The following is a 144,179-nucleotide window of genomic DNA, read 5'->3' as shown; positions in this document are numbered from 1 at the left end:
GGGCTCTCAACAAGGGAAGTGTCCAGGCGTCTCGGGGTGAAAAAAAGTGATGTTGTTCGGACATGAAGCAGATACAGAAAGACAGGAACTGTCAATAACATGCCTCGCTCAGGTCACCCAACGTCTACTACTGCAGTGGCTGACCGCTACCTACGGATTGTGGCTCAGAGGAATCCTGCCAGCAACGCCACCATGTCGAATAATGCTTTTCGTGCAGCCACAGAAGGTCGTGTTCTGACCCAAGCTGTTCGCAATAGGGTGCATAATGCGCAACTTCACTCCCGATGTCCATGCCGAGGTCCAACCACGACACCTTGCAGCGCGGTAGAGATGGGCCCAACAACTTCCCCAACGGACCGATCACGATTGGCATCACGTTTTCACCGATGAGTATCGCATATTTCTTTAACCAGATAACTGTCGGAGATGTGCATGGAAGCAACCTGGTCAGGCTGAACGCCTTAGACATACTATCCAGCGAGTGCAGCAAGGTGGAGTTTCCCTCATGTTTTGGGGTGGCATTATGTGGGGCCGACGAACCCCACTGGTGGTCATGGAAGGCGCGTACGACACGTGACTGCCATCCTCCGACCGACAGTGCAACCTTATAGGCAGCATATTTGCGAGGCATTCGTCTTCATGGACGACAATTCGCTCCCCCACCGTGCACATCTTGTGAATGACTTCCTTCAGGATAATGGTATCGCTCGACTACAGTGGCCAGCACGTTCTGCAGACATGAACCCTATCGAACACGCCAGGGATAGATTGAAAATGACTGTTTATGGACGACGTGACCCACCAACCACTCTCAGGGATCTACGTCGAATCTGGAGCAACAGTGCCTCGATGAACTTGTGGATGGTATGCCACGACGAATACAGGCATGCATCAATGCAAGTGGACGTGTAACTGGGTATTAGATGTACCTCTGTGTACAGCAGATGTACCACTACCTCTGAAGGTCTCGCTGTGTGGTACAACATGCTATGTGTGTTTTGTATGAGCAGTAAAAAAGCGGAAATGATGTTTATGTTCATCTATATTCCAATTTTCTGTACAGGTTCCGGAACTCTCGGAAACTAGGTGATGCAAAACTTTTTTTGATGTGTGTATTACTGTTGATGTGTGTATTACGTTGAATTTCATCTGAAGTTAAATACGGTACCGACCTGTGAAATAAGGCTTTTCATGTCTCTGGGAGTCTTCTGTGTTTCTGAACAGACCTTTTGCTTTAATTTTCGCTACAGATAAAAGTACAGAAATGTTAAGATTGGTCAGTGGGCACACCACTTTGCGTTTTCTGAATCACCATTCCAGTGCTCTGCAAACGTTCCCTTGACAGAGCCTGTTATTACATGTGTGTAATGGAAGAGACGTCCGCCATTTTGGTACCACAGTGACTGCCTTTCGTCCAGTCTTCCAATAACTGTGGTAGTAGCATATCGTAGGAACTGGAAATACTTGAGTATGTTTACAAGCGAAAAACTGTTCCTATTGTAGCACAAAAAGGCTAATAGTCTCCTTTTCTAAAAGACTGACTGAGAAGTGAGGGACCAGCTGCCACGTGCTACCTTTCTGAACACCTTTAAAAATTTTGACATGTGAATATATTCGCGTTCGTTTAAACATACATCTCACCTCTCAAACCCACAAGCTCCCCTAAATGTTGCGGGTACTTTTGTTCTGTCGTTGCAACTACGGAAATGCGTGTTTTTTCCACCAGACGCGTTTCGCTTTATTGAGGTAAAACATCATCAGTGGTGGTGATTTTTCGGCTGATTTCTCGCTTGCAATGGGAAATGACTTCTGCTAGCACACCAGTGTTCATTTGTGTTAGGTACTGATAACTTTGGTCTAATTTTTAGATGTTCTGCAGCACCGTGCATTTCCTATTTTTCACAACACACTTTTATGGACAAGACTGTATTCTGTTTGTTTTTGTACTTTCTCCTTCTCTTTGTCCCTATCCACGTGGCACTATCTCCTTCACTCTTTATCTAGCACTGTCGTGCCACTGTCAACTATGTACCACTACCACAGTGTCCCTCTCTTGCTCTCACATCGGCATTGTCTCCCTCGCTCTTTCTATATCACAGTCACTGTCTACTATCTTCTAGTATTTATTGCCTCCGTCTCTTTCTCACTGTCAGCCAGTATCGTTTTCGCACCCAGCATAAAAAGCTCGAATTTGTTCACATGCTGAAAATTTTAGGAAAAATTGTAAAGGTGCTGAGGGGGGAAAGAAGAGGCAGCTGGTACCAAATTTCTCAGTCGGAGTCTTTTAAAACATTAGCATATAAGCCTTTTTTCAGTTCCGAGAGCAACATTTCTACGGTGGTTCCCTTCTTTTCCTTGAATCAACACGGAATATCACTCATAAGAAATGGACTTTACGGATCAGTAGAATTTTGATAGTTTACTTATGTGAAACTAAATAAAGCAAAACAAATTTTACGCTTCAGACTGGAGTTTTCAGTATATGTCTCCGTGCTACGTCCCTTTATGAACTACGTTTCCGCGTCTGACGTGCGTGTTTTACGTGTTACACTAGAGTAACTTTGAATCGTACCTCGGAAACGGATAAAGATATTTAGAGCAGTTTATATGTTTTTCGACAGCGGGATCTTAAGAATACATCGCAAGAACTTCAGCTAGTTGCTCTGCATAGTCGCCTTGGAATCGCGTCTCGCTTTTGGTATCCAAAAACAAAGTTTTTCGGGGTTCTTAGGTACCACCTATGAACTAAATGGTGCCTCCATAAATCCCTTAAGATGCACCATAGACCACATATAATGCAAAAAGAACCAACACATACTCTATGTTGAATAATATTCAAACTCTGAGTCTATATTGTAGGACAGTTACAGTAAGACGATCCATCTGTTTGAGATACAGTTGGTTCCTAGCCCAAGAACTGTCCAAGACACTTGACCGTATCTTTCTGTGACCAATAGAACCCGACGTGTGCGTGACGTTTTGGTACATATTAGGTAGCGCGGCGCGCTGTCGTACGCACACCGATTCTAATCCATAAACCAGGGACCAGTGATGCGAGTCTTAAAAAATAAGAACCAAACGCAGCTCGACCAACAGGGTTGTCTTTATCCGCTTCTTTCAGTCCACGTGGATTTTCCACTGACGATTAGTGAAGACTGCGAAGGCTGACTTGCTCGTGGCTTTTAAAAGAAACTTCTTTCTTAAGCAATGCTCTGCACATATATACCGCACCATTTTGCAGTTTTTGTAAACACCATTTTGAAAACTATAACTAATTCTACTAACTTCATTGCCATGAATTTGTAGATGCAGCGAAATGTTAAGAGGATGAAATGCGAGGGAATGCTGTGTTCGCAGAACACTCGTTTGGTTTATCCCTCCGGCATTTCCGAGAGGCCTCTTCGTGACATTTGCCTCGTGTGTTACTGTGCTAGCATTTTAGTTTCCATTCTTGCATATGTTGCTCCTCTTTTTCATTGCCATACTTTATTCTCGACACGTCCACTTTCTAGAAGTTTTTTATAACATTTGCAAAGACAGATCGAAAGTGCTTGGCGCCATGTAGAGACTCTTCAGTACACAACCGCACTTTTACTCTAGTAGTTCGTTGGGATTCACCATCAACGACATTTACTCTTTCGACTATCTTATACACTGTGAATGTCTCAATACTTTTGCGAGCAAATTATCTGACTGCTAAAACAGCAGAACACAGATAGGTGTCCTTCAAGCTGACACATAAATACACGAACCATACCTGAGCTATTTGTTTGCTTACATTTGGCGTAACATGAAAGGCGTTTCTGGAAGCTCTTCGCCTGACAGCGTCACAGTGGTTTGCGGTGCTGTTGGCTGGATACTATATGATCAAGTCCCATACACGTTATGTCGCTTAGGTTCTGTTAAAAGCTTCTTTCAAATGCCACAGGAAAAGTTCTAATAGAAAAAGTAAAGCCGGTGATGTAATTCGGCGATTATAAACAACAACTATTAATTGTGAACGTTTTGAAGTATGCCATCCGCCATAACTTGGTGAAAACGGCACCTCGACAGATTTATTTATTGGGGATATACTTCGAGTGGCCGGTCTTAGCTGCCTCACCATCTAGAAGCCACCACAGCTGCAGTATTTCTACTTGAGAAAACGGAAGAAAAGGATGGAAGAAACCTAACAGTATGTGAGGACTAGTGTACACTGAAATCATCAGCGACAAAAATAATTAGCTCAGTTGGACAAAGCAACAACAAGAAATTCAAATCTTCCTGTTCGAAAAACCGCCCTAGCGTTAAATTCGAGTGTTTCTGGGATACACCAGAATACACAGAGTTCCCAAAAATATACATGTACTGTATAATTGTATGTATCTCCCAAATTAATTCACGGGAACGTCTCATTTCTGGAAATTTAATTGTCTACTGTTGTTGTAGTTGCCATATACACTGTGTGATCCAAAGTATCCGGGAACCCCCAAAAACATACGTTTTTCATATCAGGTGCACTGTGCTGCCACCTACTGAGAGTTACTCAATATCAGCGACCTCAGTACTCATTAGTGTCATACGTCTGTACGCGAGATTTCCACACTCTTAAACATCTCTATGTGCACTGTTTCCGATGTGATAGTGAAGTACGAACGTGAAAGGAAAAGTACAGCACAAAAGCGTACAGGCTGATATCGTCTGTTGACTGACAGAGACCGCCGACAGTTGTAGAAGGTCGTAATGTGCAATAGGCAGACATCTATCCATACCATCACACAGTAGTTCCAAACTACATCAGGATTCACTGCAAGTACTATGAAAATTAGGCAGGACGTGAGAAAACTTGAATTTCATGGTCGAGCGACCGCTCATAAGCCACACATCATGTCGGCAAATGCCAGAGCAAAAATTGAACAGAGGAAAAACGTTGTATGGAGTGACGAGTTACGGTACACAATGAGGCGATCTGATGGCAGGGTGTGGGTATGGTGAATGCCCGGTGAACGTCATCTGCCAGCGTGTGTAGTGCCAACAGAAGAAATCGGAGGCGGTGGTGTTATGGTGTGGAAGTGTTTTTCGTGGAGGATCTTGCACCCCTTGTTGTTTTGTGTGGCACTATCACAGCACAGGCCTACATTGATGATTAAGCACCTTCTTGCTTCCCACTGTTGAAGAAAAATTCGGGGATGGCCATTGCATCTTTCAACACGATAGATCACCTGTTCGTAATGCTCGGCCTGTCGCGGAGTGGTTACACGACAATAACAGCCCTGTGATGGACTGACCTGCACAGAGTCCTGTGCTGAATGCTACAGAACAGCTTTGGGATGTTTTGGAACGCCGACTTCGTGCCAGGTCTCACGGACCGACATGGATACCTCTCCTCAGTGCAGCACTCCGTAAAGAATGGGCTGCCATTCCCCAAGAAACCTCCCAGCACCTGATTGAACACATGCCTGCCAGAGTGGAAGCTGTCATCCAGGCTAAGGGTGGCTCAACACCATACTGAATTCCAGCATTACCGATCGAGGGCCCCACGAACTTGTAAGTTATTTTCAGCCAGGTGTCCGGATAGTTTTGATCACGTAGTGTAGGTATTGTTTTGTTCTATTACGTGATGTCAACGCATATTTTTTTGTTTTCAGTTAAGTAAATAATAATAGCCTGGTTCACAGCTGACATTCGGTGAAAGGACAACAGTTTTGAAAAGGTGCGTTAATTACGAAAACGATAATACGCTTTAACCCCAACGGCAAAATGAGTCTTAAACAAAACCGCGCCAGGTTTAATAATTGCACGCATTCGAGGCAAATTTGAAGTCGAATGCAATGGTACTGATGTACACAAATAACCACGTGGGCGACCTTGAATAGCAACAAGTTGAGCCTAATCCCGTGTTGTGTTGCAGTTCGCTCACCCTTCACAGGAGTGGAGACATTGTATCCCTGGACTCAATGTGAGTCGCTCAATTGTCCTGTGTCTTTTGAAAACTGCGAAGTTTAAGTGATATGCAACAAGACTGCTACATGTAATGAACGAGGACGACCCAGATCGTTGACCGGAGTACTGCAAGTGGTTGAATGACATGGTGCGTAACAAAGAAGTGTACGCAAATATATTTGCATCAGCTGATGAGGTGCAATTTAAACTCAATGGTACAATAAACAGCAACAATTATGTCTAATGGGCCGCTGCAAATCACGCATCAATGTGGGAAAAGCCGTCGATTTACCGGGAGTGAAGGTACCCAATACTAACGTAACAAAAAAACTGTAAAACTGGCAGCGAGACAAATAGTTAAGAATGTAGTAAAACACTGAGAATAGCATTGTTAATAATAATTACTATGGGACAAGATGAGCAGGAAAGACCGTGGTGTGTAATAGTAGTAGGCATGATGAAGCCAAAAGTAGGTGGAGAGACAAGTGAATAAAATGTCACAAATGGAACATTGAAGAGAAAACTAGTGCAATATGATGAGTTGCGTTGACTGAGGAGAAATTGTAATAGGGTGGGGATGAAAACGGAAAAGAAGAAACGAAAATGTGTTGTACTATTGGGTTGTAAAAATGCCATTTTTGTTATTATTGTCAAAAAACTACTGCGCTGATAGCAGAGAAATGTGAAGACAATTTGTCACTATAACCCGAGTTTACCATCACCAAGGTTTCTTCAGAGGAATGAAATATGTGAGAACGATATTTTCTTTCGACGCAATGTTTCTTCCCGGAGTTCACTCGTAAATTTATACTCAAGGTCTTCCTTCCCTTTCCACAATACAGACTTGTCATAACTTTTCTTTTTCCTCACGGGACGCCCACGAAGTATCTCACCGCAGCAGCAATATGCTTGGGGAATTGTAAGACGAGCAAATTTCCAAGAACAGGAATCTTGAGGTACGAAATTAAATTCTGTCTCCTGTGACGGGTCGCAACTCGCTGTCCGTCTCGTGGGAGATCACAAACATGTAGTTACGGAGCGGTGTCTTGTTGAGCCAAAACCTGGATAGGCTTTTAATATTGCACGCCTTCAATTTTTCCTTACTTTAATTATAATTAGATGAAATTTTTCAGAAGCCGAAGAGGACGTCGTGTAACAGTAATCCCTGTAGGACAAGAAATACTGCATACTTTGATCTTTTTCGATGACCAGGTCCTCATAGCTAGAGACAAAGATGACACCAGTTATATGTTCAGGAAACTGCACGATGAATGCTCAGAATCGGATCTGACAAAAAACACAAAAATGACAAAACACATTGTAGTGGGTAAAGATGACGCAGAACATTTGAACGTAATATTCTGCAAAATTAAATTGTCTCTTACTTTAAAAACTTGGTCGTCACTTTTGTGGCAAATAGAACTAGCACACAACATATCATAAGCAAAGCTGGGCAAGGAAAAAGCGTAATTGGCCTCACAGAGTGAGAAAATTACAAACAGAACAATGGTCCTGATGCACAAGTCAATCGCAGACAGTATCGCTACGAACGGCGCTGAAATATGGCACCTAACCAAAAGGAGAAAAATAATGTCCCTTCAGATGAATTCTTCCTGCAGACGTTATCACGTCTACCGATTGGAATGCATCACAAATGACAGAATATCGGAAACTATAGGACAAAATAATGTAGGTAGCGAAGTTGTAGAATACGGACGCAAGACGTTAAGATGATATAAATTAATGAGTGCTTCAAGAAGAAAATTCTATGGAAGGAAATTAGGGAAGCCGAGAAGCGGAAGACGACAACCGTCGTAAAAAAGCTGCCTATAAACGGTAAATGTGTCAAGTGGTCTTCTTATTGCATCCACATCCCGGATATGAAGGAAAAAATAGGTATCTGGTAGCAGATGTTAGTGAAGAATAACATATTATTGATTACTAAAGTCTCTATTATGAGTATCTGTTGCGTTCATGAAACTTGTGGTAAAACGCTACGAACTTTTGCTATAAAGGGCGTTAGAGGTACAAGTGCAGACAGTTTTATTGGTGACTGAGAACAGTGTACTGAATGACATAACATTCAGTATTTGCTTCATTTAAAGCTGAACTCCTCTCGAACTGGCCCCGTAAGGCCCTACGATACTGACCGACCGCCGTATCATCCGACCGCCAATCACTGGACGCAGATATGGAGGGGCATGTGCTCAGCACACTACTCTCTTGGCCATTGTCAGTTTTTGTGACTTGAATTTACTTCATTTACAGACTAAAAAAATTATAGCTAGAGTTGTAAAACTACTGTAGGCTACCGTAAACGATCATAAGTAGACTACGGTAGTTTTCCTAACAGCCTTGGTCAGTTAAGATTGTGACCACGTTACCTGTACACTAAGTGTATTGCATACCCATCGGGCATTAATAGTTTTCGATCCCTTTGTTTGCGTAAAAGACGTGTCTTACTAGATTTCCCAAGAAATCGGAAGTGGTGAACCATCTGGTAACCGAGTACGGGTGTTTAAAGAGCTCCACTGCCTATGAAAAATGTGATGTGAAACACAGGGATACAGTAGGGAAAAAACATTGCAGATTTATCATGCGGCGCTAGAAAACGGAGTTTCTTTAAAAAGAAGGGCCAAATTTAGAACAAGCAAAACAAAAATATATGAAACATCGCTTCAAGACTTGATCGAGGTTGTATAGATCATTTTTCTGATATTCATACGCAACTTTCTCATTTATCAATAACAGGACACTTTTGCCTTTTATCATCATGGATAAAGTTCAATTGAGGACGAAATAATAACTATAAACATACACAGGATTTCTGCTTTTGCTTGTAAAATGTACCTGCATCAAAAGTAATTGCTTTAAAAGCACTGAAGTTGCCTGGTCAACTAATTTTTAATGCCTGTAAAATGCAATTTACATTTTGTAATGATATAAAAGACACAACGGACTATACTGAACAATGTGCGGTTCTAATTATGAGCAGAACAAACAAACAAAAAACTTCGTTTATCTTTCTTCCCTACCAAAGCTACCAGTATTACCGAACCGTAGTTTTGGTACAGCGCATTTGTAATTGTAGCTATTAGGAGTAGCACGTTTTTAGGTTAGTTAGTACCTCCAAGTACATGTGGCAAGAGCAAGCCATGAATACTTATTTTCCCTTTGGCAGCAGATCTGCTGTTGGTGTGTGGACAGCTGAGAGCAAAACAGGTAGCCTATATTGATAGGTGTAGTCCCTTTAGTTTTGCAGTCACGACCATTCAAATCACATCATGTAGTAAACTATGTGACATGTTTGCGGGGGAACTGTCAGACGCAGTAAAGAAACAAGTAACACGCTAAAGTGGCGCATATGAAGATGGCAAAGATCAAAATATCTGACCTTGTACCCCTAAAAATCTGTATACGTTTATGTTCGTCCGAATGTTCATTATAACATTGTGTAAATGTTTGAAGTAAAGTTGTGAGGTACTTTTCGAGATTTTTGCTAACAACGTTAAACAACGGCTTGTCTTTACACAGTAGCATTAAGGTATGAGAGCCTAGAGGGAAAAGTAACAATGGAAGAGTAAGAATAAATTACTGGGATTAGAAAAGGTTAAGACAAGGAAGAAGCTTTCAGTTCTAATGTTGGACCTGTACAACGAAGATATAATACCGGTAATAAAAGAAAACTTCAGGTGTTGGCTTTAAATTGGGGGGGGGGGGGGGGGGGGGGGGAAATGTCAATGGTAAGATTTCCTAACGACACTGCAGACCTTAGTGAAAGCAAAGAAAAATTGCAGGCCATACTGAATGAAATAACAGTCTACTGAGCGTAGAATAAGGACTGAAAGAAAAAGCTGAGAAAAGCGGGAATAATGAGGATTAGTGAGAAACTTATCTTTAACTATGGATCACGAAATAGACGAATTTATGGCATTATCCTATCTGAAAAGAAAAGAAACACATGACTAACGAACTAAGAAGGACAAAAATAGCAAATTAGCACAACGGTGACGTCTCTGGCGGAGAGAAATCTGCCAGTCCAAAACTTTGGCTTTAATATAAAGAAGTAATGTCTGATAATACACGTACGGAGACAGCACCCTATGTGTGCGAATCGCGGAGTGTGGGATATCGGTAAAAGAAAGGAATCGAAGTATGTGAGATGTGGTAGTGTAGAAGGATATTGGAATTTTGAAAATTAGTTAAACTGATAAGAAATAAGGAGTTTCTCTGCAGAACCCCCGCGGACAGATACACGTATAAAACATTGGCAGGAGGAAATAGCAGGAGAACAGGACATGGATTAACACGTCAGGGAGTGACTTCCATGGGGTGAGCCGGAGATATACGGTGTAAAAACTGTAGAGGAACTCAGGCATTTGAATGTATCCAACAAATAATTGAGGAAGTTGGCTGCAGGTATTACGGTGAGATGAGGAGTGTGGCACTGGAGATGAATTCTTCGCAAGCCGCATCAGATCAATCAGAAGACTGATAAAAAAAGAGAGAGAGAGTCACTGCTGGAAGAAGGTAGAACCACTTTTTCATAAGTGCATAGCCACTGACGTCATAAATAGAATGATAGGCGTTGTATGTGGCATGCTGAATTGGGTCTACATGATTTACTGCGTCTGAGTACTGTGTCTTTCCGATGCAAAGCTCTTTCACTATCAGACATTTGTAAGGGCTCATCCAGCAGAAGTAATTTTCAAACAATGTGAAAAATATGTGGATTAAATTTTCAAGCGCTATGTGCACCGAAGGAAATCTGGGTTCACCTTCACTGAAACAAAATAAAATCCATTTAAAACAGCCTAACAGAGGTGTACGAACAAGGCTATCTTCGATTTCACGATTAAGTGACAAGTGATACAGATTTGCTTTGTAATTACCACAGAGAAATTGTAATAAACAGACAAATCATTAATAGGGCAGTGTTATTGAAATTTACTAATCAATCTATTTCCAAAAATATTAATCAGCGAAAACGAAGATTTCCACGACAATTCCTCGCTCCTCTACAGCTGTCTTCTTTGAGCATTTTCCCCGTATTTTGGATGGCATCGAAGAATGAATGTCGAGTTTGCGACAGGGCACTCTGCTGAGTCTTTGTTGCTCAAAATCCATGGGCTCTGGAATTCGTTCCACGTAAGTAAATAAAATTTTCAGGGAAAGCCAACGAAGTTAGAGAGAGAAAGGCTGGCAGGTAGAATTATGTTCCTCTCAAGTAACCCAAGAAGCGTACAATGAGAAGGGGGGAGAATCGCACAGCTCTAGGGAACGCACGCAGCGGGGCCCGTGCAGTGTAATCAGTGTCTACGATGCGACGATACACGGGCCAAGGCAAAGCTTTCTAGATATACGGGAATTCGCACAACGTCCGTATTGTAATGTGGCGTCGCCAAGGGTTAACCGTTTGTTACATGAAACTTCAGTTCGCGAAAGCGATTTGTTAAAAGTGAGTGGCACTTAGAAGTGTCAAACAGGGTGATCAGAAACAGAAAAGAAATCCTTTACGGTGCACCGTTTCCGATGTAATTAGCATTGACTATAGCCAGTCACATGATGCGGGCAAATTCAAACACTAGCACGTGCTAAAGTGCGATAACACACAGACATCGTGGTTCCGTGAGTTACCACTTCTTTTTTTTTAACGCTCGTTGCAAGTTAAAATAAGCCATTTGTCGGAGGCGATAAATTTAAGCTACTAGGGCAGTAGTCACGTTCGATCGGTTTGAGTAAATCAACCGAAGAACGAATTTGGCGACACTGTCTCTGGTAGGCTGCTTGAATTTGCGCACGCAGCGACTTGATCGGCTAATTACAATGCTAATTAGATCGGAAACGGCGCAACGTATGAAATTACTTTCTCGACAGCTATTTCTCAGCACAAAGTAACCAGCAACATCCGTATAAGCTTCTCACACTGTTTCTGAACACCCTGTACTTCATTCAGCATACACCTTTAATTCTTGTTTAAAGTATGGGATACGAGTGATATGTTCCCTATTGCCAGGAAAACTATAAATGCAAAGACTGAATGAAAGTTTGGATGTTCTGGTTTCTCAAATGCGAAAATCTGAGAAATAGCAGGCTCATTGAGGTAACCAGAAAGGTTTTTGTGACTTCACATTAGTGGGTAAGTAAATGATGATAAATTTATAATGTTTTATTTATTTCCAACCCATCAAATTTGTCACATGCTAAAAGGCAGTTATGCATAAAGTAACAAGATCATTTGTTTCTAAATTCAACACCATTGCTGACAAGATTACTACGAAGCTTGCTGTATCATCTTTGTCGCTAACATAACCGTTTCCACAAAGGACAGCTAGTTACACTGACTGTTGTGCTCTGCAGCTTTGTCCTACACATTTCCAACTGGAAAGCACTGCAAGCTACATTGACGACAACAAGAGGACGAATTGTAGGTGTAAATCTCGGACGATCAAGGACAGAAGAATGACGTATTCTGTCCATTTATCGTGGTTCCCCATCCGACCAGTCATTTCAGTTGGCTTTCGGGGAATCGGCTGATGAAAAGCGAATGCGTCAGGATTGAGCAAAGCTTCGGAAAGCCCTCAACGAATGTGTGAAATCACCTGAGCAATATCAAAGTGAAAATAAAATGTCAATTATACGTCAGTTAGTAGAGAGGAAGGGGCATACAATGAACTTTCCTTTTTTCCTGACCGTCATCAGCACGACAGGCAGTGAGATATACGTCAACACAGATTCATGTGAATCTGTAACTCAGTAGCGTTATTCTGTCGTTATTAATTAATAGTTGGAAGTTTCAATTTTTATTTAAGAAATGGAATAAATAAGTTACTGAACTTACAAATATTTTCTATGACAGTAAATTACTTTCATGGCACTCAAAATATACAGGTCTGTTGAAAACTGTGCATCTCCTGGATTCTGGCGAAAACAGTACTTGTCAGAGATTATACAAGTTACTCAAGATATACCTACTGAAGACTGTCTCAAATACATCTCTTGAGTATCAGTCAAAGACTAACACACAAGTGAGAGGGCTTGCTGTTCTTTCCGATAGTGCGAATTACTTCTCCAGCTGTCTACAGGTTAACGGAATCTGGAAACTTGCTAATGCCCCATCCAAGCACAATAAGGAGACTTAGATCTGCACTTAATGCTGGTCATGAAACAGAAAAACTTTACAGCAATTTCTTACTTTACTCTTTCAGGGAGAGCATAAGGGAACAATTGACAGGAATGGGGGAAAGAAATACAGTAGAAGAAGAATGGGTAGCTCTGAGGGATGAAGTAGTGAAGGCAGCAGAGGATCAAGTAGGTAAAAAGACGAGGGCTAATAGAAATCCTTGGGTAACAGAAGAAATATTGAATTTAATTGATAAAAGAAGAAAATATAAAAATGCAGTAAATGAAGCAGGCAAAAAGGAATACAAACGTCTCAAAAATGATATCGACAGGAAGTGCAAAATGGCTAAGCAGGGATGGCTAGAGTACAAATGTAAGGATGTAGAGGCTTGTCTCACTAGGGGTAAGATAGATACTGCCTACAGGAAAATTAAAGAGGCCTTTGGAGAGAAGAGAACCACTTGTATGAATATCAAGAGCTCAGATGGCAACCCAGTTCTAAGCAAAGAAAGGAAGGCAGAAAGGTGGAAGGAGTATATAGAGGGTTTATACAAGGGCGATGTACTTGAGGACAATATTATGGAAATGGAAGAGGATGTAGATGAAGATGAAATGGGAGACAAGATACTGCGTGAAGAATTTGACAGAGCACTGAAAGACCTGAGTCGAAACAAGGCCCCGGGAGTAGACAACATTCCGTTAGAACTACTGATGGCCTTGGGAGAGCCAGTCATGACAAAACTCTACCATCTGGTGAGCAAGATGTATGAGACAGGCGAAATACCCTCAGACTTCAAGAAGAATATAATAATTCCAATCCCAAAGAAAGCAGGTGTTGACAGATGTGAAAATTACAGAACTATCAGTTTAATAAGTCACAGCTGCAAAACACTAACGCGAATTCTTTACAGACGAATGGAAAAACTGGTAGAAGCGGACCTCGGGGAGGATCAGTTTGGATTCCGTAGAAATGTTGGAACACGTGAGGCAATACTAACCTTACAACTTATCTTAGAAGAAAGATTAACAAAAGGCAAACCTACGTTTCTAGCGTTTGTAGACTTAGAGAAAGCTTTTGACAACGTTAACTGGAATACTCTCTTTCAAATTCTGAAGGTGGCAGGGGTAAAATACAGGGAGCGAAAGGCTATTTACAATTTGTACAGAAACCAGATGGCAGTTATAAGGGTCGAGGGGCATGAAAGGGAAGCAGTGGTTGGGAAAGGAGTGAGACCGGGTTGTAGCCTCTCCCCGATGTTATTCAATCTGTATATTGAGCAAGCAGTGAAGGAAACAAAAGAAAAATTTTGAGTAGGTATTAAAATTTATGGAGAAGTAGTAAAAACTTTGAGGTTTGCCGATGACATTGTAATTCTGTCAGAGACAGCAAAGGACTTGGAAGAGCAGTTGAACGGAATGGACAGTGTCTTGAAAGGAGGATATAAGATGAACATCAACAAAAGCAAAACGAGGATAATGGAATGTAGTCAAATTAAATCGGGTGATGCTGAGGGGATTAGATTAGGAAATGAGACACTTAAAGTAGTAAAGGAGTTTTGCTATTTAGGGAGTAAAATAACTGATGATGGTCGAAGTAGAGAGGATATAAAATGTAGACTGGCAATGGCAAGGAAATCGTTTCTGAAGAAGAGAAATTTGTTAACATCGAGTATAGATTTAAGCGTCAGGAAGTCGTTTCTGAAAGTATTTGTATGGAGTGTAGCCATGTATGGAAGTGAAACATGGACGATAATCAGTTTGGACAAGAAGAGAATAGAAGCTTTCGAAATGTGGTGCTACAGAAGAATGCTGAAGATAAGGTGGGTAGATCACGTAACTAATGAGGAGGTATTGAATAGGATTGGGGAGAAGAGAAGTTTGTGGCACAACTTGACTAGAAGAAGGGATCGGTTGGTAGGACATGTTTTGAGGCATCAAGGGATCACAAATTTAGCATTGGAGGGCAGCGTGGAGGGTAAAAATCGTAGAGGGACACCAAGAGATCAATACACTAAGCAGATTCAGAAGGATGTAGGTTGCAGTAAGTACTGGGAGATGAAGAAGCTTGCACAGGATAGAGTAGCATGGAGAGCTGCATCAAACCGGTCTCAGGACTGAAGACCACAACAACAACAACAACAACAACATTAAGAGTGCAGTTCTTCTGTTGCAGCCCCAGGATATGATTGTAATTGTTGATGAGACACATGTATTAAGTACTATCTTCCTTATAAAGGCGGTAAATGGAAATGCCGTGTGGCTAGGGCCTCCCGTCGGTTAGAACGTTCGCCTGGGGGAAGTCTTTAGAGTTGACGCCACTTCGGCGACTTGCGTGTCGATGGGGATGAAATGATGATGATAAGGACAACACAACATCTAGTCTCTGAGCGGAGAAACTCTGACCCAGCCGGGAATCGAACCCGGGCCGTTAGGTATGACATTCCGCCGCGCTGACCACTCAGCTACCAGGGGCGGAAATAAAGGTGGTAATATAGCTCGGAATGCTTTTGATCCGAAAGAGTTAGCTATTAGCACACATTTATAGTAAGCATCGTATTATCTCCACTCAATAGTGTTGTACACATTTTGGCTGTTCACACTATAACTGCCAAACTCCTGCACAGTAGTTTGAAGAAGGTACTACTAATTGACTTGGAAGACATAGGATTTACAGGCAGTGTTGGTCAAGGAAGCAATGAATCCCCTTCGGGGTGTGTGCATGGTGCTCCTATGCGCCGTCTTCTTTCTCGCATTTTGCTTAGAAATTACATTACTGGTTACTTCTTGTACCTTACGGTCAGTCTTCCAGTAGGAGCCTCTTAGAAATGTTGCCGTCTCTCATACTTTGACGCTGTCGCCAGCTGAGAAATGTTTATGAATAATAGAAATGTCTAGCAATCCGAAACCGGTTTACTAGTATAGCAATCAAATATTTTATATGAGCAGTGACTGAAGGAATCTTCGCACCTCATCGTAGCATTTCTGACAGATCGAAACTATCAGATACTGGGAAGTGAAATAATAGAGTAATAGTGCTTCTGTATAACAAGTGTGACGAATTTTTCAGATATCTCACGTGCGATGGCTGTTCTATATATCGAAAACAATTTAGAAGTGAGTATAACATAAACATAGATGTGTGTTAATGAAGACAATACGTTTTGCGCAGGATGATACACTTTTTGTGGTGTTCGAAAGAAACGTAGGACTAATGTAGGAAGATTGCCTCCATTGGGATATAATGTAAACAATTTTATCACACAGAAATTTGCACTTCGTAGAGAAACTTGTACAGGAGATCTCAAATCTTCAACACCACCTTCGTAGGATGATCTTAAAGTGCATACCCCGAGATAACAAGCCAATCGTTTCAAATGAATGTGTCAAACGACGGAGATAATGAATGAGAAACGCACATAGGTCATGTATTTCTAAGCTACTCAATGTCGCAGTCGGGTGCGTCAGCCGGCCGCGGTGGTCTAGCGGTTCTAGGCGCGCAGTCTGGAACCGCGCGACTACTACGGTCGCAGGTTCGAATCCTGCCTCGGGCATGGATGTGTGTGATGTCATTAGGTTAGTTAGGTTTAAGTAGTTCTAAGTTCTAGGGGACTGATGACCACAGATGTTAAGTCCCATAGCGCTCAGAGCCAACTCGGGTGCGTCACGCAATAATGTTGGAGGCGCTGCCTTGAAAAATAATCCATAGTCGTCTATAGTGTGTCCACAGTGGAGTTTAACATTACAGGGACTTTCATACTGGAGTTCTGAGCTCTGTTCCCGTGCTTGCAGAAAATAATAATGAATTAGGGATGGGTCCGCCATTTGCAAGTACACAAATTATTGTTTTGTTTGAACACCCACACATGTTTGAACACAGTTGTGCTATCCTCAGTGTGTTTCTCCTTTCATTTTTCTGAAATTATGATATACAGATATTGTCTAGGTTAGGAAATACGTCACATCAGATTTTATTGTTATTTAAATTATGTACGCACTTTACATTTTATTTTACGTTGTGTGTGTCTAGAGGCTGACAAAGGAAAACAGCCACAGGTTATTAGGACATCATGTGTTTTACAATCCAAAGGAATGTTAAAAATTCTTCTGCACTGAATTCTGTTTATAACATAACGTTTAAAAGGTATCATGAGGTAAATTTAGTGGCATATGCTCGGGTTTGGCCTTACCATTGTAGTATTTGGCTAGTCATGAGCAGTGACAAGTTTGTTTTTGAGTGTCAAACATGTTTTTGTATAGTTGCGCTGAACTGTGGGCGCTGGCAAAAGTTTTGTGAAGCTCAGATATGGCGAACTATTTTGGGTAGTTTGTTATTCAGGCATTATATTTCGTATTTTGACAGTGTTTGTAAATATTATGTCTCCATATGTTGTTGTGGCTTGGAAACACGTTCCACAACACGAATTTACGTTTCTGATACGTTTTCGACTGTCGTTTTGCTTATTGTTTTGCTTTGGTTTGACGCTCTCAAACTTTGAATCAGTTCCGTTTGTTTCCATTCTATTTGTGTGTACATGTGTGTGTGTGTGTGTGTGTGTGTGTGTGTTTGTGTGTGTGTGAGAGTGTTTGTGAAAGAAAATTACATCATTCAAAAAGCTATCACGCAGGGCAAAAATGGCTATCTATGAACCGACAGTGTAAAGTAACAAAACACTATACAGCACTCTGAACGACTAGTCGGACAATACAAAATAAAATTAAAAATACCCGCTGAGGATGCGACAACTGGGTGAAATATGATGGTTCAAATGGCTCCGAGCACTATGGGACTTAACATCGGAGCTCATCAGCCCCATAGAACTTAGAACTACTTAAACCTAACTAACCTAAGGGCACCACAGACATCCATGCCCGAGGCAGGATTCGAACCTGCGACCGTAGCAGTCGCGCGGTTCCGGACTGAAGCGCCTACAACCTCTCGGCAACCGTGCCCGGCGGTGAAATATGATTTGGAGTTATAACATAACAATAATTTGTGTACTAGCGAAGAGGAGGACCCATCCTTTATCCATTATTACAGGAATTATAGACAGGATTTTCTGTGAAGTGCAATTGGATGTAATTCCTGGTTACCAAAACAGACACTCAGTCAGATGTTTTGCAGTAGGCACCATACTTATTAGAAGACATTTATTGCTTTCGGTAGAAAGTTATACTACGAAAATTAAAAGTGAACAAACAATAAAAAGAAAGTAATGCTAGTATGGAAAAATGAGTGAAATTGAAACCAACATGAAAACTGGTGACGTCAAATTGGTCAGCTGAAACGACACCTTCATGATTAATATTGTTCGAGAGGAACTGCTGGGAGCCTAGGATGACGTATCCGGAACAGATCGAGAAGGGGATAAGATTTGCAAGGAAATGAAACGAACAGCCAGATGGCCGTGGATCTCATGGGCTGTCACTGAATTCACTAATTTGGAAACACTACACCTACGTTCGTACAAACTTATGCCCTTAAATACATTCCTCAGACAGTGAATATGACTCACTGATAACGCGATCTGACTCTTAACTAACATCTGGATGTGGCAAGCCACACAAAGTGCAACGAACAATGAAGATGTTAGTCGTAAGTACCTCAGCTGAACAGTGAAAGGGTACACGCACTGCAACACATATACCGCACGGCCTCAAAGTACGGTACACTGCACCACTCCAGTGCCGGTTTGATCGGTTTTTGCCTAAGAAGCTGAAAAAATTTAACTAGTATGATGAATGCGATGAACGTAAGTGACGTCATTGGTAGGGTATCTCGAAAAACTGCATCAGCGTCAACTAACCTAGAATATTAAAAATCTTTTACTGAAGAAAAATTATTACTGGGGCACGCATATACAATTAACGTCAAATAAAATTGTGAGAAATACTCTTCCCCATGAAAATACGTTTAAATTCTCACACAAGGAGGCAAATTAAATGATGGTAGTTCCACGAAAACAAAGGCTGTGGGTTAATGAATTCTCGAAGTCGAAATGTATCAAGGAATCAATATAAGTTTTGAGCAGCTTATGAATACAGTTTTGCTATGGGGGGCATGAACAAGTACATAAAACGGAGTTTCTAGCAAGGCATAGTGTGGTGGTGATTCTCTACTGGATACGGAAGTGAGTGTAGCAGAAGTGGCAGCTCGTGAGTAGGGGAATCCCTTAATTACTCTTTGTGTGCATTCACAAATCTTGGATGCCGTGAGTGTTGATCGCTGGCTAGGACGCCAAATGTATCGACACTGCACCTCACGGTTTGTTGACGCCGCAATAGTGGCTATGTCAGAGGAAGTGGAAGCCTATTGTTCCCACCGTTGCTGCGTCCGAGAAAGTCTCGTGGCAGGTTGGCTGCGGCACCTGCTGCTCCTACCGAGAATAATGCCAGACCTAGGATGGACAAAAATACGGTAACACCAAAAACAAAACACGTTACTATGCTTAATACGGAGCAGAAACTCGTTTGCATTTTAAACAGCTTCCAGTAGTCTCATTGTGGATAAACATAGGTCATGTGTGGTTGTCAGGGGTATCCTACACTATTCACTGTGTTCCGTACTGGCAAATTCGTGTAACGATGGTGGCGGTGGATAGGGATCACGCGCCATGTTTTACAAAGTAGACCACAAAGGGTCACAAACTGGTGGCAGGTGACAGAGGTGACAAGGGGAAATCATACAGTTCATCTCCGTGCATAAATAAAAAAAACAGTCCTGGCCTATGGGAACTTTCTTAACAGATGACCCGTCGTCTTGGAATACAGCATCAACATTGGGGAACGAACATTGTACGATGGGATGGACTTTGCGGCGGTGCGGTTCTTTCCGTCCCTTTACGCCGAACCTGCACCTACCTGTGAACACTGTCTCGGCAGATCATCAGTAGCAAAGCCGAGTGAAACCTACTGTACTTCAACGTGAACCAGGCTGCAATTAAAGTCACTAATCTACGTTTCGGGAAACATTTTTCATATGAAATGAAAGGTTCGAAATTTTGTCCTCAATTAATATATTCTGAAACTTAGGTGAAAAAGTATCACTGCCAAGCCCGTGCTAGTCTTAACACGGTCACTCACAATCCCTTTCACTCACGTTATCAAGTTTATGGTGTTGCATTTCCCGAAAACGTAATAGCTACAAAAATACTGATTGTTTTAGATCAATAATTCTCGCCAAATATTAAGTCTGTCGGTACCAAATGCACCCACAGTCTTTAGCCACCGACCTGCTCAATACGCCACGCCGAATATATGTCTTATCGCGTCACAAAATTCACCTAAAAATTCCGAAATTTCTACACACACATCGGAATAATTATGCCGTCACTTTCCAACACTTGTGATGTATGAAACACTGCTAGATCCGGCATCTTATCATTTCCATCGGAACTACGACTGCACAAGTCCCATATCTTTCATGGCTAGGCTTCGACTCCTCTCTAGAATACTCTAAGTCTGCCAGCAGAAAAAGGCGCGCGAAGAATATTGCTTTACCATTGGTCGGTTTACTCAACAGCCAATTGCAAAACAGCATTCTCTCGCGTCAGTCCGCGCTTTTCATCAATAAGTAATCAGAAAATAATTAACCTAACGACTGCACTTATTGCCGACGTAATTATCTAATATGCTAAAGTTTTGCTTATGCATAAGGTTATTTACTATTGTTATTTATACCTGAGTTAACTTTCTTATTACCATAAACTTACTTTACAAATCTATTCTACAAAAATTCCCTCTGTTCGTATCCTCCAATTTAGTATTGGAGGGCAGCGTGGAGGGTAAAAATCGTAGAGGGAGACCAAGAGATGAATACACTAAGCAGATTCAGAAGGATGTAGGTTGCAGTAGGTACTGGGAGATGAAAAAGCTTGCACAGGATAGAGTAGCATGGAGAGCTGCATCAAACCAGTCTCAGGACTGAAGACCACAACAACAACATATCCTTACTTTTTATAAATGTTCCCACACTAAATCCTACTACATAAATCGTTAAACAATTACCTTCATATTAACCTTAAACCACATTCACGCATCATTCATACCGATAAAACATATTTATAACATTTTACATAGACAAAAAGGAATAATAACACTTTATGAAAATACTAGAACAGTTTTTGAAAAACATTCTATTACTTTAGTGCACTCTAGTGGGCACAATCGAAACTAAAATCACAGTCCCCCTATCCAATATTGTCCTATATCGGCTGATACATAAACTACGTGCGCGTCCAGTCTCACGTCACCATCTGTCACTATCCAGCTCTGAGACACATCTCCCACTAAACCGCCTCCAAGGCAGGATCGGTATATGGCGCTACCCCTCAACTTGGTCAGCCAAAATGATCACACAGTCCTAGGTAGTAATGCGACGTTGCAAAATAACCACAGGGCTCATGGGATACCAAAATATGGCTGCCCAAATCATCACCGAACCTCCTCCATGTTTATTCTTGAAACTTAATCCCGGCCAGAAGTTGGTAATAGTTTGACCTTCATCCATTGCTGCATAGCCCAGGCTATATGGCATTGGTACCACGTTTTGCCGTTATGGGCATTTGCATCACTGATGAGTGGTTCTGAAATTCCAGTTCGTCCTGGGGTTGTCTGGTTGCGGCTTTCCCTTCGTGTTGTTTTGGTGCTGACAGGATTCGAAAGTGCGACATTTAATGCTACTGTGACTTGTGCAGCTGTCATCCTCTTAATTTTACAATCCTATTCAGTGAGCGTCTATCACGATCACTCAACGTGTACTTTCGTGCGTGTTGTGACTTAGCGGGTGATGCTTTTCCGGTTTCCATTAATGCGGTGGAAATCTTCGATACTGTTCTCTCGACACACTAAACACACTTTGGCTACGGATACTCCCGCCAGTCGAGCACCAGTAACTTATCCACGTTCGCATCCACTTAGCTCCGGTATAATGCACTCACAACTTCACAGGAAACATGTTCTGGTCAGGACTGTCATTTGCAACGTATTGAGGTAATGGCACAGGTACTGTTCGTAGTGACACGCAGCAGCGTAACCAATTATGTTGGCTAGCACCTGATCGGGCGCTGATGACCGCGCAGTTGAGCTCCCCACATATTAAATATCATCATCTTAATAGCACCTGATCTAAGTGAAATCATGCATTCCTCGCGGTTTTTTCCATATTTTTGTTCAACCACTAGATGTTGCTGGAAGAAGGGTCGTTCTGTAATTTGTTAGAAATGCCTGTTCTCTAAACTTTCTCTGTACTGTTTCCCGAAAAGAAATTCCCTGTAGGGATTCCCATTTCAACTAAAGTAACATTTCCGTAATTCTCGGACTTTGATTGTACCTACCGATACGAAACGTAGTATCACAAGCGATTGGTGTAAGTTTTTGCTGTAGCCCTCTGATTTGGTGCCAGCCGCAAGTATATTTGCGGGGATAATTGATCTTAAAAGTAATGTTTTATGAAGCCATCACACTTGTGATTACGTTCAAGTTCCTTCCAAATGGTACTTTAGCGCTAATTGCTACTGCAACAAACACTATCTTATCCTATAAATATTTTAATAATAAAAAGGCATCATTCGACACCAATATGCCCAGAAGGGCCGTGCGAAGATGCACAATACCTTTTGCAATATTCTCAACGTCCAGAAAGAATAGCGCGCCAGAATCCAAACTCATAGGGTATATAGAAGAATGCACACCTAATATCTTATTACGCCTGCTGACAGATGGCATGAACGTAAACATGTAGCATTCTCTTTGCATGAGCTGAACGGCCAGCATTATGTACATAAGTATATATTTACTAAGATGGTATCTGTTCTTCCGAACATGTCTGAAAGAGCAGATACCATCGGTGACCAAGCAGCTCGTTAGAATGAAATTACAATGAAATGAACACCCTTCGCTGCTTACAGGCGTTGATATACGTCAACGGGGACAGATGAAATGGTGTGCCTCGACCGGGACTCGAACCCGGGATCTCCTGCTTACATAGCTGACGCTCTATCCATCTGGGCCACCGAGGACACAGAGGATAGCGCGACTGCAGGCATTTATCTCTGGCACGCCTCCCGCGAGTCCCGGTCGGGGCACACATTTTCATCTGTCCTCGTTGACGTATGTCAACGCCTGTAAGCAACTAAGGGTGTTCATTTCATTGTAATGTACATAAGATACTGGAAGCCTACCTCCATATTCGAATTACGACCTAAATGCCAATATGTATCATCGATGTAGATGTTCACTGTATTAGCATAGTTAATCGGTATCCAGGAAGTACCTTTCGCATCCTGTAACATTTTACCTCCTACAGTGTATGCCGTAACGTGAGTCTTGCGTACAACACGTCGCTAGAGGCGTGTCGTACGCTGTGACGAACGGGTACTCGGCAGCACAATGGACTGCAGCACACAGGTATGACCGCCACCATGTCTATTGGAACAATAATCTATAGTGTTGACTGGCAACAGAGCAATGCACACACTGGGAAAAGTACTAGTGGCTATAGTTTTAGCTGTGGTTAGTTCTAAATTCATTAAAATATCAAGCGTTAAAATGTATTTTTAAATTCATTGCACTTAGTTATAGGAAAACTGACAAACAAAGTTCTTTGTGTGTCATGGTTTAAATTTGAATCATACAACGACAGTTCAAAAAAAAATCTTCACAAGAAGGTGTACCGGTATTAAGAATTATCTGACTTTTTTGACACGTACGACGCGGAAAACTATAACCTAATTTAGAATTTATGAAGTATTCTTTCATCGGTTTATCCCAACGTCGGTCATTCCCAAAATGCGAAAAAGTAATTTTGTTCCGGCCATTACATTATGGCATCTGCCATACCCGCAGCTTGGAGTTTAGAATTGGAATTTCACCCTACATATTCATTTTTTCCCCACTTGGTGGACTTGGAGTTTGCACCCACAAAACAAAATCTGAACCAAACTTCTTTCTTTTTTTTCCTCCTTTTTCCCAGCTATTTGGAATTACCGAGCGCGAACACCGCTTGACACGCAGCAAACCAGCAAACCAGTGGGGCAGAAAATTAGTTTCCCGTCTGCCCCGAGGCGACTAACAACTTGTTAGGCGCTCCGGCGGCAAACAGGACCCAGGGCACACTTCGACAGTACTGAGGACCCGTGGGATTTATATTACTCAACTTCAGGTCGCTCGTAGAATGTAAACCTATGTCCGTCGGACCAGAACGGAAGATCCAGTATATCAACCGATGCAGTCATTTGTTACTCGTCTGTGTAGTATAGGTTCGGAATTCTGTTGTTCGAGCAGAGACTGTGTCGGACTAAACGAAATAATTAGAGAACTACAGTCTCTCAGAAAATGCAGTGACTGAAAAACATCACAACATCAAAAAATAATTAGTGTAGAGTACGGTAATGAAATTTCGGGAATACATTTCTTTGGTTCACATACGGTGTGTTCAAAAAGTCTCTCCGCAGTCCCGTATGGTTGTTAGCCGCGCGTGCCGTATGCCGCTGTGAATATATCGAAATGAAACTCAGTGAAATACAAGTTATTAATTTATTGAATATTCATTTTTACCTACAAATTTTCACATTAAATGTTGAAAGTGTCCCCCCTCCCCCTCTTCCCACCCCCTGTTGTTAAAAACACAATTCAATTTGTCTAATCTTGTTTCCAAACACAAGTTGTAAAATTTCTCCTGTAACAGAAGCAGTGAAAGTTGATATTGCAGTTTTCAATTCATCGACGGATTTTGGACGGTTTTTACAGACAGCTGCTTTACTGCACCCCAGGCGATCGTGGAGGCTAAAGTCCCTGTGAAATTATGCAATCACCAAAAACATCAGCAAGCAGTGACATTCAAACGCGAGCGGTATGCACGCTTGCACCATCTTGTTGAAAATAACCTATCAGTATTTCACTTAACACAAGTTCTCCCATGAATGGGTACAGAATATCAGTGCAGTATCGTTGTGCGTCTACTGTTTCGGTGCAAAATATGGGACCTACAATCTGACGTTTAGAAAGTGCAATCCAAACTCCTATTCTCACAGAATTAAGTGGTTCCTCATGAATACACAATGGATTTGCAGTCCACACACGAGAATTTAGCGAGTTCATGTACCCGGATAAATGAAACCTCGCCTCATCAGTGAAAAACGTTTCATCAAGATTATCCCTTCCATTTTGTTGCACGAAATTTTTGAACCATTGACAATAATGTAGTCTTTTGCCATGATCAGTATTTTTCAGTTCTTGCACGACTGTCACTTTGTACGGGAAAAGTTCTAACTTTTTCCTTGCAGCTGTGTGGGCCGTTCCGACACTAAGATCGATTTCCTGGGCGAGTTGTCTTACTGACTTGTTCGGACACGTGAACATTTTATCGGAAATATCGAGTAGTTTATCCTCAGACAAAACACTAGGACGACCACTTCTCGGTGCATCTGTCACTGAACCCGTACTTCGAAATTTGTTAATCAAATCTCGCACAGTATCACGATGTTGAATTGTTGTCTCCGGGAAAACTGAATTAAGTGTTTGACGAACTGAAACTGTGTATTTACCGCCAGATTTGAACGCTTGTTCGACTAAAAACACACGTTATTCAATGTTTAGCGTTTTAACAGTAACAAAAACGAAACAGACCAACAACGGAACTAAAACGTTCACAACACGTAACGACACACACACACACCAGTGATAGTAGTGACTCTGGCTGAGATAAACGAAACAGTGGTATGTTGGGAGAGGTCACTGGAAGGGAAGTAACCCAGGCTGGCGAACAATCATACGGCGAGGGTGGCTAACAATCATACGACACTGCGGAGAAACTTTCTGAACAATCCGTATTAAAGTGATTAACATAGGTAATTGTAAGCGCGACATAAGCAGTAAGCCATTACAAATGTGAAATGCTGGTACATTAATAACCAGGGTAACCGCCGGAATGTTGACTGCAGGTATGCGGACGTGCATGCACTGTCTTGTGCAGGTGGCGGGTGTCATTTTGTGGGGTGGAGTTCTACGCCTTTTCGAGTTGGTCGGTCAATACAGGGATGATTAATGCAGTTCGTGGATGACGCTGGATCTGTTGTCCGATGATGTCCTATATGTGCTATATTGGAGACAGATCTGGAGATCGAGCAGGCCAAGGCAACATGTAGAGCATGATGGATTACAATAGCGGTATGCAGGAGGGTATTATCCTGTTGGAAAACACCATCTGGAATGCCGTTCATGAATGGCAGCACAACAGATCTAATCACGAGATTGACGTAAAAACTTACCGTCAAGTTGCGGGGGATAACCACGAGAGTACTCCTGTTGTCATTTGAAATCGGACCTCAGACCATAGCTCCAGTTGTAGGTTCAATGTGTCTAACATGTAGGCCCTCAATTGGCTTCCATCTTATCAACTCACGGCTATCACTGGAACTCAGGGAGTACTAGATCTCATCAGAAAACTCAACAGACCTCCATCCTACCATCTACTGAGCTTCCGCTTGACACCACTGCAGTCGCAGATGGCGGTGTTTTTGAGTCAGTGGAACGCACATTACGGGGCGTCTAGCTAGGAGCTGTCCTAGAAGTAACCGCTTCGTAAAAGCACGTTGTGTCACTGTGGTGCCATATGCTGCCCAAATTGCTGCTGCGGATGCAGTACGATGCATCAGAGGTCTACGCCGAACACAATGGTTTTCCCTCTAGGTAGTGCTACGTGGCTCGCTTGGGCCCGGTCTTCTTGCAGTCGTGCATTATCGTGACCACTGCTGCCAGCAGTCACGTACAGTGGCTACATTCCTGCCAAGTCTTTCTGCAGTATCGCAGAAGGAAAATCCAGCTTCTAGTAGCCCTGTTAAACAGCCTCGTTCAGACTCAGTAAGGAGTTGAATATTTGGAAATTTGTGGTAAGGTCTTATGGGACCAAACTGCTGAGGTCAGTGGTCCCTAAGGTTAAACACTACTTAATCTAACTTAAACATATTTACGCTAAGGGCAACACACACACACATGCCCGATGGAGGACGCCAACCTCCTATGGGGGGAGCCGCACGGACCGTGACAAGGCGTCGAAGACCGCGCGGCTACACGGCGCGGCTCAGTGAGGAGTTGATAATGGCGTCCTGTCGCCTTATGGGTTTCTTGACTGAATTCATTTACCACGCCCAAAGGTAACTACCACTCGCAAGTGTTACAGGTCGTATTTAAATCAAACCTGATTTGCATCCTTACAGTGGTGCTAGTATCGGCACTCTTACGCGACTGGCGCGAAATCTGAATATGTATGATGTTTTAGGTCTAGGGACAGGTCTGTCTTTCGTTTATGTCACAGAACTCTTTCTTTCTGTTGCGAATTTTCTTCCGTCATTGTATTATAGGGGTAGAAATATGAGTTCCATATTTAACATAAGTTTTTAATTCAACACATTTGTATCATGTACTACTGTGTTGTGTACTAGTGACGATGTTTCAATTACAGCAATGGTTTAGCAAAACAAAGTAATCCACTGTCAAGCAGGAGATACGCTATCTGCTGAAAATTTTTTACTTATGTCAGGGACTCAAAACCCATGACGACAAGATCGCACATGAAATCTTCTCTATTTGGCCCGATTACTTGTTTCGCCTAACAATCTAGCCATCATCAGATCATAAGACATTCTTGCCTAGTGTTGGTGCCATTAAGGCTTCACAAATCGTTAAAATGACAGCATTTTGAAGTGACAGCATCCATGCGAGACATTATCAAAAGCAGCTTTTTATCGTTAATAGCCAATGTAATTAAATGATGATCATAAAACGAAAGCGTCATGCCGTTAAAACATGGTTCAAAAATGGTTCAAATGGCTCTGAGCACTATGGGACTTAACTTATGAGGTCATCAGTCCCCTAGAATTTAGAACTACTTAAACCTAACTAACCTAAGGACATCACACACATCCATGCCCGAGGCAGGATTCGAACCTGCGACCGTAGCGGTAGCGCGGTTCCACACTGTAGCGCCTAGAACCGCTCGGCCACCCCGGCCGGCCGTTGAAACATGGAAACTTACACAATCAATGTGTACATCATTTCGTAACAGAGATCATAAATGTTTCTGCAACGTGGTACATGTTACAGTATGCCAGGTGATGCCCATTACAGCGTTCCAGAAACACAATATTCGCTATATGCATAGCTTACACTTGTGTGGCCGGTACTGTGGTGAAATGAGTCCCAACCATTTATCTCTATTTATTTACACACATGGCATCATATGACAAAGAAATGAACGAAATGTCCTCTAGCCGCACACTAAAAACTATTCCGTAAATTGTACCAGTCCGTAGCTAATAGACCCCAAAAGTTTCATTCTTCCTATCTATGATCCAATACGTTTCTCAAAGGTGTCTAGTGATATTGCAGCCTTGTGTCTTGCAAGCACGTTTTCCCTCATATTTTACCACTCTGGTATCTCGGTATTTACCTCTGCACCTAGTATAAATACTCGATTTTGACCGCAGCTCAATCACACTGAAACACTTATCGTAACAGACCACGTGTTGCACGGTTTCTTTTTTACAATTCAAGTTCACTTCCGTGAAACTACCGACCATAGTTAAAACATAGATTTCACAATTTACTTGTGGTCACTCCCATTTCACACTTGTTTATCCCCATTTACTCTGCTGTCCATCTCAATTGCAATACCAAGAAGAATAGCAAAAAAATGGTTCAAATGGCTGTGAGGACTATGGGACTTAACATCTGTGGTCATCAGTCCACTAGAACTTAGAACTACTTAAACCTAACTATCGTAAGGACATCACACAACACCCAGTCATCACGAGGCAGAGAAAATCCCTGACCCCGCGGGGAATCAAGCCCGGGAACCCGGGCGCGGGAAGCGAGAACACTACCGCACGACCACGAGCTGCGGACAAGGACAAACACACACACCCATGCCCGAGGGAGGACGTAGTGTATCCAATGACACCCCACACCACGGAGCCAACAAGAAAAACGATAACAGTGCTTGGTGTTTCGGACGTCGTGGCACTGTGCATGTCAATACCTGTCTCGCTGCAAACAAGACAACTTCGTCAGCCATGCTACGTGCCATAACTATACAATTAGGTGATAGAAGTCATGGAATACTTCCAAATACCGTGTCGCGCGTCCCTGCACCCGACGTAGTGCAGCAAGTAGACGTGGCAGGGACTCAAAATGCCGTTGAAGGCTCTACAGCATGAATGAGCCATGCTGTGCCTATAGCCGTCCACAACAGATAAAGAGTTGCCAATGTAGTATTTTGTGCATGAACTGACTTTCGATTGGGTCACACACATTTTCGATGGTATTGACGTCGGGCGATTCTGGTGGTCAATTCACTCGAATTGCCCGGAATGTTCTTCAAACCAATCGCGAACAGTTGTGGCTCTGTGACAAGGTACGTCGTTGTTTGGGAACATGAAGTCCACGAATGGCTATAAATAGTCCCCCAGTAGCGGAACATAACCATTTCCAGTCAATGATCGTTTCATTTGGACCAGAGGATACTGTCAATTCTAAGTAAACACAGCTCACACCTTCATGGAGCCACCCCCATATAGCACAGTGCCTTGTCGACAATCTGGATCCATGGCCCGTTGGGGTCTGCACCACACTCGAACCCTGGCATCAGCTCTTACCAGCCGATATCGGGGCATTTCAGACTAGGTCACGGTTTTCCAGTCGCTTCGGGACCAGTCGATGTGGTCAGCAGCACAGAAGAGGCGTTGCAGGCGATGTCGTGCAGTTAACAAAGGACTCGCGTTGGTCGTCTGCAGCCGTAGCCTATTAACGCCAAAAATTCGCCATACTGTACTAAGGGATAAGTTCACCGCACCTCTCACATTGATTTATTCACTTATTTCGCGCATTGTTGCTCGCCTGTCAACCTTACACAATCGCCGCTGCCCTCGGTCGTTAAGTGCAGACCGTCGGCCACTGCATTGTCCGTGGTGAGTGGTAATGCCTGAAATCTGGTATTCTTGGCATACTCTTGATACTGTGGATCTCGAAATATTGAATTGGCTAACGATTTCCGAAACAGAAGGTCTCATGTCTCTAGCTGCATCACTCCGCGTTCAGAGACTGTTAATTCCCGTCGCTTGACCAAGCCTTTACACGTGGATCACCTGAGAACAAATGCAGTGCCCTTTTATATCTTCTGCACACGATATTATCGCCATCTGTATATGTGCATCTCGCTATCCTATGACTTTTTTTTTTCACCTCACTGTATGATTCCTCTTACTCGAATGTGGCGCTGCTGAAATCCTACCTGGCGTTAAATATAGACCCCTTAAGCTCCACGATTCTATATTCACATGACAATCGAAGTAATCCTCCAAGGTGAATGATTATATCACGAAACGATAAACCGAAGTCTCGACTGACCGCAATCTGTCTTCTCAAACGCAAAAACCATTGAAATGAGATTTATGAGTGAGAAATATGCCACACAATCACTGCTTATGAGAGTGCCACCTTCATGGAGTTGCTACTTCAATGGCGAGCAATGTAACCCATAGCTTACTACACGTGTCATATAACGTGCACCATGATTCGTCAGTCCCGGCAAACGTTTCCTTGCTTCCAGCGTCTTACGGCGGTTTGTGCTGCATGCAAAGTACCACCTGCAGAGAAGTGGCTTAGGAGAGTGCGGCTACTCAAGGCCAGTCGTTGCAATATTCAAGTGCAAAGTGCTGAAACTGTCCGTTGCTATGTACTGGCTGAAGACAATAAATTACACACACATGTAACGATAATACCATTGAGCAATGCGAGTGGCACATTTTCGAAAAAGACTGCAAGTTCCGGGTTTCCTACACACACAGTACTTCTGCGGCACGGGTACCAGTTACACGACAGTGTGGGGGTGAAACGACGTGGCAACTGGAAAGGTACTTTTGCACAGCAGATTAATTTTACTGTGCAGGCTTAAAACAGTGTTAAAAATCTAGCGGCTGAACTCGAAACAGAGTAGTTAAGCGCTGGGGTTATGTACCAATCGATATGTCGACAAGGCATACCGCTAATGCAATAGACCATAGAACGGAGGATGCAGATACCCAAGCTAGTTAACAAGGTACAGTGTTGTAACACTGCGTAACTTCACCATCCGAGCACCGCTACATAACCAAACAGACAGAAAAGAACCGAGCTTGGTAAATCAGAGTTGTTGTTGAATTAGTACATCGAAGCAAAGATCGCTGAAGGCTGCGATAAACGAAGAAAAATGCGGTTATACATTTAGAGCCACCGTGTCATATGCGCGGACTCGTCCCTTTATAATGCAGAGGCTTTCAGAGTACAAGAACACATTTCTGTCGTGCTGCCATTCTGTCGCTCGAACCTGAGACGTCTATTCAGCTTAAGTGAAACCACAACAAGATGGTCGATTACGGCCAGCCTGCTACTTACTTGCTGAATTCAACGTAGAGATCCAGCCAACCCGATGCACACCACAGTAGTAGACTGTCGCTGCTGCCTACTGAGTCACCTCAGATGACAAGGCTGGTGAACGACCAGCTTTCCTCCACTGCTGCGTCACCAAAGGTCAGGCGAGTCACGTCCGCCCAGCTTCCTGGCTCACTCGTGACCATCTGCTGCAGACTTGGTCGACCAGCGCCTAGTCTCCATAACAACCGACATCCAGGAGTACAGCCTGCACATGAGTGCACGTTAGGCTGCTATCGAGAGCGCTGAGATGGGAGTCGTACTAACTCACCGCAGAACACAAGGAACCAGCTCTCCTTTGTAGCATGACTCCTTGCGCACAGCTACTGATTGCAACTTTGAAGACACTTATAACTGTTTACGCCCTTCACGATGTACAAATGCTATTATAGATACTGCCTGATCACTGACACCCCCAGGCGTATAATGAACCCCTCAAAGTCACTACGCGCAGTCTCCTGATCACAACGTGACCCCATAACGTGGGTCGTAACAGTATTCCAAAGCTAAAGTATGGGGCACAATACGAGTGTTCTAGTCATAGAGCCTAAATGACACATTGATTCGCCATCAGTTTCTAGCAGTAGATGTACCAAATGCAATACGGCATGCAGCTGTTGTGAAATAGTTCCAATAATTTGACCAAACCCACATAGACTTGGATGAGACTGACCTGCAAGGAGGACCACAGCATCATACAGAGCGGACAATCGTGGAAGACCATCTGAGGAACAAGAAATATTTCAACGATGAAGATTTTATCATAGTAGTTCTTGAATTGCTCCATGACCAAACAGCTCATTTCCATCATCGAGGAATCGAAAAATTAGTAGGGCATTCCGATCACTGTTTGCAGAGACTAGGTGACCATGCTGAAAAATACTGTCATGTATCTGTGAAACCTTCAAGTGCAGTGCAGCAGTCAGTCAAAGTTACTCGGCCTCCCCTTATAGTCTGTACTGACACAATTTCAGATGAAGAGAGGAGGAAGTCGTGCCGCGGTAATCCCTGCAGTTTTCCAAACCACTATGCCAAGGTGGGTTAGTGACTAGAGCACCTGCCGGGTAAGCGGGAGACCCCGGTTCGATTCTCAGCCTTGGTACAAATATTCACTCGCTATTTTATTCCATACACATATAATTCGTAACTTACTTTTTAAAGCCCCTAGTACAATCATCAATAATAGACGGTGAAGGTATCACCAAACTGTTACGTCCCCTATTAAATATTTCCTAGTTGAGGTGCACTGAAAGAACAGGGCTGCACGATCGGAGACACTCACTCAATGGGAGTCCAAGGTCTAGCTGCGGAGAAGTACGCTAATATCTTGCGTGAATCCAATCCAACTGTCAACATAATTCCAACTCTGACGTGTAATAACACCCGCGAAAGCAATGACCCAGTTGTTAATAGAACAAAGTTGAAGTAACACATGACGGCGAGTGTGACGCTCGTTACCGAGCGAGGTGGCGCAGTGGTTAACACACTGGACTCGGGAGGGCGACGGTTAAATGCCGTCTCAGGCCATCCTGAATTAGGTTTTCCGTGATTTCCTCAAATCACTTCAGGCAAATGCCGGGATGGTTCCTTTGATAGGGCACGGCCGATTTCCTTCCCCACCCTTCCCTCACCCGAGCTTGCGCTCCGTCTCTAATGACCTCGTTGTCGACGGGACGTCAAACACTAATCTCCCCCTCCTCCTCCTCCACTGTAACGCTCGTTGTTTTACAAGATAACACGTAAAACTAAATCGTCGTTATGTAAGATGAGTGAGGGCACTGCTCGTTGCATTCACAAAGTAATGAGGAAACTATACTTGTAGTTGAACACTGAGCACAAGGACAACGCTGACACAAAGAAATAAACCAACTGTATATGCAAAATGTTTTTAATGCGTCGTCTAAAGGGGACGACTTGTTGGAAGAGTTATAGTATCTTGAAATCAAAGTAAAGACAGAGCTTAACAATTGTTTACTTTCTTAATGGTTACCATAAATCTCAATGAAGTTGACAGAAAGGAAGGTACAGTACGAGTCAAATCAAATTACAAAACAACGCTAAAATTGTGCAAGACTGCATGGAGAAAGCACAACAAGATTTGCTTATTTGGGTAGCTTGCGTTCACGTTACGACAAGAAGCCACAAATTACAAACAAATTAAGCAACGCAAGTTGCGAGACAAAGTAATCAAGTACAGAGCTGCACAGAATATAGATCACGCTACCATAGTTGTGACACTTTGTACATTCCTGTAAACACCTAACGTGCGGCGATCAGCACCAGATGGTGACCAAACATGACCCGCTATCTGCAAAGACTTGGCCAAAATGTCCAGAATCTGAGTTCACAGCCCTCAGCTGTCCACTTCCAAGAACGCCTACGTTGTGCGGACGACTTCGTGCTATTGATGGTGAGGCAGGCGAGAACTGTTGCTAAATAAATGAAAAAGCCTGGGTAAGCACAAGTATTTTTCCTACTTTTGCGCACAAGACGTATATTTTTAAACACATAGCAAAGTCTTCATGATAAATCTGCCTTATACACCAAGAACATTTTCCAGACCGAAGCAGTTCTATTGACCGAAACAGTTTCTTAGAGTTAATGCAACTGACTCTCGCTCGCTAGAAGGATGGTACCATGGATCCTGCTTTTTTTTTTTAATTATGTGCAGAAATGCAAACATATTTTGCTCAGTTATTACCCGGGTGCTGTGTGACGGCCACAGCATTCACAGACCACAGGAGTACAGTTGCCCAGAATGAATAGCAGTGGAGCAGCTCGCTTTGCAACTTCCGTGAAAGTTCCCACATCCCCAGAGGATGGTTTCTTGACCTAAAGAGTATTACAGACGTCTTACACCGACAAAAGAGGCCATAGAGGGCATAATGACCTTTCCTGCGTCACACCATCCCAGTGTGGCAAGCGCAAGGTTACCTTTCCAAATACACCGCTCCAACATCCTCACTAAAATAACTGCGAAATAGCGGCAGAAAATGAATTAACATCGCACAGAGATATGTTGCATCATGACGTAATGTCTCACACGTCATGTGACACGTATAAATTTTCATTCACTTTGGGGACGAGAGTGCTCCCTTCTCAACAAGGAAGTTATTGTTGATTACTCGTGCCTTTACTCCTATACGCAACAATTATGACCATTATTAGCTCAATGTGATCCAGAATGTCGCAGTGCAGGGTTATTCTAAATGATGGACCCATTTTCAAAACTTCACATTTATTCAAATACAAATCCAAAATGAACAAGCTTTATACCAATGAAAAGAGGAAGTTTCAAAGTTTTTTTCATAATGTTTTATATCAGTTTCATAAATTTAACAATTTATAATTAATTAGTTTTTAATAATTATTTAATAATTAGAAATGTGATAAGTGGTACAAATATTCAATGTGGCCAGCGTTGGCTGCACAACAAACATCGACGCGGTAGCCAAACTCTTCCCACATACGCGAAGGCGTATCTGCTGTTACTGAGTGCACGGCAGCAGTGATCCGATTCTGCAGATCGTTCAGAGTGGTTGGCAGAGGCGGGACGTAAACGGCTTCCTTCCCATAACCCCATAAGAAATATCGCCGGGTGTGAGATCAGGAGATCTCGGTGGCCAGAAGTGCAGAGACAGGTCCTCAAGTCCCCAGCAACCGATCCTGCGCTGAGGAAGGGAGTCATTCACAAGGCTTTTGCGCATCACGGTGCCAATGAGGCGGAGCTCCATCCTGTTGGAAAATGAATTCCAGGGAATCTTCAATAACTAGAGGAAACAGTCATTGTTCCAACATGTCCAGGTACGTAATTCCCGTTACAATTCTTTCTGCAAAGAAAAATAGTCGTAAGCCGTTGTACAGGGTACGGCACAGAACACGTTGATCTTCAGTGAGTCTCTTTCGTGTTGAAATGGATTTACCAAACCCCATATGTGAACATTATGTCTGTTGACTTTTCCACTAAGGTTGAACATCGCTTCATCGCTAAAAATTACACGCTGTAGAAAGGCGTCATCCTCCATCTTTGCTAGCACATAACCACAAAATGCGAGGCGCTTCTCTTTGTCATTGCGGTTGTGAGCCTGCACAAGTTGTAATCGGCAGGGCTTGTATAGCGAAAGCCGTCTCAGAACTTTCCATACAGTTGGTGGAGATTTTCCAATCGACTGGCTCTATTGGTGGACTTACTGAGACTGCGCATAAATATTTCTTGAATCCGTCGGACATCATCCTCTGAGAAAGGCGGTCGGCCTGTGTTTTTTGCTTGGCACACACTCCCAGTCTGTTTAAATTTCGTAAACCAAAGGCTAATGCTTTGGGAGTTTGTGATTGAATACCGAATTCGGTACGAAATGTACGCTGCGAACTCTAGAACGCAGAAAACCTTGTGCTCCACAGTCGCCATCTCACTCATAACGAAATGACAGCCCTATTGCCGCGCAAACTCCACGAGCCGCTTCTGAAACCATCACCGCCCGCCCGCCGCCGCCTGCCCAAAACATCGAAACATCCTCTTTTCATTTTGAATTTGTACTTGAATAAATTTTTGAAAATGTGTCCATCATTTAGAATAACCCTGTATAATAGTTACGTTCCTCATTTAGAATAGATCCATGGACACTAATCGATATATGTTCGAGAATTTGGCTATTCGAGGTCTTACGGGAAGCGTACTCTTTACCGGCCGTACCGAAAGAGTGCTCAGCGGGACCCTGGGCATCTGCAAGGCCTCTGTGAGGGCTCCGTCCAAATAATATCAGTTATTGTCCACAAATGCCTCGAACTTCCCGCTACTCTCTCGCTCCATATCTCTCTCAAGCACATACAGCATCAACTGCCTCGGAGGATTTCGTCTCTTCGCTATCTATTCTTCACTGACCTGCGCTACACACTGAGGTGGCAAAGTAATGGGATATCGAGATGTCCATATACTGACGGCGGTAGTATCGCGTACACAAGGTATAAAAGGGCAGTCCATTGAAATGTTCAAATGTGTGTGAATTCCTAAGGGACCAAACTGCTGAGGTCATCGGTTCCTAGACTTAAACACTACTTAAACTAACTTATGCTAAGGACAACATACACACTCATGCCCGAGGGAGGACTTGAATCTCCGGCGGGAGGGGCCGCGCAATCCGTGACATGGCACCTCTAACTGCGCGGGCAATCAGCGCAGGAGGCAGTTCATTGACGGAGTCGTCATTTCTACTCAGGTGAAATTTGTAAGAAGTTTCCCGACGTGATTATGGCCGCACGACGGCAATTTAAGGACTCTGATCGGGGAGTGGTAGTTGGAGCTAGACGCATGGGAGATGCCATTCCGAAAATTGTTAGGGAATTCAATTTTCTGAGATTCACAGTGTCAAGAGATTGCAGAGAATATTTCAGGCATTATACCTCTCACCACGGACAACACAGTGGCCGACGGCCTCCACTTAACGACCGAGGGAAGCGGCGTTTGCGTAGTGATGTCAGTGCTAACAGACAAGCAACAGTGCGGGACATGACCACAGAGATCAAGAATGCGGAATTCGTTGTGGGTCATCGTGAGCTATTCTCTTTTCAGCCCCTTCAGCGTCATGACGTTCCGATAGTTGGTGGTACAATGAGTAGCCCTCAAAATTACGTCTGCAACGGAGATGCTTTCCAAGTAGAAAGCTATTATTGAGTTTCTTTTAGCAAAAAACCACAGATATAGCGCATGCAGAATGTTTATAGAGACCTGGCAGTGAACGAAACGATGGTGAGTCGTTAGGCAAGGTCTGTCAACATCGCAACATGGGCGCGCGCACCGATCTCCTGTGTGTCGGTCGATCGCACACAGCTGTGTCTCCTGCAGTGCTGGAACGTGCGGACACTCTCACTCGAAATGATCGACGGATCACAGTCAAACACCTCGCTGCTGAATTGGACGTCTCCGTTGGTGGTGCTGACAGCTCGTCCAACAGTTGGAGTGCTCAAACGTGTGAGCCCCTTTGGTTGCTCGCCACTTAACAGAAGACCATAAAGAGCAACGAAAGATCATTTGTGAGGAACTACTTGCTCTTTACGTGGCTGATCGTGGCAATTTTTTGTCGAATACCATCACATGCGATAAAACATGGGTTTGTCACGTCCAACTGAAAACGAAACAAACCCATGGAACGGTGCCATACCATCTCTCTTCCCTCAGCCAGTAAAATCATGGCGACGGTCTTCTGGGACTATGGAGGGATTATTCCGTTTGGTGTCCTCCCTCATGGTGCAACGACCAATTTCGAAGTGCTACCCTCAGGACATTAAAGAAATTGCTTCAGCGTGTCTGTCTCCAAAAAAAAAAAAAAAAAAAAAATGCAAACGAATGCAAGGTCTCAGACAAGTCTGCACACCCGAGAGGATTCAACGCGCAGGAAGAGGTACGTGGATGATAGGGAGATTGACGCTAGTTCCGACGTCTGCCGGTGGAGTGGTACCATGCGGGCACACAGTCCTTACCATTTAGGTGGCGCAAGGCAGTCGCATTGGCCGGAAATTATGTTCAAAAACAGGATTTTGTATCCAAAAGACTGGGGAATACAAACTAGTCAAACATCGGGTACACCATTCAGGGACAGTGAACTTTGCTCTAGATGCAGATAGAGACCAAAAAAAATTTGTGGCAGACAAAGCGTAGAATATGCAAAAGAGATTATACAGGATTAATGGTGTGCTTTCGTCTGACATGCCGTGTTGTTTTTTTCCAATTTATGTCCAATATTTTGGCGACCGACCCAACAACCTCGGTTTGGTGCTGCGAGACCTGTCATGTGTACCACACTGATTGGAGTTAATGCAGCGAGAACACGTAACCGCAAACTTGAAGAAGACGGTTGTGTCGGTCGTCGAAATTTTGGGCATAAAACGGAAAAAGCAGCTCAGTAGAACAACCAGAGAACCCCATTAATCAGTCACACAGGGAAAACCGTTGGGATCGCAGATTGAAGGTTATGTTAGGTACAGGAGTTACATGAATATGAAAACTTCAGCACAGCATAGAAGAGAAGCAATTCAGTCGAAAAACTAGTGTCTTAAAAAATGTAAAACTCTGACTTCTGATGTGGTTTGCAGCACGAATGTTCCTCCCTGTCCTGTATTCCAGTCTAACCCGAAAATAACTTATGGACACTAGCTGAACTTTGCCATTATTGCTACGTCTTGTTTTACTTTTTGTAGTTACTGAGTTCGCTATTTCTGCACCGTCGTTTTATCTGGCTCAGGTTGGTGTACTGTTATTCGTGCTTACGTACGTACGTAACACCGGAACACGCGTTTTTTGTCGCAGAAAATTCGCCCGGTAGGTCAAAGATAAAAGACGCCGATACGCCCAGGCATTCATTACCGCAGAGCAGCGCGAGAACCAGCCACGAGGCTGGAGGCGCACAAAGCGTGGCACGGTGGCCGCCGACCTCCACAGCCTGCGTGGCCCACAGACTCTCTCTCTCTCTCTCTCTCTCTGCTTCTTTCATCTCTCTGTTTTAAACACCTTGCCCTTTGCATCTTGTATAGCTTCTTTTTATTTACAGGCAGAAAGGGAACGCGTTTCAAACAGAAAGGAAGCACTGTTCACTGTGTCCGTGACACAGTGTACACCGCGAGAACGAGTTTGTGCTGTTTGCAGCTGTGACGTCAAGACCAGAAGTTCTTTTTTTTTTTCAGAAAATACTTGTTATATATAGGAAAGCAGTTTTATTTTCTCTCTATTAGCAGGGTGCGCCTCTAGTATTTTTGTATAGACACTGAAGGGCCCAAATATTATGATGACCTACTTAATAGCTTGTTTGTTCGTTTTTGGAACGAAATACACCACTGGCCATTAAAATTGCTACACCAAGAAGAATGTAGATGATAAACGGGTATTCGTTAGACAAATATATTATACTAGAACTGACATGTGATTACATTTTCACGCAATTTAGGTACATAGATCCTGCGATCCTGAGCTTGGATGGCGTGTACAGATACAGCTGCCCATGCAGCTTCACCACGATACCACAGTTCATCAAGAGTAGTGACTGGCGTATTGTGACGAGCCAGTTGTTCGATATTAACAACAAAAAATCGAGAAACGTCTTTGGGAAAATAAGCTGGCTTCACCGGATACTGCTCCTTTTAGAAAGCGATTTTCTCACATCTAGAAATATGGAAACAGGAAGCAGGACGAAGTATGACGAGCGTAGCTCAGTAGCTTTGTTTTGGTCAAAGCACTGTTTCACGTGCATGGCGAGCGTTCCCAAGCGCAGGCACTGCTGTCCGAGTGAGGAGAAGTGGTCGGCCACAGTCAGCTACAGCAGCAGGTCACTACTACATTGTGCAACTGGCAAGACTGGACCCACCCTCAAAATGTGGGTGCAATTGCAAACACATTTAGCAGTACTGCAAAGCATGCAATCTCACGTTCCACAACCCACTGCATGCAGCAAGTCTCTTTGCTTGACGATCAGTTCTTTGTATTCTGTTGACACCCAAACATCAAATGGTTCAAATAGCTCTAAGCACTACGTGTCTTAACATCTGAGGTCATCAGTCCCATAGACTTAAAACTACTTAAACCTAACTAACCGAAGGGCATCACACACGTTGATTTTCGAGGCAGGATTCCAACCTGTGACCGTAGCAGCAGTGTGGTTCAGCACTGAAGCGCCTAGAACCGTTCGGCCACAGCGGCCGGCTACCCACACATGTGTGACACAGTTTGCGATGGTGCCGAGGGCGTCGGGTCTAAACCACAACAGCAGATTCAGTCTGAGATGTGTTTCTGGTTGTACCATTATACGGCGAGAGGAGCGAAGACATACTGCACCCATACACACTGTTGATTGTTTTCGTGGTCCAGGTTTTACGGTGTAGGAAGGTGAAATGTTCCATGGGTTTCGGTACACTCACCAGCCGACATTATCGTGATACTAGTCCTTACCCATGAGCGTCTTTTCAGGGGTGCATTCATTTTTATGGATGGCATTACGCGACCTCATTGGGCACGGCAAGCGGAGAAGCTGTTGCAACGAGATGTTAGTCAAATGAACTGGCCTGCACATTCCGCCTCGACTTAAATCCCATCGAGCACGTCTGGTCGCTTCGGTAATACGTACTGCAGGAACCAACGAGCATTTATCTCGGACAACTACTTATGTTCCATTGGAGAACCTGAAAGACATTAGAAAATTGTTTTTAGCTGTAGTTCCTTCAGGAGAACTAAAAAAATAATGCATTCATTAATGTTTACATTAATCATGTATAAATCTCCTGTAAACTGACAATTTCAGCTTGATTTAGATAAAAGAACCGTTCAAATGATCTATAGAACATGTAACTAATGAACTAACTAACCATCGAGCAGTTGTCAATTGCGGTGGTAGAGGAGTGCAGCGACTAACACAAGGACTCCTTACCAGCCTACAAACCTTGTGATCAGCACGGGAGAACCTTGCAGAGCAAGTGTTGCCGTCTCTGTTAATCACACACCCTATTAAGAACAATGCCCGCCTTTTGCAGTGTGGAGGGACCAGCATAAATCTGCATGACTTCTGTTTAATTATTGTTTCTGAATAAAAGTGTCATTCCTGTTTATCTACCATGCATTTCTTTCAATTACCTTCAGTGCTATGCCGTAGTAGTTCCTTCTATGTGCGTTCCAAGTGTCATCGAGCTACATTACTTAGAAATGACACATCATGCGAAAGTTACTTACGTCCACAATTTTTACAACCAACGTAAAAGAAAGACTTGAAAGAATCGAAAAAATCTCTATCAAGTGGCTGTGAATAATTTGTGCATATCACCGTTACCTAAACGTATTAACATTTATCATCACGGATAGTATCGTAAGTAGTTGGAACACATTTTCAATTCTTTTTCCCAACCTGAAGTACTCTTGAATTCATCACCATAACCAAGAATGTCTTTGATAACTTCTTTGGCTAGTTTCGTCTAACAGTGCTATAGTCAACAAAATTTTGTCATGCTTGTTCGCTTAAATAAAAATATTAGTTAATTGTAGAACATGATCTTATCAGGAGAGTTCTGTGATGGCAGATAACGTAGTCGTATTCGTCCCGTGCGAGCTGTCAGATGTCGCCAGACCACGCACTAGCCTTTAAGACCCAAGGATTTGGACCAGCGGCACGGCAATGGAATTACCTTCGGAAAATTTGCGACTCAGATCTCTTCTCTGGGAATTCAGTGAACGCATGTGTATTCAAATACCCTCTGCCAAGCACTTAATTGTGTAGATAAAGATTTCCATACATCGCTTCAAACAAATGCTTTTACTACCCTTTGAAAGCTCATTGACGATATCCTTCTCCAACACGAGCCTATGCTCTGTTTCTGTTGACCTTGTCGTCGACGGTAAGCTAAATTCCAATCTTCCATCCTTCATTACTAGACATTTTGGGATTGCGTGAAGACAGATATATCTATTGCTTCTAATGAAACCGGTATACGCATTAGTATTCAGATATAGAGATACGTGAACAGGCAGAATACGGCGCTGCCATCGGCCACGCCTGTATAAGACAAGCGTATGGCGCAGTTATTAGACCGGTTACTGCTGCTACAATCGCATGTTATCAAGTTTTAAGCGAGTTAGAAAGTGGTGCTATAGTCTGCGCATGAGCGTTGGGACACAGCATCTCCGAGGTAGCGATGAAGTGGGGATTTTTCCGAACGACCATTTCACGAGTGTACCGTGAATATTAGGAATACGGTAAAACATCAAATCTCCGACATCGCTGCGGCCGGAAAAAGATCCTGTCATAACGAGACCAATGACGAGTCAAGAGAATCGTTCAAAGTGACAGAAGTGCAATCCTTCCGCAAATTGCTACCCATTTCAATGCTGGGCCATCAACATGTGTCAGCGTGCGTACCATGCCACGGAACATTATCGATATGGGATTTCGGAGCCAAAGGATCACTCGTGTAGCCTTGATGACTGCACGACACAAAGCTCTTCGCCTCTTATGGGCTTGTCAACATTTACATTGGACTGTTGATGACTGAAAAATGTTTCCTGGTTGCACGAGTCTCGTTTCAAATTGTATCGAGTGGATGGACATGTACGGGTATGGAGACAATCTCATGAATCCAAGGACCCTGCATGTCAGCAGGGGACTGTTCAAGCAGGCTCTGTAATGGTGCGGGGCGTGGGCAATTGGAGTGATATAGGACCTGTGATACGTCTAGATACGACTCTGACAGGTGACACGTACGCAAGCATCCTGTCTGATCACCTGCATTCATTCATGTCCATTGTGCGCTCCGACGGTCTTGGGCAATTCCAGCAGGACCCCACATGTCCAAAATTGCAACACAGTGGCTCCAGGAACACTCTCTGAGTTTAAACACTTCCGCTGGCCACCAAACATCCCAGTCACGAACATCAATGAGCATATCTGGGATGCCTTGCAACGTACTGTTCAGAAGATACCTCCACCCGCTCGTACCCTTCGGGATTTTTGTACAGCTTTGCCTGCAAAGTCAGTGCATGGTGTCAGTTCCCTCCAACACTACTTCCGACGTTACTCGATTCGTGCTGCTGCACTTCTGCCCGCTCGCGGGGGCGCTGCATGATAATAGGCAGGTGCACCAGTTTCTCTGGTTCTTCAGTGTAGATGTGTCTGAAAGAGCCTGAATCTGAAAATAAGAATTCTCAATGTTTTAAACTACAAAGTATATGACTACTGGCTCTCTCCCTTCGTATTGTGAGGGTTAATGATGCTGAATTGCCGGCCGCGGTGGCCGTGCGGTTCTAGGCGCTCCAGTCCGGAGCCGCGCTGCTGCTACGGTCGCAGGTTCGAATCCTGCCTCGGGCATGGGTGTGTGTGATGTCCTTAGGTTAGTTAGGTTTAAGTAGTTCTAAGTTCTAGGGGACTAATGACCACAGCAGTTGAGTCCCATAGTGCTCAGAGCCATTTGAACCATTTTTTTTTTTGATGCTGAATTACACGAAAATAAAAAGAATATTTTGTGAGCTTGATAAGAATGAATCAAGTGCTATCAAACTGTTGAAGCGGTTTTTACAGATACCGGTTGTAGAAACTTGACATTAATCAATGCCAACTTTTCAGTGTGTGAAAAGCCATCACACGACTCGAAGCCGCTGATCGTTAACGGTGTGACGCCCTGAATATTGTGCCATGTGGAGAATGAGTTTGGTCGAACTCTCGTTCACGTGGCTGGCAAAGTAGAAAAAAATTGGGTATGCTCCTGCGGAATCTTGTATATTCTACAACGTGTAAAATTAGTGACAGCGTTTGTGGGAATACCACAGTATTCAAATGGTTCAAATGGCTCTGAGCACTATGGGACTTAACATCTATGGTCATCAGTCACCACAGTATTAGAAGCTGGTCTGCAGTGAACTCATAGCCTATTAATATGGTTCTTTCACGTCATGTGATGCGGAGATGAGCTTTCCCAGGTACAAAACTATGCTCAGCGACAACCATAAATCCTTGAAAATCCACAAAATACGCCTTCTGATCCAGTGCAGTTCTGCTGAAACTAAAAATTGACAGGGCGTATTATCTAATTTGAAATACTTTAAACATTTCGTGTCCAGTTGTAAAAACATGGTTTTCACTACATTTCATGTTTGTCTTAGACGCATGTATTTCAGAAGTGCTAGTTAGTTTCAAACGCTGCAAATCATGAGTGCTATGATCTTCATTTTCTCGGAAGTGAATTTTGTATTACAAGGTATATGAAAAAGATCTACAAGAATGTCTTCAAACAAACTTACATAAAGTCATTTTTAACTTTTTAAGGTAAGATTTGTGTAAGTTTGAAGTAACAAATGATGGCATATGTCTCTGCTTTAGGTCATTAAAATCCGTCCCCTAATGTTAACAAAAGTACCGCAAATCGGGATAGCGTTTCTTTGTTCGAATCAGAAGGTGACGACGGTTGGCCGAACGCATATCATGTTGCCGGTGGCAGTCAGATCTAAGTGGCGAAGTAATCTGAATTCGTATTTTATCTGATACTGCAAAGTAAGACACACACAATCGCTTAGGAAATGCTTTCACTGGTGAACAAAAATTCTGCTTGAAACGATGATAATAATTACGGAATAAGACATGTTGAGGTCAGATGAACACAGCCTATACCGACCCACGGTGTCATTGCTCTCTACTGTACTGCTAAGTAGCGCTATGGTAGTTATGCTACAGCGAATATTTTCTGTGGTATTGTAGGTAATTGCAGATGGCCTTATGGTGGCGATTGAGTGGGTCAACGTGACCGGGTTGGAGAATCTTTTGGTGAGCGGTGCCAAGCAGTTCAATGTAGTGTCGTTTGGTTACAAATTCCCATGTGGCATCATATTTTTTACAGGCGTCGCTGAATGGGTGTGAGTAATGCTCACCTCACTTATGTGTTTATCTTCCACTGGTGACGCGAGTTTGTAGAGACTGCACTGCGAAGACAGTTATTCAGAATTAGTGACTCCCACGATTGCTCCTGGAATTCTGGTGACCCACTTATCGCTTTGATTATGAAGATAATACTGTAGTATAACAAACTAATTCGCGCCTCAACAACATGTGTTTATCATATGTCGGGTCAGATGGTTGGTCTCTAGTGTTGCATGTTTAGAGAAGGAAGGCAGAATGTGTAGGATGAAGGTCGAAGTGGGCATCCTTCCACATGAACGAATGAAAACATCATTTCTAGAGTGCAGGAGAGGATGTAAGCGGACAGGTGCATACCGGTGTCAGACGTGCGGTGCTCAGCCTCATCACATGCTCCTTGATGTGTTGGGTTACCGAAAAGTGAAAGATGGGTGCCAAGAAACCTGTCACTGGATTGCAAGAGTGCTAGAATGGTAATAAGCCTCGAACACGTAATGCGATATACGTGAGAGGGAAATTAATTCCTGTTCAGAATCATCACTGGCTACGAGACATGGATGCACCTCTTTATTCCAGAATCCAAGGCAGGCTCAATGACGACGTAACCTCCCAGTTTACCGTCAGCAAAAGATACAGAGTGTGGCCCTCCACAGGAAAGGCTACGGCCACAGTGTTCCGAGACACGAAAGTTGTAATTTCCTCTAGCAAGAGATCATAAATGCGGCACGCTGCAGTGTCATCGTCATTGAACTTAGGCCTGCCATTCGATGAAAGAGACCAGGCGTTGAGACAACGTGTTGTGCTCTTAGACGACCAAGCAAAACCACACACAGCAAGGCTCATACAGGATCAGATCAGTCGCTTTGGATGGGAGAGGGTCACCTATCCTACAGCCCCGACTTGCCCCATCGGACCTTCACCTGTTGCGTGCATTGAAAACCGCACCCTCGGGACGTCACCAATGCTCAGGCAGATCAGGCTGTGCGACGATCCTTTGCATCACAGGACACCGATTTCTACCAGAGTGATTTATTCAAACTCATTGCACGCTACAACAAATCTCTCGATGTTGGTGGGGAGTATGTGCAAAATACTGCAAGGTGGATGGTTCGTAATGTCATTGTGTATGTGTTTTTGGTAATTAAGTTTCCTTATGAAAAACACTGACGAATCTTACAGTCGGAACGTCTCTCATTTGTCCCTGATGCTCGTTTCATGGCAGCTCATCTTTCAGCCAATAAACTACTATTTTTGCAAAATAAAGTGACCTGTTTGAAGAAGAACGCATATATCCCAAAGCGGTAACGATTCTTTTTAATAAAATGAGTCAAAACGTAATTTTAGATGGTTGCTGCGGTGCCTTCTCAACATTCACTATCACATAACACGCTGGGTTCTCCGAAACTGTCATTATTTGACAAAACATCATAAGGGTAACGTGGTCACCAAGATTCTCTGCAAGAAACATTGCAAATAAGAACAATTTTATTCTGATTTCTCTTCGAGATAGCTGCCGGATGTGTCCTTAGAAGTAAAATGAAGCACTGCGTTTATGCAGTGCGCGCATCCAGCATATTTCAGACACATTATGCGACATAGACTCATTGATATCTAAGGTGTGGACTGAATTACAGTCTGCTCTAGATCGATCTATATGGCGGCAAGGAAAAAGATCATCAATATTTCCTTTCCTGTGTAATAAACAGCTTGCTACCACTCATCCTCCAAATGGAACAGAGGTAATAAACTGAAACCTAACAGTGATGGAATAATTTATGAGACAATCTCCTTCGCCCCTAAAATTCTTGCCGTACATCAAGGGCCGGCCAAGCGCTTGACAGACGATTCAGAAGCAATTCTTTATCCAGGTAATGTTTTATTTCGAAAGATATGAATTTTTATGAAAATAATGTAGCGTATGCGGAAGTCTACATCTACAACTACGTCTACATCATTACTTTGAAAGTCACACTTAACTATCTGGCACAGGTTTCTCCGTACCACTTCAGACTATTTTTCTTCCGTTCCATTTTAGAACACACATGGCAAAAATGAACATTTATATCTTTCCATAAGAGCTCAGATTTCCCTTATTATATTATGCTGATCATTCCTCTCATGCAGGCTGGCGACAGTTACATATTTTCACATTCACAGGAGAAAACCGGTGATTAAAATTTCATGAAAAGATCTCCCTTATTATATCCGTTACACTCTCTCCTCTTTTTCATGATAGTACCAGACGATCTGCTCTTCTTTGGACTTATTGGATGTCTTGCATGTATGTCAAACTATTTCGTAAGGTTCCGATACCGCATAGCAGTGTCCTAGCACCGGCCGTTGTGACCGAGCGGTTCTAGGCGCTTCAGTCCGGAACCACGCTGCTCCTACGCTCGCAGGTTCGAATTCTGTCTCGAGCATGGATGTGTGTGATGTCCTTAAGCCAGTTAGGTCTAAGTAGTTCTAAGTCTAGGGGACTGATGACCACAGATGTTAAGTTCCATAGTGCTTATAGCCATTTGAATTTTCAGTGTCTTAGCACAGGGCAAAAAAAGTGTCATGTAGACAATCTCTTTAGCAGATCTGTTGCATCTACTAAGTGTTCTGCCAATAAAACGCAATCCTTGGTTGGATTCCCCCATAACATTATCTATGTGATCGTCCAACTGAAGTTGTTCGTAATTGTAATTTCTAGGTATTTAGTTGAACTGGCAGCCTCTGGATTTGTGTGATTTGTCGTGTAACATAAACTTAACGGATTTCTTTTCGTAGTCATGTGGATGATCTCACGCTTTTCCTTATTCAGAGGTAATTGCCACTGTTCCAAATTAGATATCGTGTCAAATTTATTTTGCAATAGGTTCTGATCTTCCGATGACTTTCCTGTACGGTAAATGACAGCATCAACAGCAAACAACCTAAATGGGTTTCTTAGATTGTTTCCTAAGTCGTTTATGTAGGGTTAGGAATGACTGAAGGCCTATATCGGTTCCTCTTGGAAAGCAAGACATATGTTTTACTCTATGATTTTCCGTCGATTAGTACGTAATGTGGTCTTTCTGACAGGAATTCACGATTCCAGTATCACAAACCGAAGCGATGATCTATCGGAAGGCTATTTTATTAAAAGTCTCTAGTGAGTAACGGTATCAAAACCATTCTGGAAACATAGGAATTGGAATCATTTTGAGATTCCATGTTGCCAGCACTCTTTGCTTCTTGTGAATAAAGAGTTAGTTGTATTTGTGGCATGTAAATAAATAGTGGGTCAAGCGTAAAAAATCTTATTTAGAGATAATAAACAAGATGTGTATAGCTGTTATACAAAAGCAGTATAAACGTTGGGAATAACGACACAAACACATAGACTACATAGTTTTTATCTCATATATGTGTTTTTTCTCTGCGTTAATGCGGTTGAGAACAAAATGACATAAAATCTGTCGAAAACGTTCTGTATCCAATGGCTTTAGCATAAATAACGATGCAAGTGACTTCAAGCCAATATTCTCTGATTTTGCAAGATTCTCTTAAAACCAATTATTCTCATCTTTTACAAGTAGAGTCATTTTAGCTAAATCCCTGCTCTTTCATTCAGACAAACTAGGTTCACAGAGTAATGATTCCAGCTACACCTGTTGAAAATCAGAAGGCTTCACGTACCTCTTCAGAATGGCATGTTCCTTGAACTGTTCAGTTGCATGATAGTTGACCGAATTTACAATACCTCAAGCCGTTCAGCAATCAGTTTGATCCACTGTGCCTCTGAAATATACGCACTGGTGAAATTTTATAATTTTGAACAGCTGACTTAAAATAGTAAAAATCTGTTTCCGTGAACGGTGTTGTGTGCCTAGCTTCAGTTTTGAGGCAAACTAAATCTTTCGGAACCTCATACACAGTTAGCCTCTTTCGTTTCTCAATGTGAGCAAGACAAGACAAGACAAGAAAAGAGTGTCCTTCCACGAAAATCTAATGTCCTTTTTCCGCTTGTTAACCTTTTGCTGTTAGGTAAAGCCACAGGAACATCATTTTATTATTGTTCTGCACACAGCAGTTGTCACTCCACGTTCTCAGTTTCTTTTTTGAGTAACTTTCGATGTAAAAACTTGGTGCATATAGGAAACAATTTTATTCCTATCCCTGCCACATATAGCCTCATGTCACTGAAACATGTCCCCGGTTTGATTATCACAAACATGAATGCAAAAGTAGTAATTTGAGAGCTGCCATGAACAGCGCTCTTCACTCTGAGTTAATGAAGACAGACTATATTCCTTTCCCTCGCTGCATACTTTCTTCCTTTGACTATGAGCACTACCTTCACCTCGATTCCTCCGTATTGGTGCAATTTTTCTTTTCATTTTGAATTACTGTGTACGTTTTACCTGTAATGATTACTTCAGCAATGCCCTATTACTGCAAATAAATCACAGAGCTACTTCAATCATCACCAAATCACCCAAGTGCGCGCCAAGACACTAACAGTGAGCTGGTACACGATTCACTATTTGAACATCGATGTTGGTGTCAGACACGAGTGACATCTTGTGGTAGGTGTAAACGTTGTTTCCCCTTGTTCTTGCACTTGTGTCAGAACACACATTACTGGCCTCGGCGTTTACAACGGAATTTCGACAATAACCCATATTTTCATTTTTCGGCGCTTCACCCGTTATTTACTTACATTTCACATTTCATACGAACGATATTTTTCTGAATCCGTGGTGAGTATGCGTCAATTGACCATTACCTTCAAGATAATTCTCAATGTTAGAGCACGGTGAATGTTCCAGAATCGCACTGGAACCTTGTCAGTGATTTGGGTCGCTAATTCAGGGGTTTATAATTCATGAATATTGGTTTAGTCTTCAGGGACGGATCTCCTTTTGAGAGAGCAGTTGCACGTGATTGATAAGTACGGAGTTGTTGTATCAGCGTAGTACTTTACGTATGCTCGTTGCTTACAGAGAAATGAAGTCTGTCTTTGACGCAACTTGGACGACTTATGTGTCGATGAAGATAAGATGAAATGATTAGAACAACATAAACACCCAGTCTCGGAGAGAATAAAATATCCGTCTCGGCCGGTAATCAAACTGGGGACGCTAAGGAGTCCACCGCGAGGTTTGGGAACAAAATGTCTATTAAAAGAGCCAACCATGCATGTATCAAGACAGATGGATAGGTAGAAGGGAGCCACATTCATGGCCATATGTTCCAGGGATCTCCATCCATTGGTACTTGATCTAAGGAGGTGCCTAATAAGATGCTTTGTACAACACACATACAGAGATACTTCACCAACGTGTCACGGTTGCTGAGAAATCGTTCGAATTTGTCTGTGAATTACATGTGCAGAAATGATCTAAATATATTTCAAATATTTCTTATGAGTTTCCAATAGGCGAAATTTTTGGTATTGTTCTTTTCCCAATGGCAACAGCCTTGCCACAGTGGTAACACCATTTCCCATCCGACCACCGAAGTTGTGCTGTCGGGCTAGTGGATGGGTCACCGTCAAGGTCTGCAGACTGCTGTAGACAATCGGGGTGCACGTAGTGCTTGTGAGGCCAATTGAGGCGCTAGTTGATTGAGAAGTAGCGACTCTGGTCACGAAATCTGACAACTGCTGTTAGAACGGTGCACTGACCACATTCCCCTCTGTAACCACCTTCTATGACGTCTAACGGTTGAGGATGTCACGGCGGTCTGTCGGTACCGCTGGGAATGCAAGACCTGTTCCGACCGTGTTTGATTGTCTTGTTTTCTTTTTTTTTTTTACCGATAACTCAAATAACAATTATTTTAAAATCTGACTACATATGAGTTTACTAATGATGTGAGGAATTTTCCCACTTCTCTTCCTCCTCAGGTCCTCTCCCTCCAATTTAAAATATAGATTGAAGAGTCAAAGACACCGGTACACATGCCTAATATCGTGCAGGGCCCCCACGAGCACAGAAGTGCTGCAACACGACGTAGCATGGACTCTAACAATGTCTGAAGTAGTACCGGAGGGAACTGACACCACGAGTATTGTAGGGCTATCCACATATCCGTAAGAGTACGAGGGGGTCGAGATCTCTTCTCAACAGAAAGTTGCAAGGTATCCCAGATATGCTCATTAATGTTCATGTATGGGGAGTTTGGTGGCCAGCGGAAGTGTTTAAGCTCAGAGGAGTGTTCCTGGAGCCAGTCTGCAGCAGTTCTGGACGTGTGGGAATGCACAATGGATATGAATAGATGCAGGTGATCAGACAGCAAGCTTACGTACGTGTCACCCGTCAGAGTCGTATCTAGACGTATCAGGTGTCGCGTATCACCACAACTGCACACGCCCCACAACATTACAGAGCCTCCACCAGCTTGTCCTCTTCTGACATGCAGGGTCCATGGATTCATGAAGTTGCCACGTTCATCCGCTCGATACACTTTGAAACGAGACACGTCCGACCAGGCAACATGTTTCCAATCATCAACAGCCAAATGTCGTTGTCGACATGACCAGGCGAGGCGTTCAGTCATCAAGGGTACACGAGTGGGCCTTCAGCTCCGAAAGCCCGTGTCGATGGTGTTTAGTTGAATGGTTCGCACTCTAACACATGTTGATAGCCCAGCATTCAAATCTGCAGCAATTTGCGGAAGGGTTGCACTTCTGTCACGCTGAACGATTCTCTTCAGTCGTCGTTGGTCCCGTTCTTGTAACATCTTTTTCCAGCCGCAGCGATGTCGGAGATTTGATGTTTTACCGTATTCCTGATATTCACGGTATACTCGTGAAATGGTCGTATGGAAAAATCCCCACTTCTACGCTACCCAGGAGATGCTGTGTCCCAACGCTCATGCGATGTAACACGACGTTCAAACTCTCTTACATCTTGATAACCTGCCGTTACAGCAGCAGTGAACGATCTAATAACTACGCCAGACATTTGTTGTCTTACATAGGCGTCGCCGACCATAGCGCTGTACTCAGTCTGTGTACATATATCTGTATTTGAATACGCATGCGTATACCAGTTTCTTTGGCATTTCGGATATGTGTTATGCGCCGAATAAATGAAGCTGTGAGAGAAGAGGTCAGCACTATTTGATGAAAGGGACTTTAATATTCAAGAACCACTAGTCCCAACGTTTTGACTGTTGTCCAGCTAAAATACTGACGCCTTTGTCTGCGCACACAAGTCGGGGACACACGGAATGTTCAGACAACACCGGCAGTCGCTGTCAGATTCCGGATGGCAGAGGCGGCATTTGCATTTCAAACGGTACAACAGAACCGAGCTCAGATTCACGGAAAATACGGCCTATGTGCGTCATTCGGCGCACACAAAAGAAATAAATCAGGGCATCAGAGGAATTGGGACGACGTGGAAAGGGATGGGAGAATTTTATTAGGCCCAGTGCCTTAACAATTTTAGCCGAGCATCTCCCTCGCTCTTCGTAACGACGGTGCGACATTGCTACGAAATGAAATCAGACTACACGCCGCGTCCAGCTATGTAAGAAATAAAGAACTGCTGGTACCGCTGGCTTTCAGGCATGACGTTCGATGATTTATTTTTGTGCAATGTCGGCGCTAAAGGCGCAACGAGTTACTGCCCTATGAACAGACGTAAGAGAGGCAATGTGATCACAGACAGAACCTCAGAAGAACTGTGATGGCCTGTGGATTTTTAAACTAAATATGGTTTTCAAAGCTAAACCTCCGAAATGTCTGAAAAGGGAAGCTGAGACTCAGTGCGTGTTGCCAATTTCACTTTCAAATGAAGTCCAGGCAACAAATGAGGGTTGTTTAATGAACGAGAGAGCAGTGCCGGATTAGCTACGTAGCAAGAGTTGGCCAGGGCTATGGGGCCCGCGCAATACGGGGCCCCTCGCTTTGGTATAACAGTCCATCACGTTGATACGAATGGTATTCTACCTACAGCCATAAGAAGACGGTCGTATTTAAATCTGCAGTGAGCCGTAATAATTTTAGCTCATTTCTAAAAGTCAAAGATGGCCTCACCATACATTACGTGGTGTAAGTTGACAACACCGCAGTACTTGGAAGAAATTACCATAAAGATGTCCGAGCTAGTCTTAATAAACCGATCAATTAGAACGCGGTTCTCTTCACTACCAATGGGAATTTAGCTGATTGGTACCGCATTTATGTTTGTCAGCCTACTATTACGATCCTCTATTTCTTCCACAGTGTTTTTACATTCCTTACGGTAATCCCTGATATGAGCCGTCTAGCGTGAAGACTGTTGGTGGCTATTATTGTATAAAGTGTTGTAGTTTTGCGGATCCGGTGTTTCTTTTGTATGACTATATTTTTGGGGGTCGCTGTGGACTAATAGGATAAAACGCTACTTTTGAAGAAGAGTATAAGGTATTAAGAGAGTGAAATATAACTTTGTGTAGTGACTGCGAAATTTGTCGACAGGACAACGAGAATCACTGATGAATAAGGAAAGCTAGTTCGTTTCATTAATGTACGCTATAAAGTTAAAAAAGCAGGTTTAATGTGCAACGTATTTAACTACATATTAACTATAGATGTTTTATCTGACAGTAAAATGATGTCATAATTCATTTACTTCCGAATAAAATAAAGATTTATTTGCCACTGAGACACCAAGCGTGACACTGAATTTTTGAAACCGCCCATACACTAGCGTAAGATTGGATGCCAGGTTTCACACTATTCAACCACCCTCGAGGACCGTCATTTGTGAAAATGTGGCGAAAATAATTTTTCGTGAGACTAAGCAAATACGAGTTTACCCAGGAGATCCGTAGCATGACGGCTAAAGCTCCAGGCTCAAAAGCCATAGGTGGCATGTTCAATACTTATTGAACGGTAATTTCTAAACACCTTAATCAGAATGATTGTGGTCTTTATTTATTCGTTTAATTTGATTTTAAATATAATTCTTTTCTTAAATTTCATTTATGATCCTTGAATGCCTCTTTCTTTTTCAATCATTGTATTAACTTTATTGTTTTGCAGAAATTTAACGAAATGAATCTGTATGAAAAAAGTAATTAAAGTAAAATAGCGCTCATATATTCTCATGGTCCGAAAAGAATTTATCGCTAAATTGTTTGTACAGCGATACCCATCTCAGAAAGTGCACTGATCGTTTTGGGGATAAGTAAAGTGCTGTTTTATTTCTTATCCTAAACTTTGAGGCCTAAAGCAAACTGAGGTGTTGGCTACGGGCCCCTCACTGGCTTAGTCCTGCCCTGCGTTCGTGAGTTGCGTGTTTTGGATTACGGGAAGAGACTAGGTTCAAATGGTTCAAATGGCTCTGAGCACTACTTCTAAGGTCATCAGTCCCCTAGAACGTAGAACTACTTAAACCTAACTAACCTAAGGACATCGATATCTGTATCGATTGCAAAGCACTGTGAACCATTCACGCACTGAGAACTGAAAGATTTATTGCTCAAATACCTCTACGCGCATTGTAATTTGTCAGATCTTTTCTTCGTTGTCCATACGAGAGCGATATACACCGGTCTGTAGTTTACTCCTGCATTCCTCACTTACGACTGGTTCTTGAAACATTGTAAGCAACATAAATTGCTGGCGTCTTTTGTCTTGCCAGCTCCATTTCTTCAGCTCTGGCGTGACACAATCGTCAGTCACACAAACCTGTGACAAATCTAACTGTCCTTTTTGTACACGTTTGTATTCTTCGTCAGTACTACTTGATATACGTCCCGCTCACATGAGAAATATTCTAAGAAGGGTCGTACGAGTGTTCCCTGCGCAAATCCCTCTGACTATATTTCCCCGCTACCATAACAATGTACCAAATTCTACCACCTGCTTTATCTACGACTCACCATCTTAATAACTTATAAACTGTTATACTCTGAAATTTGTACGACTTGGGTGACTTCAGTCGAGCGTTATTGATGCGACCGCTAGCTGCAGTGTTGGTGTAGAATTAAATTCGCAGATTGGCGTGCTGTGGATCGACAATTCATACCTGACTAACAGAAATTATTTGTTAATTACCATCTATCATTTACAGATGGTTCGTGCAATGTTGTATGTTCTAATTTCTGTATATTCTGAAATATTCTATGTTTGAATAAATAGATGTACTCTCCGTCCAAGGGGTCAATTCTGGCTGTACGTTGGTGTTAGTATTAAATGTGCTTTCAGTACTAACAAGAGGACCATCACACCTGTTATGATGGATTCCCATGAGTCTCAGGTATATTGTAAAAAAGGGATCTGTCCTAAGTAACCGGCTAGCAGCTTTCCAGGCGAGGGCTCTTAGTTTCCGAGAAAATCGATGTTGAAGTTTTTCCTTGATTTTTATGTCGCTTCCAGCCCTGAATTTTTACTGGGGGAAGCAAGTTTTATCTACATGTGGTAATGCTCTTAGGTGGTAGTTTTAATGATTTTAGATGCAAAATTTATAGAAAAATAAGTGACCGCTTTCAGTCCATGCTTCGTTCACTTGGTTTCATTTGTTAGACCTAAATTACTACTTACGAAACGTTTTCTGTTGTAATAAGTTGTAAAATAATCATTATATAACTAACATGCAAAAGAACAATAATAATATTCAATTATACAGACGAATTCCCTCCTTCCCCCATAAGAGCCCTGGTCCTTGTCGTCGGTGGGGCGGCTTGCGTGCCTTAGCGATCGATACAGATAGCCGTACTGAGGAGCGATGTCTCTTGGGAGACCAGTCAAATGTGTGGTTCCTGAAGAGGGCAACAGTTTTTCCAGTAGTTGGGGGGGCAACAGTCTGGATGATTGACTGATCTCACCTTGTAACATCAGCGAAACGGCCTTGCTCTGTTGCTACTGCACACTGTTGAAAGCAAATTGGAACTACAGCCGTAATTTTTCCCTAGGGCGTGCGCCGCTACTATATGGTTATGGCGTCTTCTTGGGTAAAATATTCAGTAGGCAAAACAGTCGCCTATTCGGATCTCCGAGCGAGGACTGCTCAGAAGGATGTCGTCGCTAGGAGGAATAAAACTGGCATTCTACATATCGGAGCATTTATTGTTAGGTCCCTTTATCGGTCAGATAGGTTAGAAAATTTAAAATAACTAAATGGATCCTGTGAGGTTAGATCAGAAGTAATTAGTGAATTTGGTGGCAGCAGGAACAGGACTTTTGTCACGTGAATAAAGGGCTGTAAATAAACACTCAAATACGGATGACGCAGAAATGAATAAGAAAATACACTCCTGGAAATGGAAAAAAGAACACATTGACACCGGTGTGTCAGACCCACCATACTTGCTCCGGACACTGCGAGAGGGCTGTACAAGCAATGATCACACGCACGGCACAGCGGACACACCAGGAATCGCGGTGTTGGCCGTCGAATGGCGCTAGCTGCGCAGCATTTGTGCACCGCCGCCGTCAGTGTCAGCCAGTTTGCCGTGGCATACGGAGCTCCATCGCAGTCTTTAACACTGGTAGCATGCCGCGACAGCGTGGACGTGAACCGTATGTGCAGTTGACGGACTTTGAGCGAGGGCGTATAGTGGGCATGCGGGAGGCCGGGTGGACGTACCACCGAATTGCTCAACACGTGGGGCGTGAGGTCTCCACAGTACATCGATGTTGTCGCCAGTGCTCGGCGGAAGGTGCACGTGCCCGTCGACCTGGGACCGGACCGCAGCGACGCACGGATGCACGCCAAGACCGTAGGATCCTACGCAGTGCCGTAGGGGACCGCACCGCCACTTCCCAGCAAATTAGGGACACTGTTGCTCCTGGGGTATCGGCGAGGACCATTCGCAACCGTCTCCATGAAGCTGGGCTACGGTCCCGCACACCGTTAGGCCGTCTTCCGCTCACGCCCCAACATCGTGCAGCCCGCCTCCAGTGGTGTCGCGACAGGCGTGAATGGAGGTACGAATGGAGACGTGTCGTCTTCAGCGATGAGAGTCGCTTCTGCCTTGGTGCCAATGATGGTCGTATGCGTGCTTGGCGCCGTGCAGGTGAGCGCCACAATCAGGACTGCATACGACCGAGGCACACAGGGCCAACACCCGGCATCATGGTGTGGGGAGCGATCTCCTACACTGGCCGTACACCACTGGTGATCGTCGAGGGGACACTGAATAGTGCACGGTACATCCAAACCGTCATCGAACCCATCGTTCTACCAATCCTAGACCGGCAAGGGAACTTGATGTTCCAACAGGACAATGCACGTCCGCATGTATCCCGTGCCAGCCAACGTGCTCTAGAAGGTGTAAGTCAACTACCCTGGCCAGCAAGATCTCCGGATCTGTCCCCCATTGAGCATGTTTGGGACTGGATTAAGCGTCGTCTCACGCGGTCTGCACGTCCAGCACGAACGCTGGTCCAACTGAGGCGCCAGGTGGAAATCGCATGGCAAGCCGTTCCACAGGACTACATCCAGCATCTCTACGATCGTCTCCATGGGAGAATAGCAGCCTGCATTGCTGCGAAAGGTGGATATACACTGTACTAGTGCCGACATTGTGCATGCTCTGTTGCCTGTGTCTATGTGCCTGTGGTTCTGTCAGTGTGATCATGTGATGTATCTGACCCCAGGAATGTGTCAATAAAGTTTCCCCTTCCTGGGACAATGAATTCATGGTGTTCTTATTTCAATTTCCAGGAGTGTATGAATGCGGATAAGTTACTACGAACAGCGTAGTGAACGCATTATTGTAGTCAAGATAGACACAAAGCCCATACATACCATGTTGTACAAGTTTATATGCCAACTAACTCAGCAGATGATGAATTGTATGACGAATTAAAAGAAATTATTGAGATAAGGGAGACGAAAATTTTTAGTGATGGGGGACTAGAATTCGATAGTAGGACAAGGAAGGAAAAGAAAAATAGTTGGTGAATGTACAGTTTTGCACTGAGCATAGTTTAATAATGACTAAAACTTAGTTTCAGGACCATAAAAGAAGGTCGTATGCGTGGAAGAGACCTGGAGACTTTGAAAGGTTTTAGATTGATTATACAATGGTAATACAGAGATTTAGAAATTTGGTTTTAAATTGTAAAACATTTTCAGGGGCAGATGTGGACTCTGACCACAATTTACTGCTCATGAACCATAGACTAAAACTGAAGAAACTGGCATAAAGGTAGGAAATTAGGCAGATGGGATCTGGGTAATATTAAACAACCGGAGGTTGCTGAGAGTTTCACAGGGAGCATTAGGCAACGGTTGACCAGTACAGGGAGAGGTATACAGTACAAAACGAATAGGTAGCTTTAAGAGATGAAATAGTGAATGCAGCAGACGATCAACTAGGTAAAATGACAAGATCTAGTAGGAACCATTGGATAATCAAAGGGATATTGAATTTAACTGATGAAAGGAAAAGATATAAAAATACACCAAATGAAGGAGGCAAAAGGGAATACAAAAGTTTAATAAATAAGATTGACATGTAATGCAAAATGGCTAAGCTGGAATGGCTAGAGGACAAATGTAAGGATATCGAAGTGTATTTCATTAGGGGAAAGATACATACCGCCTACAGGAAAATTAAAGAGGCCTTCGCGGCAAAGAGGAGAAGCTGAATGAATATCAAGAGATCATATGGATAACCAGCCCTAAACAAAGAAGGGAAACCTGAAAGGTGGAAGGTTATGTAGAGGGCTTATACAAGGAAGATAAACTTGAAAGCAATATATGGAAAGGGAACTGGGTGTAGATGGAAATGAGATGGCAGATATGATAGAGCGAAAAGAATTTGACAGAGTATGAGGACCCCAGAGTGGACGATATTCCGTTAGCACCACTGAAAGTCTTTGGGTGAGCCAGCATGAAAAAACTCTTCCAGCTGATATGTAAGACGTACGAGACAGGCGAAGTACCCTCAGACTTTGAGAAGAATGTAATAATTCCAATTCGAAAGAAAACAGTTGCTGTTATGTGTGAAAATTACGTAACTATCATTTTCATTAGTCATGGTTGCAAAATATTAACATGAAATCTTACAGCAGAATGGAAAAATTAGTAGAAGCCGACCTCGGGGAAGATCAGATTGGATTCAGGAGAAATGTACGAACACGGGAGAGACAATGCTGACCCTGCGACGTACCTTAGAAGATACGTTAAGGAAAGACAAACCTTCGTTTATAGCATCTGTAGACTTAGTGAAAGCCTTTGACAGTGTTGACTTGAGCGCTCTCTTTCAAATTCTAACTGTGGCAGTGATTCGATACAGTGGGCGAAATGCTATTTACAATTTGTACAGAAACCAGATGGCTGAGGGGCATAAGAGGGATGCAGTGGTTCAGAAGGGAGTGAGATAGGGTTGTAGCCCATCCCCGACAGTATTCAATCTATACACTGAACAAGCAGAAAAGAAACCAAAGAAAAATTTGGAGTAGGAAATAAAATTCAGGGAAACGGAACAAAAACCTTGAGGTTTACCGATTACATTGTAATACTGTCAAAGACAGTAAAGGACTTGTAAGAGCAGCTGAACTGAATGGACATTGTCTTAAAAGGAGGATATAAGATGATGAACGTCAACAAAAGCAAAACAAGGCTAATGGAATGCAGTCGAATTAAATCATGTGATTCTGAGGAAATTAGATTAGGAAACGAGGCAAGTAGTGGAAGAGTTTTGCTACTTGGTCAGCAAAATGATGACGTAGAGAGGATATAAAATGTAGACTGGTAATGGCAAGAAAAGCATTTACGAAGAAGAGGTATTTTTTTACATCTAATATAAATTTGAGTGGTAGGAATTCTTTTCTGAAAGTATTTATGTGGAATGGAGCCTTGTATGGAAGAGAAACATGGACGATAAACAGTTTAGTCTAGAGGAGAATAGAAGCTTTAGAAATGTGGTGCTACAGAAGAGTGTTCAAGATTAGATGGGTAGATCACTTAACTAATTGGGAGATTCCGAATAGAATTGTGAAAAAAGGAAATTTTTTGCACCACTTGACCGAAAGAAGGGACCGGTTGATAGGACTCATTTTGAGACATCAAGAGATCACCAATTTAGTGCTGGAGGGAAGTGAGAGGCGGTATAATTCGTAGAGGGAGACCAAGAGATGAATACAAAAGGCGGATTCAGGAGGAGTAGGTTGCAATAGTTATTCGGAGGTGAAGAAGCTCGTTCAGGATAAGGCAGCATGGAGAGCTGCATCAAACCAGTCTTCAGACCGAAGACCGCAACAACAACAGTGGGATATAGCGAACCAACCACATCCATGTATTCTGGTGGCGGCGAGTTGCCACACACTGCTACATTGACATACTGATATTTTTATAGTGATGCCCAATAGCTGGAACCACTTGCATATGATGAAAATGTTGAACATTCACAAATAGGTACCGCAGGTTTCCATTGGGAAGAAATACTTCTGTTGCAGTTAAGACACAGTAAAAGTTAAAGTTATAGTTTTAGCCAGAGGATATGAAAGGTATATCCATAATGATAGCGAAGTTTAGAGCGAGCAGGTGTAGTGCACAGGACAAGGTTCGCCACTTCCACGCTGGTGGTCTGCGTTCAAATCCTGGCCATGCGGTTTTCTTTTCATTTTTCAGTTTCATTGTACGGCATGCCCTTAAATACAATATGTCATGCAAAATTATTCAGAAATAGTGATAATCACTGCAGGAATATCACTAACAAATTAATCATTACAGCACGCTTTCTTCAAATATGCATTCGGTTTGTGGTTAGTATTTAAAATACCAAGTACTTGGAGAGCTCTCACCCATGGGCGAAATATCAGCAGCTACGGAAGGATTCCAGATACAGGCGAAAGTACTCAGTCCTAATTTTGACTTCAATTATGTAATTAATACCAATCAAACCGGCTGCGAGTACCAGTCGACATACAAGAGATAACTTGCGGACCAAGGAGCGAAACCTAATCTGTACATCAGTCATTCCTTAAGGGCACAGTATGCTATAACAGCGTCGGAAAAGATATTCCTTTACAGGGACCTTGACGAAAGTGTTGCACGGTGGGTGTTTAAAATCTGTCATTCATTCTTGCTTAGTACCAGAAAAATAACTTAAAATTATTTATTCGTGGGAGGGCAGACCTATCAGACTCTGTAAGATGAAATCTTGGTAAGCAGAAGGCAGGCACGGACGTACACGGTAAAATTTATCCCACGCAAGTGATCTTCACATTGCCAACATCGATATAGGCAGGTTTAAATTTTCACGAAAACATTTAAAAAAATGGTTCAAATGACTCTGAGCATTATGGGACATACACTCCTGGAAATTGAAATAAGAACACCGTGAATTCATTGTCCCAGGAAGGGGAAACTTTATTGACACATTCCTGGGGTCAGATACATCACATGATCACACTGACAGAACCACAGGCACATAGACACAAGCAACAGAGCATGCACAATGTCGGCACTAGTACAGTGTATATCCACCTTTGGCAGCAATGCAGGCTGCTATTCTCCCATGGAGACGATCGTAGAGATGCTGGATGTAGTCCTGTGGAACGGCTTGCCATGCCATTTCCACCTGGCGCCTCAGTTGGACCAGCGTTCGTGCTGGACGTGCAGACCGCGTGAGACGACGCATCATCCAGTCCCAAACATGCTCAATGGGGGACAGATCCGGAGATCGTGCTGGCCAGGGTAGTTGACTTACACCTTCTAGAGCACGTTGGGTGGCACGGGATACATGCGGACGTGCATTGTCCTGTTGGAACAGCAAGTTCCCTTGCCGGTCTAGGAATGGTAGAACGATGGGTTCGATGACGGTTTGAATGTACCGTGCACTATTCAGTGTCCCCTCGACGATCACCAGTGGTGTACGGCCAGTGTAGGAGATCGCTCCCCACACCATGATGCCGGGTGTTGGCCCTGTGTGCCTCGGTCGTATGCAGTCCTGATTGTGGTGCTCACACGCACGGCGCCAAACACGCATACGACCATCATTGGCACCAAGGCAGAAGCGACTCTCATCGCTGAAGACGACACGTCTCCATTCGTCCCTCCATTCACCCCTGTCGCGACACCACTGGAGGCGGGCTGCACGATGTTGGGGCGTGAGCGGAAGACGGCCTAACGGTGTGCGGGGCCGTAGCCCAGCTTCATGGAGACGGTTGCGAATGGTCCTCGCCGATACCCCAGGAGCAACAGTGTCCCTAATTTGCTGGGAAGTGGCGGTGCGGTCCCCTACGGCACTGCGTAGGATCCTACGGTCTTGGCGTGCATCCGTGCGTCGCTGCGGTCCGGTCCCAGGTCGACGGGCACGTGCACCTTCCGCCGACCACTGGCGACAACATCGATGTACTGTGGAGACCTCACGCCCCACGTGTTGAGCAATTCGGCGGTACGTCCACCCGGCCTCCCGCATGCCCACTATACGCCCTCGCTCAAAGTCCGTCAACTGCACATACGGTTCACGTCCACGCTGTCGCGGCATGCTACCAGTGTTAAAGACTGCGATGGAGCTCCGTATGCCACGGCAAACTGGCTGACACTGACGGCGGCGGTGCACAAATGCTGCGCAGCTAGCGCCATTCGACGGCCAACACCGCGGTTCCTGGTGTGTCCGCTGTGCCGTGCGTGTGATCATTGCTTGTACAGCCCTCTCGCAGTGTCCGGAGCAAGTATGGTGGGTCTGACACACCGGTGTCAATGTGTTCTTTTTTCCATTTCCAGGAGTGTAACATCTGAGGTCATCAGTCCCCTGGAACTTAGAACTACTTAAACCTAACCAAACTATCACCCACATCCATGCCCGAGGCAGGATTCGAACCTGCGACCGTAGCAGTCGCGCAGTTCCGGACTGAAGCGCCTAGAACCGCTCGGCCACCGCGGCCGACAAAACATTTCTAAATGCACCTGACTTGAGGAAGGATATTAGGGAAATCGCTTCCAAGGAAGATTCCATAGAAATACATTCTTTAATTCTGCATCAGTTTAGTGCACCTGCTTTTACAAGAATGATGAAATAGGCATGGTTTACATCGAAGCTGACCGAAGACGGAACGTTTTGAATTCATACGAACTGTGCTGCCTGGAACCCCTTCTAAAATATGCGTTTGCAGGTAAGGCTTTCATAAATGTACATGGTACTCTACGAATTTAAGTTTTGGTTGCTTCTGCCACAAATATCGGAATTCTGTTCTAGCACAGCAAGCAATGTAAGCGATAGCGAGTATGACGGTTCTGTTATCTTTTCTGTAACAAATGGAATATACCTTTGAAGAAGGTTGGCTACAGTGATTGATTTATTAATGACATTATTATTGCGAAAATGATTGTTTCTGACAGTTTTGCATGATACATAACATTTAATGCAATACTACACGAAGGAAATGACTAAAAATAACGATAGTTAATGAGCATGGTTTGTACCCGCACCAGGGATACGGTATTCGCCATCATACCCCTGCACTACTCTGGCTTGATAGAAACGTGGTTCAAGTTAACAGATGTAGGAGGTACGCATAAAATTTCAACATCGATTTTCTCAGAAATTAGGGCCGTTGCATGAAAAGCCACTAACCATGTACTCGGAAAATGTCCCCCTATAACATGCTGTCATAACATCTAAATCAATGCTTAACAGGTTTTATGATGTTCTAGCAAGTATTGAACTTCATTGACGGATCTGAACTTCATTGTGGTTTAGACGTGACAATATTGTCTTTACGACATAGTAATTTTTTTTTTTAAGTTCACAATTTTCAATTTCTGAACATTCGAAGCAAGTAGTCTCTCTTTGCACCATTTAAAATCTAATCAAGATCAAATTAGACAATTTTGATCACTCTTCACGTAATACGGTAAAATGGGTCTACGTATTTGAACAGTGAGGCGACTTTCAGCATACGTTTACATTCATTGCTGCTGTCCGTTATTTGGATAACAATTTAACACCAGGATTCTTCAAGTTACCAAACAATTGATTCTTTCAAACTATGTGACTGTCAAGAGGATATTATACATTCTAGAAAAAAAAATATGTTTTTCTTCTAAACGCGAAAATTTTTGCATCGTATATGAAGCAAAAATGGTAAATGAGCCTTTGTTGGCGACTTTAAATTCTAAACTTAATTATACTTAGAGACTACGAAATTTTACTTATTCCCTGATGTAATAAAATGTAATTTGAAGGTTTATCTTTCGTGAGGAGCCTCTGAACCCTAGTATCCCTTTGGTATCAATGCTGTTTGTCAGATCTGCTCCTCGGTGGTAAGATAACTACAAGCAGCGTGCTGTATTATTATGATTTTGTTATTTCTCCGAAAGTAATTTATCAGGAATCAAATAACTCTTTTTGTTTGGCCTATTTTATCTGATGTATAAAGTGTTGTAAGAGACCATGTATGTAAAGTTTTGCTTAAGCCTAAAGTAGATGGCAGTATCTTACTGTCTTTGAGTTGTATTTAATGGTTATGGTTCTGCTGTAGCACTATTCGCTACAGGGGTTACGAGTGCTTTTTTGTTACATTCGTCATCTCTTGCTCTATGAGGCTTAATAATATTACGGAAACTGATTCTGAGATACCTAATCTGTAACATTTTTTAACTTTAATCACCTAACTCCCGTTTTCCATGATAGCATAGCCTAGTCACAAACCTGCGGACCATTTTCATTCTACTGAAAGAAATAACAAATAACCACAATGTGAAGGAGGAAATACAAGCACGTGAACTATTTCAACCTACGGATCGTCCTCAGATCAAGACTCTTTCATGCAGAACAGAGATCAACAATAACAAGTGGGACTCTGACACATGGACAGCTGAGAAGCTATATCGAAAAAAACTCTCCATGAATAACATTTGTTTCTACCAGGAAGCAACAGGAGGTTCTATTAACATTGTTGTGCAATAGATGACATACAGGTGCACGGACATCAGCCTATAATAAACAACAGACACCTCAAACAAATCATTGAAAATTGTATGTGTGATATGTATGCAGGAATCACGGAGGGCGAAACGCTTTTTGCCCCTCATCTTTGTATGCAATTGGTACACACATTTTATCGGTTAATGAACTAGAAAAACTAGCTGCGTATGTGTCTACTCCATGCTCTCTCTCTCTCTCTCTCTCTCTTTCTCTCTCTCCCTCCCCCCTTCCCTCCTTCTCACTCTCTCCCTCTCGCTCTCTCTCTCTCTCTCTCTCTCTCTCTCTCTCTCTCTCTCTCTCCCTGTCTATCTCTCTCATCTGTCTCTCTCTCTCTCTGTACCTCTCTCTAGGGGGGGAGAGAGAGAGAGAGAGAGAACGAGAGAGAGAGAGACTTTTCAACAGGGCTCCATATCTTACTGAGGCTTGTGCTTGCATTTGCGTAACACCTCGTTTCCAGTAATGAGGTACAAAGATCCCAGTAAAGATGTGTCGAGCTGAAAGGAGTACATACACTCTGTGTGTTCCCTGTGACATACGCAGACAGATAGGAGCAGAGAGGCGAAAACCTTGCACCGAGGACAATTATAGTACATCATTATGTGTGTTTTCAGCAGCCAGATTTCGTGGTCCACGTTTTGCAACCGCGGCGGCGCCTTCTCGTTAAACCTTCCTCAGGACTCTCCCCATATAAAAGAGCATCTTAACACTGAGTGCGAGAGGCAAGTTTGCCTTCAGTCTGGCTCTTCTAAAAAATGAAGATGGGAAGGGGATGCGATGTAATGTATCAAAGACATGACGTGAACATGAGAAGCATGAAAAGCAAAGAGGCTGAAATGCAACACACAACATTTTATGTCTGTGCCACGGCAATATCTCTTTCTACCGTAGAGATTCCTGCTGATGAACATGGAGCGAAACGTGCACTTTTATCCCTACCGGACATATTTTCAGCGTCAGACGAGTTCTGGATGAAATTGTCGTTTCATGTTAATCGACATCGAACCGAAGATATTCCTAAAGTTACTGAACTTTCAGAAGTTTTCACCAACACGAGTATATTTCATCTGATATTTCAGTTATTCGTAAAAGGGCATTATAGGAAAACTATTATCATGGTTAAAAAAATACATTTAGGTGACTGTGTATTGTGGATGAGGTTTGTAGCTACATATCACAGGGAATGTTAATGAGGACCTGAGCGCTGAAGGCTTGAGAACTTGTGCAGATAGCGCGAAGGTAATTTTAAGATTACGATTCGAAATGTACGGAAAAATCATGAACATGTGAAATGCTCCTATTGTATGACTTTCGATCACGCATACTAGTGGTTCATTTGAAGGTTGTGAAGTATTCGACCTACTAAGAAGAATGTAGTTATCAGCTGTCTTCAGTGACGGTGAGACTGTGACCTTATGTAGACTGTTTAGGGAGTCAGTGGCGGTTTTGAAGGTGTTTTTTGCAAAATAGTGGTGAGTCTGAACGTAACTGTTGTGGTTTTACATGAAAAGTAAGACTCTCCACCGGAATGCAGACAGCTGCGTTTGACTGACTTTTTAAGCGGTATCTCACCGACACAAACAAGAAAATTCGACGTTGTTACTGGTATCTACAGTACAGTTGTCATCCCCAGGTGGTAAGATGGTGTAAAAAAATAGTCAGCACTATAGCGTGTTGAGGATATAAGCTGTTCGACTCATTTTCATATATTTTTGCTACTTTACCACTCGACGGGATCCGCTTGGGTTCAGTCGGACGCTCCCACCTCAGTCGCCGAACGGTTCTAAGCGCTTCAGTCCGGAACCGAGCAGCTGCTACAGTCTCAGGTTCGAATCCTGCCTCGGGCACGGGTGTGTGTGCTGTCCTTAGGTTAGTTAGGTTTAAGCAGCTCTAAGTCTAGGGGACAGATGACCTCAGATGTAAAGTCTCATAGTGCTTAGAGCCATTTGAGCCATTTTCAGTCGGACCCGGAAGTTCAAGAGTGTGTGCAGTTTTGCATCCATCAGCGGCCGACCGATTTATTCGAAACGAGAATTGATCGCCTCTTCTCCCAGTTGGATAAATGTCTTAACATTTTTGGTGATTACTTTTCAATGGAACCATTCCATGGTCCCGTTGTGGCGGATGTCAGTTTTCGTTTGGCTGCCTCTCACTGAATGAAGCAACAAACAAGAATCGGCACCTTGCCAGGAACTGCCATTTCAGAAAGTTTTCTAGCTATTTTCAACGAAATTTGTACTAGCATCCGCTGAAAAACGACGTATTGTGTGAATACAGAACATGAAAGACAAAACTAAGGTTTCATTAGGCTTGACTAGTACAGTGAAAAATTTAGAATTAAAAGGGGAGATTCAGTATCACCGAAACTTCAGTTCTAGAGGGGGAAACATTAAACTGTATTTTCCCATAATTCGCCAGTTTTTAACGATTAAGTTACCATTATCAATAAACCGTAGAGTCATGTTAACAGGCCATAGTAAAGTGAAAGCCTCTCATAAACCGTTCAAAGTAATTGTACACGTACTGGAAGCATATATTGGAGGAGGACAAACTATTGACCATCTGCTTATAGCATGTAATAATTTATTAAAAAGGCAACAGATTCTTAGAAAGGAAATAAGAATTATGGCCCGTCAATAATCCAACGTTAGTTCCTTAATCCACTGGCGTGCAAAACACAACGACGAAAGTAATTTACTCAGAATATGTCACTGGCCAGAAACATATCATGATGAATCTTGGACCACACACACACACACACACACACACACACACACACACACACACACACACAAAGAACTGCTGCAGTATAGTGCAGAAGGTAATTGAAAGATATACGCAGACGAATAGAAATGACACTTTAATCAAAGCCAGTAATTACATTGAAGTTACCGCAAATAAATGATGGTCCGCTTGGCATTACAAACGGGGCGTGTGATCAACACGGGCGGTCACCCACGCTTTCCAACGTGCACTGACCACAAGTTTGTTAACCTCACATCATGGAACAGTGTAGGTGAAGAAGCTCTTGGAGCGGAAGGATAATTGGAGAATGAAATGTGGGAAGCGCTGGGAAGACGTATTGCAACACGTCCACAAGCACCAGCCCTCATCCAGGGGTTGTCAACCGCGCTGGTGAACGAATGGAACGTCCTACCAAAATAACGCCTTGACAACCTAATGGACGGCACGGGAGCACTTTGCACTTTCTGTGTTGATTTCACACCTTGTAAAGACCCATATTACACCATTTGTGGGTCCAGGGGACAACTATGAATCTTGATGCCGTCTGTGTAAGTATGATCTTTCAGTAAGGTATTTCTGTACGTCTCATTGCGTATTTATTTCAATTAGCCTCTGTACTGTACTCTGAAACGAAGTAAGCTTTTTGCGTAGTAGTTTCATCAAAAATTTAGAATGTATTTATCATTTTGAATCTTACAACAGAGGAAATTGATATGAAAATGTTACCCATTTTACAAACTAGAAGGATGCCCTATGTAATTTGCATGTCTCTGTTAACTCGTTGACAGTTTTTAGCGAATTGTGAATGTTCCTGGGGAATATACGAATGTGCATGACATTGAACTTGAGACAGAGCAACAGAAAATGCTTTTCTCAAGCAAATCTGTGACTGAAACTTGGTAGAGCACTTGCCCGCGAAAGGCAAAGGTCCCTAGTTCGAGTCTCAGTCCGGCACACAGTTTTAATCTGCCAGGAAGTTTCATATCAGCGCACACTCCGCTGCAGAGTGAAAATCTCTTTCTGGAAATCTGTGACTGGTGGATGGTAACGCCCCTGGATGGCCAAAGATTCCTGAAAGTGGTAGGATGTCAGATGAAAAACCTTTCAGCCGTCTGTTTCCAAACTTACTTTATTTGGCTACCAGTTTCGGCGATTTACTACGCTATCTTCAGGCCCCTGACCGACATGTAGGAAGATTCTACCTAGATCCTGGTCAAAACAGGGGCCAGTAATACTGGTGGTTGAAGTGGTCGCTACAGCATGCAGAAATCTGCTAATTGCAGTGCTGCTGGTGCCTGTCTTGACCACATCAGAGGGCCAGAAGATGGTGTAGTAAATCGCCGAAACTGGTAGCCCAATAAAATAAGTTTGGAAACTAGACGGCTGGAAGGCGTTTCATTTGACATCCTGTACCGAACAGCCGAGTCCCACAACGAACCCTGAAAAGATGGACATACAGAGTCTTTGAAATGAAGTCAGCATGAACCCACAGAGCCGGCAGGCATTGTCCTCCAACACGACTGCTTGCAGCTAACGTCCAGTTGGAGGCCAGTGTGGCGTCGCGGGCGGGATTAGGGGAACGCCTTTCCATGTTTCAAAACATGATCAGTATCTGGCGCCTGTAGAAAGCGAGAGCAACAGGAAACAAACTGTAGCCTCTTTGCAGTCCTCTCTGAATTTATCGAACCCGACTGTGATGCTATGGGTACTGGTGGGGAACATGCATTTGGTGTAGTGATGTGTGACGTCAGATCGTAGCACTGAAATTCTTTTTGGTATTAGGGGAGAGTCTCATGTTGTGATTGAAGGCTGAGACCGACGTGCTATTTAGGGAGAAACTCTCTGATGGAGGGAATGCTCGTGATCGGATCGCAGTGGTTCATAATTTTGCATTTTGTGACTGGCAACTTTTGTCAGCAAGGAATGGACAGGGCGTAAGGGAGTCCCGCGAGGGCGGCTGATAGAATGCCAGAATTCCCACATTCAACTCGCGTTGGGACGCCCCGGTGTCCTCATCAACTTGGCGTAACATCGCGATATGGGCTGCCAAATCATGAAGAACCGCAAAGGTGGTCTCCACAGCTGCAGCGCACAGCTCTGTTCAGCAGTCATACTTACGGTGAGCATAAATCACAGCAGCGGTAAAGTAGTTCACTTGGTTCCACACATATGGAATCCAGCACGATCATCCGTCTCATCTCCATTTGCACTGATAAGGAATGTGTGGACTTCTGGGTGTTAGTCACCACCTTCCAGTCACTGTTCCGATCGAGGATTACAGAAAGAAATGGTTATTAGTTATCACTGAACTTCGGGAAACAGTAAATTCTGTGAGGGGAAGAAGTAACTTAAATGGCGGAGGGGAGACACTGTTTTCCATTTAATCTTCTTGCAGATCTGGATAGATATAAATGTCGCAGGTTTTTGATTTTTCCTTTTATATGTTGGTACTGTAAATGTGTTTACGAATAAGTGTGAGTATTGAATTTAATCATTGTTTCTGTTCCACCCATTCAGTTATTTGAAGATGAACGTTTTAAATGTGTGCAGGAAAATATTAGCAATCAAATCAAATCACAACCAACACTCCAGTCAGCGTTAGTCATTTTGTGCAAATTCTCTACTTTAAGAGCTACACCTAGGTCCATACTTATCCATTTAACTTTGCACACAAAAATTTTGATATTAGTTATTAAGTATTTGGCCTGCCTACAACAGGTTGTATAGAAGTAAGGGAAATTCTAAACCGCGGGTTTCTGCAACTGTGACAGGCCTTCCTGCGTATGGTCCTAGTTCCATCGGGCTCTGTTATTTGGCAATGACACACTATGGTAAGGATACTTTCGTCCTTAAGTTTTGCACACCTGTGTAACATCACATTTACGCCAGTGACTCTAACACTTTCTTTATTTCACGATTGCAATTTCTACCTTAGGCCATTATCAAGTGAAGATGTTATGGCTATTGGGCCATGCCAACTTAAAATGAGCTGGCACATTTATATGTCGTTGTCATTACTATTAAATACATTGGTGACGCTGTTACATGGTGCGAGCACACATATCCATATGTCATCCAACAACATGGTCAGTAGACATTCAATGTATTTAATAGTCATGACAATGACATATAAATGTGTCAGTTCATTTTAGATTGACATGGCCTAATAGCCATAAAATCTTCACTTGATAATGGCCTAAGGCCGAAATTGAAATCGTGAAATAAAGAAAGTGTTACAGTCACTGGCGTAAATATGATGTCTTTTATAAAGTTCTACATGACTGTGGAACCAGGTATAAAAAGAGAATGTACAGTACTGTCCGTGTAGAAAGCCTGCTCAACGGGCGTCTCTAGCTGCGTCAGGCTGCCAACAGTGGGTCGACCTCTCCTGAAACAACACTGAGAGCGGCTAAGGAGCTCCCTGGCCTCCAATATTCTGATCAGATGTCGGTTGACCATTCGTTACAAAGACACAGCTGGTTATAGGGGAACGATACGGTGACGGACGAAAACATTGCTCAACTTCAGGTTTTATTTTCTCTGTACTGGAATGTAGTAGACAAATGGGGTTTGCTGCAGTGAATAAAGCATACATTGCAGTTTTAATTCGTATTTTTTTATTGAAAAATATTAATATCGGCACTGTGTAACTGGGATATTCCCGAGGTGCCACTGAAAGGAGGTAAATCGACGTTTGCGCTGTAACTCCGGTCGTGGCTATCTGAAACATGCAAACGACATGTCACCCTGATCCTTACAGAAGTAGTTTTAGTCCGTCGGAGGGATTTGCAAAAATAGAAAAATGGCCCTTTTTTGGACGCCCCTTTTCGGCCGAAAAAGATACTAAATACCAACATTATAAAACGGTTACGATGAACTGAAGAATTAATACTTTTTCAAGGGAGAGCAACAGTCATTAAAATCGGATGAAAGTTGTAGGGTTGGCGACGACAATCATGTCCAAAAACATGGTTTTGAGAAAAACGAGTTCGAATTTTGGCTAGTTCATGTCATTAAAAAGAGGACAAAGGTTGAAACTTACGTCATATCATCGATGCTTGGCTCATAATAACAATCACCTCGGCTTGTGGATGGCCTTTTTCTGCTACTTTGACATGATAAGGCCTCATTTTCGTCCTCAGTGCCCTTTTAGTCGCTGAGCGCATGGCTACTGGCTTCTCTGTCTTCACGGAATTGATGCATTTGATCACCGCTTTTGATTTGAAGGGCACCTGCCACGCGCATAAATGCAGTGAGACCTAAATTGAAGAGATATACGGCCAAATCTGAAGCAATGTTAAGAATTTCGCTTCGGCTCGATGGTCTTTTTGGGGCGCACCTCCAAGTGACACTATTGAAACATTCGTTCACATTTTAAGTAAACCCGCCCAAACAACGCTCCAGCAAATCGGGTTTACTTAGATCGGCATAAATAGTGGTTCAAATGGTTCAAATGGCTCTGAGCAGTATGGGACTTAAAATCCGAGGTCATCGGTCCCCTAGAACTTACAACTACTTAAACCTAAATAACCTCACACACATCCATTCCCGAGGCAGGATTCGAACCTGCGACCGTAGCAGCTGAGCGGTCCCGGGCTGAACGCCTAGAACCACTCGGCCACCGCGCCCGGCGATGTTCTTTTTCACCATGTCTCTCGGGCGGGATGGTGTCCCAGCGACGGTTGGAAGTTTAGTCGAGGGGCTGGATGGTCGCCTCTGCTAGAATTGGTATTCCATTGTCTCCGAAGTGGAGCCATAAGAACCGTCAGATACAAAGAGATCTACATGGTCTTGTGGTATATGATCCGTCTTATGATGTTGACACTTTATCTTACATACGTCGGGGACTTCTATGCCATTGGCAATGACAATGCTGGTCTGTTCACAGGAATTTGCCTGTTGAGGTACTGTGAAACATGTAGACTGGGAATGGCATCCGAACGAGTATTTTATCTTCTCACTTATGTACTTTGCCCTGAACTGAATTTTTCTGGCCCCGACAATGGTAACTGCCAATAACTTTAAGCAAAACCAAAACTGTATGAATTTACGTAACACAGAAACTGAATCTGATGCAACACTATTGATTTCAAAAATGGTTCAAATGGCTCTGAGCACTATGGGACTCAACTGCTGAGGTCATTAGTCCCCTAGAACTTAGAACTAGTTAAACCTAACTAACCTAAGGACATCACAAACATCCATGCCCGAGGCAGGATTCGAACCTGCGACCGTAGCGGTCTTGCGGTTCCAGACTGCAGCGCCTTTAACCGCACGGCCACTTCGGCCGGCACTATTGATTTGAAATTGGCCCTGGATATAAAACAAAACTTGTTCAATTTGAAAATAATGTGCTTACTGAATGAATTTTATACCTGAAATTATAATTTCTTACCTTTATCTGCGAAATAGTAGCGCTCTTCGTACTGCTCTCTGTCAGTACTTTAAACTGTATAGTTAGCATACAACTGTTGTGCAAGGCTGTTGCTTAGGATATGTTTTAATGAAATCCAATATGACTGCGACAATAACTTCTTGAGCAAAATAGTTAATCAAAAACGACATGGATCTGGGAACTGGTATTGACTTATGGTAAGTAACAATGCGGCACGAACTTTAAAACTTGTGTTCTGACTCTTTGAAAATTAATAACGCTCACAATTAACATACAATAGACTGCTTACACATTAACAATTAGCTTTACAAAATCATTGGATGTGAATGCTATACATTGTCTGAATCATCACGTATGAATAAGAGCATTGCACTGGTAACAAAACAACTTTCTTTACCTTAATTATTTCCAGTATGGTACCTTGCAAATAAAAATCGTTACTTACCATAGCGAGTAAGTATATAACCAACACACATCAGATACATCACGTCTTCACACTCAAGAGTCCTCCACACATCTGTCTACCTAAAGTTACTCTAACACATTACCCATAACACCCCGAACCAGCGATCGCTGTTGAGCAGCGACGCTGCTACACAATTGATACCACATTTGGCCATCTCTGGTTCACTACGAAGATTTTTACAAAATTTTACCCTATGTACACACACCCACACACACACACACACACACACACACACACACACACACACACACACACAAAAGCGCATGTGCGCGCGCGTGCGCTTTTCAACTGGAAGCTTACAATTTCAGCAATCGGTCGATAGACTCCGTAATAACACCAACGTTAAAATTGCACTTATAAAGTCAAGTGCTTAATGCTAGCGCTATTAACCTCCGTTTGTGTAGAGGCGTGGGCTGTCTAAATGGGATTTTTGATATCTGAAGCAAAGTAGTGAAAGCGGGACGTTTCATTGCTTTATTTATATTTTTTTCACCGGCATAAGAATTACGCTTTTTTGTTTTTAGCTCCTGTACCTTCCTTTCTTCAAGTAAGACATAGCATTGTCTGTCCCACACAAAGTGATCCTCAGAGCTATTAACATACTTCTCAGTAGAGAAACAAATAACTCCTTTGTGGGCAAGCTTACCACAATTGCAGCAGCAGATGGCTGCTTCCATACACACTACAGTGTTGTGTCCAGAGCACATTTAAAAACAGTGAACTGGGTTCGGTGTATTAGGTCTCCGTTGTAAGGAATGGAACCTGGCTTAAGATGTTCTGGAAGAGTAGTGTTACATAGTGTTAATACTAAAAAAATCAGCTGTTCGCTATCTACCCTATTTAACACAATTTACATCTCAGTCACATCTTCTTGAACCTACTCATCGTTCTTTTTTCTGGATATCCATAGACTCCACAAATTATGTAACACCTCTATTATCCATAGCTCAAGGTGTTATGTCTGTTGTGATGGAATATTTTCCAAGAGATTTTATCTGCCAGGTGGTTTGTTGCTTTTTGGAAACTAGATGCATCAACCAGCAGTATCCCATTTCTCCATCGCTTTATAGAGTTTTAGTTGCCAGCAATATCCTCTAAAAACTTTTGATTATAGTAACATGAAATTTTCTCAAAGCTGCATCTTTTCTTTTAGCTTAAGGGTAAACATTCCGTGTACCAGCATGTATTCTTTTACTATCTACGGAGGTATTTGGAACAATTCCTGTTGAGGAGAACTACTTACAGGGTCTTCTTGTTGGTTTGTGCGTTGATGCCTGCCAGCGGTACACCTATTACGCTGTGAGGTGACGGGGAAAAGTTCGATGGCTCCTCTCGGCCCCACTAGCTAGGAAAGTAATGGTGTACTGTCAGTTTGTCTTGCGGACAAGTCAAACGATGATAAAAATTTTGCTTCGGAAATAAAACCTTTAACACTTGGTCACTTTCAGTTCTGTGAAGGACGAATTTATAGCCTGTAAATTGCTATCATAATAGTCTTTTCAGCACTTCGACCGATCTACTCTTCTTACATACAATATTGTTCTCTACGAGATTTCTTTTTGTCTAAACAGAATGGAAATGGTTAAACTTACAGTTGAATGCACAACTGTTTAATCCTATCTTCGTAGTAGTGTTGTAATATCGATATATTTTTTCGCCTAGGCCTCCGGTTTGTGTAAAGCGGATACGTACTGAAAATCACTTGACGTGGTCTTGCAGAACCAACCAGGAAGGACCTATAGTCTAATGGAGACAGGCATTCGCCTCCAAAATCTGATAGTCTAGCCTTATTACAGCATAGCTACCGCAGCGGGTAGACACTTGACTAACTAGGAACGATAGAAATAACACCATGGTCGCTTGGTCAACTTCCGCTGTGTTTGTCAGGTAATAGTATGTTAATGCTTAAATCAGTGAAATGAAATTTTGTCACCAGTTACGTTTTCGTATTACATTGAAGTGAAATAGTACTTTATGAGGGCTATTCGGAAAGTAAGGAACGATAGGTCGCGAAATGGAAACCACAGTGAAAATCAAAACTGTTATATTTTTAACAGTAACTAGCGTTACGGATCCCATTACATAGGGTCTAGGTAGCCTAAGGGAACTTTTCCTTGCATTTAAGTGATAAAAGAGACAGAGACTATGACCTCATGGAAGGTGTGTAGATAACATTATGAAATATGAAAGACCAATATGATGTTACATACCAACCCTGTATCAGGTAGCTGGCCACAGAATTTCATGACTACGAGACCTCGTTCACTTTGTGTTCCTTGCGGGAATGTCAACAAGCGCGACACGAAACGACAGCTTTTCATGGCGTTAGCAGGTCAGGTGGAAAGCAGGACATCAGCGCTTTGCGCGAACTGGGTAGCTACTATCAGCAGAGGCTTAGTAAAGCAATACGTCTGAGAAATATCACGTCACCTTGTTACGTGAAGTACGAAGCTGCGTCGCTAACGCAAGAAGACGTACTGAATATTATTACAGACCAGACTGTTGGTATAACAAATGTGTTAAGCAAATAGGGCGCGATATAAATCGCTGATACATTAGTACTAAGAAAACCTATGGGGTCATTACAAGTGACGTACGGTCATTACCAGCCGATATTTGACATTGTAAATATTCCAGCATTTGAGTTCAGAAATGGTTCAAGTGGCCCTAAGCACTATGGGACTTATCACCTGAGGTCATCAGTCCTTTAGACCTACTTAAACCTAACTAACCTAAGAACATCACACACATCCATGCCCGAGGCAGGATTCGACCCTGCGACCGTAGCAGCCGCGTGGTTCCGGACTGAAGGGCCCAGAACCACTCGGCCACCGCGGCCGGCCATTTGAGTCCAGAAGGGAGTTGGTCAGAGGGATCGATGGGGTACAGGACGCGCGTACCCGATTCCCTGACACGATGTAAACGCTGGGTATAAGTCTGGTGTAGAGTTCCTGCACGAACTCAACACCGACAACAGCCGCCGGAGACATGTCTTCCTCTACGTAAGAACCAGTCACGAGTTCGGCGCTGCTGACAGCTTCCAACGTAGATGGAAAGGCCTGGGGGTCTTCCGTATTGACTTGGGCCAGGACACCAGCCTTCCTGACAAGCGGAGCCACGATGCCTACCTGCACGGCAGGCCAGGGTTCGCGTACATCTCGACCCAACTACACTCATCATTGTGGTTCACAGAGTAGAGACGAGCCACGGTTATGGGAGGGAATCGAGGTCCTCCTAGGCCGGCGTGTGGTAAACCACATACGCACGCGCCACCTTCTTCGAGTGCGAAGGGTGGAGACGCATCGTCCACTTCCTGAGCAGCTGACTGGCGCTCGCGGTGCACCTGGACAAGCAGCGGCAGAGGTCCGCTGTAGCACCGCTAAAGCAGAGATGTATTCGCAGAAAATGGTTCAAATGGCTCTGAGCACTATGGGACTTAACTACTGAGATCATCAGTCCCCTAGAACTTAGAACTACTTTAATCTAACTAACCTAAGGACATCACACACATCCATGCCCGAGGCAGGATTCGAACCTGCGACCGTAGCGGTCACGCGGTTCCAAACTGACGCGCTTAGAACCGCACGGCCACACCGGCCGGCTGTATTCGCAGAAATAAATGGTTAAAAGCCACTCTTGTTTTACTGCGCCCATAGGCGTACATAGGTTACAACCACCTCCTCTTCCCTGACGAACCGTCAAGTGGCGAATTGGAGAGTGCCTCCTGACACACCATTCATCTGCCACGCCTCCCATTAGTCGCCACCTGCAATGGATGCCTGTAGTTGTGGACGACTGTGGAAAGGCCGTCATCCAACAGTGGGCATCGAATAACTTGTGATGGTATTGCCAGTCTGCCGATTCCCTTGTTCAAATGTATCATTAATGCCATGTAAAAAATGTATGGGTTGGCTTTTACCTAAAGAGATATTTCTATGTTCCTGATAATAAGTGAATATTTGAATACTGTAATTAGAAACTGTGAGAGTCCCGTACATCAAGTACTCAGGCTACATCCTTGAACCTACCGGAGGTGAAAAAATAGCACAGACATTCGTCTGCAGAAATTGAAGAGGGCCAACGGAAAACCTCTTGACATCTGAAACAAAGAAGACTCTCTCCTCACACTACAATTATCAAACCAGAAGCCCTTTAAGCCAGTGGAACTCACACTATTCACGTAAAAGGTGACATGGAAAGCATTTTGAAATAGGAATGCAAGTTTATGAGATAGATTCTCGAACCAAACGGAATGGAACTTGGCTATGAAGTAAAATCCCGGGAAACCACGGAAGAATTATCCAACGCACGAAAGACATCAGATCAAGAAGATTAGAATTTTGTAAATACATCTACAGAATCCCAGTAATAACACTTACCAAAAAAATGTTCAAATATGTGTGAAATCTTATGGGACTTAACTGCTAAGGTCATCAGTCCCTAAGCTTACACACTACTGAACTTAAATTATCCTAAGGACAAACACACACACCCATGCCCGAGGGAGGATTCGAACCTCCGCCAGGACCAGACCCACAGTCCATGACTGCAGCGCCTTAGAAACACTTACCCAAAAAAACTATAAAACGTACGGAATGACTAAAAGCTATCCCCAGGGTTTACTAAGTCAAAAAATGTCTAAGAGAAGCAGAGGTTAATTCATCGGAAATTTTAGCCAGAAACCTGTACGAATAAAAAATTTAATGAGACAGAAACTGTGAACAAGAAATATAATGGACAGAAGAAAGAAATAGAATTCACGGACAAAACAATGAGGGCTTCCTGGAGCCTCAGGAAATTCTATCATAGAGCCTTGCGCTATCCAGAAAGATACAATTGCATCTAGCAACATTAATCACATAATACTCTTCAAGTATATTTCACCTTGGTGTTGTACTATACATTTTCGAACTGTTTCTTTACAGTTTCGCGTGTCACGAACTGTGTATGAATTCTTTAGACGAATAATAGGAAACTTTTTCAAGTGGTCAGTAAAATAATGGATGCCGATTGAAATCTTGTTTGCTAATGATGCCTTACGAGTATTCGTTTCACGTATGTCAAATCCCCGTAAGACTTAATTAGTCTTACGTGCATTCGTTTCATGTGTATCAAATCCTCTTCCCATCCCCCTATGAACCATGGACCTTAACGTCGGTGGGACGGCTTGCGAGCCTCAGCGATACAGATAGCTGAAGACTAATGTAGGTGCAACCACAACATAGGGGTATCTGCGAGATGCCAGGCCAGACAAACGTGTGGTTCCTAAAGAGGGGTAGCAGCTATTCCAGTAGTTGCAGGGGGGGGGGGAGGGGTAACAATCTGGATGATTGACTGATCCGGCATTGTAACATCAACCAAAACGGCTTTGCTCTGACCAAAACGACCTTGCTCTGCCATTACTGCGAACGGTGTAAGCCAACGGGAAAACACAGCTGTAATTTTTCCCGAGGGCATGCAGCTCTACCGTATGGTTAAATGATGATGGAATCCTCTTGGTAAAAATATTCCGGAGGTAAAATAGTTCCCCATTCGGCCGACAGTAGGAAAATAAAGAGAAAGAAAAATAATTGGTAAATATGGACTGGGGACAGGAATGAAAGAGGAAGCCACCTGGTAGAATTTTGTACAAAGCATAATTTAATCATAGCTAACACTTGGATGATGAGGAAAGGTTATATACGTGGAAGAGATCTGGAGACACCGGAAGGTTTCAGATGGGTTATTTGATGATAATGAAGAGATTTCGGAAACAGATTTTAAATTTTAAGATATTCGGAGGGTTAGATGTTGACTCTGACTACAAGTTATTAGTTGTGGACTGTAGTTTAAAACTAAAGAAACTGCAAAAAGGGAAGAATTTAACGATATGGGACCTGGATAACCTGAAAGAACCAGAGATTGTAGAGCGTTTCAAAGGGCACATTAGGGAACGACTGACAAGAGCAGGGGAAAGGAATACAGAACAGGAAGAATGGGCAGCTTTGAGGGAAGAAATGGTGAAGGCAGCAGAGGATCAAGCAGTTATGCAGACAGCCGGCCGAAGTGGCCGTGCGGTTAAAGGCGCTGCAGTCTGGAACCGCGAGACCGCTACGGTCGCAGGTTCGAATCCTGCCTCGGGCATGGATGTTTGTGATGTCCTTAGGTTAGTTAGGTTTAACTAGTTCTAAGTTCTAGGGGACTAATGACCTCAGCAGTTGAGTCCCATAGTGCTCAGAGCCATTTGAACCATTAGTTATGCAGACAAGGGCTGGTAGGTATCTTCGGGTAACACAAGAGATATAGAATTTGACATATGAAAGGAGAGAATATAAAAGTGCAGTTAATGAAGCAGGCGAAAGGAAAACAAACTTCTAGTAAATGAGATGACAGGAAGTGGAAAATGGCTAAGCAGGAAAGGCTAGAGGATAAATGTAAGGACCTAAATGCACATATCGCTAGGGGGTTGGGTTGGGTTGTTTGGGGGAAGAGACCAAACAGAGAGGTCATCGGTCTCATCGGATTTGGGAAGGACGGGGAAGTAAGTCAGCCGTGCCCTTTCAAAGGAACCATCCCGGCATTGGCCTGGAGCGATTTAGAGAAATCACGGAAAACCTAAATCAGGATGGCCTGACACGGGATTGAACCGCCGTCCTCCCGAATGCGAGTCCAGTGTGCTACCCACTGCGCCACCTCGCTCGGAATATCACTAGGGGGAAAGATGGATGCCGCCTACAGGAAAATTAAAGAGACTTGCCGAGAAAAGAGTACCATCCGTATGAATATCAAGAGCACAGATGGTGAACCAGTCTGAAGCACACAAGATACGTGGAAGGAATACATAGAGGGTCTGTACTTGACAGTATTATGGAAATGGAAGTGGACATAAATGGAGACGTGATATACGATACGGCGTGGAGAGTATGACAGAGCACTGAAGGACCTAAGTCTAAACAAGAGCCCAGGTGTAGACAACATTACGTCAGAAATACCGTTAGCCTTGGGAGAGCCAGCCATGAAAAAAATCTTCCATCTGGTGAGCAAGATGTATGAAACAGGCGAAATACCCTTAGAAGAATATAATAATTCTATTTCCAAAGAAACCTGGTGCAGGTGCTGACAGTTGGGTAAATTACCGAACTATTAGTTTAATAAGTCACGGTTGCAAAATAGTGACACGAATTCCCTACACAGGTCCGGTAAAACTGGTGGAAACCGACCTCGAAGAAGATCAGTCTGGATTCAGGAGAAACGTAGGACCATGCGACGCAGTACTGACCCCACATACTTTTCATGGAAGACAGATTAAGGAAAGGCAAACCTACGTTTATAGTATTTATAGATTTAGAGAAAGCTTTTAACAATGTTGACTCGAATACTATCTTTCAAATTCTGTGGCAGGGGTAAAACACAGGGAGCGAAAGGCTATTTAGAATTTGTACAGAAACCAGATTGTAGTTATAAGAGTCGGGGGGCATGAAAGGGAAGCAGTGGCTGAGAAGGGAGTGAGACAGGTTTGTAGTCTATCCTCGATGTTATTCAACCTTTATATTGAGGAATGAGCAAAGGAAACAAGAGAAAAATTGGAGTAGGAATAAAAGTCCAGGGAGAAAAAAGTAAAAACTTCGAGATTTTCCGATAACATTGTAATTCTGTCAGATACAGCTTTGGACTTGGAATAGCAGTTGAACGGAATGTACAGTGACCTGATAGGAGGGTAAAAGATGAACATCCACAAAAGCAAAACGAGGATAATGGATTGTAGTCGAATTAAATGAGGTGGTTCTAAATGAATTACACAGTGAAATGAGACACTTAAAGTAGTAGATAAGTTTTGCTATTTGCGCAAAAAAATAACTAATGATGGTAGAAGCAGAGGGCATATAAAACGTAGAGTGACAGTGAGAAGAAAAGTGTTTCCGAAAAAGAGAGATTTGTTAGTATTGAGTACAGGTTTAAGTGCCAGGAAGTCTTTTCTAAAAGTATTTGTACGGAGTGTAACAATGTATAGTTGTGAAACACAAACGATAAATAGTTTGGACAAGAGGAAAATAGAATCTTTTGAGATGTGGTGCTACAGAAGAGTGCTGAAGATTATATGGGTAGATCGCGTAACTAATGAGGAGATACTGAATAGACTTGAGGAGAAAAGAATTTTGTGGCACAACCCGAGTAGAAGAAGGGATCGATTGCTAAGACTCATTCTGAGTCATGAAGGGATCACTAATTTAGTACTGGAGGGAAGTGTGGAGGGTAAAAATCGTAGAGGGAGACCAAAAGATGAATAGAGTAAGCAGATCCAAAAGGATGTATGTTGCCATAGTTACTTGAAGATGAAGAGACTCGCACGAGATATAGTAGCATGGAGAGCTGCATCAAATAAGTCATTTGACTGAAGACCAGAACAACAACATACCACATCCATTGCTTCAGAAGGGAAGTTCTTTGTTCAACATAACCTAACTTAAGCATAACTGAAGTTGGTTCTGATGTAACATAAGAGATGCTTGCAACTACTACATAAAATTGCATCGAATTCTGTACATCTTTCCACTCCCTCTTTATTACTTCTTCGTTCTCCTTAGTGTGATTGTGGGATTTGGTTTTCCCTATAGAAATTAACTCCAGCATTATTAATATTTATCCGATGTCCGAACAACTTGTTAGTTACAGTCATATAATAATTTTAGTAGGGGATCGCACCCATGAAAAGATCCCGCAAAACCTCACGAGAAAGAACTGCTCAACTTACGTTTGGACACTTTGTTTGAAATGCATTTTTAAGTAACTGAAATACGAAAAATCTATGTATAAGGTCGAAATTTCTCAATTTCCGGTAACGTTTTGCATTGACTATAGGATGTTTTAGTAATTATTAACCAAATAAATTATCGATACAAATACATCGATACCATGCAAGGTACTTTGTTCTGGAAAACTCAGTTTCGTGAATATTTTGATATATGTAAGGGGCAGTAAAAATGCTTTCATTTGAAGGTGTTGCCGCAGCGTATATGCAACATGGCATGAATGTGATATAAGCACCGACATGTGGCAAGGGATTGATGTGACACGTATGTACACTACTGGCCATTAAAATTGCTACACCAAGAACAAATGCAGAGGATAAACGGGTATTTATTGGACAAATATATTATACTAGAACTTACATGTGACTACATTTTCACGCAATTTGGTTGCATAGATACTGAGAAATCAGTACCCAGAACAACCAACTCTGGCCGTAATAACGGCCTTGTTACGCCTGGGCATTGAGTCAAACAGAGCTTTGATGGCGTGTGCAGCTGCCCATGCAGCTTCAACACGATACCACAGTTCATCAAGAGTAGTGACTGGCGTATTGTGACGAGCCAGTTGCTCGGCCACCATTGACCAGACGTTTTCAATTGGTGAGAGATCTGGAGAATGTGCTGGCCAGGGCAGCAGTCGAACATTTTTTGTATCCAGAAAGGCCCGTACAGGACCTGCAACATGCGGTCGTGCATTATCCTACCGAAATGTAGGGTTTTGCAGGGATCGAATGAAGGATAGAGCCACAGGACGTAACACATCTGAAATGTAACGTCCACCGTTCAAAGTGCTGTCAGTACGAACAAGAGGTGACCGAGACGCGTAACCAATGGCACCCCATACCATCACGCCGGGTGATGCACCACAATGGCGATGACGAATACACGCTTCCAATATGCGTTCACCGCGATGTCGCCAAACATGAATGCGACCAACAGGATGCTGTAAACAGAAGCTCGATTCATCCGAAAAAGTGACGTTTTGCCATTCGTGCACCCAGGTTCGTCATTTGAGTACACCATCGCAGGCGCTCCTGTCTGTGATGCAGCGTCAAGGGTAACCGCAGCCATGGTCTCCGAGCTGATAGTCCATGCTGCAGCAAACGCCGTCGAACTGTTCGTCCAGATGGTTGTTGTCTTGCAAACGTCCCTATCTGTTGACTCAGAGATCGAGACGTAGATGCACGATCCGTTGCAGCCATGCGGATAAGATACCTGTCATCTCGACTGCTAGTGATACGAGGCCATTGGGATCCAGCACGGCGTTCCGTATTACCCTCCTGAATCCACCGATTCCATATTCTGCTAACAGCCATTGGATCTCGACCAACGCGAGTAGCAATGTCACGATACGATAAACCGCAATCGCGATAGGCTGCAATCCGACCTTTATCAAAGTCGGAAACGTGATGGTACGCATTTATCGTCCTTGCACTAGGCATCACAACAACGTTTCGCCAGACAACGCCGGTCAACTGCTGTTTGTGTATGAGAAATCGGTTGGAAACTTTCCTCATGTCAGCACGTTTTAGGTGACGCCACCCTCGCCAACCTTGCACGAATGCTCTGAAAAGCTAATCATTTGCATATCACAGCATCTTCTTCCTGTCGGTTAAATTTCGTGTCTGTAGCACGTCATCTTCTTGGTGTAGCAATTTTAATGGCCAGTAGTGTAGTTCCGACGTCCGACGTTAGAGTCGTAAACGTGAACTATTGCGCCGTTACTACCAAACACATCCAAACACTACCAACGTCTTTCGCTGCTGAAGGACAAACTGCGGTAGACATCCATTGGAGAATGAAGAATGTGTATGGAGCAGCATGCCTGTCAAAATCCACATTTGTGGAATGAAAACTGCGACAAGGTTTGCTGCTGGTTCATGAAGGTCTCCTCTCGGACGAGGACGTGCGGCAGGCAGTTATGCAGCCGAACACAGTGTTTTACCAAACTGGTATGTTCTCGAGGTGCGTCGGTGGGATGATAGCCCCAGTGCTCACGGTGGTTTTGTCTGATTGACATACCGATTCTGAACTGTACGACATTCCAACGGATAGTTTTTGATCGCCCAATATGTATCTACACTACTGCAAAAAGACAGGTCGTAGTTTATCGCAAAGTTATTGTCCGATTTACTTCCGATTTTTACACGAAACTGTAATCCACGTTCGGGAGCACATGGGATGCAATATATATATATATATATATATATATATATATATATATATATATATATATACAGGGTGTTACAAAAAGGTACGGCCAAACTTTCAGGAAACATTCCTCACACACAAATAAAGAAAAGATGTTATGTGGACATGTGTCCGGGAACGGCTGTGATACAATACGCCATTCTCCAGGGCTGCATCAGCGCATCAGGGATTCCATGCGACGGAGGGTGGATGCACGTATCCTCGCTAACGGAGGACATTTTGATCATTTCCTGTAACAAAGTGTTTGAAGTCACGCTGGTACGTTCTGTTGCTGTGTGTTTCCATTCCATGATTAATGTGTTTTGAAGAGAAGTAATAAAATGAGCTCTAACATGGAAAGTAAGCGTTTCCGCACACATGTCCACATAACATATTTTCTTTCTTTGTGTGTGAGGAATGTTTCCTGAAAGTTTGGCCGCGCCTTTTTGTAACACCCTATATATATATATATATATATATATATATATATATATATATATATATATATATGTGTGTGTGTGTGTGTGTGTGTGCTTATGAAAACTCTTGTTGTTTAAGGTTGTTACCAAAAATGTTGAAAAGTTTTTGACCGATTTAGTTGAAAGTTTTAAATGACAGTGTAATAAACGTTTGGACGAACATATATATATATATATATATATACATATATATATATATATATATATATATGTATATATGGGAAACGTTGTTATGAAATCTCGAGAAGTTCTTTACCAATTCAAGGTATTACACTATACTGTAGTCAACAACCAGACTCTTAAAGGACATTTATTTTTTAATTTATATAATACGGTTTGTTACCAAAACTCTCGTAAAATTCTTAACCAATTTACTTCAGACTTTTTCAGGATACCTTAATGAATAATCGGACAGACATAAGATATGTTTGTGTGTGTGTATACGATGTATACTCTAATGAACATCGTATAAAATTTGAAGTAAATCAGTCAAGAACTTTTCGACATATTTGATAACACCATTTCCCTTCTATATACTACCACACACACACATACACACACACACACACATAGCTTATGTCTGTCCGATTGTTCATTAAGGGTATCCTGAAGAAGTCTGAAGTAAATTGGCCCTCCGAATGTTCAGTAAAGTATCGTATAAAAATATCAAGTAATCATATGAGGACCGACTACGTATGAGGACATGGAATACATGTTTTTTACAGCTTTTTTGTGAACATCGACTTCGTGAAAGTAAATCCTGTTCTATGCCCTGCCGCGAAAATTTGCAGGTTCTGTTTTCTTTTTCATAGTCAAATGGCTCTGAGTAAAATGGGACTTAACATCTGTGGTCATCAGTCCCCTAGAACTTAGAACTATTTAAACCTAACTAACCTAAGGACATCACACACATCAATGCCCGAGGCAGGATTCGAACCTGCGACCGTAGCAGTCGCGCGGTTCCGGACCGAGCGCCTAGAACCACTAGACCACCGCGGCCGGCTTTTCATAGTCAGACGAAGTGTTTACCCCATACATATTCTTTCTCATTACATAAGTATTAAAAAATGTATGGACAACAAATTGTAATTATGTTTTGTTTCTCGAAGCCAGTTTCTACAGAAGATAGAATAGTTGTGTGTGACTTATTAGCTTATGATTGCAGTAGCTTGACAGAATTTGAATACGCAGTAACAATAAACGATACTCAAGGTCAGAGATGGGCAAAGAGAGGGGTGATGAAATGAACACAGAGAGGAGTAAGGAGGAGATGGGCAGAAACAGATCGAAGGAGGAAATGAAGAGAGACGGGGGCAGGAGAAAATAGTCATCAGTGATGGTGATGGTTAGAGAGAGGGGTGGAAGGAAAAGATGGAAGACAAAAGGATGAGCAGAAGATAGACAGAGGGAGGAGGGAGCAGGAAATTAGGATGTATTCCATACGTATTTAACAATTGCGAATCATTTCCGGGTTCGCTAGCATTTGTATATGAACCACATTTAATTTACTTTTAGGTTTTAGTTTTTGTATATTTTTATCCTTTGTATCCATGTCAACGAACATAGTAAGATCAAGATTTGGATGTAAACAGAACCGCCTGTCCGTAAAAGCTCTCGAATTCCGTTTTGATCCATTGAACTACGCTGAACATTGGGCTTCACTGTCATTATGAATTGTACAAACGATCATTTGACTCAGGAAACACCTCGTAATTCTATCGTCATTAGAATGACTTCAGTAACTATCATAATAAAAAAAAGCCACCTCAGCAGAAATTGAGCAGTTGTGAGTAATTAGAGAGGCTCTACAGTGGGTTAGTCCAGTTACCAGGACAGTGAAGAGGGCAGTTTCAAATGATTCGATTACAATAAATAGTATTGATGCAGCCCTGAGTACACTATGCTGAAGTGGAGCAATATGTCTTTCTTTTGTGGTAAATGACAATGAACAGATATTACGAATAACGTTCATTAATTTTCCAACAAAGAAATGTCACCCCTAACTTTACATGAAGCTGTGGACCTGCAGCCTTGGACAAACGAACGAACACAAAATGAACATAAATGTGGCCATAGGAAATGTGAATTTGAGAATCTACGGGCGGCTCACCTTTTTAAAGGAAACAACGTAACTGTATTTTAAGTCTCGTCTCCAGTTGTCCTATCTCATATTGTGTAAACTATTGCAATCAACAACACTCCCAGCCGGGAGGCAGTGCAAGCCAACTGGTGCACAAAGCCAGAAGCCAGAGGCAGAAGACAGACTGCTTTTGGTGCCGCCTCATTAACGCGGCCAACCTCCCTCCACAGAAGACACTCGTGGCTGCAAAAGTTCATCGCCGAGGTGCTGCTGCCGCGGATTGCTCTGAGATGGCGTGCAGGAGACGCGGCGGCAACAATCTGTTTACCTTGCGTCTCTTTCATTTACACCTCCATCATCGTGCACTTCTCCCTGTTCTCATATTCTTCCTTTGAAGCAAAGCAGATCTGGTTTAGAGAGAAGAGAAAATTATTTGACTGAATTTCTTACACAGCGTCTCGGTTGAGTCTCTGTCTGCTTTAGCCGGAGACCGTAATACCCGCAACACGGTTATATCAGTTCTGTGAAGGACAAATAATGACGTCCTCGGAGCTGTCAGTTACAAAGGTTCCACTCCGCTTTCTTTGTTTCTCGCCGGCTCTGCGCTCTCTCTTCATCCCACTTTCCGTATTTCGCCAAGTCTCTATCGATCTCCATACTTTTTCTCTTAGGGAAAACGTCTAGTTTGCGTGCGTGTGTGTGTGTGTGTGTGTGTGTGTGTGTGTGTGTGTGTGTGTGTGTGTGTTTGCACGTGTCAGTAAGACTGTGGTGTCTCTTAACTCATTACTGGAAAAGAGCTACTGCACTACTGCGGAAATGAATGCAGAAACAACAAACACGGAGGTGCAATTCGAAAATTTGTGTGTGTCTGTGTGTGTGTGTGTGTGTGTGTGTGTCTGTGTGTGTGTGTGTTCCTTCGTGTGTGTGCATGATTGTGTTCGGCTGCGTGCGCGCGATTGTACCTGGGCTCTGTTTTCAACTCATTACTGGCTTGGATGTACAGCGCAAACATACGCAAGGACGGGAGAGAGGCAGGCGGCTTACCGGGAACAACCCATTTAATTTACTCAAAATGTTTGTTTCTGGAATAAGGAGACCTTCAAATGAAGGGCTTATTTCAATAGTGGTACAAGTCCATTTTTGTTCATTTTGAGATACAGAGTCCTAAAGTTAAATGAGCGATGAAAAATTTGCTGTTGAGATACCAGAAATATTAAAGCATATGGCTTCTTGTTAGAGATGAACCATTCTTTCAGTTTGTTTGGATCATTAATTTCAGAAGCATCATAGGCACAAAAGTGGAGGTAATGTACTTGTGCCACTATTGAAATAAGCCCTTCAAATAAAATAGGAAAATTACAGTTAATATCTACATCTACTCCTTTGTTAAACAATGTCTTGATCTGCAAATAACGTAATGTCACCGTCAGAAACATTACAGCTTCCGTTTGATGATCTTCTCAAGGGCTCCGTTCTTACTGTAAAGGAAACGGACTGCGATTGTCAACAACAGTACCATATCTCCGTATTTTCTCAAATAACTGTCCCTGCAGTTAAAAGGAACAATGATGTAAATAATTGCAACAACCAAAGACAAAACGACATTTATTACTCCACATTAAGAAGGTTGTCTGTATCACAAAAGGGGTGCACAACACTGCATTTTTGATCACTTGTACAGTGATGTAAAGTCTGACAGACAGAAAAGTAAAATTTGAAAACTAACCGAAACAGCTTCTCCGTAACGACGCTTCCAATTCGATAGAAGATTTTCCATTATTGTAATGTGTGAAAGGTGGTGGATAGGAATAACTAACAAGTGTCTGTATATTTTTTTTTAAAAGAAAAGAAAAATAAATCACATGTAATGGTCAGCAAGCAGGCAAGTTTACAAGTTAATATTAATGTGAACATGTAAGATGACTCGTTGCACATTCTACATCTACATTTACATCTACATACACACTCCCCAATCGACCATATGGTGCGTGGCGGAGGGTACCTCGTACCACAACTAGCATCTTCTCTCCCTGTTCCACTCCCAGACAGAACGAGGGAAAAATGACTGCCTATATGCCTCTGTACGAGCCCTATTCTCTCTTATCTTATTTTTGTGGTATTTCAGCGAAATATAAGTTGGAGGCAGTAAAATTGTACTGCAGTCAGCCTCTAATGCTGGTTCTCTAAATTTCCTCAGTAGTGATTCACGAAAAGAACGCCTCCTTTCCTCTAGAGACACCCATCCGAGTTCCTGAAGCATTTTCGTAACACTCGCGTGATGATCAAACCTACCAGTAACAAATCTAGCGGACCGCCTCTGAATTGCTTCTGTCCTCCCTCATCCGACCTGATAGGGATCCCAAACGCCAGAGCAGTCCTCATGAAAAGGTCGTATTAGTGTTTTATAAGCAGTCTCCTTTACAGATGAACCACATCTTCCCAAAATTCTACCAATGAACCGAAGATGACTATCCGCCTTCCCCACAACTGCGATTACATGCTTGTGCCACGTCATATCGCTCTGCAATGTTACGCCCAAATATTTAATCGACTGTGTCAAGCACTACACTACTAATGGAGTATTCAAACAATACAGGATTCTTTTTCCTATTCAACTGCATTAATTTACATTTATCTTTAAACCCATCAGAAATCCTGTCCAAGTCCTCTTGTATCCTCCTACAGTCACTCAACGACGACACCTTCCCGTACACCACAGCATCATCTGCAAACAGCCGCACATTGCTATCAACCCTATCCAAAAGATCATTTATGTAGATAGAAAGCAACAGCGGACCTACCTCACTTCCCTGCGCACTCCAGATGATACCCTCACCTCCGATGAACACTCACCATCGAGGACATCGTACTGGGTTCTATTACTTAAAAAGTCTTCGAGCTACTCACATATTTGGGAACCAATCCCATATGCTCGTACCTTAGTTAGGAGTCTGCAGTGGGGCACCGACTCAAACGCTTTCCGGAAGTCAAGGAATATGGCATCCGTCTGGTACCCTTCATCCATGGTTCCCAAGATATCATGTGAAAAATGGGCGAGTTGCGTTTCGCAGTAGCGTTGCTTTCTAAAGCCGTGCTGATGCATGGACAGCAACTTCTCTGCCTCAAGTAAATTCATTATATTCGAACTGAGAATATGTTCGAGAATCCTGCAACAAACCGATGGTAAGGATATTGGTCTGTAATTTTGAGGATCCGTCCTTCTACCCTTCTTATACACAAGCGTCACCTGCGCTTTTTTCCAGTCGCTCGGGACTTTACGTTGGGAAAGAGATTCGCGATTAATGCAAGCTAAGTAAGGAGCCAATTCAGTAGAGTACTCTCTGTAAAACCGAATTGGAATCCCATCAGGACCTGGCGACTTATTTGTTTTCAACCCACTCAGCTGCTTCACAACCCCAGGGATGTCTATCACTATGTCCTCCATACGGGAATCTGTACGAGACTCAAACGTCGGTATGACGTGAAAGATTTCTCAAATGTTAAATTCAGTATCTCAGCTTTCGGTTTGCTGTCTTCCGTTGCCAGGCCAGACTGATCATAGGACGCATCCCGCGATTGATGCATGGATCAAGAAACTGACTATATAGCTGTATGTCTCCATTTCACTCAACAGTTTAGCGATTTACTTGGAAGAAAATTATGTTCTGACGCATATTCTTACCAAACGTTAATGCAGGAGAAGGGGAGGATGATAAATATGAAAACAGCAAAGAAATTTTACCGTGCCTAATGAGGTGTAGGAAAACTGTTAGCATCCGAAGCATCTTACAGTGGTCTCGGAATGGATAAGTACAGGTACAGTATGGTCATCAATGGAATCTTACGCCATTCGTCCCGCAAAATAAAGTTCAGGTAGTGATGATGGTGGTAGACACCGGTGAGACACTCTGCTCTCCAAAGTACAAAGAAAACGCTCAGCGATATTGAGATCTGGTGACTGTGGCGGCCATGGGAGGAGCAATAACTCTTGCTCGTGCTCGCACAATCAGTCCGGGACGACGCGAGTTGTGAGGGCAGGGGCTCTGGCACCCTGGATTACAGCCTCACCATCGGGAACAAGCATTGTACCGTGAAATGGACGTGACCAGACAAAACGGTCACATAATCGTTGGCGGTAATGCGACTTTAAACAATAATAATGAACAATAATTTTGTCTTGGTACTCTTCCAGTGCTCCATGTTTGCTCACAAACCGAGCGGTGTAAGGCAGCATGGACTGTGCAGCTGGTCCCGGCGGAGGTTCGAGTCCTCCCTTGGGCATGGGTGTGTGTGTTTGTCCTTCGGATAATTTAGGTTAAGTAGTGTGTAAGCTTAGGGACTGATGACCTTAGCAGTTAAGACCCATAAGATTTCACACACATTTGAACTTTTTTTTGTTCGCATAAACAACAGTATGGGAACTGTGGGTCCGCCTTGAAGCAAAAGACTTTCGTTATTTAATTATTTATTCCACAAACACGCGAACAGAAAGATGGCATAATGGTTTGGAATATGAACGAAGAGCGGAACTCATGTTTTTCAATGTGTAAAAGTAGCAGCAAACCGTGCAACGAACTTGCAGATGACATGATGTATGTCGAGAAAAACGGTAACAGAAAACCCCAGAAAATATGCCGCAAACACCGACACAATCTTAAATACCATGCTGTGACGTATTGTAGTTAATAAGTAAAGAACCCACTAATAATGGCGATATTTGTCGCTGAAACTTATTTGAGGAGTAAATAAATAAATAATAAAAGTGTTTTGGATCAAGGTGGATCCACAACTCTCATATTGTTTTAATAATCATGAGGTTGATAGAATATCACGATATGGTTGCCCAAATAATTACCAAACCCCTGCCATGTTTCGGTCTTGATATGTAACCTTGGCCCGAATCTGGAAACAGTGTGCAACAAGATAGACCCGACCAAATTAATTTCTTCCCTTTCTTCATAGCTCGGGTTTTAAGGTTATGGCACCACGTTTTCCTGTTACGGATATCTGCATCACTAGTGAGTGGTGTCGGAATTTTAGCCCATCCTGCAATTGAGGATGGAGCTACATTCTTGTTGCTTTAGTGCTGACCAGGTTCACAATCGTGACTATCTGTTATGCAGTGACTTCTGTAACTATTGTCCTCTGGTTTTTCATCGAGATTGTCTTCGATGACTGTCCATTACGATCACTTTACGCACACTTTCGCCCGCATAGTGACTTAGTGGATGATGTTTTTCCGCTTTCCTTGTATGGGGTGTAAATCCTCGATATGGTGCCTCTTGAAAGACCAAATACGTTGGTTTCGCCGGCCGTAGTGGCCGAGCGGTTCTAGGCGCTACAGTCTGGAACCGCGCGTCCGCTACGGTCGCAGATTCGAATCCTGCCTCGGGTATGGATGTGTGTGATGTCCTTAGGTTAGTTAGGTTTATGGGACTGATGACCTCAGAAGTTAAGTCCCATAGTGCTCAGAGCCATTTTTTTGAACTTTGGTTTCCTTGGTTGTGGAAGCATGCACCATACGAACAACAACAATCTTCCGACGTTCGACTTTTACATAGCTCCTACATAATACATCAAAACTACAAATACATGTTAGCATCTGCATTTGTTTTCATGCACACATTTACCCCGGTGTTTCCATATCTTTGCCCAGTCGCTGCATATAATTCATCTATCTAGGATTTTTTCTGTATTAGTATTATAGATGCCTTATAACGTGACTTAGCTCCCTGTTAATAACTATGGTAATATAATACCGTAATTTCTACTACTGTTTGTACCGGTCCGTACTTTTCACCGTGAATTTCACAAATTACAGTGAGTGTGGAGAGCAGAAAATCTATTCGTTTTATTACTGTATCACCACAAAATAAAAAATGTTACACGAAGAGGTTCTAAACTTGTTGTATATGTATACAAGAACATCATAATGAGACCAGAAGAACGAGAAAACGTGATTAATGTGTTTAGAGCGACACGCAGCCTTCCATTTAACAACCTTGTAGCTGCTAACTTAAATGAATCTGTTGAAACGGAGTGAGAAGTTCGTAAGCGGCACACAGGTGACTTACGTTTCTACGGCCGGAGGGCAGTACCGGACGACAGACGAATGCCGTTCGCTGATAACTATCGAGAGATCGAGGAGAGGGGTGGAAGATCGAAGGAGAAGAGGAAGCGAGGGTGTGGTCTGAGTGAGGGGAACACAGACGTCATAGATCTTCATGTAATGTGTTAATTTTCATAATTTTGTGTAATATCTGTCCATTTCTCCACGTTCTTTTGAAGAGAGGAATGGGGAACTCAGTTTTATTCTTAAGACACTGCATATTATGATTAGATTTGTGGACGCGAAGTAATGAAGAATTTGAGAAAATCGACTTTGATTGTTGATGATTAAAAGGGAGTCTTCCAGTTTATGATTTTGTTATTGAACAAAGTTAAATACACTGTTGACTGAATTTGCAGTAGAGGTATCGTACATCAGACTGATTATCCATAAGCATCCTGCGGAAAGTAGTTTTGTCATTTATAGTCATGGTTTTGAGACCGTGGCTGTTATATGAAACAAATTGTTGATGGTGTACAGCAGCCAGCCACAAATTCGATTTAGGTTACTTTATTAAAAAAGTACACATAGCATTAATCATAAACGTCAGTTTAGAATCCACATGAAACCTACCATCACAAATGTCAACATTGACAACTCCTCATATCATCCGGCCAGCACAAAATGTCATAATTCAGAGCCATGGTACACCGAATGCTTTAAGTACCTATGAATCACACAGGTCGACAAAATGAAAACAGTCTAATTAAAACAGTTGCTCACAATAATGGCTGTGATCCTATAATAACAGGCAAACGCTACAAAAAAATAAAAGCAAAATTCACAGCTCCACAGAACAGTAGTTCACACAGCAATCAATCCAAAACAGACTCCTGCAGAAGCCAGACATAAGTATACCGTTATTCTGTACATAGGCCCAATATCACACCAAATTGCAAACATATTTAAAAGATGAATATTAACACTCTCTGTACCAGGCCTATTTTATGCACCCGTCCCTAGAAACCGGGCAATTTTACCAATATTAAAAAAATTACTGCATCAAATCTACTGTTTGGATTGTGGCAAATTTGGTACCATCTTGAAGCTGCACATTTCTACTTTAATTCTGAGTGAAAGAAACTACTTTACAATGCACAGCTTTAAGGTACAGTTATAGAAATCACTTAGATGTTTTAAGAATTTAGAAAAAGTCATACGAATAAGGGAATACAATTGTGATTTATTTTTAACCAAAATTGTGGCACTACATTACATGTTTCTGATAGTATACAGTATTACATATAAATTTCACACAGAATCATATTGTTTTTTAGTGTGGAAAATTTTAAAGCAAGGTTCCAGGCAGAGTGCAACGCCACACTGTTCACATTCGTATCGTGTCTCTTTGCGAGAAGCCTTGCCACTCTGTTTCTTGCTCCTGGAACTGCACACGTGACACACACGAGCAGCATACTTCTTAGTAGTTGCAGGTATGTGCTGCAAAAAATGTCTCTTTGTTAGCCGACCTACAGTTCCTTCATTTCTTGGAATGAATTCAAGTGTGTCGTCTTCAACAAGCTGAACTGCAAGCACTGTTATAAAGTCTGTTATTGTAATTTTCTTCCTGTGCACTGCATTGTACAGCCAAAATGCATTTGATACTCCCATAAGCAGCAAATGGAAATATAATTTTCGCCACCATTTCACAGTTCTGTGCTGGAACGGATTGTACTGCAGGCGTTGGTCTCCAATATCCACTCCAATTTTATTGAGGTTGTAATCAAGTACCTGAAGTGGTTTCAATACTACAGACCCATTTCTCTTAGTATGCGTACCAAATGTTGCTTGATGCCTTGTAGACAATGTATACACATCTCTCTTATCTTTCCACTTCATTGCCAATACATTATCTTTACGCCGAAAAGACATTTCGCCCTTTTTCAGCTTAGCAGATACTAAATCTTTAGGCAATCCTTTCCTGGATTTGTTCACAGTACCAACAGCTCCAGTGCCTTTCTCTGCCAGTTGCTGAAATAGCTCTGGACTGGAATAAAATCGATCTAAATACACAGTGTGGCCTTTGTTCAGCAAGCTGCTGTCAGACAACAATCGCAAAATAACCGCAGACGAAGAATTGTCAACAATATGCTTACCAGCATAAACTTCAAAATTTACAACATAGCCACTACTGGCTTCAGCAACAGCATATACTTTCAGTCCATACTTATGAGGCTTATTTTGCATGTAAACACGGAAACTCACACGACCTCGAAATGGGCAAATTCCTTCATCAATTGTCACTTTTTCTGAGGGACGATATGCCTGGATACATCGCTCCTTCAAATTATTATAATATGGCAAAACTTTGTAAAGTGGATGAAATCCATCTTCGCCTGGTTTTTTCTGATTTGAATTGTCAACAAGATGCAAGCATGACAGTATCTGAGTGAAACGCAAACGGCTCATGACATGGGGACAAAAGTTACAACTAAGAACAGGATTAGTGCTCCAATGGTCCGCAATTTTTGGCTTTTTCGAAACACACATGTGGAAAATAATACCCAAGAAACGCCTCATCTCACTTATAGTCACTGGCTTCCACGAACTCAAAACTGAATGGGGCTTCAGATTATTTCCTCTTCTTTTCTTCTGTATTGTCTGTGATGCATACAAATTTGTCTGTCTCTTGAGTTCATTTACGTCACTGTCAGTAAGGAACACTTTACTGCAATCCAGTACAGAACTCGACTCATCAATATCCACTAGTATCTGCCTGGGTGTCGTGTTGACAGGCAGAGGTCGGTAGGTGTCAACTGCAGTCCACTCACTGTCTTTCGGATACGGCACAGCTGCTGGATTTGAAGCAACACCTTCAACATCATTCTCGTCTTCATCTGAAGACAAACTGTCATCAATCTCGTCTTCTAAAAAGAATATCACATTATGTGTAACTACATACATCGTTTACACATGTTCAACAGATATGTGCGTACTGCACAATTACGTGGAAAATTCGGAAATACGTACCTTCAAACACACCATTGCATTCAGAATCGTCTGAATCACTCTCTACATTATCCAGAGTGTCGCTATGATTGATCAAATCCGCAATTTCTGCGTCTGATAAACCGCGCCGAAACATGATGACAAACAACTGAATGATATACAGACTGAGAACGCAAAGGAATTACAGCGCTGCCGTGACATCTATGGACGCATTTTGTTAATAAACATCTGAAAAACGTATAGCGCTGGCCAAACCCGTAGAAATAACGTTGCAGTGTTTTGAATGAAATTAAATGTAGCGGCCCGTAAATTTTACGGGCTTGGTGATTTTCGCGCGATCCCAGGCCCGTAAATTTTACGGGCTTGGCGCTTAGAGTGTTAATATCAGCTTCTCAACTAACATTAAATTACAGCAAAAAGTGATCCATGATGTGAATCTTTCCAAGGCCCCTGCATTAAATCAGGAGTTTACAAGCTCCAGCGTGATTCATGCCCAAAATTCAACATTGATCAGACAGGCAGAAGATTTGAGGTTAGATACAAGGAACACCTCGATGCCTTAAGGCTTGGACACTTGAATAAATCTACATTTGCAGCCCACATTGCAGAAGAAAACCATGAATGAGTAGACGGAATTGGCTAATACTCCTTTCCTGAAAACCTTCCAGAAAGTACATTCTATGCTCCAGTATAAATAATATTTGCACACCTATCTGCAGATCAAGTAAGAAAGCTTTTAATATTGTGTGTACCTGCAGTAGTCAGTATTATTTATGGCACTAAATACTATTAAATTTTAATCTATTATCATCATCGATGTTCGAATACCACCTAAGGATTTCATACACTTCTTGCTCACGCTTGTATCCCTATCGTTGTATAAAATAAGCTTGTAGTGTATAATTCACAAAATCTCGTGTATTTATCGTTTATGTCTGCATATAATGCCCTAGGTTTAAAGTAATACACTACTTCAGTCTAACGCAACAGTAACTTACGTCTCCTTCCACACCGCCCCCCCCCCCCTCACCCCCCCCCCCCCATCCTCCCAAAGAAAAGCTATATCTTTGGGTCATTGTTCTGTAGCATCTTTGACAGCTATGTACTTTGCAAACTATGTGTTTGTTTTCGCAAACTATAAATCAAAACACGTGGTACACAATGAAAATTCGTTTTGTGAACGAACGAAAGTTGTTTACAATGCAGTGCAACGTTTATGACTGCAAAAATGCTCACATGCTTCAGAATATATTTCATTGCAAGAAAACTGCCAATTCAAATGCTCCATATGGACGTGTCACCTAAGTTCCAACACATATATGTTGCGAAACCATTTCGGTTACACGTTTGTAGTTCGCAAATTATTGTTTATCCTAGGGTAACTCAGGAAACCAATGTACAATTTTTATTGATGAAAGCATAAAAGAACCGTCTGATGATGAACTGTAAAAAATTTGAGACTGGTAACGGTACTTTTTGAATCGAGTAACCTAAAACCAATATGTGGCTGGTCTCTGTACACCATCAACAATTTAACTTGCAGGTGAGGAGTAGTCAACAATATCTTCATTTGTGACGATATTAAACAAGTATTGTAAGTAGTAAAACACATTTATTTCGCATCAGTCTCAAGGAATATTAAGTGTGCTTTTGCTGTACTTTGCTTCGTTTCATTGTCTGCGCTGGCCAACATTTTTTAATGTGGAAGGAAGAAAAAAACAAATGGAAGTTTCATACAGAATTATATATTATCATTTCGCTAGAGGGATAACGGATAATTTTAGAGTTGCGGGAGACGATGTTTGGGTTAATGTTTAGTGTAGTTCTGTGGAATTCTTTTACCTCTGTATGCCGAGCACTCCGTTACTACGAGTATTAGGGTTCATTTGTATTTGTAAAGTTCAGTGGGTTCAATATCTTTGATATAGTTATGACATTATTTTCTTGTACAATATTTGGAATATTAATTTGGTTATTCGCTGTTCCTACACATTCACTTTTGAGCTGGGAGCGTGGAAGTTCCATTTGTCTGCTATTATACTCCTTCCTGAATTTATTTGCAGACGTATGTAATTTTGAGCCACAATACTTCTGAGTATAAGAATAGCATCACTAGTTTACAGTTACGAACTATTGAGAGAGTGCCATATCAGAATTATTTTCTATTGTAACGCATATTCAAACGTCATTTTTTCGAAATACAGGAACAGACATGCAACAAAGACAGCAATGTAATCCATCTCAGGTGTACGTTACGTGAAAGTGTCATAGTTACGTAGTGCAAGTATTAGATTAAATTAATTTCTAATCAACTAACCAATCAGGTAACAACGTACAGTGCTAAGATGCAAAATATTCAATGTTCATGTTTCCTTGATAACTACTGATGTCTCTTCTTTCACTTATTTTCCATTTCATTGAAACCTTAGATATTAATCTTCATTTGAAGAAATTTAGCAACCCAAAATGTAGTGCAACGTTGAGTAAATGTTATACTACCTTTGAGGTAGCTACATTTCCTTAGATCTGGTACCAATTTTCAAATGAAGAACGCTATTTAAAGTTTCAATGATACGAAATATAAGTTAAAGAAGAGACAAAATTATTGATCAAGAGAACCTGAATTTTCTGAACTGTTGGTGAATTTACTATTTAAGTTAGTATTCCATCCATCAATGGAATAAAATATTTAAGAGAAGAAAGATGTTACAGTTAAGTACACAAACCCCGATAATTTTAAAATAAATTTGTCGATTCAAATCGAAATTTAATCTAGTTAGTTTAGCAGCACTACAAGAACGAAACGAAACTAAAAAACTGTAACACTTAAATCTTAAAAAGTCAGAGACTGATACTTTACTAGAAGAAATAAGGAAGATTGGGTATAACGTCCCGTCGACATCGAGGTCATTAGACACGGAGTACAAGCTCGGATGGGTAAGGAAGTTGGTCGAGCCCTTTCAGAATGAACTATGCCTGCATTTGCCTCCAGCAGTATAGGGAAATCACGAAAACCCTATATCTGGAAGGCCGGACGCGAGTTTGAACCGTCGTCGTCCCGAATGCGAGTCCACAGTTTGCTAGTTACGCCGCTGCCCCGCTCCATAGTTTGCTAGAAAGGATGATAACATTGCTCAAATGCAACGGAATCTGAAAATTCCTAATAAACAAGTGAATTATGCTTATTTTCCCGAAACTACGTTTATCAAACAATGTAGGAGGGACTCAGTGATACTCACTGGCAAGAAAACTAGATAAACGTCTGTTCTTCGTCGAAGTTACTCTGTAGAGTATTGAAACACGAAAGAGGATGCGAGTGGTTCCGACACATTCTGCCGACTGAATATCACTGTACGTGAAGAAAATGAAAGAAAGAAGGCCGACGTATTGATCTTGCTGCCTGTTACGAAATCAGGTCAACAGGCCCATCAGCTAAAGTGCTGATACGTGTCGCAAGACTCACTCCAAGAGATCACGCGAAGCACTGCAGTCAGTTCTAAGCGGCCACAATGAAACGTTATGGCGCTCGTAGCGCTGGTACCACGTGGATACAAAACAATCTGTTTTCAGCAACAAATGAAGGAGACCTCGCAATTTTATTAGTTTTGCGTTCTGACGTTTAGAAAAATAAACGCTCCCGAAAACACAAGTCGCGATTCAAAGTAAATTAGTGAATTTTATGGGATTCTGTACTATACAAAACGATAGCTAGGACCTATGCTAGATTCATCTTTCAAAGGCGCAGTACCTCCGATCAGCTGCAGTTTTCAGCTCTCTGAGGAGCGAATAACGTTCCAAATGTCAGCTGAAACCGCTCATCACAGAAAAGGTTAAACACATGATGAGGGAGGTCCCTACACGATTCTACATGGAGTGTGAAAAAGAACTTGGTCCTCTTCCAATAGTAATCTGTGGATTTTCTGTGCGGAGAACTGGGTGTTTGTGTTGAAATGATATCATCATCATTCGTGGCAGTGGCTAGCTTGGACTGTGAGAAAATGGAGACTTTGTACGGTCTCTGATGACCGCGCAGTTGAGCGCCCGCAAACCAAAGATCATGATCATCGATGGGGGAACGCAGAGTTCCAGTTGAATGGAAAGTTTGGCATTTCATGACCGTTTTCAAGGAAGTTTGTCGAACAGACGTACAAAACTGTAGGCCTATGTCACTGGAGCCAATTTGTTGTAGAAATCTGGAACACTTTTTATGTTCACGTATTACTACTTCTCTACAGATCGAAAATCTCCTCTGCTGGATTCAACAGCAATGCGACAAATATCGATCTTGTGAAACGCAGTCCGCTCGGTTGTACCATGGGACCAGATATATACGCGTTATCCGGCGACCTAATTAAGATAAGATTTTTCAATTTATTCAGAATGAATTTTCAGGGCCATGACGCAGCACTGCTGACGTCCAAAATTTACCAGTTTAATTTCACAGTCAATTATTGAAAGGTTATAAGTGAGTCGCAATTTTATTGAGAGATCAGTCGCATTTTATTATTGATAGGTTGCGCAATTTATTTATTGGGAGGTTACACTAAATTAGAATATTATTTATATTATTTTATTGTGGGGAGGTTACAACGTGTAAAATATTTTTTTATTAATGAAATCGTAATTTAGGCTTACCATTATTGCGTCAAGAGTCTTGATCCAGTGCGTGACAGTAAAATAGCGCTTTTGCCGGTTTTAGCAAATTTTGCTGAAAATAGTTCACTTGCGAGAAGAAGAGAGAAAACGGGCAATGCCAACTGGATTGATCGCGGCGTTTGTTGCCAAATCAGGTCAGTGTGTTCATTAGGTAAATTGCTAATACACGTCGAGTCTCTCATCTGAAGAGAGTTCGCCGGCTGAATTCCTTATTCACTGCAATCAGCTCCAAGCGCTGACACACGAAAGGTCCTCAGAGCGTGACAGGGTTGGAGCGTGAGTAGAAGAGAATATGAAAGACAGCACTACACTTTACACAAATCAAGACTCTAGTGTTCCCACTAATTTATATGAAACATCAGTAACCGTGACCGCTTACGACACTTAATCCGACTGACTAATTGACAGTGCTCTATAATTCTGATGAAACTTGCTGAGTGGATACGGTAGTAATAAGTATCCGCTACCAAGCATGAGCCAGATACAGTTATACGACAGTGATTAGTTCGGATGGCGGTAGAGAGATTACTCTTAACTGTCAGTGACGCATCGTCAGCATCCTAAGGCGAAGTAAATATCTGCAGTAGGGCGAGGAACAGTGACGTTATTAAGTCCGTAAAAATAACAACTAAAACTGATCTTAACAATGCTTCATCTGCGTGGAATTTGTACATATTTGTTAGTATCCGACAACGGTCGTCTCTCGGCTGAACTGTCAGCGCAATTGACTGCCATGCAGTAGGCTCGAGTTTCATTCCCTTTCTGGACGGAGATTTTTTCCGCTCGGCAATTGGGAGATGTATTGTCACATCATCATCCCATCATCATCGACACGCAAGTCGCCCAATGTTGTGACAACAAAAAATACTTGCATCTCGGCGGCTGAACTTCCCCAGGTGGGGACTCCCAGCCATCGGTGCCATTCGATCATTTCATTTAGTTTCAGACACCTATCCCTGAAGTATACTGATCGTGAATCATAAAATACACCAAATACCAATCTGCTACTCAGAAATTTTCAGTAGCTTGAAAAATACAGTCGACTCTTGATAATTTGAAACACAAGGGACAAGGGAAAAATTTCAAATTACGGAGATTTCAAAATATTAGGGAGTTCAAATAATCGGGGCATATAATTCAAATATACGAGGGTTCGATGCAAAGTAAATTGTAGCACATACATATTACACACATGTGTACATTCATTTTTATTTTAATGATGTGCAAAGAAATACAGATCCATAGTCATATGGTGTAAACATCAGTAAATGGGAAAATTAACAATAACGAATTTACACGTCATTTTGAAAACTAGTCGGTGATTTTCTTTTGAGAGAGAAACTTCCGCCTAGCACTATCCTACGAAATTTTGATGGTGATGAGAGCTGAGAAGAAACCATCACTCGTTTCCTTATGAGGGCATGGAAATGTAGGGTAAGGACATACGACCTTGTCCCACTCAATGTGACTGGCGTTGGCATGGAAATGCAGGGTAAGGACATACGGCCTTGTCCCGCTCAATGTGACTGCCGTTGGCGGATGTGTTTCGTTATCTTCCTCGTCCTCATCATGACAGATCGACAACCATGGACACCGACGTCATCGTCAAAATGAACGAACTCACTAAAGATGTGTAAAAGTTCCCACCCTGAGTCTACTAAAACTGAATTCGTAGTGGTTACTGCGGTCAAAACTGTTACGTTCGTCTCGTATCATTTTCAGTGCTGTACAGAACAAGTGAAACAAGTTTTAAAATTTATGTATTATTCTCTTCCTCTTCCTCTTCCAGCAACTCTGGATGATCACCAACGCCACATAACAGCAGTTACGAATGCACTGGTACGAAACATGCTCGCAGAAGTATGGGACGAATCTGACTATTGCCAGGAAATATGTGGTGCACCCATTGTATAGTACAGTGACGGTTCGTGGGAGGTAAAGGAATACATTTATCCTTAACGTAGTTATAAGAAGTACCTAAGGACTGAGTGGTTGTAACGGGTATATTCCAATACTCTGTCTTCATTCATGTAGAGACGTTGTTTTGTGACATCGATTTCCATCCATAGCGACCAACTGTCAGCCCAGACAAACTGGCTACCGGTCTTAAAAACGCTTTTTGGGCGCTCTCAAACGTTACAGGAGTAGCAAATGAACTTCTTTGATCCATGCAAGCCTAGCAGTAATGTACTTTTATCTAACACACTCTGCACCCGAATAACGTAAGCTTCTGTCACCGAAAGAAATTGAATTTTACTTTCGGAGCGATATTGATGGGATTAAAATTGCAGACATTCACATAGCGTGAAATTTAGATTGTGTCTCGAAACTGAGGGACGCAGAATAAGATACGATGGCGTTCTGAAAAGTATTGCTTCCCAATTTTTATGTGAAAATTTTTAAGGCTCTTTTTAACTAAAACGAACGATATTAACATTCTACATTTTTAGTTTTCATGTCTACGTATTTATTTCTCAACGTGGTCATGCTGGCGACGAAATCGTGTCCCAACGAGAGACCAATTTGATGATATCGTCATTGTAGAATGTTTAACTTTGTTGACAGAGCCAGTACCTCACCTCTGCTTACACCGTTTCATCACTATCAAAATGACATCTTGAAGGTGTTCTTCAAGTTTTGGAAAAAAAAATGGAAATTGGATAAGGCCAAGTTGGGTCTCTATGAATGCTGATGGACGACAGCGAACCAAAGGCAGATGTCTCAGCTTCAATGAATTGTCCGCCATTTTCTTGCTGAAAAAGAGAGTGCTCCAGGTGTAGACGAACTCTTTGAATTCAAAATTTGATTACAGCTCGCTGTTTCTCACGCACCGACGTAATTACATTACGCCTCGCCATGTTGCACGCTACAGTTTTAGAGTCCTCTAACAACAAAAGGCTGGAAATATGAAGATATGAAGAATGAGACTATGGAATATTTATTTAAAAACATTTTGGGAGTTTTCACACAAAAAATTTGGAGGCTTTACTTTTCAGCAGGCTCTCGTATCACATCCAATTGTAATTAATTCGGAAATTGATTTTAAAACTGAGATAATTTCTTAGCGTTTACAAATACAATTTCAATGGTCACAATTGATTGTAATGCACATAAATAACTGCAAGATGAGATTGGCAAGGAATTTGTTAGTATATATAAAAATGAAATGATCTAGGAGCAATGAACATACTTTTATATTGTGAAACCATACTCAACCTGAAATTCCTACATTAAGGATTATGCACTTGTCTTGGTGTGCAAAATTTCTTTATTGTTACTCTCTTGTGACAACACGATAAAATCCTGAAGATTGATCAGCAGTATTTTCTCACTCTACTCATTCCACAACGTCATCCACAAAGACAGTTTGTGCAGTGGTATCGTTGTGGAAAGAGTATAGGATAAGCTACTTAGATCCGATGTTATAGATCTATCGTGGTGTAACCTAAACTGCGGTGTGAGAAGTTAAGAATAAATAAATTTTGACGACTAAGACTTGTGAACAATCATTATTACGAACATGATGGAGGATCACCCCAAGGATTTCTTATCTGAGCTGATCAGATATATATGCCTTTATGATTACGTTGCAAAGAATTTAAATAAAATCTAGATTTCACGGTTTTGCTCACATTTTAATTACGTTCCGAAAGACAGTTAAGTACAATAGGCTGTCTAGCCCTCTGCGTGGAAGAGAGAAAGAGAGAGAGCGTGGGCGAGAGAGAGACAGATAGAGAGAGAGAGAGGGAGGGAGAGAGGGTGATAGAGAATAGAGAGAGTTGTACAGTGGTTCGAATATAGCAGCTAGAGAGCTCTGCAGTTGGCCTCTGTTTGCACTACTTTGATTGGTCTACTGGTACAAACAGCTTTATCAGCTTGCTGTGTAATTTCGTTGCAGTTCGACTGACGTCATTCAACCATCAAGTCAAATAACAGAGGCTGTCGGAATTAAACTGGGTGCCGGTACTGACGTGCACAGCTTATTGAGAGAATTCCTACCCAGCTGAGTCGTACTGATCGCGATTGAGTGTTTTGTGACTGCCGATGATTAAATTCCGCAGAGGCAAATAGTCAGCACACTCAAGGCACTCCATCATCCAACGCTTGCTGTGAATCGGCTGTAGATCAAAGTGGGCCTACATCTCTCAGTTGAGGAGTAAATTCTGTGAGATATTGTTATTGGCTATTTGTACGTGATTCACGTGAAGTAAGAGTACGGTGAGTGTAATGACAAAAACCCTGTGGAAAATGCAGTTTTAACACATACAGTCACTTTGTTAGTGTCGCAATGTTCTTGCATATAGTCTCCTTTTGGATGTGTTCCGCAGATTTGATAAAATACATTACTAAACAATTTATAATGCTACAGTTAGCTTCAACGATTTACGTTTCATTATATGCAGTAATTTGCGTTTCATGGAGGTGAGTTACGTCTTAGCAGCTAAATAAAATGAAAGACATTGTGTTTTGTTTTTACCACAGGCGTTTCGCTTTTTTTATTTAAGAAGCATCTTTCGCGGCTTGTAATATATATATATATATATATATATATATATATATATATATATATATATATATATATATATATATATGGAATTAACTTTTGTGGCGTAAATTTAGTGAGGTTGAATTATCGTTTGTTGTTACTTACAATTTCCAGCGTTGTTAGTTCATGTGTGTCATCCTGAAGAAGCGTTTACTCGGTCTCCATACTCTAGATTACCGATCTTCCGAGTTTTTTTGCCCAAAACACTTCATTTGGGCTTTTCAGTGTCTGTTGCATGTGCATCTGTTTACAGCGTGTAGTGTTGCCAACTGTTGCTGTGTGCTGTGTGATGATATTTCGCCTTTTGTTTGTGTTGTGTATGAGTTTTTTTGTATCTATTAATCTGTTATGTGTGTGTGTGTGTGTGTGTGTGTGTGTGTGTGTGTGTGTATGTGGGTGTGAATTAGAGAGGGAAAAAGAGAGTGAGAGAAGGGGAGAGGGAGGGGGATTGATTCATTATTTAGTCAAGTTATATGTTACATTTTTGTTTGTTATTGTTTTCGTGGTTAAAAATTTGGTCATTGGAATATGGAGACCGAGTAGACACATCTCTAGTATGATAGACATTGACTAACAACCTCTCGTAATTGGTGCTGTTGTTTCTGACCTAAAAAGCAAGGGAGTAACTTGAGAAAACGTAACACATTAACATACTTGTAACTACTACATACTCCATTTACTATATACGGTGTATAAAAACAAACATATACAGGGTGTTACAAAAAGGTACGGTCAAACTTTCAGGAAACATTCCTCACACATAAAGAAAGAAAATATGTTATGTGGACATGTGTCCGGAAACGCTTACTTTCCATGTTAGAGCTCATTTTATTACTTCTCTTCAAATCACATTAATCATGGAATGGAAACACATAGCAACAGAACGTCCCAGCGTGACTTCAAACACTTTGTTACAGGAAATGTTCAAAATGTCCTCCGTTAGTGAGGATACATGCATCCACCCTCCGTCGCGTGGAATCCCTGATGCGCTGATGCAGCCCTGAAGAATGGCGTATTTTATCACAGCCGTCCACAATACGAGCACGAAGATTCTCTACATTTGGTACCTGGGTTGCTTAGACAAGAGCTCTCAAATGCTCACATAAATGAAAGTCAAGAGGGTTGAGGTCAGGAGAGCGTGGAGGCCATGGAATTGGTCCGCCTCTACCAATCAATCGGTCACCGAATCTGTTGTTGAGAAGCGTACGAACACTTCGACTGAAATGTGCAGGAGCTCCATCGTGCATGAACCACATGTTGTGTCGTACTTGTAAAGGCACATGTTCTAGAAGCACAGGTAGAGTTGGTTCAAATGGCTCTGAGCACTATGGGACTCAACTGCTGAGGTCATTAGTCCCCTAGAACTTAGAACTAGTTAAACCTAACTAACCTAAGGACATCACAAACATCCATGCCCGAGGCAGGATTCGAACCTGCGACCGTAGCGGTCTTGCGGTTCCAGACTGCAGCGCCTTTAACCGCACGGCCACTTCGGCCGGCGCACAGGTAGAGTATCCCGTATGAAATCAAGATAACGTGCTCCATTGAGCGTAGGTGGAAGAACATACTGACGAAACTAAAATGAGCTCTAACATGGAAATTAAGCGTTTCCGGACACATGTCCATATAACATATTTTCTTTGTGTGTGAGGAATGTTTCCTGAAAGTTTGGTCGTACCTTTTTGTAACACCCTGTATTACAGACCACTGAACTTGCTTCATAAATAAAAGAGGGGAATGCATATTGCAAAAAACCAACCGCCTTTCATTTATTTACAAAGACGCAACATATCTCCACGAATTCTCAAACACCTAAGAAACGACAGAACACCGAAAATAACGACGAGTTACGTTGGCCATCCGGCAGACGTTAGAGCGGAAAATGATCTATAACACGCGTCTGTATTGTAAAACACACTGACTGATAAAAGCAGTCACGCACGCAGAAGAAGACATGTTGTGCTGTCAATGTGACTTTGTATACGTACACACCACCAGCGGATATTTACATGATTAAAGCTGAAGTTATCTATGCCCCCCAGAGTGTATTAGTGTCGTTCGTGTTTAGAGCTATTACCTCGCCTGGATGCGTGTATAATGAGCATGAAAACCGTAAGGTGTTGAGTATTTACTGTGAAGGATACGGAGATTGCGCTTATAAGTGTTAAACAGCAATACGGGCAACTGGGAATTTGAAAGGAACTTCATTGTAGGTCTCCTTGGTGAGCCATCGGGTATGACTTCAAGTCACAGTTCGAAGTACCTAGGGAACTATTGACATCATAACAGTACGTCACGGACACATTGCATCCTCATGAGTCACCGCTCATGCGCCAGTACAGTGGTGCTGTTTTTCAACTAGGCACTGCTGGTCGACACACGGCACCTGTGTCTATGAATTGTTTGTGTGATGTTGAGGTACTCCTGTGGCCAGCAACATCCTAGTTCTGTCCGCCGTAGATTTTGAGTGGAACATTTTCGACGTAAGCTCCGTGCTAGTTACAGTATCCAGGATTTGAAGCACAAGTCATAACAGTTGTGGACCAACTTGTGTCAGGAAATGATACGTCGGTTTTATGCAGCCTATCCGCATCGAATCAGTACCTGCATCCAATTCTGTGTAAAGTCGACTCAGTAAAGTAATCATTCCAGTAACACGACACGCACTCTCACGCATTAAGTATCATTACGTTTCCCGCTCGACTAGCATCACTATTTCTTTTCGTGCAGTGTATGTTACGGTACAGTCAGTGGTGTGGAAGCGAGTAGGAATAGTATTGCAATGAACAAAATTTGCTCGAAAGTAAGAGATAGTAGTCGCAAGCAAATAAAATCAATTTTTGATAAAATAAAATAAGAAGAACAGTAACTTCCCCTCCAGTGTTAAAACCGTGCGCACACAGAGATGCGAACCAGATAATATGCCAGTAAAACTAATAAACAATATTCTCAAACATGTCGTAATTAGTCAAGACGTTTCAACTCCAATTCAGTACTTACTTTCGAAATACTTCACGTTCATCAGCTTTGCCTGTCTAGAGGGTTTATGCTATAACAGCCACATACACTCCTGGAAATGGAAAAAAGAACACATTGACACCGGTGTGTCAGACCCACCGTACTTGCTCCGGACACTCCGAGAGGGCTGTACAAGCAATGATCACACGCACGGCACAGCGGACACGCCAGGAACCGCGGTGTTGGCCGTCGAATGGCGCTAGCTGCGCAGCATTTGTGCACCGCCGCCGTCAGTGTCAGCCAGTTTGCCGTGGCATACGGAACTCCATCGCAGTCTTTAACACTGGTAGCACGCCGCGACAGCGTGGACGTGAACCGTATGTGCAGTTGACGGACTTTGAGCGAGGGCGTATAGTGGGCATGCGGGAGGCCGGGTGGACGTACCGCCGAATTGCCCAACATGTGGGGCGTGAGGTCTCCACAGTACATCGATGTTGTCGCCAGCAGTCGGCGGAAGGTGCACGTGCCCATCGACCTGGGACCGGACCGCAGCGACGCACGGATGCACGCCAAGACCGTAGGATCCTACGCAGTGCCGTAGGGGACCGCACCGCCACTTCCCAGCAAATTAGGGACACTGTTGCTCCTGGGGTGTCGGCGAGGACCATTCGCAACCGTCTCCATGAAGCTGGGCTACGGTCCCGCACACCGTTAGGCCGTCTTCCGCTCACGCCCCAACATCGTGCAGCCCGCCTCCAGTGGCGTCGCGACAGGCGTGAATGGAGGGACGAATGGAGACGTGCCGTCTTCAGCGATGAGAGTCGCTTCTGCCTTGGTGCCAATGATGGTCGTATGCGTGTTTGGCGCCGTGCAGGTGAGCGCCACAATCAGGACTGCATACGACCGAGGCACACAGGGCCAACACCCGGCATCATGGTGTGGGGAGCGATCTCCTACACTGGCCGTACACCACTGGTGATCGTCGAGGGGACACTGAATAGTGCACGGTACATCCAAACCGTCATCGAACCTATCGTTCTACCATTCCTAGACCGGCAAGGGAACTTGTTGTTCCAACAGGACAATGCACGTCCGCATGTATCCCGTGCCACCCAACGTGCTCTAGACGGTGTAAGTCAACTACCCTGGCCAGCAAGATCTCCGGATCTGTCCCCCATTGAGCATGTTTGGGACTGGATGAAGCGTCGTCTCACGCGGTCTGCACGTCCAGCACGAACGCTGGTCCAACTGAGGCGCCAGGTGGAAATGGCATGGCAAGCCGTTCCACAGGATTACATCCAGCATCTCTACGATCGTCTCCATGGGAGAATAGCAGCCTGCATTGCTGCGAAAGGTGGATATACACTGTACTAGTGCCGACATTGTGCATGCTCTGTTGCCTGTGTCTATGTGCCTGTGGTTCTGTCAGTGTGATCATGTGATGTATCTGACCCCAGGAATGTGTCAATAAAGTTTCCCCTTCCTGGGACAATGAATTCACGGTGTTCTTATTTCAATTTCCAGGAGTGTAGTAGTTTTAGTTACATCGGGAAAAAGTTTTCAGTTGCTTTTAGGGAAAGTTTTTTGATCACTGTTTGATTTCAACACGTGGAGAAACACCGATTTTTTTTTTAAAAAAAAAGGGAAGTCAGTAAGGACATTGCTTGCAAACAGCACGGGCATGGGTTTGATTCCCAGCACTGTAAACAGCTATAATTAGCCAAGAAGTACCAGAACAGCACACATTCCGGTGTAGCACGGTTAATTCATTCTAGAATCAAAAGAAGCCCTCTTTTATGTGAGTATTGTACCTTGATGTGCTTTTACACACCCATGTTATTAGACATAGTCGCAAATCAAAATCACGCATTTTGCTTCTCGAATCTAGCCATTGACAGATCTCTTTGAAGCTCTACAATATTGCTAACCGATTTCTTTTCTCGATTTAGTAACAGACTGTTGCCTGGTTCTGACACCTACTAAACATATCAGTCTGATGCTCGTAAATCATAGTAAGTTACATATAAACAGCAACAAAACATTGTCAGTATTACGAAGATTGATCGAAATGCAAACCTTCCATGAACTGTGAGAGTAACTGAATGGAAACGTTTTATCAAATGACACACATTAAGATTCTTTCGAATTATGAGTTTGATAAGATTGTGCCATTTTCTGATAACTGCTACAGTATGCTAACGACAGAGAGCTTTCATTAAGTCTTAAGCGAAGAATACCTGTTTTTTCAACTAGATTCTCATCATAGTCTAGATTTCACCAGAGACATAATAATTTTCACAGAAGTTCTTCCTTAATTTGAGGGAAGAACTGAAAAGCAAAAGGCAACAAATCTAGACCAAATGGCGAATGTAGATTATTGAATCCCAACTTTCTCTGTTCTTACATGCTGTCACAATAACGGTGTTGCCTGGTGTTGTCTTGTATCAACAAAAAATTGTATTTATTTCTTTTGAAAATCGTTTATTTGCCGGCACAATTTCAGTAAAGTAACAGTGTGATAGCGCTAGAGAGCAAACTACTTTCAAACAGGCATTTGAACAAACAACAGAATCTCCAGTATGAATGAAATGTTTTTCTTTTCAAGTTGCTCTTCCTCGCCTCGAACTGACATGTGAAGCTTTTTAAAGCTCTGACGGTTGCGCTTTAATTTTTTTTTTCTTTTTTCTATAGGAATCTCCTTGTGTCGTTATACTATGGACTAACGTTTTTTTCCGTATTTCATAATGGTGAACCATAGTTACATCCTGCGTTAAAATGAGCTTCATACTCAGTAATGTAGCAAAATTTTTATTTGTGGGATGCCCAAAACTGTGCTGCAACATGTTCATGGTAAACAAGGCCGCCTCAATTGTAAAATGCTATGATTGACCGAATTCTTAGACGTCATAAGTCGCTAACACTACCACGGTTTCGTGTCTTAGCCCCATCATCAGATGTATTTGAAATCGAATGTTACGTCCTGTTACTGCTAGATTTCAGATACGCCTGACGATGGAGCCAAGATTCCGAAACCATGGTACTGTCTAGCGGCTTCTTTTATCTAAGACTTCGATGAAGAACAACATTTTACAATTGTGGTGGATTTGTTTACCATAAACACAATACAACAAGAGTTACTAACAAATATCGAAGGCATTCGTGAAACATCACGGGAAAAATCTTCCGAATGACAGGCAATGTAGTACCGTAAGTCACACGCTCTTGTTAAATTCTGGTTCGGGCAGCGGATTCCCGGGAATGATTCGAGTGAATGAGGTCTTTGGCCCTTCACTTGTGAAACTCGTTCGTTGCCGGCATATGTCAGTCAACTCTTTGTTTGTCATGTAGTTCCATTATTTGAGGTCCACCAACCTTGCATCTGTTTACCAACCACAGCACACTGCCAACATCGACACAGTCATTGGCACAGACTCTTCGTTTTTGTTGTTGTTGTTGTTGTTGTGGTCTTAAGTCCGCAAACTGGTTTGCAGCAGGTCCCCATACATCTTTACTGTTTTCTAGCATGTAGTGAGTATAAAATATATGTTCGAGTAGGAACCATACAAATTTAAAGGTGATATTTTAATTGTACATATTTACAGATTAAACGGATAAAATATTATTTTACTGATGATTTTACACGTTTCTGGAACTTCACTACTTTCAAAGCACTGTGGATGCATTGCTGGAGATCATCCTATGTTGGGCACAGAGGATATTGAAGCACGTGACCTCTAGTTTGTTATCCAGAATCATAATTCACCTCTTCCCTATTGAAGCCCCACTCTCTCATGTGCTTTTAGGATATTCCCTCTTCTGACCATAGCATTTTCTGCGTCCTGCACATCTGCGACATTGAATAATACTCGGTCGGTGTTGTTTTCTCCTTTCTCCGATACAGATTTGCTCCCTCAGCACTTTGGTTTATTCCAGGAAGCTTCTGCGTGACCTCAGCCGTTCCTGTGATATCACTCAAGCGGAGTGCACCGTCCAATTACACTTTATCTCTCCTGCGGCCTCTTCTCTGTGTACACAAGACAGCGCGGTTCCGGCTAGGTAATATTCTTTATTCGATGGTGTAAAATTCAAATAGCATGTAATAAATTTATAGGTTTCGTGGATACCAACGGCGTACTTTCTTTTGGGTTTATACCGGAGTTAGGAAGCATTTGTTCAGCAACAGAGAAATTCAGCGCGGGTTGCCTGAAGGTGTGAACCCCTTCCGAACCTGCCAATATTTTAAACAGATTTGTTTTGTACAAAGGTTTTTATGTTCCTTGAAAGAACATTGTGGTAAAGCGCTGTATATGTGTTCCTCAACATTTTAAGTGTAATTTACAGCGAGATTCCATATTACATAGCTAAAACGCATAAACCATTGTCCTTTAAAGGGGTTGGTTGGAGTCATTGGATACCTTCTCATTTAGTATGGTTCAAATGGCTCTGAGCACCATGGGACTCAACTGCTGAGGTCATTAGTCCCCTAGAACTTAGAACTAGTTAAACCTAACTAACCTAAGGACATCACAAACATCCATGCCCGAGGCAGGATTCGAACCTGCGACCGTAGCGGTCTTGCGGTTCCAGACTTCAGCGCCTTTAACCGCACGGCCACTTCGGCCGGATCTCATTTAGTAGTGGACCTGCTTTGGCCCGGTGCAGTGCACCAACCCCACGTGGCTTAGACTCAAAAAGTCGTAGGAAGTCCCCTGCCTAATTATTGAACCATGATGCCTCTATAGTTGTTCGCAATTACCGAAAGTGTTGCCGGTGCAGGATCTTGTACACGAACTGAGCTGTCGATTATGATCAATACATGTTCGGTGAGAATCATATCGGGAACACTGGGTGGCCAAATCATTCGCTCGAACTGTCCAGAATGTTCTTCAAACCAATCGCGAACAAATATGGCCCGGTGACGTGGCGCATTGTCATCCATAAAAATTCCATCGTTGTACCGGAACATGAAGTCCAAGGCCTCCAAGTAAACGAATATAACAATTTCCATGACCGGTTAGATTCATACAAACATAGCCAACACCATTATGGAACCACCATCAACTGGCACAGGGTCTTGTTGACAACTTGGGTTCACGGCTTCATGAGGTGTGCGGCACACTCGAACCCTACTATCAGCTCTTACCAACTGAAATCGGCATTCATATGACCAGCTCAAGGTTTTCCAGTCATCCAGGGTCCAAACAATGTGATCACGAGCCCAAGAGACGTTCTGTACGCAACGTCGTGCTGTTAGCAAAGGCACTCGCGTCGGTCATCCGCAGCCATAGCCCATTAACGCCAAATACCGCTGCACTTTCCTAACAGATACGTTCATCATATGTGCCACATTGATTTCTGCGGTTATGTCACACAGTGTTGCTTGTCTCTTATCACTGACAACTCTGCACAAGCGCCGCTGCTCTTAGTCGTTAAATGAAGGCCATCGGCCATCGCATTTGTCCGCGATGAGAGCTAATCCCTGAATTTTGGTATTCTCGGGACACTCTTGACACTGTGAAAAATCGAAATTTTTTAATTCCCATCGTGTGGCCATAATCGTGTCACAATCATTTTCAAGTGAATCTCCGAAGTACAAATGAAAGCTCCGCCAATGCACTGCCTTTTTATCCCTTGTGTATGAAATACTACTGCCATCTATATAAGTGCATATCGCTATGTCGTGACTTTTGTCACCTCAGTGTACATTTCCTTCCACTGCCTCAAATCCTGCCACGCGGGATAGCCGCTCGGTCAGAGACGTCCTGTCGCGGTCCGCGCGGCTCCCACCGTCGGAGTCCTCCTTCGGGCATGGGTGTGTGTGTGTCATCTCTAGCGTAAGTTACTTTAAGTTAGGTCAAGTAGTGTGTTAGCTTAGGGACCGATGACCTAAACAGTTTGGTCTCATAGGAGTTTACCACAAATTTCCAAATTGTCTCAAAACCTGAACTTAGCACAGCGGAGCGTCATTTAATTGGAGTCATTACTTAACCGTTGTTATATAAGAGGGACACTGAACTTCTTTCTGGTAGGGCACTTACTTTTAAGTGCTCTTTAGTGGCTGCGTGGCCCTCGGAATGCTATTTAGCTTAGGGATCAAGCCACGTCTGTTTGGATGAAGCGAATAATTAGTCTTCACAAAATGTAGATTTCTGTCTGCAACATATTGTGTGATTACTGTTTTGTTACTGATTTTATCACAAGCAGTAATACATTTCTAATAAGCATGATAGTGAAAAGGACGAGTAACTGCCTTTTCACACTGTTAGGTTAGCGTTTGTATCGAGAGTTACTGACCGCACCAGTCCAATTCTGCGGAAAAGTGGTGTCCAGATTCCGTTTATCGCTGAGAACACCTATTCCGATGCGAAACGGACGGACTTGTTTACTTCCACACTTCAGGCCTATGAAGTGATGTGTGGTCAGAGTAGAGTATGTATAGCCGAAACGGGAAGAGCTGTAAAAGAATGCATGAAATAGCACCAACGCCAAATGGGGTTAAAAAAGAGTGGGGGGAGGGGGCGGAGGGAGAATGTGCTTCAGCGGAATATCAGAAGAACTGTGCTCAATGCATTAGTTTCAATAAGGTACGCGTGCTGGCCAAGAGAGCCAGCATTTTAAAAGGAGTCCGAGAAGCGATTGAGGTTCCAAAGAGAATGTAACTTCAATAGAGAAGACGTCTACAGGCTTCCAGCTCTATGGCTTCCCTTCGTCAAGGAAGTAATGTAATGAAATGAAACAGCCGCAGACTTCCTCTCCATTTTATTTGTTGTATAGCAAACAGTTTAGATGACTCAGTAACATCATCTTCTGCCTTGAGTCACCGAAACTAGTGGCTATGTAATAAATAACGTCGAAAGGATGGCTGCTAGTGTTTATTTTATTACTTAAATGAACGGCCGAAGTCCCACAAATCTTCAATCAGAAGAATGGTTACAAAAACATACACACACGCGCACAAAAAGGCCAATGAAATAAACATGCAGCCGCGCTCCGCGACGATACGAACTACGACCAGCAAGCTACGTCTTCGACACAACATTAATATTTTGATAAAGATTCCCCCCTTGTCTTGCTCTGCCTGTATCGCTTTCTATCGAATGACGATTGTCCACCAATAGTAGTCGGAATAGTTGTAGCCAATAACCCTACTTCTTCGGAATAAGCGCTGGTCTTGGACAGTATTCAGTAAACTGTGAACGTCGGAAGATCTTGAAGAGCATCCCAGCAAAGGGGTCGAAACGTCAGTCTCGTAGAAGAACTCGGAGAGGAACGTGAAGCGGCCCATCAGCCTATAAGATTTCAACTTCTTTGCTGGAAATCTTCCATTTTTGGCGTGGCTCCCATACACGCGAGGCCGGCACACTTTACGTAACAATGTGAAGCTCACACCGTGCGTGACCTCGGCGTCGCTTTCCTGACGCTCACCTGGCACCAAGACGACGCGACTCCCTGGCGCGAAGTGCGAGGCTGATGCAGCTGGCACATCACGACGTAATTACTGGGAGTGCCGCTACTCGCTCCACGCCACTACCGCCAGACTTAATTAAAAGTTACGCACCTCTTACCGCGTTGACGGGCTCACTTCTTCCCAGACGCTCCAGATGAAATATGAAGCAACTTCCACGGCGCGCTCTAGTGAGAGCCACGCCCCCTTGCCTTCTTTCTGATTCACAACAAACGCGGAAGAGGATGAGCCAGAAACGACATGACATATTTTGAATGATGTAGAAATTTATTGAGATAAATACTGAATCTGTAGATGTGTCGCTTTGCATCATACAACCTCAGGTTTCACATAAAGTGACAAGTGTCATTTTGGTTCGATGTGACTACCGTTTGTGACGCGGTAAACGTTCCAACGACAACACAGGCCAACGAAAAATTTATTTTGGAAAACTTGTTTTACTTTGAAAGCTGATCTTTATAGATTTTTATGAATTGAATCTAGCTGAATCTAGCCCTAGAATTTTTGTATCACCCACAGTTTTTCGAGCAATATGCTTTTTACTATGTAGTATAAAAATCCTATGCTATACGGTAAACGGAGAAATTAATGAAACACTTTGTTACAACGGAAGCATGGTTTGTATTTACAGTAAGCTACTTGAAACAATGATATGTATTAATAGAGGTTTCACTTGTCAGCTGGAATTGGTTTGTATTTTCTTTCTCTTTTTTCTTTGAAGCTTCTTGTGTAACTTTTTCTACAATGAGTCGCTAGCTGAACTTCTCCGTGACCAACAGTAGTCCCCCACCACGTTGGTGTTCCAGCGGCCTTGGTAACGTTTTTCCATCACTTTAATGTCCTGGTGAAAACGCTCTCCTTGCTCCTCACCAACATCTCCCATATTGTCCGAGAAGTTCATAAAGTGAACTTTCAGGCTCATTAAACATCCTAAACTTTTGAACTTCTTTGCCGGCCACTGTGGCCGAGTGGTTCTAGGCGCTTCAGTCTAGAACCGCGCTGCTGCTACGGTCACAGGTTCGAATCCTGGCTTGGGCATGGATGTGTGTGTTGTCTTTAGGTTAGTTACGTTTAAGTAGTCCTAAGTTCTAGGGGAATGATGACCTCAGATGTTAAGTCCGATAGTGCTCAGAGCCTTTTGAAATATTTTTAAACTTCTCTAAAATTGTAACTGTAATAGAAACATATTCTGGGTCTTTTTCATGCCCTAAGAACTTTGTAATGACTTGCTTGAATGGTACCCATGCCTCTTTCTCTTTTAATATCATTGTGGATTAGAAGTTACCATCAATTCCGTAATGTGAGGTCCGAAAAAGACGCCTTCTTTTAGTTTAGCTTCTGAAAGGGGTGGAAACGTTTGGCAGAGATATTTAAAACTTGGTCCATCTTCAGGCAAATCCTTTATGAACTGTTTCAGTAGGCCTAACTTTATATGTAGAGGTAGTAGCAGTACGGTTTTGGATCCACAAGGTTTTTGCGTTGAATGTTTTTCTAACCAGATTTTAAAGACTCCCCCACAGGCCAGTTCTTTCTGCACCAGTGTTGATCCCTAGCCCTACTGTCCCATACACACAAGCAACATGGAAATTTTGTAAAGCCACCTTGCTGATCAAGGATCATGCATGTTACTTTTAGATCGCCACATATCATCCAGCCATGAGCAGAATAGCCTATTTTATTTAGCACTATTTTTAGGTTTTCATAGCTTTCTTTCATACGTGCAGAATGTCCAGCAGGTACAGATGCATACATGTTACCATTGTGTAAAAGAAAATAACAGCCTTTAAACTAGTTTTGAATGAAGCCTCCAGTATTCCTTTTTGTATTTAATAACAAACTCATTCATCGGACTGGAAATGTCTGAGCAGTACACTAAATCACCTTCTTGTTGAAAAAACTTGGAAAATTTATGATCTCTTTCTATAAAAGTATATGCATGTTCCAACTGCCAATAAGTTCTTTTCTTTTAATCTTGAGCTAAGCAATTCAGCTTTTTCTTGCATTAAGCTCAGATCCCTAACCAAATCGTTAAGCTCGGTCTCAGTAAACAATTTGGGCTGTAGACTTTCTGTATTACAATGTAATTCATCATCATCCGGTTCTTCCAAATCACATTGTACCTCAGAAAATACTTTTGTTGGAATAGAATTTAAATCATCTGGCGGTTCAGAAACTACGCCATGCCCCACTGGTCGGATGGCGGACGGAAGGTTAGGGTAGATCATTACCTTCTTGTTTTTTGAATTTATGACCAGTAATATCAACACTGTAAAAGCAGCAATCATTGGAATGATTTATTGGCTCCCTCCATATCATAAGAACAGCAAATCCTGAGGCTTTTTCCTCCTTTTTGGACCATTTTCCCAGGTCTGCAGCACACACATAACATACCTTATACAGCGCCCAAGATTTATCTTGATCACCAAGTTTAGATCCAACGTATGATAGATAAACCTTTTTCACAAAGTCTGTAATGTTTCTTTGGTGTTTTTTAATCACCAACTCGCCACAAATATAACAAATAGTGTCAGCAGGGTTTTTACAACCGCGATTAGACATTGTACTGAGCACATGTACAGGAAATGGGAAAATGAGGTTAGGTTGACAGTAAACAAAATACCATCTGTTAACACAAAAATTGAATCGACCTTTGTTTGCCAGCAAATGTTTTTCAGCAGTGCTACCAACGTCATCTATATTCATTACACCTCCATTTTAAATTATTTTAATTATATGAAAGCTGTTAATTTTTTTAAAAATGGCTTAATTTAATAAATGTGACTGTAAAATGTGAAGAAATGGTGGGCGATACAGTTTAATAAGTATCATCTTTGGATTTACCACCCTAGAAAACAGAAGAATGAGGTACTTTCAGCAAAAACGTTTTTCCATTGTTGGCCTGTGTAATCAATTTCTTCGCACACTCGTTGCAGCAAATCGGGCTTAGCTTGGGCAACAGCAGCGTGGATTCGATTTTATATGTCGGCTAAATTATTTCTTTATTGAAACCCGAGAGAAAGAAATCCATTGGTGTCAAGTCTGGGGAGCTAGGTGCCTATGCAATTGGCCCATCACGGCCAGTCCACCGACCTGGGAAACGACTGTCTCAGGAAACATCGAAGTTCTGTGAGGAAATGAGGTGGTACACCGTGTTTCTGGTAGTAAAACATCTTATCTCAGTGATATTCATGAATATGTGGAAATCTGCGCCGAAAAGTTGTTTCAGTGTTGGTTCCATAAAACCAAAACGCAAAGCGAGCACGCTCCACACCAGTGAAATGCCCCTGAGCACCATGGGACTTAACTTCTGAGGTCATCAGTCCCCTAGAACTACTTAAATATAACTAACCTAAGGACATCACACACATCCATGCCCGAGGCAGGATTCGAACCTGCGTCCGCAGTGGTCTCGCGGTTCCAGACTGTAGTGCCTAGAACCGCTGGGCCATCCCGGCCGGCACACCAGTGAAAGAAACCGTTTTAACTGTCCTCTACCCTGGCTTCCTTGGTGGCCGAGTGGGGTACTGATGCACTACGTGAATGAAACTTGAGGTTTTTTGGTATAAAATAACACATCCACCGATCCTGTAAATTATCGTAGTAAATTTCCGCATCGTTCCAAAGTTATAAAAAGTTGCGAAGTCCTTTCTGACACGCAATCTATTGTTACTGCCTCAGAGCACTACATTCCTCAATTGGTTTCTAGCTGCTGCATAGAGTTGCTGTTGCAGACTCTAGATGAACGTAAGCTGTTGCTGTGATGAGTAGCGTAGTCTGGCGTAAATGGATAAGTTGTGCTCGTAACGAAAACTGAAGCAACGTTGTGTCATACAGTTTGTAACAGAAGGTTCTGTGGCCTCAGTTTGAAATATCTTGAAGCACTAGTGCCTAGCGTGTCGTAGGCCTGTTCTTTACTCTTTCCGGTCTTATATTACACTGAGTTGCACAGAGGTGCGAGAAGACACTGGTGTCGTTCGTCGGCTGCTGGAGCATTTGTCTCCGTGCGGAAATGGCAGAAATGGATTCCTGATGTCTCACATGCAAATCAGCGGCGATTGACTAACAGTTGAACTGCATGCATCTTCTGACACGACGTGACGTCCATTCCACGAACACTTGTGAGCAGTGCTGGCTCTTATCGATATTGCAAGAGATTACCCCAGCAACAACGTCGCGCATGGCACCCAAGACAGCACGTGCCGCGGCTTCCGAACCCTTTACAAGCGTACCTGTCTAGTGGAGAGTGTTATCTGTCTGATGGACAAGAAGGCAGGTTGCAGATGGAAATAGATGCAGTGGGTCCATTCCGAGTAGAGAAGCCGGCCGGTGTAGCCGAGCGGTTCTAGGCGCTTCATTCTGGAACCGTGCGACCGCCGCGGTCGCAGGTTCGAATCCTGCCTCGAGCATGGATGTGTGCGATGTCCTTAGGTTAGTTAGGTTTAAGTAGTTCTAAATTCTAGGGGACAGATGACCTCAGATGTTAAGTCCCATAGTGCTCAGAGCCATTTGAACCATTTTTCGAGCAGAGAATCTCAGTGGGCGCCTGGGCGCCTCCAGAGCAGAGTGCGGCGTCTTGCCCAAGCGAGCGTGCGGACTGCGGTGGGGAGGGGGGGGGGGGGGGGAGGGGGAAGGAGAATAAAGTTTGCAGCCGCAACATAGAGTGAAAGAACCGCCTTTTCAGGGGCGCGACCATACTAAGACTGGTGTACCGGTTACCATTAGTAACAAAAGCCAAGGAGAACTCGAGGTGATGAGTGCGTTTCATAATATTTCCTATTGCTGTGCGCTTGGGCCGCGGAGCTGACTTTAACATATCGTACAGTCTAATTTAATGCTATTTTCCCTGAATTCACCACGTATTGGTGTGCAATCGGTCTCTTACTTTGTGTTTGTTACTGGACCACAGAGACTTGAAATGAGTTGATTAGTTATTGTTTGGTGTTAAACTGCTTCTGCCCATTAATTTGTTTCTTGTTACTGTTATTGTCCTAAGGCGCTGCAGTCATGGATTGTGCGGCTGATCCCGGTGGAGGTTCGAGTCCTCCCTCGGTCATGGGTGTGTGTGTTTGTCCTTAGGATAATTTAGGTTAAGTAGTGTCTAAGCTTACGGACTGATGACCTTAGCAGTTAAGTCGTATAAGATTTCACACACATTTTTTTTTTTTTTTTTTTTGTTATCGTCGGTCAATTTTTTTTAACCCTACGTTTAAATTGGCCATCTATTCGTTTCAGTACCGGGCTGTATTGGGAGAATACGCTTGAGTGGTACAATTCATCTGGTATCTCTCAGCGAGTGCGTTCGGTTTTAAAATTTTTATTATATGAATACTGTAACTTGTCGTACATGCGGTACTTTTGCTTCATTGTATTCGATTAGGCTTCCGTCATCTGCATGGTTTCTTAAAAGCGTTAGCCTATCTGCATTACGCTTGTACGAGTTTTTCGGTGACTTGTTGTTGGAATACTATTCAAGACTGATTGGCGATTGATAAAGGCACTATTTTTAACCTATTCTTATGGTTATTTAAAGGGCTTAAATTAATTACTCGTATTATGAAAGGTTATGTTAAATATGGTTCTGGATGTTCTCCACAGTCTTTTAATGAACAAAGTAAGAGTATATGGACTATCAGGCAAATTGTGTGATTGGATTGAAGAGTTCCTAGATAACAGAACGCAGCATGTCATTCTCAATGGAGAGAAGTCTCCCGAAGTAAGAGTAATTTCAGGTGTACCGCAGGGGAGTGTCGTAGGACCGTTGATGTTCACAATTGAAAGGTGGCTACACTGAGCCACAGCGCCAGAGATTGCGCCAAAGGGTATTATTCCGCCGCCTCCACTGGCAGTGCTTGTCGAGAACTCGTAGTAGTCAGTGCTTGCTGAGATGTCGTAGTGAAAAGTTCTTGTAGAGAAGTCGTGGTGGAGAGTGCTTGTTGGGAAGTAGTAGGAGTCAAGTCGTTGTTGTGATGTCGTCGTAGTGAGTGCTTGTGCAGATCTTGCTGAGAGGATATTGATAGCTGTGCTATTTGTGGCCATGTTGTGTGCAGTTGTTTGATGGGCTAGACGGCAGATGATGTTCGAATGGAGATATTGTAATGATCAGAGTGCTTTTCGTCAATATATATGAAGGTAAAAAAAGGTCCCTTTTTTTTCATTATTTCAATGTCTTAAATAATGCGTCATCACAGGTTCAGTCAACAAAGCATCGGGCTCGTGTTCTTGTATTAGAGTGAAATTCTGGTTTTCTTGCGCAATTATAGTATTTCTATTTTTTTTTATTACTTCAGTACAAACGGTATTTAAAATTTCTTGTCTTATTGAAGAAGAACCGTGCCAGATGTGTACGTTGAATCACACTTCCACACACAGAACAGTTACACTTGTGCTTTGGTTTCGTACATTTTATAGTTGCTGGGGACTTAATTAATTAATTGTGTCAACGGAAATTTCATTTCATTCTTTGTTGTTATTCTATGCAGTCAGATTGCGTACTAAAACTACGGCCAACCGTTTACGAGACTTCGTAATCGGACTTACAGCTACGAAAAATTAAAAAAGTATTTGCATTTCATATTTATTTAATTAAGCCCCCTTGCACGTGGCGACCGCTGCTTCGGATCGTCCCTTGGAATTCTTCTGATTGTAAAAATAGTAGACAGTAGTATTGTTGTAGTAATTTGTATTTTAGTAATTTTAGTCTATATTGCATGTGCAGATTTGGTAATTGTCATTCTTCTAATGGTATAATGGTTTTTTTTTTTTTTTTTTTTTTTTTTTTTTTTTTTTTTTTTTTTTTGCAGAATGTAATTTTTGATGTCTTGTATACGCGTTTGACAATTTTGTGCAATAATGAAGATTTCAAGTGTTCGTTAATCGTGTTTGAAGGAAACATTTCGTCTGAATGGTATTGTTGGAGATAAAGAGTCAATGTGTGTAATTTTCGTAGAGTGACGAGTTTTGTATTTTTTTGTAAATGATTACGCGGTCGATGAAAAAGGCAAAAATGATGGATAGTCAGAATGACTAAATTGTTGACATGGCGAACTCGCCAACACAGGACAACAGTATGATGAATAATGGAATTGAAAACAATTTAATAAGCAGGGAAAATAGTCCGGAAACAGTTCAAAATTTTTCAAAATCAAAAAATTTCCAGAATACGAGATTAACGACAGAAGATATGGAGCAGTTGATGAGTGCAATATTAAATTTGGGATCACAAATAGGAACAATTAAAACTGATATGGGAACAATGGAAACACGGTTAGACTCACAAATAGGAACAATTAAAACAGAGATGGGAACTTTGGGATCTGAAATTAAAACTGATATGGGAACAATGGAAACACAGTTAAGATCTGAATTAAAAACACAGATGGGAACTTTGGCAACACGATTAGAAACTGATATGGGAACAATGGAAACACGGTTAGACTCACTGGGATCACAAATAGGAACAATTAAAACAGAGATGGAAACACAGTTAGACTCACGAATAGGGACATGTTTCAAAAACATGAAAGATGAATTAAAGAAAGAAATCAGAGAAGAAGTACAACCGATTTTGAATTCTGACAATAATAGATTAATTGCAGTAGAGATTAGACAAAAGGAACAGGATAGAGAACAGGAAGAAAGAGATCGCATGATAGTACAAAAATTTTCAGAGTTAAATTTACAACGTGCACACGATAAGGAGGAAATATTTGAGAGAATCGAGGAATCCGTACCAAATGACAGAATAAATAATCTAACACAACAATATGAACAGTTAACTACCTAATGTGTTAATACTGAAACCCGAGTCGCGACACTTACGGAAGACGTAAATAAACAGAAAGAAAAAATAGGTGACTTATCGGAAAGAGTTGAGGAGATTTCAGATAAATTGACAAGTCTAAGTTTAAATGGGGACAGAGATTCGAATGATACAGTTCCATTACCATTTGCAGAAACCGAAGAGTACCAGAACATAAATAAACATGTTGAAAATCAGGGAAAATTTAATGAACGCGTTAAAAGGGAATTTGAGGCTTTACGAAAGCAAGTCAAACAAATTGAAGGCGAAATCGTAGGAAACGACAGCAAAAGAAATTTAGAATCACAGATAGCAGAAGGGTTTGAAGAAAGTAATTTGTTTCATTTACGGGATGCAACAAGAGAGCGCCAGGCGCGCGAACTTGACAATAATCGTCATTGGGACTGGGACAGACGCGGTAGGTCTTTGTCGCCACGAGGCGAAAACTTTGATTATAAACACTTTTTGACTGTTCGGAAATTCAAGATCTTTCGCAATTCTAAGATTGACATACATCTATGTGCATGGTTAGATCAATTTACGTACGCACTTCCACCAAATTGGCCACTAAGTCACAAACTGGAAATTATGTGCGGCTATTAATGTCCTCAGTGGATTCACTACACTAAGTGAATATGTGCCGTAGCGTGCATAGCGCCCCGAGCTGTAGTGGTGCTATTTCCCTTTTAGTTTTCTGCACCGCTGCCTACTCTTTTACTATTCTTTGCATCTGTCAAAACAACTCTTCGACTATCAATCTATCTAGACAGTAGGTAAAGAATAACCGGATATGACTATTTTACCCAAAGGTGATTTCGGAAATTACCGTTTGGACTTTCTGTATCTTCAGTAGCATTCATTTGTAGTTTAAACGAAATTTTACCTGTTTATCTTCGTGACAATATTACTTCATATGTTGACGTTATTCTTATTGCTAAACTTTCTTGGAGTGAGCATAACAAAATTTTGGATTCATTATTACGTATTTTTGCAAGAGTTGGCATTACAGTGAACTTGAAAAAATCTGAATTTGTCGTTCTCAGGTGAAATTTCTCGGTCACATTATTTCTACAGAAGGTATTCTTCCTGATCCAGAAAAACTAGACGCTATTCGTAATTATGCTGTTCCTACCACAAAACGTGATGTTTGTAGTTTCCTTGGTGTCTGTAATTTTCTTAGACGCTTTGTTAGATTGGACGATTTGGCCACACCTCGTTTTTGCGATCTATCTGGAAAGTTCTTTTTAAACGAAAATCGGTCGACAACTCTCTTTGGTTAGTTTGTATTCCTGATGAGTGGGTTAATAAATTGATTTGGTACAGACATTTCAGTTATGCACACTTTGGTCCCAGAAAATGCTTTCATAAATTACGAGAAAATTGCTACTTCAGTAATATGGAAAAACGTATTCGATCTGTTCTTGCCAAATGCAAATTATGTCAAAAGGCTAAGCCGCCAACTATTTCTCACAGAGCACCGTTGTTTCCCATCATTCCAGCGAAATTAAAGGACATGGCTGCAGTCGATTTGTTCGGTCCAGTGGTTCGTTCTACTAATGGTTTTGCGTATATTTTGGTAGCAGTGGAATTGACATCAAAATATGTGTGTTTTACACCTTTACACAAAGCAACAGCTCGTTCAGTATCTAATGCTTTCATCAATCATTTTCTTAAAGAAGTTGGTCATGTTGATAAGGTTATATCAGATAATGGATCACAGTTTCGCTCTAAAATTCAGCTTCGTACTTTACAGCGTCGTAAGATTAAACCAATTTTCATTTCACTTTTTCACCCTCAGTCTAATGCTTCAGAGAGATGGATGAAGGAAATCAATGAATTGTGTCGACTTTATTGTCATCAGAATCACAGAACTTGGGATCAGTATCTTCATATTTTTCAAAACATTCTGAATGAACTCCCTAATGATTCAACTTCTTTACCGCCTATATTGATAAAGCACCAACAAATCGCATTTCTGAAATAGTTCCTTTCCCACCTGCACGGAAACTGCGGCATTCTGAAGTTGTGAACCTGGCTCTGCAAAATATTGCATCTGCGGCTGCTAGAAGAGAGTAATCAGCTAAACGTCCTGCTTGTTTAAAAATTTTGTCAGTTGGCCAGAAGGTGTTAATTAAGTCTCATCGTTTGTCTCACAAAGGAAAAGGCTTGTGTCGGAAATTTTTTTTTTGCTTCATAACGGTCCATATAGAGTTCGCAAAATTATTCATGATAACACTGTTGAAGTAGAAACTCTTAAATCTCTACGCTCCAAGGGAATACATCATGTATCGAACGTTAAAATTTTTATGGAATGACATACTTTAGAGAAACTAACAGCTACGTGTAAACATGCAGAGAATACAAGGATACCGCGCCGCGTTCTGGCGGCGGCACATACTCAAAGCAACAGTCAAGTTTGCGCGCCGCACAAGGCAGTCGTTGACCGCAAACAATTATTTCTTATGTCATGCGCCTACAGCTGATCGAGCTCTCAGTGCGAATGCACTGACAGCCGTAAACAAATACACAGTCCAATTTCTCCGATTAAATTCAGTATAAAGCTATAGTGACTTGATGAATTATGTTATTAACGTTCAGTATTTTTCAGGATACGGTTCTATAAAATATTTAAGGACTTCAGGTAAATTCTGTGCATGTCCGACGTTAAGACGACTTGCTATCGAGAAATTTTCAGGAAGAATGTAATTTCGAAGAAGAAACTAATAAACTAAAAAGATAACTATTAATTGAGTTTATTTTCCAGGTAACATATTTCCACTTAGGTACGTACTTTAGACGTAATTTGCTGCTCGCGATTACGTGATTCAGACTTTGTGCTAATTTCATGTTCTATGAATTTACTTGTGAAGTGACGTGTTTGCGTACATTAACAGATTTGACAATGATTGATTAATGAACAGGGTTGTTACTTATGTATATTATGTATCGCTCGGATGTTATGCTTTTTCACTGATGTCACATTCTCTTTTATTATGTGTCTGCTGTGCTTATTTATTAAAATTGTAATTGTCACCTGATTAATTCTGGTGATATGGTTATGTATGTAAGTCATACTTTGTGATTTATCTGTTTGCGCCTTCATGTTTACTTATTAAGATTACATGTGAACATTTATTTTCTTATGCTGATATGATGCTAAAGACCTGTTTATTATGTGAGATATATATTTGCTGCTTTGCGTATAGATTGCATATTTATACATTTCTGTTTGTTGTCATAACTACTATTTAATTTGGTATATAGAAATGCTGATATACTGTGTTCAAACATAGAGTCTAGGTCACACTAGGGTATTAATTATAGATTATTCGCTTGGCAGAGCCTCGTTGTAGGAATTGTGCTGCATCCACTTGTTGACATTCTGTTCTCTACTGGTATATTTACTCGCTGTTGCATGTTTTGCTTACGCTCAGTGCCTTGTATTTTTAAGATAAGAAAATGAACTGCTATAATTCGACGAACGACAGTGGTACAAGGAACTTCGTTGAAGTCACATGAGCTGGAGGTTTTATGGAAGCTGTATAAATTTATGCTAATAGGAAGGAAGCTAACGACATGACATACCAACACTAGGGCTAGACCATTGACAGTTATTACACTGCATTCTTCGTGAGCAACTAAAATAGTAAGTGACACTTGACACAAGAAATACTCCACATGTTTGCTTCTGTTTTGCTATGATTCTTGAAGTGGTGTACACACTGTGAAATATTATGATCATTCACACTCCATACTTGTACTTACTTACTGAAAGTTATTCGAACTAAAGGCTGTTAGAGGTCATGTATGCATTTCTTTTATTTAATGATGGGCAAGGTAACCAAAATGTATTTTATAATTCATAATGAGTAGAAGATATGGGTCAGATGGATTACACAGAGGTTGTGTGTGGACATTGTGTCTTCGGATTGTATGGGATGATGAGCTGAAGTTTGCACTAGGATTTTATCTGTACTTGTTCGAGGAGACTGACTAGAGGAAAGAGTTGTTATGGAAGTGAAATGAAATTGGTGCTAAGGTTTATATGCATCAACGTATTGAAGAGGTATTATTGAGGTATTGAGATTATGTGAAGTTGATGGTTATTGGAGTTTTGGTGGACAAGAGGTAAGGTAATTGATATTGATAATAAGGTTTATATGTATCGACGTAAGAGGTATTATTGAAGTATTGAGATTATGTGATGCTGATGATTATTGGAGTTTTGGTGGATAAGAGGTAAAGTAAGTGAGGAGCATATTTTTTTTGTTGGTTTATATGGAACAAGGAGGATGAAGATGGCAGACTAGAACACTCAAGTTGAAGTAAGATTGTCTACACACACACTTTGTTAAATCACTAAGCAGTATATACTTTTTTTTTTGGAGAGAGGAAGTATTTGCATATCTTGGCACACTGGTAGTTGTTCAGCAACCGTACATTTTGATTTGGCTTGGCAAACATTGGTCTTGACATGATGACTATGACGTTGACTAACTATTATTGACTGTTATACATTGCTGCCACTACTACTTGATACACAAGTTGAACATCAAATTCTGACAGAATTGCATTTACATAGTTAACACTATTCAATAACACAGTAGTACTTAATGTGGATGATAGATGAGTGAGTGTGTTTTGTGTGTTTTCCTTCCCTATTCCCAAATAATTGGTACCGACCTATCTCCTAAATATTATTTTACTTGTTTGTTGTGGCTTGCACTGACACCCGTAAATATTATAGGTTTGCTGATATTTGTGTATTTGTAATAGTTAATATGACAATTATCTGATACCATTCGTGTGTTTGTTATAATTTGTATGTTTAGTGTAAGAGCATTGAGAATAATTTTGTAAAAGCAATTGTGCGTGCATTCAAACTATTGTTCATGCCTGAACTGTCTGATTAGTGATGGTGAATATTATGGACTGTTACCTGCACTTTTTCAACATAATGGGTGCCACTTAGAAATGTTTAATTTCTGCTGATGAACTGTGTGATTAGTGATAGTGAATATTATGGACTGCTGTCTGCGCCTGTTCAACATTACTGGGTGTCACTAATGGAACTGTTTCTACTGAAACAATGTCACTTTTTGGTGTCTGCACCTGTTCAACATTGCTGGGTGCCACTAATGGAACTGCTTCTGCTGAATGATGACACTTGTTGGTGTCTGCACCTGTTCAACAATGCTGGGTGCCACTGATGGAACTGCTTCTACTGAAGATGTCACTTGTTGGTGTCTGCACCTGCTCAACATTGCTGGGTGCTACTGATGGAACTGCTTCTACTGAAATGTCACTTGTTGGTCTCTGCACTTGTTCAACATTGCTGGGTGCCACTGATGGACTGCTTCTACTGAAAAGATGTCACTTGTTGGTGTCTGCACCTGCTTAACATTACTGGGTGCCACTGATGAAACTGCTTCTACCGAAATGTTACTTGTTGGTGTCTGCACCTGTTCAACATTTCTGGGTGCCACTAATGGAACTGCTTCTGCTGAATGATGTCACTTGTTGGTGTCTGCACCTGTTCAACATTGCTGTGTGCCACTGATGGAACTGCTTCTACTGACATAATGTCACTTGTTGGTGTCTGCACCTGTTCAACATTGCTGGGTGCCACTGATGGAACTGCTTCAACTAAAATGACGTCACTTGTTGGTATTTGCACCTGTTGACCATTGCTGGGTGCTACTGCTGGAACTATCAACTACTTGTTTTTTTTAATCATTGAAAGTATTTTATGTGAACATTTGTATAAACTGATTTTTTGTGTATTGTGTAAACTATTATGTAAAGTCACATGTATGAAAGAATTTGTATTGCTTATTGTATTTTATATACTAGGTTATTGAAAGGTCAGTGCAAAGCCAAAATTTATCTAATTATGTGATATTTACGTATTAATGTTATCTTTTATTTTTGTCTGTATTTTTGTGGACGAATTTGGTGGTATTTTCACCACCAATGCTGGCAAAAATACCATCAAATTCTGGCCCGTGGAGGAAGGGCATATGAAAGGTGGCTACACTGAGCCACAGCGCCAGAGATTGCGCCAAAGAGTATTATTCCGCCGCCTCCACTGGCAGTGCTTGTCGAGAACTCGTAGTAGTCAGTGCATGCTGAGATGTCGTAGTGAAAAGTTCTTGTGGAGAAGTCGTGGTGGAGAGTGCTTGTTGAGAAGTAGTAGGAGTCAAGTCGTTGTTGTGATGTCGTCGTAGTGAGTGCTTGTGCAGATCTTGCTGAGAGGATATTGATAGCTGTGCTATTTGTGGCCATGTTGTGTGCAGTTGTTTGATGGGCTAGACGGCAGATGATGTTCGAATGGAGATATTGTAATGATCAGAGTGCTTTTCGTCAATATATATGAAGGTAAAAAAAAAAGTCCCTTTTTTTTCATTATTTCAATGTCTTAAATAATGCGTCATCACAGGTTCAGTCAACAAGCATCTGGCTCGTGTTCTTGTATTAGAGTGAAATTCTGGTTCTCTCGCGCAATTATAGTATTTCTATTTTTTTAGTTACTTCAGTATAAACGGTATTTAAAATTTCTTGTCTTATTGAAGAAGAACTGTGCCAGATGTGTACGTTGAATCACACTTCCACACACAGAACAGTTACACTTGTGCTTTGGTTTCGTACATTTTATAGTTGCTGGGGACTTAATTAATGAATTGTGTTAACGGAAATTACATTTCATTCTTTGTTGTTATTCTATGCAGTCAGATTGCGTAATAAAACTAGGGCCAACCGTTTACGATACTTCGTAATCGGACTTACAGCTACGAAAAATTAAAAAGTTTTTGCATTTCATATTTATTTAATTAAGCCCCCTTGCATAATATATATAAATGACCTTGTGGATAACATCGGAAGTTCACTGACCCTTTTTGCGGATGATGCTGTGGTATATCGAGAGGTTGTAACAATGGAAAGTTGTACTGAAAACAGGTGGATCTGCAACGAACTGACGCATGGTGCACGGAATGGCAATTGAATCTCAATGTAGACAAGTGTAATGTGCTGCGAATACTCAGAAAGAGAGATCCTTTATCATTTAGCTACAATATTGCAGGTCAGCAACTGGAAGCAGTTAATTCCATAGGCATTAGGAGTGATTTAGAATGGAATGACCATATAAAATTAATCGACGGTAAAGCAGAAGCCAAACTGAGATTCATTGGAAGAATCCCAAGGAAATGCAATCCGAAAACAAAGGAAGTAGGTTACAGTACACTTGTTCGCCCACTGCTTGAATACTACTCACCGGTGTGGGATCCGTACCAGATAGAGTTGATAGGAGAGGTAGAGAAGATCCAACGGAGTGCGCTTCGTTACAGGATCATTTAGTAATCGTGGAAACGTTACGGAGACGATAGATAAACTTGAAGACTCTGCAAGAGAGACGCTCAGTAGCTCGGTACGGGATTTTGTTGAAGTTCCGAGAACATACCTTCACTGAGGAGTCAAGCAGTATATTGCTCCCTCCTACGTATATCTCGCGAAGAGACTATGAGGATAAAATCAGAGAGATTAGAGCCCACACAGAGGCATGCCGACAATCTTTCTTTCCACGAACAATACGAGACTGCAATGGAAGGGAGAACCGATAGAGGTACTCAGAGTACCCTCCGCCACACACCGTAGGGTTGCTTGTGGAGTATGGATGTAGATGTAGATGTGGGCAATGAAATCGTCCTGCTTTTCTGAACTGATTCTATTCATAGGTTTCAGAAGTACCAGTTACTGTCCTCTTTGGTCAGCGTTGCGTATAACGGTGCGTCCACTATTGTGAACCGGTGCCGGGTTCGAGTTGCACCAACACTCAGCTGATTTTCAAAAGGCAGCTAATTGGATACCTTCTAGTATGTACTGCATTGTGAACTTATGGACCCATTTGTGTTTTGTTACATAATGAGTGCAGTGCAGATTTATCCTAATGAAATTGTTATTGTGCGAATGACATTTATTTGATGAGGTAGCTACACCACTCCCAAAACGTCTAGCTACCTGGCCACCTCTACTTGTGTTCGTACTGCGCAGTAGTTTATTCGTGTGCGATGCAGAGGATCTACACTAGAAACTGTGTCCCTCACAAATCCGAATTTTTGTGAGAACGCTATGACACATGCGTTTTGCATTTATTATAATTACATGTTCGAAATCGATTATCTCACGGGGTGCTATTACGTTGGGATCATAGACTTTCATCAAACTTTGTATACCTTTAGGAAGCCATTAAAACAACGTTATATGCAAGTATTAAGGTGCACTACTCTGTCAATTCCGAGAAAATCGCAAGAGAAGCCTTATGCGTTTATTACATGTCTTATGTACCTGTGCATACGTCAGAGTTCGTGGTGGTCGGCACAGTAGCTCAGCTTGTTCACCCAGATGGTTAGCTATTCTCTGTAATTTTGAAAAAAGAAACTGAATAAAGAAATCGACAGGCAACCTGAATGGACGTTATGTGACGTCTGCACTGACAAAACGCAATGAACAATACCGAAAAAAAAGGAGTGGTTAGCGTTTGAGATACGCAAAACAAACGGGTGTGAAGCGACCGTTGGCTCCCGCTCAAACGTAATTTTTAATCTCTGTCTTTTTCATCACTGGTGATATGACTTAATATATATGACATTTTATATGTAATATAATTTCAAAAAACCACGTTTTATTTGTATGAAGTTTTAGTGAATTTCTAGTGATTTGACAACTTACTATTTTTAATTAAATGTAATTACTAGGACAAACACGTGCATATTTTTCCTGAAAATGTGTGCCTGTACTGATTTTCGAAATCCCTTACACATGGAATCTGGTAAGGTACCCGAAATTACTTTGCGGCTTCACGCTTCGAGCACCAGACTCAGAGGCAGGCCCCGTTTGGCAGTTAACCTGTGCAGCAGTGAGATGTCGCTAATGTAGCGAGAACGAATAGGGTACTACAAAAATTAAATTTTAGTGGGTGTCGAGCCACCGTCCATCACACGTTTGCCTTTCGAAGCGCAAGCGCTAACCGCTTTTATTTTACTAATCGAGGACGCTACCCTTTTTTGTTGTTTTTTGCCTTTTATTTTAATTATAAGAAATGGTGAAGAGTAGAGTGATCAGTTCTGAGTTGGTGGAGACAGAGTAGGCAGGCGTCGAAGAAACCCGAGGCCTGGCCACGATGCCTCCCCCTTACCTTCCCTGAATCACTCCCCTCTAGTTTCTTTTTTTTTTTTTTTTTTTTTGCTTTGTTACCTGGAACAGGGTAAGTGAACAAAATTTTGTTTGTACAGGCATAAATACAATAGAAATGTCATCCTCCCGACGGAATCAACACGAGACATTACATTAGAACTTGGCGAGCAAGAGTCTTTATTAACAAGGTGTCGGGAAAAAATATTAACAATAATACTGAAGTAAGCTAAGAGGTGCGAGGCAGTAGACAAAAAGGGAAGAAGTTGCGGGGATATCATAAGGCTTGCACGCAAGTGTGGAGGCAGAGTGGGTAGGGGTCCGCATGCGACGCCTGGCCACTGTGTCCACGGCACCACTAACAGGAAGAAGCCCCCAAAAGGAGGTAGAAGTCAAGCGATATAGAAATACAGAAAGAAGCACGGAGAGTCTCAGGTGTCAGCAGGGGGGGGGGGGGGGTTGCGTCGTGTGTCGTCGGCATGTGGCACCATCTAGCTGAGCGGGGGTGACGTAAGGATCGCGCGAATGCAATTGACGAAGAAGGGGCAGCAGCATGGTCAGTGCTCGACTTCATTGTGGGCGGTTTGTAAGTACTACCAGAAGTCAAGGTGCAATTTATTGCCATCAGTATGCAGGTAAGTGATAGTCCATCCCTTGACCCATACAGTCGCGTGATTTTTGTAGGCGGGACAATGAGTATCCTCAGGATGGAGACGAGTTCGGTGGAATGCGGAGGTAGCGGGCAAGAAACTGCCTACTCAGTTTCCAGACGTCACTGCTGGCAGCACAAGTCATTTGATGGACATCGTCATCCGTACATACCGGCCGTAAGAAAGTATCCGAAAGCAGCCAGGAGGCTGCGTCCAATCGTTGATGGCAGCGAGTGGGTCTGTGCGATGTGGACCATTCTGGACGCCACATGTTGATTGAAGTTGGACACGTTGTAAAGAATAGAGTCGGCGGAGGAGGTTTTGTCACACCACCGAGCGGATAATTTGGAGTGCACGCCGAAAATTGATAGCAGCTGAGCGGCGCACGGTGGAGGTGAAAATGATACCGAGGTATCGCAGTTTCTGTACACAAGGGAGAAGTGCTAAGTCGTCATATGGGCATCGCTATGATTTTAGCCACATTCATGTTACCACCCGCTGCAGTACCGTACATTGGTATCAAATCAAGTACCGTTTGTGCTTCATTCTGTGAGCGGACCAAGAGGAGGAGGTCGTCCGCGTACGCACGACACCGAAAACTGTGCTGTCGCAAAGTAGGACCAGGCTTATAGCATAGAGTAGGGCCGAAAGTGGGCAACCTTGCGTAATGGAACGTCGGATCGTCACTGGTTCCGCCACACGGCCATTGACCTGAATCAGTGATTCGGCGGTGCCGTACAGGCGCCGGATGACATCGATAAAGGCCGTTGGAAAACCCATTCGGCTCACTATTGAGAACAAAAACGATGCCGCACGTAGTCGAATGCGCTGTCAAAATCAATGGCAACCACCGCGGGCGGAGTCTGCACGGCGCTGCCTGTGCAATTCAAACACGACATTCCCCTGTGGCCGTTTGTATATTAACCGAGCCACCCGGAGTTGTCTGTTCCAGGGATAGAATTCTAGGTACCATCTTGCGGCATCGCGTCGCCAGTATTCGTACAAAATATTATAGTCTGCGTTAAGCAGAGTCAGGTAACGTTAATGTGCTGTCGTCACTCCCGGTCTCGGTTTGTGGGTAGGTATAATAATTCCCGTGACAAACGTACGGCGCTCCCCATCGTCATCAGTTCATGGAACATTGTCATCCACCGCGAGGAAAGCGCGATAAAATTCTATCGGCAATCCGTCGACACGAGGTGACTTATTCAGAGCACCTTTGTTGATTGCATCGCGGGCTTCGTCGCGCGTAGCTGGCTGGCCCCATGTACTTATTTTTTTTTTTCGTTACTGATCGTTGTGTTTGGTCGTTGCGGACGTCGCAAGACATCCTGATCCAGTTCGGTGGTTGGTCCTTCCCCTCAGTTTTTTATTACAGAGGCCAACCGGCTCTCTGACCGAACACGCCGAGCTACCGTGCCGGCAGCTCCATCAGATCGTCCGCTTCGTCGCTCACCAGGGTGCGAGTTACGTGTGGTAACACAATCTCCTCAGCGCGTAGTCTCCTTCTGGTACATTGTGCGGTAGTGGTGAACAAAGGCATTGACGATTTAGGCCTGGGAAGTGAATTGCTGGGCGCGACAGGTGTAGTTCTCGGTGATGAGTCGTTGTCGACGGTGTTTCCTATCGGGGGTGATATGATGCGTGGTGGGATGTTCTCGTACCGCCGGATCTCGTCGTCGGATCCGCACCATCGCCTCCAGCAGTCTACGGCGCGTCAACGTTACAATTTGTGCCTTAATCCTCCTGCTTTCCCTCTGGGTTTCAGGGGTGGGAGGCTTGCCTTCCAGGTCGCGGACAACGGCGTAGAAATAGTCGGTAGTGTGCCGGTGCCACGCAGCTACTTACTTGCCATCCTGAATCAAAGTATGTCGAATGGCAGATTTTGCACAGTCCAGCCACCAAGTCAGCGCTGTGCAGTACTTAGTTAAGCGACGTTCACGCGTGGCCCACGTCTCGGTGACACGGTGAAGACATTCGGGATCATGAAAATGGGAGGTGTTATATCTTTCACGGTGCACGACTGCGCTAGACCACTTGTTGCGGGAGGCGAATGTTGTAGATGTAGGCACAGTGGTCCAAAATGTCTAAGGGCCAAAGTTCTGCACCTTGGACTGCAGGTGTGAGTTCCCGAGAGACGTAAATCCTATCAAGGGGGCTCGTCAAGTAAGTATGTCCAGGTGCGCCGCCGTCCCGAACGTCCAAAGTGTCGTGGAGCAACAGATCACGGACGACAAGGCGCAGTTCTTTCCAGGTGTTGTAGTGGGGCACTTGATCTTTGGGGTGCGGGACACAATTAAAACCAACCGCAAGCATGTAATGGTCACAGCGTCCAAGAAACAAATGGGCAATTTCTTTTGAATAGTAGTGTGCCCTGTCGCGTATGCGGGTGGATCCTGACGGAGCGTAAATATGGCAATATGTCCCCATGATGGTGCGGTATGTGATACCAGCCATTGGAATGCCTTCTCGGGTGTAGATGGCTACGCCACGTCGCAGGTGATCACCAGTGTTATATCCCGCGACGTCTGGAAGTGTGGCCAAGTGTACTTCCTTTAGTAGTGCGATGTCGACGTCCGATGCCCAAATCATCAGTTGAATTTTCACGGGGAAGCTAATGGTGCTGATGATAATCGTCGCTACTCATTAGGTTTGGAGTCGTATCACGCCGTGGAGGATGAAGAGGGGTGAGGCAACGGCGAGTCATGCCGTACGTCACCTGATGGCGTTATCCTCGTTGTAACTAGGCTTCCGTCCCCAGCGTGTGGTTCGGGTCTTCATCGTCGTCGTCACTCCACGACATTGAAGGCGCTGTCGTTGTGGTGTTCTTACGTTCCACTTCGTTTGTAGGAGCGGAGGACGTGTTGGCGGCAGTCGCAACGACGGAGTCCATTGGTTCAGGTGCACATGGGTGAGCCAGCAGAGTAGACACCGGCACAGCCACAGACGGAGTCATGTTGTCATCATTAGTGTCGACTTGCAGGTTCTCCGAGTCCTCGTCACGCCGGACGGCCTCTGGAGCTTCAAGGGGAGGTGATCTTTCTCTTTGTACGGCACCTCCTCTTGTGCCTTTTAGGTGAACGTTGTTTGCGTGTTCGTCCCTCTGTGTCGGAAGACGGGAGGGATTCGCGGCGGTCTGGGAGGAAGGCGTCGCGGGAACGATAAGTGAAGGGGCGTCCATATGATCGGCCGGGTGGGGATCGGAAATCGCCGCTGTTGGTAGAGGTGCCGTAGTAGCGTCAAGTTGTGAGGGCATCGATCACGGCTGCATCCGTACCAGCAGGGTCATCGGTACATGATCCGATGGACAGCAGCCGGTGGCTGAAGGAGAGAGCGCCGATGCGTAGGTGATCGGTGAAAACGTCGTCGGAGTAAGAGGTGCCACAGCTAAAGCAGCGAGGAACGAATAGTGTAGGTGCGAATTTTTTTAATATCACAGAATTTACACTTGTAATGCAAAAATTATGTTTTAGCGGAAGTTGAACCGCCGTCCTACATGCGTTTGCCCTTTGAAAAGCGAGAGCTAATCACTTGACCACCATTAGCTCTGACGTTAACCACCTACGCACAGTTACATATTACACATAACAGATGCGTAAAATTTCTTTTCAGATTTTCTTGGAATTGCCAGGCTAGTGCACCTTACTACTTCTTGTTTTAACGGCCTACAGAAGCTGTACGAAGTCTGAAGTAAATCCGTGATCCCAACGTCGTCCTCTCCCGTGTCTGTTCGCTGTATTCAAATTTGTGCCTGTGTCGTTGTGTTACGTCCGTTTAGAACAACAAGGTGTAAGGAAGAGACCTACAGATGTGCGTACCACCCATTTGTTTTACATAAGTACCACGTGCTATGACTCTTGTGTTCCGTATTGCAAGTTTTGTCTCTTGAATTCATTTATTGTAAGGTAGTTCACATACGTTAATTTGTGGCTTACGTTTCTGTGAGAGATCTATGCGGCATCACCCTTACTCTCACTATTCATCACATTTACTTGCGATGGTAATATATTCTTACCACATGACTCATATTCTATAGCCAAACATACTATCACACTTACCAAGATTACGGAAGGAGAACAGACACGTCAGTGATCGAACGGAAAGTTCATAATTTTGTGAGAAAAAAATAGGACACGAGGGAAGTTTGAACACTGATATATCACTTTGCACTCCAACACTGCGCCCACTCAACCACGACGCCGTGATGCTTACCATTGGCTTGCTATGACACATCTTCAGTGCACGTTCTTCCTGTTTTCATGCTTGATCTTTGTTCAGTTTCTGACGGGCTATCCACTGATCCATTTCACCACTAAATCTGAGAGGTGGGCGATTGGGAGTTTTCCCTGGCAGAGTCTCTGTGTGTAATATGCCACATCTACACTCGCGCCATGCGCTGTATCTTGTCGTAACAATCAGCGGTCATCGTCATACGCGGATCATCTCCAAGTGGAACACCCCTTCGCGTCATTCTTTGCCACTCAGATTACATAGTTTCTTTTCACTGTTATTTGCGTTTGCGCTCATAATGAATAAATTACGGAGGCATTCTATTAACCACTGTACAGTAAATTACAGATCGCTACGTTTATCTCGAGAAGAATGCTAGGCATCTTGCTCTGGAATGATTTTGCCAGAGAATTTATATGGTTTTGCCTTAGGAGGGGAAGCTAAGGATGTAGAATGGTTGAGATGTTGCAACAAAGACTTTGTGAACAATGTACTTCTCAGTTGATATACTGTGTGAAAATACAAGCCTAGGAAGATGAACTCAATGCCGTAAATCTCTCCATGTACGGCAATATGCTGAGCCAACTTTGCGCCATGGCGTTCACTGGGCATCTCGTCGACGTCCGCCTTTCGAGACGATTACAGAAGCCAGGAATCACTTTGGCGTGAGACGTACGTGACTTTACATGCTACAACGCGACAATCGATCCACTTTTGCGCATGTAAATATTGGCAATCAATCCAGGCTGGTCTTTGGTCAAACTAGTGAGTCATCAACTCGTGAACCGTTCAACTAACGGCGGCTGACGTCGCCAACAGCATCCGATATTTCGATAGGAGTATACAGTTCCATTTTCAAGGAAGAACTGTAGCAAGTAAGCGCTGTGCAGTGCCATTTAAAACTTCGGTTTTTGAGGAAACTGTGGAATACAGCACTCACACAGAATGTATACACTAGCGCTATCACAAACTGAAGGTGACCGATGTGAAAAGTTACCAATAGTGAAATTAACAATAAACGGGTGAGGTTGCATAAATACAGTTCCTCTGTTTTTCGACAAGGACGGAAGCAGGGTTCCATGCAGAACTTAAACAAAAACCACCGTCTCCATTCTTAAGATTACTTGCTAACATAATTTCTAGAACTTCCTTAATAACACTGTCCCAATGGGTGGAGCTGCTTACCTAACTCTCCGTGTTGTTATATTCCACAGGATGACCGGTGCCAAGACCATATTCCGTGGATTTGCTTGGCTGTTGTAAGCATGTATGCCACTTATGTTCTGTACACCGGTCCTCCACAGCCACGATAGTCTGACGGATACATGACATGCCACAACTGCAATATATATGGTAGATATCCGCCTTAGGCCAACATCCTCTACGGGACGTAAAAGGACCCTGATCTTGGATGGTGGTCGAAAAGCACACCTCACGTCTTATATCCGCAAAATACGACCGTTTAACTATCCCCTTTTTAGCTGATCAGTGTTTTCTTTGTGTTATCACTGATTTTTCCAGTAAATATTACTTGGTACCCTTTTTTTCCTGCGTGTGATTCGTGAGCCGTTGAACTATACTCCACCCATTTAAAATTATCGTCAGTATTTTGCTTAAGTTTAGAATAGTTTCGTCTTCAGAAGAGTCTGTTGTATACTTTCCTCCAACCAACCGGCGTTATTTTCCTTCTGTAGCGATGGCCTTACTCACTGTAAAATCTCATTATGCGTAGGCGATCACGGTCAGTTACATCGTAATCCAGTGGTCCGATTAAGAAGTGGGAGGTTACAGGGGCCTTTATTATGTTTGACCCTGACAGCGTGTCAGCTGAGTTATCCCACATGAAAGCCACCTTTCGTCAGAATGGATAAAGTGAAAAACAGATGAGACGTGCTTTGTGCAATCGACCAACTATGCATCGGGTGGGAGATGATGATACCGAATTAGCACCAAAGTCTACCACCTGATTGTCTTACGCAGGGAGTAACCTTACTAATAGAGATGGTTGTTTTTGTATAACTTTTGCCTGATATCTTGGTCTCTCTCTTAACAAAAAACAGAGAGACAGGGTTTATGTTATCTCAGCCATTGATTATTAATTTAACTTTTGATAACTTCTGACGAAGGTCATCTTTGGTTTGTGATGCCGTCAGTGTTAACAGTGCGTGTGACTGTTATCTTTCGGCAGGTTCGTTGAAAGCCGAGGTTTTAAATGCCACTACGCAAAGCGTACTTGCCTCGTTATTGCCTTGAGAATGGTAGTGTGTTTACCTGTCGAAAAATCGGCGGTTGTCGACGACCACATCCGACCAAAGGGTAATATGAACATTGAATACCCTGGGAGAAGCTTAGGTCTCACAAGTCGTCAACCATCGGTGTGCCAGCGGCCGACGCGAGTCACCGTCGCTCTGCCGTCATACTGAGGGGACCGCCTGCCAAAGGGGCCCCAGGCTTATCGACTGAAGGCCGAACTAGGATTCCCGGCCTCTGAGCCACTGGACGACCACCAGAGAAAGCCACCACAACCTCTGGCCCGGGATTCATATCTAGAATGACCCCTGACCATGCCACGGAACGTGGACGCTGAGATCGACGCCAGTCTGCCACACCAAACAAGAGCACCTGTCTGTACCTGTTCATGGCTTGCTGTAACGTAGACTACCTGCATGTCGTCGACCTTGCTGCATCCGCCTTATTCCTCCCGTAGCGCTCGCCAACCCATCAAACCCACAAAGGCCAGGAGCGAAAGATCGACGCCGTCATGACAACCCGAATAACAGATCTCCCACCCCTCCACAGCAGCACTGCACACCAACCCACTAAACCTGTTTTATGCTTCATAAACACTAAAATAAATTCATGTTTACCAAATGGTTCAAATGGCTCTGAGCATTATGCGACTTAACTTCTGAGGTCATCAGTCGCCTAGAATTTAGAACTAATTAAACCTAACTAACCTAAGGACATCACACACATCCATGCCTGAGGCAGGATTCGAAACTGCGACCGTAGCGGTCGCTCGGCTCCAGACTGTAGCGCCTAGAACAGCACGGCCACTTCGTCCGGCTCATATTTACTGTACAGTAGGATTTCAGTTCTATTCCTAATAAGACTGGGGTATATAACAAATCGGTCAACACCATATAACATCATTCATTCCTCCCCTACTCACACTCACATTCCTAAAAGTGTTAACAGTCTCCCAGTCCGACAAATTTTTTTCCACTAAATCATACTTGTGTGTAGTAGGTTGTTGCAAGCTGTACTTGCGTCTAGTTTAACTGGTAACTTGGACGTTACTGAGTATTGTGTAGGTGAAGAAGTCTTTGCTGAAGGTACAAAGACACATATTCGTGATTGCTTTAAGACTAATAATGTATATGATTTTAAATATATTAGGTCTAGGACTGCTTGGTTCTTGGTGCTATCGTTGATGTGTTTGATGAGCAATCTTGTAAGTCTAGGAAACGGAGCTGATTTACATAGAAAAGTATGATACAGAGCGGTTTAAAAATATGAACGATTGTTCATTTGCATTTAATGCTGGGTTGACTAGCTGGGCCAATCATACTAAAGAGTTTGATTATACCTATCCCCTTCTCAATTTACCTTTTCTTAATTCTATATTTATCTGTGCTATATCTCTTATAATTAAATTTTCTTCCTACCGTGACGACAAGTTGCAACCGAATATAATTAATTTTTCATTCATTGTTCTTGACTTTCTCTTTACAGACTCAATCTATACCCATTGTCGCCTTCTAGCGTTGTTGCTGTCACTATCACACTGAAGCACTAAAGAAACTGGCAATAGCATGTGTATTCAAATGCAAAGATATGTAATCGGGCAGAATATGGCGCTGCGGTCGGCAACGCCTATACAAGACAAGTTTATGGTGCAGTTGTTAGATCGGTTACTGCTGCAGCAATGGTAGGTTATCTAGATATTACTGAGTTTGAACGTGGTGCTATAGTCGGTACATGACTGATGGGACACAGCATTTCCGAGGTAAAGATGAAGTGGGGATTTTCCCGTACGACCATTTCACGAGTGTACCGTGAATATCAGGAATCTGGTAACGCATCAAATCTAAGAGATCACTATGGCCGGAAAAAATCTTGCAAAAATGGAACCAAGAGACAATCGTTGAACGTATAGAAGTGCAAACCTTCCGCAAATTGCTGTAGATATCAATGCTGTGTCATCAACAAGTGTCAACGTGCGACATTCAACGAAACATCACCGATATGGGCTTTCGGAGTCGAAGGTCTACACGTGTACCCTTGATGACTGCACAACACAAAGCTTTACACATCGCCTGGGCCCGTCAACACCGACAATGGACTGCTGATGACGGGATACATGTTGCCTGGAGCCTCGTTTCAAATTGTATCGAGCGGATGGACGTGTACTGGTATGGAGACAACCTCATGAAACCATAGACCCTGTGTGTCAGCAGGGGACTGTTCAAGCGGGTGGAAGCTCTGGAGTGATATGAGATCCCTGATACAACTAGATGCGACTCTTGACAGCTGGCACGTACGTAAGCATCCTGTCTGACCACATGCGCCCATTTGTGTTCATTTTACATTCCGACGGACGTGAGCGATTCCAGCAGGACAATGCGACACTCCACACGTCCAGAATTGCTAAAGTGGCTCTAGGAACACTCTTCTGAGTTTAAACACTTCCCCTTTTCACAAGACTACCTAGACATAACCATTATTGAGCATATCTGGGATGGCCTGCAATGTGCTGTTCAGAAGAGATCACCACCCCCTCGTACTCTTGCGGATTTATGGATAGCCCTGCAGGATTCTTGGTGGCAGTTACCTCCAGCACTACTTCAGAAATTAGTCGAGTCCATTCCACTTCTGCGTTCTCGCAAGGGCGCTGCACGATATTAGGCAGGTGTAACAGTTTCTCTGGCCTTTAGTATATTTATAGTTATTTTCATAATATTTTACGTAAACAAAAATAATGGCGACTGCTGAATGTCAATATCATCAGCTCTTATTTAAGGATTAAACTGTATGGTACGCACTGCATCAGCTCTGTCAGCTACGCAAAGATTGAATCAGGCTTCCAGTGACCTGTAATATGAAATCCTAAACCCTTAGTTTCTGTAAGATAATTCACCTACTAATGAGGAATACGAACTTCTGCAAGATACGTATCTATGAAGAAGTGGCATGCTGGGAAATTATCTTCTATGAAGGCTATTAGGCAATTATGTGTGTAGCCCGCTGCCACCCTTACCGAGGCTTCACAGTGGAATTTGCGACTCTGTACAGTGTCAGGTGAACGGCACTTACCTCCGCTATACGCCAGCAGCGGCCTCTGCGCGGAATCTGAAACGAGAACATTAGTTTCATCAAGAAAATTTCTCCGATATTATTAAACAAGCCACAGCACACAAACTCTAACAAACTGCAATAAAAGAAGCTATTGCTGAAAAAGGTTGGGAGTGTTGGGCGGATTTAACTAGACTATATCATCATACGATCAAGAGCTAGAAACATGACACTAGAATGCAAATCGTACACCAGGCAAATAGTTTCCATCAGTAATTTATTCATGTGAAACATGATACATCCTCACGTTCTTGAAGCACACGGCACCGGTGGATGTATCTGTAGCTGATTGAATTTCGCATTATTTAGCTGTGTTATGATCTTAATTTACAGTGAGGCTACAAATCATACATTAAATCTGTCACTTGATTTACAGCAATCTGTTTCGAATTATAATACACCACAAGTGTTATAATTGTGGTGATTATAGTAATAGTTTTTAAAAGAAATGAAGTTGGAACTTACTTATTATAGCCCGAAATGAACTTTTGCTAATTTATAGATACAGGCAAATGTGTTAAATGCAGTACCAATCTTGTTTATCAATACTGTTAGAGCAATATACACGTATTTCATATTTATTTAGTTAGATTACCATGATTTTGTTTTTCTTTTCTTGTAGCTATATTTTGAACAGTACTGCCATTTCCTTCCTTTAAATTCCCGTTGTTTATATTATTATTATATAATTTCCTTAATATGAGTAATGTTCTACACATTTTTGTAGTACGTCACTCTAGTAGTCGCACATGCGCAAGATATTCGTTAGTGAGACACCCACTGAATCAAGACAGTCAACCGCCTGTGTGAAACTTCCTGGCTGATTAAAACTGTGTGTCCGACCGAGACTCGAACTCGGGACCTTTGCCTTTCGCGGGCAAGTGCTCTACCATCTGAGCAACCGAAGCACGACTCACGCCCGGTACTCACAGCTTTACTTCTGCCAGTATCTCGTCTCCTACCTTCCAAACTTTACAGAAGTTCTCCTGCGAGCCTTGCAGAACTAGCACTCCTGAAAGAAAGGACACTGCGGAGACATGGCTTAGCCACAGCCTGTGGGACGTTTCCAGAATGAGATTTTCACTCTGCAGCGTGAGTCGTGCTTCGGTAGCTCAGATTGTAGAGCACTTGCCCGCGAAAGGCAAAGGTACCGAGTTCGAGTCTCGGTCGGGCACACAGTTTTAATCCGCCCGGAAGTTTCATATCAGGGCACAATCCGCTGCAGAGTGAAAAATCTCGTTCTGGAAGCATCCCCCAGGCTGTGGCTAAGCCATGTCTCCGCAGTATCCTTTCTTTCAGGAGTGCTAGTTCTGCAAGATTCGCAGGAGAACTTCTGTAATGTTTGGAAGGTAGGAGACGAGATACTGGCGAAGTAAAGCTGTGAGTACCGGGCGTGAGTCGTG

General features: G+C 42.6%; 1 protein-coding gene across 1 annotated transcript; it reads right to left on the bottom strand.

The window, feature by feature from the left end:
- Positions 1–94,231: 94,231 nt before the first annotated feature.
- LOC126456442 (piggyBac transposable element-derived protein 4-like) lies at positions 94,232–95,884 on the bottom strand. The gene has a single exon (XM_050092191.1). It carries the CDS (start codon positions 95,882–95,884, stop codon positions 94,232–94,234), a length of 1,653 nt encoding a protein of 550 aa, XP_049948148.1.
- Between the last annotated feature and the right edge of the window lie 48,295 nt (positions 95,885–144,179).

Source organism: Schistocerca serialis, chromosome 2, assembly GCF_023864345.2.
Source record: "Schistocerca serialis cubense isolate TAMUIC-IGC-003099 chromosome 2, iqSchSeri2.2, whole genome shotgun sequence".
Lineage (NCBI taxonomy): Eukaryota > Metazoa > Arthropoda > Insecta > Orthoptera > Acrididae > Schistocerca > Schistocerca serialis.
The sequence above is the reverse complement of the archived record's forward strand: the minus strand, read 5'-3'. Positions and strand labels throughout refer to the sequence as shown.

Coding starts and splice junctions, on each gene's coding strand:
- LOC126456442 (XM_050092191.1), bottom strand. CDS start 95,884: ATGTATGTAGTTACACATAATGTGATATTCTTTTTAGAAGACGAGATT.